This window comes from Lasioglossum baleicum, chromosome 7 (assembly GCF_051020765.1).
Source record: "Lasioglossum baleicum chromosome 7, iyLasBale1, whole genome shotgun sequence".
Lineage (NCBI taxonomy): Eukaryota > Metazoa > Arthropoda > Insecta > Hymenoptera > Halictidae > Lasioglossum > Lasioglossum baleicum.
In genome coordinates, this window is record NC_134935.1 from 7,154,809 (window position 1) to 7,298,987 (window position 144,179).

At 41.2% G+C, this 144,179-nt stretch overlaps 1 protein-coding gene across 1 annotated transcript; it reads left to right on the top strand.

Annotated features, from left to right (window-relative positions):
• The first annotated feature begins 44,783 nt into the window (after positions 1 to 44,783).
• On the top strand, positions 44,784 to 98,648 carry LOC143210999 (zwei Ig domain protein zig-8). The gene is made up of 5 exons (XM_076428380.1): positions 44,784 to 45,983; positions 75,270 to 75,478; positions 86,919 to 87,147; positions 88,375 to 88,674; positions 94,995 to 98,648. Exons 1-5 carry the CDS (start codon positions 45,923 to 45,925, stop codon positions 95,093 to 95,095), a joined length of 900 nt encoding a protein of 299 aa, XP_076284495.1. The 5' UTR covers positions 44,784 to 45,922; the 3' UTR covers positions 95,096 to 98,648.
• Positions 98,649 to 144,179: the final 45,531 nt, after the last annotated feature.

A 144,179-nucleotide genomic window follows, 5' to 3' on the forward strand; every position in this document is an offset into this window, starting at 1 on the left:
GGCGCTTCAGATGGGCAACCGGCGATAATCAGAAATATTGTCGGTAATATTGATTTTCATTGAAGTATTACGTTGCGCCGTACCTGGGAAGTTCGTGCCGTTACGGAGCACAGAAATCCCGTGCCATAGTTTCCAATTTGTATCTTATTTTACGAGGAGCTGCAGCCTCCACTTCTTTCTATTTATAATTTCCCCCACTCGGCCGCGAGTAATTTCAGCATTGCTGTTACGTGGAATTTTTATCGTCTTGGTTATGGAACTCTCCTCAGCATACTTCCGGCTAACTTCTTCGTTTTCGTGTTTCTTTATTCGACGGGATTCCTTCTCTGAACAAATAATTTTCTCGCTGCGAGTTGTATATTCAGTTGGTAACGCGGATACAATAAAACAGCCCGATGAAACAGTAACTTTTATCAATGCGATTGGAATCCGCCGACACAAGTCGGTCATACTTCATCGCTCGTTAATGCCGCGGGAAACGAAAAATGGATATTTCATTTGCGTGGAGCGTGCGCCTTGGAAATGTAACTGGAGATCGGTGTAATCTGAGGAGGAGATTTGTAAAAGCTTTCCATGGAAAACGATACTAATCGAATGAAATACTTTAAGGAAGTATTCTCATTCAGAGGAATCGATTTCGGACAATTTATCCGATAAAAATGGTGCAGGTTGTTACAAATCGAGATTTTCTACATTTTCTATACCTGTTTGGCAGTATTTACTGTTCGATTCCGGCATCAATATTTAAGAACAAAAAATCGTCTGTATCCTTTGTATAAGTCCGGTGATTTATGGACGGGAGTGTACATGTTCACGTTCGGAGAAATAAAAATGGGTGTTGCACTACTTTTGAGCGACACCGGGAATACGAATAAATTGACAGGAATTGATCCGATATTTTTAGTTTGTTGTTCAGTGTGGCAGTGACTGATCGATGCCCATTTGATTGGTAATATCGAGACATGTCTTACAGGTACACAGTTAGTCCGATTTAAATGTCAAACTCTGTACAGATGCTTGCAAATTGATCTTCAGGAGAAAAAAACACGCGGAAGTTTTTTTCTTTGGAAGACGCCATTGTCAAGGGTTGAACGGCGCCGCTTTAAAGATTGATGTATGAAGACAATATGAAGACAATAATGAAATTTCTGAAGGCGTAACTTGCATATTTATATTATAGTTTCCTCGTGCATTGTCGTGAACTGTGTGTAATTATAATTACTTACGAACAGGCTGTAAACGTGAAGTTGATTTAAACTCTGGTAACAGTGATGTAGACTCATTAGATAGCCTGCGAGATAAGGATACCTTTCTGACAAGTTACAGCCCCGATATCTCGTCAGCGAAAGTAATTATTAGACTGCGGATATGTTTATGCAATTTTTAATTTTTTTCAGGCAAATACAGATTTATATCACGAGTATAAACAACGAACATGACAATTTTATAAATACAGATCCGCAGTCTAGTAATTACAGGGGAATATTGAAAAACCAGTTTTTGCCACACCTTCCCCAGATTGAATCGCAATTTAAAAAATCTAAAATATAAATCTAAATCTAAATTTAAATTCAAATTCAACTTTCAATATTTAAATCTCAATTCAAATTTAACTTTCAATCATTTAATGCATTTAAATCTAAATTCAAATCCAACTTAACGTATCAGTTATTTCACATCACATTATTTTAAACTAAATGAATTCAATGTAATTTTCACGATATTGTGAAAAGCGAACCGTTAGATAGTGCTTGTTATTTCAACATTATATGGAATTGATTTAGTGTAATATCCATTTCCTTGAAATATCTCGGAACAAGAAATATATGAGACTTCGACCACTTTCATAATTACGGGCAGAATTGGAGTCTAATGATGAGGCACGGGCGTCGATTTGATCCGTCTCCCTTAACTAACAGGTTGAAACACGTTCCACCTCTGAGAACGGTTTCTTCGTAGGCCGGAACTCGATTTTCCGAGAATTAACGAATTAACGTCGCACCTGTTGGCTCCGACGGGCGAACTTGAATCGGACTAAGCGCCAGGGAATTGCTTTGGGTATCAAGTTCGCGAACAAATTCCGTCGACTACGTGACACGCACACGCGTAGACAAAGTTGCTGGCAAGTTCACCGGGGGGATCGCGGCTCCCATGGAAGTTGATCGCCGGGGACAGAGTTAAAGCTTCGGAATTTAGACACGCTCGGAGCACGAGCCGGAAGATAGAAATAAAATATCAGCGTCTCGCGACAGAGACGAGGAAATATTTTTCCATGGAAATACAATTTCGAGATCGCTCGCAATCAGCACCATTAAAATACGTCATTCCGCCCGGTGCTGCCCCATTTCTCCGTAAATCTTCTTTAATTTGTTTGCGTCGTTGCTGGATGGCGGAAATATTATTCAATTTGCAGCCCGTCGGATTGGTGGCAAAGAAATGGCTGCTCTGCGTGCACAAATTAAAAATGTAACCTTATTAAACGTTAAAAACTACGCCGTTATTTTATATTTATTATCGGCAATGCTTTTCCCCATTGATATTTATTCATTTACGTGCCGGCATGAGGATTTAACGAATGTGGATTGGCAATATTAACAGGTAGAACTTCGTTTGTTGAGTTAAAGCATACGGTTGCGATAAATCGAATGCCGGTGAAAATATTGGTAGCCAATGAAAAAATTATTAAAATGTATGGAGATGATTCCTTTTAAAACCGTTGCCGATATCGATTTTTATTTTTTTATTTTTGTTAAATGGGACAGAGCAACAACTCTTTATGAAGTACAAAAATAATGTCGTAGTCGACGTACCTTTATCTGAACGATTGAAGAATTCTTTTGAAGTAGAATTTGAGTAGATGAAATTCAAAATTGTTGGAGAATTTTAAAAATTGAAGATGTCAATACATGATCCTCTATTAACACTTTACCTACCGAAAGCCTATTAACACGTTGATCGCCACGTCACCCATATCTGGGTGACGGGTATGCTTCCGTGGGGGCCCCGTCACCCAAAAATATGGATAACGCTCTTCTTGTTCGAGTTAATTAAAAATAGGATTTTATATATAGGATATACAACATGAATTCTCGCTTTTCGCTGTGTTTACGTTCTATGTACCGACGGTCGGATTTGGGCCCCGCAGGAAACTTAGCCGAATTACGCTGGACGATCAAAGTGTGTTCATAGGTTTTCAATAATTGTGCTGTGCCAAAAGAAAGCATAGAAATTTTCTTCTACATTACAATCGTAAATGAAACTATTAAATGACGTTATTGAGGGTGATTTGTCATTTCACAATGAAAATTGCTGTTGCTATTGAAGCTTCCATTAAAAAGTGTTTAGCCATGAATCATAGATTTTTCGCAATTATGAAAACTATTATCAAAAGTGGTAAAAAGGCCGTAAATCTTGAAAAATTGCAATTTTTACCACTTTTGATCGTTTATAATTCGTAAACCAATTAACCAATTTCAATTAAATTTTCGGAGCGTATATAATTTACACAAGTTGACAAAACACATCTTTTGAATTTTCGTTATTGGGCCAGGTAAAAAAGTTGTAGAAATCAAATTTTAGTATTGTTTTTCACAATTCCGACCAAATGCATATTTTCAAAACTTATTTTCGTCATTTACTAAACCAATTCTTCTAGTCTTACAGAGAAGTTGAAGTCGTTTGGTCCATTCATATAAAAGTTATTCTGATTTAAAGTGTGTGGAATCAGTTATGCTCCTTACTATAGTTTTATTTATACTTCTACAATGTATTTCTTCAACTGTGTCTAACTTACAATTAGTCTACACTAGTTTCGTTAGGTTACAACTAGCATAACATAAATATTTCAATTTCATCAAGACCCGCGAGGAAGTGACGATTCGACAAGTTAGCTAAAAACGCTGCTGCTGTAACATCAGCATCGCGAAACGCGACATTCCTCCGAATGATTAATTAATCCAGCTGTCTTAAAGTATATCCAGAGACATTCGCTAGTTGATTATGTCTAAAAGGTCGAGTACTATACCGGCAACGGTCTCCATTGCGCTGAGTTCGCTGTAAAAATTCCAGCGTGTCGGGTCAGTGTCCCCGCGTTTACAACGCGTTTCAGCGTGGCAGAAGAGGACGAGATTAAAAGGGGAATGAGTGGGGCAAATTCGCGAAATGATAAATTCACGAGGGAGTTGAGTGGCTGGAAGAGCAGCAGCAGAAGCAGCGCAGCAGCAGCCGGGAAGTGGGCAGAGGAGCGGAAGAAAAATGCGGCCGCGGTTCCGGTCCGGGGGGTGAGACCGTGGATGGCTGTTCGGCCGGATATATTCGTCGTGTTCCGGCGGATCTAGATGCCAGTAGAAAATTAATCAAAGGATACGTGACTTTAGCCAAAGGAAGAAAGGAATGTTGTGCGTCTCTGGTCGGGGGATTTTTCAAATGGGACTGCCGCCCGCGCGGAGATAAGGAAACGTTTTCCATTCAACGAGAAAAATTGCGCGGGCGCAGCCGGTTCCATGGGAAAACGAATTCTGAATGGAGTGCCGCGCTGCGCTGTCGATCATTTTACGCGGGCACAAAAATTCTTCCGCCATGTTGGAACCGTGCCGCCTCTGAGAGAGCTGTTCTCCGCGGACAAAGGAACGACGAAGCGGGACGCGCGCAAACGTCCGAGTCTGTCGTTTATTGAAACATTCATGCCGGGATGGAACGTGCTCGAGGAACCAATGGCATAATAAGCAGCTTAAGTGGAAGGATAATATTGGCGGTAAAGGTGAGCAGTCGGACGCCCCATTATAATCACGGTGAATCTTTCAACGGATGTCTGAGAGAACCATCGGAGCTGCCCGAGTGGTTTGACGATGTTCCATCCGCTGTTTCATCCAGATTTCAAGAATAATTGGATTCGTAAATGAGTGATGTTTGGTAAATACGATATTACGCATTCACCGTTCCCAATGAACTATCTTCTACGCGTCAGCGACAGAAATTCTAGTTCGTTTCTACGATGTATGTTTATCTACGTTTACATTGATCACGTTTTCTGCCTCTGTCGCGAGAAACCAATTGCAGCTACTCGTTTAATCGCTAGTTCTTCTTTTCCAACTACGTTTATCAACATTCTGCGGATTTTACGCATTCATGGGAAACATCGGACCGATTCAAAGAATTCAAGAATATCAGTACATATACGATTTTCAACGTATTAAAGTTATTAACGAGGGAATTGAATGTTTATCTAGCTCCTGTATCTTGCGATCGACGCAGAAAAACTTCAGTTCGCGTATATTGCGTTTGTTACCAGTGCTAATAATATTTTGTGAAACTGTGGATCCACGAATAAAATCACACGGATGACGGATCGGCTGATGCAGATGGTCGGAACTACTATGTCTCGAAATTGTCCGGATGCGTTTCAAATCGGAATGAATTATGAAAACGGTAACAGCGCGCGTGCACAAAGAACCAGTATCAACAGCGTTTCCGTCGATAATCGATCTGCAGTGCCATCAATGCTCTCGCAATATACGCTCAAAAGATAGATTAGATTTATCTGAGAATAAATTAGCCACGGTTGAATTTACCATTACTACGGCATCGATTGTCCTATAGTTTAGCATACGCGCGAGTTTATTAGCGACGGGAATTATATTGACATTCGGAACAATATGTGCTGTCGACACGTGACAACTTTGTGATTAATGGTCCATGTGGAGCACTGTATTCCATGACGAGTGCCCGTACACTGATCCCGTACAAGTGTGTCGCAGACTTTGCACTGTCCTACTCGGCGACGGATCGATCGATCGTGTTCGCGGGATCGCGCGAGTTTCGGCACGATCAAACAAGATCTATTAGGTCGTTTTCGGAAAGTAATTTCGTTTTCTCAAGGGAAAATGAAAGCCAATGTTTTACCATTTAGAACAAGTTTCATTAAATTTTAATAACATGTAGTTAGTTCGTACAGTAATTAGTCTAGAATTAACCATCATTGACAAATGAGTTTGATGAAATAAGTAAACATCAAGAAGATCGATGGTGAGTACTGTAAACTGCATTTTATGCGAGTACACATTTTTAGGAACCACTATCGAGACAGTCGAAAGAAATAAGAAGATTATCTTTCACCTTTAAGGATTCCAAGTTCCAAAGAAAATAAAAATTCTACCATCCTCCATTAAACTTCGGGGCGCACTGAATTTCAAGACGAAGCGATTCCTCTCAACCGCTGTAAACTGATACGCTCGCACCACCCATCGAAATCAATAGTAATCAATCGTGGAACTCCTTGAACGTGTACATCATCGAGTACAATCGTCAAATCAAGTGCAATTGATGGATTGTAATTGGGTTATAAATCGTGTTCGCAGCTCTCTATAATATATTGTCAGTCTGGAGCGGTGAAGCTGTAGGAAGCAAGCACTGTGTACTGCAAAATAAAGAGACAACGAGATAGTGCAACTCCATTCATTTCGGCCGGCTAAAGTCTCAGTTCTGAAATGAATTTAAAAACATGTTGCTTCGCACAGCATAAAGAATCTTCCCTGAATAATTTTATTAATAATTTTAACTCATCACTACTTACCAATTTCTGTCATAAATGCATAATTTAAATTCTCTTAATCTTTTTACTATTGTTATAAAATCCGGACTGGAATCACGAGCATTAATTCTTAACGACAAACCGAACAGCGTGTGTCTCCGTATGCGGATGACACGGCAGTGTTGAAAGGGGTGTCACTTTCCCAGGCTGACAGTGTCTTTTGTCAACGAGCGGACCGAAACCCCTGTTTATGACACCGGTCAATTTATTATCTCATTATCTCGTTGTTGGCCAGATATCCTATTTAGTATCGCGACGCCCCTCGCTGACAAAAGTTTTCGGTCGATGGGCTTCCAGGCCAATCGCGGTGTCCCTCGGACTTTTTGGAAGCCATTAACCGGCCGTGTTCAACCGACGACAAATTTATTTATCGATCTGCCTTCCTCCCTGAGTCCTGTCAGTCTTTCGTCGTTCTCCGAGCCACTCGTGTCCCTCTGTGTTTCGTTCGGCAGCCATTTATTGCGTTCCTACACCGCGATAGACCCTCCCACCGAACTTCGAAACTGGCTCGACTACCGTCGTCAACGTTCTCTCTCGATTTTTTCCCCGATATCCAACCCTCCTCGCCTCTACCCGATAGCGCAGGGCTCTTACTTCCCTCGGCGAGAAGGCACGCTCAAATTGTTTTCCGATTCGACAACCGTCAAACATACGGCCGGAGCCGTGCGAATCCGTCTTCCGTGTTACGCTCCTCTCTGCATCTCTACTTTCGCAGTTTCCTTTGTAGCTTCTCGCCGGATCCCGTCTTCCTGCTCGAAATGTTTCCATGCTATCCGGCAGCCTTTGTTCTACACCTCTCATCTTCCGAACGCGTTCCTATCAAACCCCGCGGACTTCCCTCGTCGCCGGTCTCGGGATTTGAATTCGATTCAGCTCACGAAATTTCTTATGATATTAATCTGGCAACTGACGGTGGCAAATTTTGCTGAAATCCTGGCCGAAAGTCATATATTTATACCAACAAGGAGAGGTCACAGTGGCGGAGTTGTCGATTTCAATTAACCCTTATCCGTCCCTCGAATCAATTTGACACAGTTTTCCCGAAATAAGTTATACTGCTCTGTTATTTGTAGGTAAATTTGCCCGAAACATCGGGACTTTTATAAAAATTCGTTTTTCTCGTTATTTCGTCGATCTTTTACCACTGTGTCAGTTTGAAATGAGGGACCGATGAGGGTTCAACTTTTTCTAGCGAATCTACAGCAAAAATAAGCTGATCTATGTCCGAGCGTTTCTGGCAATACTCGTTATTAGACTGGGGATCTTCATGCAAAATAAAATTTTCAGTCCGTTAATTGGTTATTTTGATTATAATATGAACGAAATTTCTCTAGCTTGTATTTATTAGTGTAGTATAAGTTAGTATTAACTATTCTACACAGATGTCGCCCAAGCAGGTTCGAAATCATTTTTAAATCTCAGAGATGGACTTGCTTCATTTTCGGGGCAAGTGTGTCCTAGTTAACACTTTGTACAATATCCTATCAAAATGATCATTTTAAAGCAAAATTAGAATCCTACATAATACTAATTCATCAGTAATAACTGTGGCAAGAGTTTGACATCAAGGACTCCCACTCCACCTTATATCAATTATAAGGGAGCTAAGTAAAAATTTATTTTCCTCATTAATGTCTTTATGTGTTAATCTTATTTATAATCGTTATCTTTTTCCTGTCTTGAATTACACCTACTAATTTTTGTCATAAATGCATAAAATCCGCAGTCTACTCGTTAATCATCAAGATAATTGACGTTGAATTATATGATATCTAGAAAATTCATCGATATACCCTGGTAATCGTATAATACATCAGACTCCCGGGATTGAATTGACAATAACGGGCCAGTATAGTAGTTCTCGTACAATCTAACAAGGAAACACCAGTGCATCGCGTCGACTGAACAGGCGTTTCCGCGGCGGTCCTTTACATTTGCATTTGTATTCACATTTGTGCGCGTGCACGTGCCCCAGGAGAATCCTAACGATGTAATCATTTAATGAAGCTCCCGGTGTATCCTGAGATCCTCGGGAAGAATCCGGGATGAGACAGAAATATTCGAGAAACTTTCCCATCCCGCGTTATTAAGCCGTGATTCGCTTCTCGCGGACGACTGCCGAATAAACTGGGGCGGTCTAGGGTCTAGCCAGCCTTCCTTTCATTCAATCGCGACTACCGAGCCAGTTATCATCCTCCCTCTTCCTCCACCGTTGCCCTAACAGCGAATAATTATCGTTCTGATTACACTCGGACCCAGTGTTTAATCGGCGTCTGAAACAGCCGCTTTCTTAATGCAAAATAAACTTGAATTTTCCTTTCTATCTGAACTTAGACCTCTCTATGTGACTAATCCGGTACAGAGAGAGAGGGTAACTTTCTCCCCACTTCTGGCGACTCCGGTGAGAGCTCAGAGAACTAGCACCGTTCCTATCTGTATCTGAAAAATTGTTGCAGATAAAAGTTTAACTATGTTTCGGTTCATGGAATCCGCGAGGGTGTAAATTTTTTGCCCCCGTTTCACTTCGGAAAAATTACGAAAGTTGCTTTTATTTAGCCGCCGCGCCGCGGAAACGTAAAATCTTTATGCGCCGGATTCTTAACCGCCAAACGGGAACGAAACATCGGTGACTCCGAAACTTGCGAAAATATTCACTGGACTGTTCGTTTTAATAGAAAGTCGGTTTTTATTGCAAACAGCAGAAAGGTTAAAGAAATTTCAGAATATCAATAAAGTATTCCCGACTTGTTAACATTATTTAAGGGAGAAATCAATTTTTAACTGGCCCCTTTATCGTACGTTTGATGGCGGCTATTTCTATTTTGCAGAAAAATTTTCTCTTCTAATTACTATAACGTTACATTCTGGATGTATTCAGGTCCGTTCAGGTTCGTCTTCAACTCTGGCTTGATGCTAATTACGTTCCCTTTAACTTGGAAATTTAGGGCAGTCTAGCAAATTGTTTCGTATATTGTTACTACGGTAGCTTGTGTGCGCCGGAAAATAATCCTCTCCGCTGCAATTTTCACGAAGCATAATCTGTACTAGAAACTCGATGCGCGTTAATTCGGTTTAACTATGAAGTCGAGATCAAAATTTCATTGTCAAACAGCCTCGCCAGCGAGTTAATCCAATTTCGTTTTTACTTATTAACTTTATTTTATCGGACGAATGCCAGTTCGCGCGGCGTAAAACGCGCGCTCCAATTTGCCATGAAAATGAAGTCTGTCATAAACAATTCCGAATTTCCGAAAAAAGAACTGTACATATACATATTACTCGATACGAGCGAAATGAAATTTCCGTAGAGTTCGGACGAGAAGTATTTCTATTAATATGGTACCCGAATGAGAATTTATATTATCGAACCCGCCTACTAGTTTAATCATGCTCCGCGAATTCCCGGATATTTTTCCTCGTCGGAGCGCGCGATATTAACCGGCGAAATTTTTGGACCGAATTCATGAACGCCCGGAATCATTTATTCATTCCTACGCAGGTACGGTATTTATTCATCCCGGTAAATCCACTCAATTAACGAAAATTGGGCGGGACAAGTAATACCACGATGCGTAGCGGACCGGTGAAATGACTAATTGAATCGATCGATTTAGCAATTAATCGGACGGCTTCGGATAATTGATCAAAAGTAACACGCGCGAAATTAATAGCGGCGCGCGTAACACGTGCGTCGCGAGAGAGAGCTAACGTGTTCGCTAATTATTATATAACCATTTGTAAATTTCGGTACATCTGTTCTTAGTAGTGGGGCATATTCCATTTTGACAATATACTATGTCGATAATATACTGTTCGACTATAAATACTTGATGGCGAACACGTGTACGAGCATTCTAGATGGGAGAAGCCATTAAACCATTCCGAGTTGTTCATAACAAATTTCAATAGTATTTTAGAAGTACATTTTTAGGAAATTATGCTGTATGTTCTCAAGTTTTCAAAGTAACAGAGCGATAAAAATCACGCATTAAATGAGCCTTAATTAATGTCCCTTTAAAGTATACTATACAAAGTATACGTACATCTTTTAAAAATGAACAACTTTTTCAATTCTTTCGATCACAGTTTTATATTTCACCTACTTGTATTCGTCATAAATGCAGAAATCCGCAGAATTGACCAATGTTCATATTTTCATGAAAATGATTGGTTTTCATAAAAACGCGACGCTCCAGTTGCGTCGGTGTCTCGACGTATAGTCTCACTATGATCGAATCACGTGGCAAGAACTCCCCTAGAACATGGGACACTTTTTCTATGGACATTAGCTTCGGATTTCCTCGAGCATCGTAACGAACCTTAATCTATCCCATTGATCTCTGTTTCAGATTGATATCTGTCCGTAATAGTAGAAAAAATTTGCCCTTATGCTGTTTCTTTATCGTTGACGCATCGTTTGTGCCCGTAAGATTTATTCCGCATGAGACATTCGACCTGTGTGAACGTTATCATTATGTTTCAACGAGATAACAGTTATAACTACAAACGCGACTGTGTAAATGTCTCACTTTGAAATGGAAACGTAGAGGAATCGGGATGTATAGAGTTTGTAGTTCAGCTGCATTGTAAAGAGAATAATAGGGAGATCCTGTTACAATGGAATCGTGGATGAGTTACAGTGTAAATAGGACCAATAGAGCTCGTTGCCGACTTACGATGTAAATCGGCCGATAAAGCTCTGAGTTAAGCTGCTGTGTAAATGGAACTATAAAACTTCGAGTTCAGTCGCAGTTTAAGTGGGTTAGTTTATAGCAGCTAGTGGAACGACAGCATAAACAGAAAACACAGAACCCGTTGGTTCAGTTATAATGCAACGGGCGAGGCTGAGCTATTACAAAAATTTACGCTGTTACAGCGCCTAACTTTTAGTCACCTAGACCGGTGTTCAAGCAGAAATTCTTTTATGCAGAAAATCTACCGTCGCGTAAATAAAACGTGGCGCTACTCAACTCTGTTGTAATTCTAAGTTGATTCTAAATTAAATACCAAAAGGTTGAAAATCACTGATCTAGAGAATAGAATGAATTTGTACCACCATTTTTACAACATCAACAAACGTCCATGATTTATTCGACGAAAAATTATAATAATATAATTAGACTGTGGCAGAGAGCTCGGTAAAATAGTATTTTAAATAGTAAATATGATAGTAAATAATCCTATTTATTTTAAAGTATGTGTGCAACTTTGAAAATAAAATATTTTATTTGATGCAGTAATTTTTGAAAATAAAATATTTTATTTGATGCAGTAATTTTTGAAAATAAAATATTTTATTTGATGCAGTAATTTTTGAAAATAAAATATTTATTTGAGGCAGTAATTTATTTGAAAATAGTATTTTATATTTACAGAATATTGAAAATATTTATATTTTGTATTTATTTTTTATTTTAATTGCAAATATTATTGCTGAAAATCGTGGTTCGAATTCAGTACATTTATGAGTGTAAACCGTTTTTTAACGATAAGATTGACTGTATGTTTATGCGGTTTCTAAGAGTATTATAACAATGCAAAAAGTGAAATATTTTAATTCGTGTTTCAGATTGTTAAAATAGAAATATTTTATTTTGTGAATCAAATTGTTGAAATGGAAATATTTTATTTTGAGGTTCAGATTGTTAAAATAGAAATATTTCATTTTCGAAATTGTATATCTTATTTAAAATACTATTTTCTTTCAGCAAAATAAAATCTAAAATAATAAATAGTATTTGAAATATTTGTTTCGCCAAATAAAGCCCACCTCTGGACTGTGATCTCTCGGCATTTATGAAGGAATTGGGTGCGTGAAATATAAAATATATCTTTGTCAACCCAAAACAAAATAAATCAATATTATTTACGTAACAGTGTTCTATTTTTAATTATTGGCAAGTGTTATTCTCGAGTAACAACAAGACTAGAACAAACCTCTTACAATAATCTAATTTTAACCCTTTGCCTTACGATTTATTTTACGGTTTCAATGACTACAACTTTCTTCGCAGTTCGTAATTTCCTAAAAAAGGAGAAAATGTTCATCGATAACTATACATTAACAAAACCAAAATAGAATTTCATCTTGGTTTAAAGGAGATTAATAACATGCATATTTATTAGACTGTGTTCAAAATCTCCAACACGAGTCTGACACGATATTGTAGTGCAAGGGGTTAAAACATAATAAATTTGAAGATGAGGATATCTTTACTATTTCCGTGATTTTACATGTTTCTTGAAAATCGGAGCTTCTAACCGAGTCTCCTCGGCATCCAAAGTGAAAAGTCGAAATTCGCCTTTAGCTGAAACGAGTCTGAAGCATCAACTCCCGGGGGTTAAACCAACCGGGAAGGAATCAGATAAGTCGCGGAATCGCTTCGCCGTGATCGTGTTCGCGTTCGCACGGATTCGCCGGAGGCGGCGCGGCGGCGGGGTTCGAACGTTGTAAGAGTTAACTCGGAGGGATAGATGATTGACAGAAGAAACGGATGAAGTGGAGGGCTCGAAGCGTCGGGTGGATGGATGGTCGGCATCCTGGTAGACGGATACGCGGCGTCTCGTCGGAGGCGTCGCGAGAAAGACGATGTAAACAGGGGAGAGGACCGAAGGAATATCGGTGTCGGGAATCGAGCAGGGTGGAGCGTGTGCAGAGAGCCGTGTCTTGTGCCAGAAATCCATCCCCGTTCCCGGGGACCGGGGCGGGGATCGGGGAAGCCCCTGGTGGTCGATACGTGGGTCAGCAGCATGCTTCACTGACAGCGCCAATGGGGCGGTTTGCGAAATCCTCGAGCCAGTACAACCCCGGCACGAAGTAACGCAGGTGTCCGGCCGCGCCGGGATCCTACGGACGCCGCGATGAAGACCTCGACAATGACCACAATTAATAACCGTTATCAAGCCGAAGGGAAACTAATCCTTCCCGCGGGAATCCCCGAACTGCGCCACCATGAATTCTGAATTTGCGGATCGCTGCGGATTCTGCGCGATCGTACCCCTGACGCCGCGCCTCTACAAAATAGAAATTGATGCCCGTCTTTTTTCATTCCTCGCGCAACCCCAACCTTTTTTGATTTCTGCGGCCTGACGCTTCACTGATCCACCGGGATCAAATTGAATTTTCGGCGTTCCACGCGCACACCGGCCGACAAAACGGTAGCACAAATTAATTTACTTCCACGTTGCTGAAATTTCCTTCTACAGTAGGGCCGGCTTAATCGGGAGACTTTTTTTTATTTGCGGATCTTCATGCAAAATAAAAATCGTCTGCATCGATTGCAAGAAATAGAAAACAAATTGCATGTTGTTTTCTCCCTTAATGATTTTAACAGAGGAGAAACCGTAATTGACATCTTCAATTTTTAAAATGTTCCAACAATTTTGAATTTCATCTACTCAATTTTGTTATAATGCATAGCGACGGGACCTGCAATTTATTAAGGCGAGTTCCGAACTGGGCGCCACAGTTTTAAATATTACATGGAACCTTTTTCCAGTTATAAATCAAGGCCTGATTGATAATCGAGACTCAATGTGTGCATCCACGAAACTTCATTCAACAACATGGAAAATTGAATGGACTTTCCGAGTTGAAAACAAACAGGACCGAATGTGTGAAATGATATTTCAATGTGTAGTTTAATTCAATTTTAAGTTTCCATTGATTATATTGTTGAAACAAATATTGACCGGCAAACAGTGCGCGGCTCACTTTAATTTCAAATGCAAATACCATTTCCGTGAATAATTTTCGTCGGCGGGGAATCCCGTGAAACGCATTGATGAACCAATCATTAATCAGCATTCGAAATTCAGTGATTGACACTGTTCTTTGAGTTTGCGTGGTACTGGTATCGCGACATTCGCGACGGTCAAATGCAAGATGATACAGTCACGTGACACTCCGGTTTGTAACCTGATCTCGGATTAACCCGTCCGGAACGCTCGGACAACATCGATCCATCGAAGCCATCGCGGGATGAAGCGTGATGAAGCTTGTCACTATTAATATCCGACCTGCTCGCCAATTATTGGTGACATAAACGTGATTCACGTAAGTGCTGTCTGTCGCTTTTAATAGTCACGGAGTCATGACGCTATCGGACTTTCGTCCGTAATAATAGATCTCTGCTAAGAGTTCACCGTACCGGTAGAACGCTAGCTTTCAGCTTTCGATACGCAACTTTGTGTCACATTGTCTGCATCGAAATCATTTGTACACAAGCCGCGTTAACTCGAAAATAAAACATTTCTTCCGATCTAGAATAATTCCATTCTATATGATTTTTTTCAGTTTATGAATATGTAATTGATGTAATACCTCATACAATACTTTATTGTTTAGTAATTGAGTAGATACCAACATATTTAATCATTAGACTGTGGATCTTCATGAAAAATAAAAATATTCTACAACGATTCACTTCATCCCCTAATAGATCTTTCACATTGAAAACATTCTGGTATTTTTCTAGTCTTTCACTGTTCTATATTTCGTCCAGCCAATTTCTTCATAAATGCATAAAAATCCGCAGTTTATTAATAATCTAAATAATATTTTGAACAACGGTAGAGCAATTATTAGTGGTGACTCTGAGTTACCACTCGAGTGCTATGTGCCAATTCAACGAATAACGCTTCCACACAATGTGTCATACTGGCATAAACTGTATAATATGTTGAGCTTGTATATTATATTCGCCTTTGATAAATTAATTTGTAACGGGGATGAAACGTCAATGGAACCTCTTGAAGCGTAAAATCATATTACGCAATATTATTGAAATCTACCATAATTACAGTACAGCTTCGATTATCCGAGCTTGCGATGTTTGAAGCCTTTAATATCCCAACATGTTTCAGATGTAAATAGGGCGACTTAAAGCGATCTACATTGAGCAATAATTATTCTATTATTCCACTAATAAATCTAGCATTTACCCAAGTAATTGTTCGAACAATCGAGGTTCCATTGCGCTGTGAAAAACGAAAATGAAAGTGTGCGATAATTCAGTTTGCTGCTGCATAATACAACGTCGAGCATCCAAGTTTCCAGTCATTGATTTAAAAAAGAATGAGGAAGCGGTCGATAGGAGAGCAAAAATATAGCCATAATAATGAATCGCAGGAATTAATAGCGAGAAACTGGAATAACCTAGCGCCACAGTATCCGGTAGCGTCCCAATATTTCAGATATCGTGGAATACGTTTCTATTGGCACGATAAATCGCATAAACGTTCGGAACATCCTCCAGACCGTCGATAATATTGTGCTACAGCGTTCGCGCAATATAATCGAGTATCTAGGGTCTTTCACAATTGGCTATACGGAACGAGCACCACAACATGTATTCCTATTGTGCGGTATCCTAGTTGACAAAACATATGGGCTATTCCCGGTCCCATAGTCTCGTAGCCGACACAACTTGCGGGAGGTTCGATGCAAAAATTCTTGAACAATAGACAATTGCAATATTCAATAATCCGAAGACGCGTGTACCGTAGATATCCATTCCCGAGTAGGTGATACACGTCGATGATATTCGAGCATCGGGTTTCGAGTTTACAAGGAGCGGAATATCTTTCAGCAAGGAGATGTCCTAAATTCCGGAAACAATGTCAGGTTATTTCCCCTGGAAAGGGAGTCTGCGCAATGGCAGTATCTTCCGCAAAACAATTTGGATTTTGCGCAAAGCGGAGGTCCGGGGAGCGAGTGCGCTCGCGCGCGCGCGCGCGTCAAAATTGCAACCGAGGCAGGTTTCAAATCCCTTAGAAAATTGACATTCCGCCGTTCGAGCGTGGCCTCCACGGGTTTCCTCGTCGGTTTTCTTAACCTCGAAGCCACCCCGTCCATTTTCCACTTTGAGAATCGCCCCGGCATCCCATCTCGTTCCCGGTGTTCCTATTCTCCCTGCAACCAGTTACCTTACTCTCAACCTCCGCTTCTCTCTTTCTCTCTCGTTCTCGAGCCATTTCTTCCGAGCAGGATCGATCCCCTGCCCGCGATCCGATCAATGTTGGATGCATAGTCCGACGGAGAAGAGGATCCTGACCTAGACAACGCGCCAGTCGGATCGAGACACCACTCGAACCGGGAATCGATTTTCGGCGCGAACGACGACGACAAATAGCCGTCCGCGCTCGTCGTTGATTTAATTAATCAAGGGGTTCGATAGGAATCGCATTACACCGAACTCCGCTCTCCCCGCCACGGAGTTTCTCCCTTCAAAACAAATATTTTTCGCGCGCGCTCCGGCGATATTTGCGCGTCGCTGATCTCCGCGAATCCATTAGGCAGATTACTATTCTGCATTTTTCGAAAATCTCGCTCAGTTTGTTTTCATGCTTCTCTCGACCCCCCCTCTATCTCTTGTCGTCTCTTCCGCTTTCCCTCGTTTTTCAATCGCCAACGTTCCTCCGCCAGGTAGCCCGAGAAACACCGGTATTCAAATTTTATAAAAGGTATTACCTATCCGAGTGTCTCATGAAAATTTGTCGAAGCTGATCGATGGTAATGCTTACCGGGTAATCGATAGAGACACATTTAGCGATGTGGTGTCCCGCTGCTTACTTGGAATCGCTGTTTTTGCTAATTCTAAATTGATGTTTGCATCTAAGAATCGAGAGTTCGCCGCGATGATTTTCCTTGAAACAGGCTGCTCAAAATTAACCGGACAGTTGTCATTTTCGAGAATCTGTGACGAAAAATTTTCAAAGAGAAACGATTACGCCTTTTCCATTTCGACTAATAAATAGATTGTAGATCTTTATGCGAAATTCAATTCTTACATCGAAATTGCAATCACCTGGAGTGAATGGAAAATTTATTTGTCTTCCTAATATGTTTATTACGTTGGGAATAATATGATAAGCAACCGGACTCGGTTAATACAGAAGAAATTGTTCATCTCTTCAGCCAGAGAGCATAACCTGTTCTCCCACGAGCAAATTCGCGTAGAGCCAATCAAAAAATTGTTTGCCAGCCGACTGCATCGTTATTACGTCGGATCCGAGGGTTGTTGACTTTTAATTCATTATGCGACAATGAGTAACAACGCTCGAGCACAGAATCATTCGCATAAGCGATTTCCGTCATTACAAAGACTACATATCCGCCATTTGATAGGACCTTTAAATATTTAATTTAATCGCTTCCCGGTTACATCAAAGCGGCGCGTTCATTTTGTACCCCTCTGCGACTTGGCAAAGCCCGTTACCTATTTTTTTTTCGCGTTCCATTGTGTTTGCGATACACTCGACGCGTTTGGTCCCTGTTAGGAGCGCGCAGTTTGAAAGCATTGTTAATTTAAAGGATTGCCGTGGCGTAGAACTGGAAATCGCCGTCTCGCTCACGTCCATCGATACGATTAACGAATCGATAGAACGGATGCCCCTTTGCAGCGCAGCTCGAGTATCTCGGGAAATAGGTCATTGTTTCCTAGCCTCTGTTTCGCTGACTGTACAATTTATTTCATAAAATAATCATCCTTTCTCATACGAAGAGGAAATTCCTAAGCACGCTCAGGGATTATCGTCGTTAACAACCTTTCGAATAACTCGTGTGCACTGATTAACGCTTGTTTCGACTAAACGAAGTACAAGAACTGCTGCGCGCCATTGTAGATTGTGGGTTCAGTTCAAATCCGTAATCAAAGCAGTAAACTCCCATTCAAAAGTTTCTGTAAACTATTAGGTATTTAGTTTATAACAATATATGTATAATCGCTTTGCGTTCAAAACGGTTTCAATATTATGTATTAAATGCGTCTGTACTCTATAAATTGCATAAAGCTCCGTGTTTTCGATTTACTAGCAAAATTACCTGCTCATTCAAAATACGACAGACCTTTCCCTCCAACCTAATAGATCCGAAACATTTGCATTTGCGTGAGTAGCATTTGACTGACGACTCTCAGCGGAATGAAATTCCACCGATGTTTTCACCTGGCCGTGAGGTTGCAACAATAATCTCGATTGTTCGTCGAATCTATTATTTAAACGGCGACGGATATCAAAGGACCGTCTTTTGCGGAAACATCTTGTTCCTCCTCGAGAGGAAATCGTTGAACGAGTCCCCGGCGCCGACTTTGAAGTCCCAAGATTACGGCGGCGGCGACAACTGTTTCGTCGTCACGGTAATTGCTATGCAAGTTAGCCCTTAATCCATTAGAAAAATTGAAAGCCGTGTTACCGCTGCAAGGATTCCCGGAGATCCACTTTTGTTGGACCCTTTAACCGCGAAGTCACTTCGTCCATTTTCCACTTTGCGACTCGGCAAAGCCTCCAGCGTGCCTCCCATCCCTTCCTGTATTCCTTTTTCTTCGTCGTGTCGGCTCCCTCCCTCTCTCTCTCTCTCTCTCCATCTTATCTGGCTGGCTCGCCTTGAATTCACCGGCGGCTGGAGCTTTTCTACAGATCGAAGCGCGGAGCCCCCAAGTAGATGAAAAGGAATACCGGCCAACGCAATCGAGTCCCCCGATACATACATAAAATTGCAATGGATAGCCGCTACTTCATACAGTTTACCGATATCTCGATCGAACAAGTAGTCGCTACTTCGGAAACTTGATCATTATTATCCAGACGAAGGTTCAACCTTTTGTGGTTAACCGTATTATCACTAGACAGCCGATATTTATGCTAAATAAAAATTTTCGGGCAAACTTTACTCTATCGGATTCAAAAGTTGTGCCAATTGAAGTTTCGAACCTGTAGAATCAATGGTTCAGCAGTTATGCTTGCTTAAAGTTGAACAATCTGCAGTGTTTTTGACAGGGCGCCGCCATATTGGTTTGTAGTGACGACCGCGAACTGCTTACCGAGCAGAACCGCCGGTCCTTGCCCCCCCCCCCCAACCTAATTACAGCCAACTCGGTAAGCGGCACGCGACCGTCACTACTAATATGGCGGCGCCCTTACCTGTCAAAAACACTGCAGATTGCTCAACTTTAAGCAAGCATAGCTCCTGAACCATTGATCATACAGGATCGAAACTTTGATCTGCAGCCGCTCCGGGCACAAATCTACTGGATTACATACCAAATACATCATAATTTATAGGAGAAAGGCACAAATTTTGAGTCCGGTAAAGTAAAGGGCAGCCAAATTTTCTATTCGATTTGCAACCAACTGGAGTGAAATCAAAATTTATTTTCCTTCTTAGTATATTGCTAATTCATGAACGAATTATTGAATTATTCGATTTGAATGTGATCTGTTCGAAATTTATATTGATTCTGTAACTCTTTCTGGTTTTTAGATATTGATACGGTGTTTGGGTTAAAATGTTTAATATATAATACTTGAAGAGTTAAACTGAATAAAAATGTTATACCTGAATTGCAAGAAACTGTATCTTCTGATGTTTTTACTGTCTTAAATTAAACCTAGTTATTTTAGACATAAATGAATAAAATCCGCTGTCTACTAATTAAATTATCGCTTAATAAAGACAAGTAGCCTATACAAGAAAGACATACTGATGTATAAGACGGTCTGCACGGAGATGGTTGGTACTATTAGTCCCGGTTCTTCGAGACGTTTGTCGGTCCTCGATTTTCTCAGATACAACGTCGAATATTCCATTGGCCCTTACAACAAACAGGGCGAACGGTGTTGATAAACGTAGAAGAATTTCATCAAGCACAGCGGCGCGGCGTTTCAAAGCTGTTCGCTCACAAAGGTAGGAATCTGATTACTCAATGAATAAGAACATGAAAACTTTAATCGAAATGGTCGGTTCAAGTGGCGAACATCGACACTAATTGTTCCAACTTCAGAGGATTCCTTTGTGCCTGGGCCGTGTGATCCATTCGGAGTACAACACGGATACAGTTGATCCAAATGAATCCCTATCCTTTCAGCGCGCTACTTTCGACGCGAGGTTTCAATTTAATTAACGAATCTCGCGCCTCCTGTTTCAGAACAACTTCCGAAGAAACTGCAACGGTGGAGAAGGAAGGAGGCAAATAACAAAATGATGGAAATAGAAAAAAATGGGCGAGACACAGCAAATAAGAGAGAGAAAAAGGGAGAAAAAAAGGGAGGGGAGGGGAGAGGTAGAAGGAAAGGATTGTTTCTTTGGCCCGGCGATTGTTGAAATTCCCGCTTTGCCGGTGCTCTTCAATTCGGAAGCCGGCGATTTTCCGCTCGGCGGCCCACGAAACTTTCCTCCCCATCGTTTGTTTTCCCGCGTCTCCTTTCATCCCCCGTAGACTCCGCGCCCGTGGCCCCGATGAATTTACATCTCTCGCTTCTGGCCCGTTCGGAAACTTTTATCGTGGCACTTTGAGTTTCCGGATTAAGAACAGTAGCGACCGATCGTGTTTCACGGTGCCGGAGCACCGTGTGTACAAGTTCTCAATTTTCCCCAGGAAAACAGCGGGGCTCGCAGCTAGATTCTCGAATATTTACCGCCCCTGGGGTGAAACGAGCGGAGTGGGGGTTGGTATCGAGCACGACGCCGGTTCTCGTGGCGAGTCTCCCCCATCCACGGGTATAGTCCATCCCATAAGATGCCTGTCACCCAATGAGGGGGAGATAAGGATAATATGTAAACAATCGCAGGTGTTTTTAATACGTCTTGGCTGAATATTTGTCAGCTTTGTTTCCGACAGAGAGAAAAGAACAGAGCTTTCCTAAATGAGTGCAGTGTACGCGAAACCATCAATTTGGTACCAAATGGAAAGCGGAAATCGCCGTACTACCTTGACCACAGAGTGGGGCAATAATCAACTAATATTTAAAAATGACTAATAGTCTTTTTGAATGTTAGTCATAGCAAAATAGTCATTAGTCAAAACTTTTTGATTAGCTAGTCATAACAATAGTGACTGATGACTAGACTGCGGATTTTATGCATTTATGACAAAAATGGGTAAGCACAATTTAAAGCAGTGGACATATTAAAGAGATTTAAACACATCAGCGTATGGTAAATGAAGAAAAAAATTTTTATTTCGCTCCTGTGTTTTGCAATCAATGCAAACATTTTTTATTTTGCAGAAAGATCCGCAGTCTACTGATGACTAAAGATTGATGACTGGTCATGAACTACTAATTCACTAATAAGCAATAGCCAACGATTACTTAGAGCTGTGACTAACTGTTTGCCATTTCGTTATCACTATCTAATCAAAAAGTTTTGACTAATGACTATTTTGATATGACTAACATTCGAAAAGACTATTAGTCATTTTTAAATATTAGTTGATTATTGCCCTACTCTGTTTGGCCATCCCAATCCCCCGATGCAAACCCAATAGAAAATGTGTGGTCCGCAATGAAGGGCAAGCTGAGAGGGAAACATATTACCAAAATAAGGACTCTTGTACACCATATTCGGAAGATATGGAGGTCGCTACCTGTAGCGTACGCCGAGAAATTAGTTGAAAGTATGCCGAAACGGTGTCAAGCTATAATTGCAAATGGAGAAATAGATTCGACTCGTATAAAGATTTTTTACAAATACATGAATATTTACAGAAATATCGTCGACACGTCCTTTTGAGACAGAGTGTATCTCGGTCCCCGCGTCCTCTTCCTGGTCCCCTCTTTTCCCGTTTCACGCCCGCCGCGAAAGTCCCATCTTATCTGATTCGTGCCGAGTCAACAGGGCCGATCGTGGCCGCGGGCGATTGGAAATCGATTCTCGACGCGAAAGTAATTCGTAAGGAGACACCCGGGGTTCCGGTGTGACGCCGAATAAACGTCCCTTTGTCTCTCGTTACGGACGGGCCTTGGTGAAAGGCGACGTCGAATTCCCTCCGACGTTATCCCGAAATGGAAACCGTCGGGACCGGAAGCGTGTTCGAGTGCATGGAGCGATCCACCGTCTTCTGTCTCTGTCTTTCTCTATCTGCTCGTCGACAATTGACCTCCTCTCTTGCCCGCACTCCGGGAAGCTAATAATCTTGAGAAACTTTCCCGGCGAAGTTCCCTAACTCTGACGGACGAATATCAGGAGTATTTGACAAAGAATAAACTTGACGCGTTAGGGAGGGTGCTCGGGAGAGGGGAGGAACGGTTACCGTCTCTGATAAGGAGCTCGCAGGGGTGGGGGTGGGATTGGGGGGTCAATTCTTCAGGCTTCAGACGCGAAAGGAAATCTTCATCCAGTTTGGTGTATTTTCGGAAGGTCAGGCGTAATCCCGTCGCTGGGTTAATGCCAGACCACCGGAAGTCAGGACACGATTGCGCAGAATGGAAACTGAGCTTTTCGCGCTTTCACTCAGCCGGCTCGCGAATCATTTCGACGATCCAATTGCCGGTGTATGTGAGTTTCATTCAAATGCAAGCTGCTTCAATTTTGTGGAGACCTTTGGATTTCGAAAACTTAAGGGATCGACCATCGCACGATAGTGCTTTTCATTTCTCTGGCCGAAAGTCGATTTCAACAATTTTACCGAATGTGTAGAATGTTTATTGTTTGCTATAGTACAATATATGATTTCATTTATTAAAATATCGGTTTTGCCGGATTTTTTATAGGGTTCGTATTTGGCTATCTTTGGTTTAGATTTGTCAAGATGTTAAAAGCAAATAAGGAATATACTTTAAAAATAATTCTAAGCTCAAATACGTGCAAAGAGCTTGATACGTTCGCGTTCTTACAAGTAGCCCTCGAAAATCGATTGCGATCTCTGCAATAAACAATTGATTCAAGATACGAATATCCCAACAAAAACATCCTGTAAACAGGAGCCAAGTTTCTATGGCCGTAAAAAGTTGTGAGATCAAACAAAATACGGCCGAGTTCGTTAGCTTAGAAATACCTCTTGCAATACTGAAAAAAGCGTTTGTAAAAATTAGTTTAAAAGAACGCTATTTAATTTTTAAAGAGTTACATGGTGGGCTAGATTATTCAAACTTGGCCGCTACCTAACACCTTTTATGGCCATTGGTTTGAAAAGTAACGGCCAAGTCTGAATATTTTAGACCTCCATGTAACTCTTTAAAAATTAAATAGCGTTCTTTTAAACTAATTTTTACAAACGCTTTTTTCAGTATATGGGAAGAGGTATTTCTAAGCTATATAACGAACTTGGCCGTATTTTGTTTGATCTCACAACTTTTTACGGCCATAGGAACTTGGCTCCTGTTTACAGGATGTTTCTGTTGAGATTTCATCAATTTTTGTTGAAATTCCATCAATTATCAAGTAGGTATCAAAGAAAAATAATCCTTTTCTAATCTGCAAGACAAAATCCAAATTCAATGTATCGAAGATTGCCACTCTGCCGACGACGCTCGGATTCGTTTGCCCCCCGCCGCTATAGACGATGCTCGGTGCAGTTTCTTTTGTTTACGTTAGAGCGATTGTTTTTTTCATCAGTATTTTTTGCGACTTCGAAGCTAATAAAACGTATACTTATGTATGTTATGCTGCTATGTTCTATCCTACGTACCTATTTCGTAATGTTTTTTTTTCAATACGACCCCTTTAAGGTGTAAAATTTAGAACTTTGATAATTATTCCTTTGAGTGTTTGTTATGGTGGACCTATGTACCAAATTTCCAGCTTGTAGGTCAATGGGAAGTACCCAAAAGGTTTTGATGATCTGTTAGTCAGTCAGTCAGTGACAAATTTAGCGGTTTTTGAGGTCCTATATCTCGGAACCTACTAATGTTGGAAGATTAATGTTTTGTCAATATTGAGACATGATAGCATTTAACAAGTGTACGAAATTACATCTCTCCATCTGCCTCCAGTGTCGAGTTATAAGCCTCTAAAAAACGGCTAAGTTGTTTCCCGTAAAAGGAGGTAGTGCGAGAACTTGGCTGTTGCACTACCGTGCACCTAGATCTCGGGAACTAACACCGATCGACGATGTTAACCTTGACAATATTCCCCTTTCGTCAATATTTACCTGATGTCGATCATACAAAAGCAAACGGACAATCCATCGTCGTCCCTGAAGGGTTAGCCGGTCGAGCAAACTATCGATTTGAACGCAACTAAAAAGCTGTAGCTATCAGCCTGAGGAGTTCTGCGACCTCGCGAAACAATGAGCCGCGTGATTCGCTCATGGACAAGGTGGTATACTGGTGAAAAAGTTGCATCCCGGCGCGGCGCATGGAAACCGGGAGTGGTAGTTAATCAGCGACAAACCGCTAATGCTCCGGTTGATCAACGATCGAGCCTTCTTTCGCTCGTGCCGCGGCGTTCTCTCGTGCACGATGCGGTTCGGTGTGTATGTAAGCTCGAGGCTCGCGTTGGAACTGCGGTAGATTCAACATCGCTCGCTACCTAACCCACTCAGTCCGGAATAGATACAGCCCGTGCCTAGAAACCGTTGTACGTGTTTCTGGCTGCAGCTGCGAATACAATGGGGTTTCCGCGGAGCGTTCCCGGCTCCCAAGGAGGACCGTACCTAAAATAAAGATGGATGTCGATGTTGCTTTTGCTCCGCAACCACCTAACGACGATGTTTGGCTCGGTCTTTGTGTCACGTCCTCTCGGCGAGAGCGACGAACACCGCCAATCGTGAGCTGGAAAGCTGATACGCCAGGAGGGATCGGAACGACCCGTTTGATCGTGCAAACCAGAGATCCTCGTCTCCGTTGAATTTACTATGTGTAAGAATCTTTCTTCAAACCGAGCGTCGTTTACAAAATGCCGATATAACAGTCAATACTCGAAACGGTGATCGTCGACTCGTTCGATTGTCCGTTTATTCCCCCTCTGTCAACATCTCGTTACTAGACTGTGCGTCTTTATGAATTTACTAGCATAATTCGAGAGATATGCTGTCAAACCTGTTTATGACAAACAAACAGGGAAACGAAGGAGTTTACTTTTAATTACTCGCATACAGTATTTACAATCTCAGAACTTCAAATTTAGCGTTTCAAGCTTAAACAAAGATGTCGACTAGCAAATGTTTATTTTGCATTAATCCAGTTATCCTATTGTGTAAAATTTTATTTACGTTGAAGTGATATAAAGTTCCATGTAGAACGTGGAGTGCGAGTAACTGAAGGTTAATGTCCTGAAACGCAGTTACTCTTATCGCATCGAGTATTTAAATCTTGATTTCTCGTTAGATTATGCATATATCCATCGATTATCGATATAACCGTGATCATAAAGGACGAGTCGTGAATAGAACAGAGATATACAATCCGGTATCACATTTTACGATTCCCATTTCAATTTTATGATGAAACCTGGTATATCAGCTGCTCGAAGTTATAGGTTGCCTTTCGAAAGAAAAGGTATTGTTTCCAATCCCCGTTCTATTACCCTAAACATCAGTATACACTAAAAAAATCGTCATTCAAAGACACAGAAATTGGATTTTGAAATTTTCGTCTGGGCATAATAGTTTCGGAGATATTCAATAAAATGGATTTTTCACCACAATTTTAAGGGAAAATTTCCACTTCCTTAACATGAATGTCGACAGCTCTAAAAAAAAATACGTATCGAACATTTTTTTGAGTTCTATATCGTACGAAAGTTTCATTGAAAGTGACATATTACGGTTGGTTAACCTCCCTTGTAACAAAACGCAAAATCCAACAATAAAAACACGAAATAAAATTCTCTCGTTTTCATAGTTGAATCAAGTGGATTGAGCCCGGCTTTTATCGAGTACACGGCTGATCACGCATTCTTATTCTACTGTTCCGCTCTATGCGTTGAACCGGTCGCGTGTCTGACTGCACACGTGCTTATTCCACTTAGCCGAGTATAGTAGTCCCGTGATACGCTAAACGCCACGAGCGTATACACACATTTTACTTCGCGAATTCGGTTTAAGGGAAGATCAGCCCGCCAATTAAATAAGAATGATCCTCAGCCACGCTCTCGAGGGTTTCCGGTTGATTTTTAATGGCGTTACTACGATTAGAGGCGGTAATGGCCGTTGATTACCGTGCGCTTAAGCGGAGTGCAAATAGAATTCATGTGCTCTTAAGCGTAGCACGTGCGAAATTTCACGGACAATAAGCTGTTCCTAATCTCCGGTCCGTGGAAAACGTTTCAATGATAAGATTCTGTAAACACCGTTACACCTATGGGACGACTGTAATCTTCGTGCATTCATTTGCAACGTTGCAAACAACGACAAACGATTTACCTTGTTAGCAATTCGCGTACAGACCGGCTGTACACGTCTGTTAAGGGGATTAGGCAGTCGCGCCGGTGAAAAATGTGGCATCTGCTCGAATTCATTCTGAGATGAAATAAAAGAAACCACTGACGCATCCTCTTGCACCTCACTTACTGCTATCGTGAAACGAATTTGTTTTTTGTTTCTTTCCACAACAATTTTGAAGAAAGTAGTTCGTAATAAATTTGTTTCTACTACCACTGACAAGTAGTGCTAGTAGCCTTTGTAGATCTGATCTAACTTCTATCGAATTTCATGAAAATCCAAATGTAATTATTTGGTTGGCAACTAAATTTGCGAGCTTTTGTTTCGTAATTTTTCTATTGTATCATTCAGTGATCATTCCGTTTGAACTGTATATCATTGGAAAGCTCTGAATTTTGCGATTAATTTGATATAAAATACTCATGCTTAAAAAGAATATATAAATGATTGTTTGAGAAAATGTGGAGGTCGCGATCTTCGTTGCCAACCAAATAATTTTAAATATTCGTAATGGGTGAGAGAAATTGATTTCCAGAAGGTTGAATATGATTTGTAAAAGGGTGAAGCTGATTTGCGAAAGAGTGAAATTGATTTGTATAAGGATGAATTTGTAAAAGCCATACTATAACCTGAAGACACGTCCGACGCAGAGCGTGAAAAACCAAGCGATTGGAAAATTGATGTCGTCCGGGTTTCCGCGGCGTATAGGACGTGGACATTAACATCGAGTAACGGTAATTGAAGACCTAACTACGACGGCGTTTACCGACGTAGCTGTGTTCCGTGAAGTAGAGCCGAGGCATCCTTTACACGGGCTGTTTACTGAATCCTGCGTACTTCGTTCAAGACGGATATAATTGAAGGAAGGCAAAAGGCTCGAGAGACGAACAGAACAGACAGCCGAGTAAATTACAGTTTGCTACCGCGGGTTCGGGTGTATTCCTCCGTTTAACGGGCAGCGGCAGCCACTCCTTTTCAGTGGTACCTCTCGAAAACCTTTTAGCCCGTGTTTGCGATCCCCACTCTCGCCTGGTAACTTCCCAAAAAACTGCTCGAGGCCAACGCGGCTCCCGCGGATAAATACTATATGACGCAGCGGCTCATTCGTCGATCTTTTCGCCTCATCCAGCATCATCCCCGGTCTCACGAGGTTCCGAAGTTGAGAAATGTTCGCGGTTGCTGCGCTGCGCTTGTTGGGGCCGTGGGTATCCGGCCATGTTCCTCTTTTCTTTATCTTTGATCGCTTACCCAGGCTCGTCTTCAAGTTCGACTTCGCCGAAATGAGAACGTTCTACGGTAGAAGGGCCAGAGAGAAACGATGTCAAGACCCGGCTCGAGCGAGCGGCCAACGGAAACGCCATAATTCGCTGAAAACGCTCCTTTCGCGGAGCATCGCCGCCAGCGACAGTAGGCTGACGCTCGTTAATAATAGTCGCCGCTTCCGCGAGCGCATAAATTACGATCCTGACGAACGTTAACGAGCACCTCTACCCGCGGACTGGCTGACGGAACGAGTCCGGGCACGATGAAACAATTGTCCCTGCAACGGAGCGCCATGGTAATGGTCAAAATTTCCGCGGATGAATTGTTCCGTTGCCGGGAACCATTGCGGTCGCGCGACTCTCGCGAGTCGAGGCCTGGATACTGTATAAGCGTTGGGGATTCAGGCTGGTATTCCATTTTTTTTTTTAGTTCATTTCGGCCCTTGGTTAAACTGTCTGCTGCTCTTTACTTTATCGGACTCAACATTAGTATCTTTTAAAAAATATTTCTAAAAGATTTGTACCCGGGGCGGCTGCAGATCGAAGTTACGATCCTGTAGGATCAATGGTTCAGGAGTTATCCTTGCTTAAAGTTGAGCAATCTGCAGTGTTTGCGACAGGTAAGGGCGCTGCCATATTGGTCTGTAGTGACGATCGCGCGAAGGTTACCGAGTTGGTTGATATTAGGTCGGTGGGGGGGGGGGGCAAGGACCGGCGGTTCATATACAAACCAATATGGCGGCGCTCTTACCCGTCAAAAACACTGCAGATTGCTCAACTTTAAGCAAGGATAAATCCTGAACCATTGATCCTACAGGATCGTAACTTCGATCTGCAGCCGCCCCGGGTACAAATCTACTGGATTACATACCAAATACATAATAGTTTATGGGAGAAAGGCACAAATTTTGAGTCCGGTAAAGGAAAGTTTACCCAAATTCACTCAGGAGACTAAACATTTTCAACTTTTCTGAATGCAATATTATACTATTTCACGGAAAAATGATAAAACTTGAAATCCCAGTGCGAGGAATCCAAGACCTAAGGCAGACCAGCAGTTCTAATTCTCCAAAGAAAGGATATTTAATTTCTATGAACGCAGCTATCGTGCAAACTATAACCAATCACGTAAATGGAAAAAAACAACGTGGTCCATGTTTTGGAAGCTAAACTATTGAAATCTCCACTTTTTTCCTGGTGAAAAAAAAGCGAAGTTTTCAATATTTATCGACGAGCGTAGTTCGTTCTTGGATATAAAATATTTGCTCTCGAAAAATGAAAAAAGAATGCAATTTTTCAAAAACGTCACAGTCGAATGTAGTAGCTGGAGGTTGTGTTTCCGTGAACGATTCAATCGCGATTTGATTGATTAGTTTGTAACGTTTCTTTCAATTCGAAAGTTTGCAATATTGTAAAATCCGGTGGTGTCCTTTCGAGCGGTTCGCGGGCCCGTTCCTTTTAATCCCAAATCGCTCTTAATCCTGTATCGAGCGTTGATAGAACTGGATACTCGATACTGGTATTTAAGTATGTAAACGAATTTTGAAATGAATTTTTTCTCTTAATATGTTGAATAGGTTGAAAATAATATAACAGTACATTTAAATTCTTCTCATATTTGTCATAAATTCGAAAAATCGGCTGCCTAGTCATCACAGTACCGTACTTAGCAATTAACGTTCCCCCAACGAAATATTTATTTTTGAGGTTTGGCCACATTCCGGCGATTTGGGGCCACCTATGGCACTTCTCCGTGAGAGCGTCGACGTGTAGCGAATCGGCGCTGACAGCATTGTAAAAATTGAATCCGTCAACCTAAATATCGAACGTCCTTCCATTTTGTTTGTGTTTTAGTCGCGGCCGTTCGAGCAGCAGGGGAACACCGCTGCCAAAACAAAAGCTCCTGCTGACTAATGCAGTGAATATACATAGAATGGAAAGCTTGTTTGCTTTTTTTCGAGGCGAAGGGTGGTGACAAAGGGCACTACTGTTTTCCACTTTGCGTTCCCGTGTCCCAACTGCGCTAGAAAAGCACACGGGGAGCAAAGCGGCTACAAATTTGGTGACTTTCAATTAGTAGCCAGCTGATAGACCGTTGCCCCAATTAATCCTTTTCGCGTGTGACAAAATTATCCAGCCGGTTTATCAATAATTGGCGAATCATTCAGTGACTACATCGGGCCTTATAATGAACCATTTATTCCTGAAATGGATGATAAGCTTTTCGAAATCTCGAAATATTTGGAATTGCGATGACGCAACCAAGTAAATTGATCATCGACTCTGCAAGCTTTTCGTTGGTTAAATCAATTTCTGCATACCTTTATGCATTTATTATGGAAACAAACAACACACTACTTTCTATACGTTTAATCGATCTTACACGTAACTGATAAAGCCACTTTTCAATTTAAAACCAAATTCAAATGATTCAACAAATTAATTTCCACGCCTAATAAATCATTGGAAGTGCTCGAAACCTCGCACTTCTGAATACGATTAGTTTAGCTATACCGTGAGCACAATAGATGATCAGTATTCGATACATTAGTGATACTTCGAAGATAACAATGCAATTCGAACGGAACGAAGAGATAACAGCCCGTTTCAAGAGGCACTTCGTTAGTAAGATTTTCATTTCGCGATCGTCGATTTATAGGAACGGTAGCAGACATTTCGTGTAATCGTACATCAATCGGTAACTCGAGGCTAGAGGGAAGAAAAAATACCTCGGAGAAGATTAAGCAGTGATAAAAGTTTTACGGCAGCACAATCGACGCTAGACAAGACGCTCAGGATCGTCTCACGGTTCGTTGGAAATTCTGAAGCGTTCAGCGACCTAACTTTATCCTTTCACGAAAGTATCCCGTTGGTCTAATCTGTAATGATACCACACTACCCTATAAAATTTATAAATTATTCATTGCTTAAAGATCTTGCAGTTTATCGGCTACTGTTCGCTACCATGTTGCTTTTTGCTATCAAGGCGACAGCAAGATACATCCTTTCCAGTAAAAACATTTTCTGAATAGGTATGAAGCAATATTTCATGAAATTCTTGAATATTAATATCGTGCCCGTTTCATTATATTACTACATTTTTATTTATATCCATCTTATACTGTCGAAAGTCTTCGCATCGATCGTTTTGAATAAAACTATAAAAACGAATTGGCCGAACGTTTAGAATAGACAACACTTACCTATACAATACAGTAAAAGCCTCGCTGGTTGCAATCTCGTTTGTTGCATCGAATCCTCCTCATTCGTTGCACACTAGCGATTACCACCTGGAGCTGTTGAAAGTTCTAACAGCTTGTGGTGAGGATTGTGGTGGCAATATCTGGTCAATACAATCTGGGAGAAGTAGAAAAACGGTGATTGAATTTCTAGTTTGAATTCAATAAAGCACAACTAACCTGTAAACATGAAATCCCAGAAAAAGAAATATTCCGGTGAACTGAATATTGTTCGTTTCGACTGCAGAAATGTAACTGTAAGGTGGTGGTTGAAAAGTTGCTCATCTGTTGCTCAAGGCAAGCCAGAGCAGACATTATCTCGACGATCGCGAGATCAAGATCTAAACATCCAATTACGGTTCCCCAAATACCAGCAACGCCCGGACGAAGCTATCAGCGACCGTCCACTCCTTCGAAGGATCAGATTATCGCCCCCATCGGCCTCCAAATTTTATTTAGCCGCGCACGTGATGTGCGAACCTAATCTGTCATCGAGGCCTCCGTAAATTCAGAAATCCGGGCCAACGACTTCCCATGGGAAATCCGAGGCGCGCCGTTGATTGCAGCATGCCTGCGGAGAAAATGGATTAATTCTAGTGCCTACTAAACAAATTTGATCGTCGCCGATTTAAAACGGAACTACTAAGCGAAACACGCTAATCCTGGAGTCCAAACACGATCACCATTGCGCACTCTCTCCAATCGTTTCGATGTAATATAAAATATTTTTAGGCGACATCATGTAGGACACGCCGGGGCAACTTGCGGCTCGCGAGCCACAGAAGACTGCTCTCCCTACTCGTGGCTCCTCCCCACCAAGCCGTGGAGGGTAGGAGGGGATTGGGGGACTATCCTCCTAGTCGCGCGAGGCAAAGCACGGTAGGGGCAATACGAAATAGTTGATAGTGGGGGAACCGCAACAGAAGTGGTGGGGGTCGTGAAGTGACTGCGGGGAAGAAGTTGGCCGGGCCTGATTTAGAGCAATAAGAAGACATACTAGCGTGAATAGTTCCAATACAGCATATCTCATTGCAAAACAGATTTTCATGTGATATCTAAAACTGTGGTGCCCGAGGTGGTTCGGATCCCACCTTAATTAACTGTAGGTCCTGTGGCTAATGGCCATAGCAGTTGATGCGACGTAAAACAGATAAATAAATAAAATAAAATAAAGACATACTAGCAGAAACTAGTGATTGCGAGAAGCTGGCGTAATAATGCACTTGTAAATGCAAAATGGAATGAAAATTTTGCTATAATTAAATTACAAAAAGATATACATGTTCTAATAATACAGAGGTTATGTTGGTATGAAATAGGCATATTAAGCATTTCACTTTGGGTCTCGATTATCGAGGCAAAATGGATTTGTTCATAAATAAAATAATATGAATTCTTAATCTATCGGCATTGCGCCCCATCTATGTATATTCCATGTTCATTCTGAGATAGAGCGTTCGACAGAAGGTGAAACAATTTTGTGCGCGATCCATACATCTTCCCACAGGAAGAATAATAGAAAAAGTTCCGAACTACCTCGGAGAATATTTGTAAACCGGCGGCAGTGACTGCTATCCCCGAGTGGTTTAAACAGCATCGAATTGTTCCTTCGCAATGATCCTTGGAATACAGAGCCACATTTTTCCTGACCTGCTTTCTTTGTCGGCGACAGCCCATTTTCAGGACCATTCGAAAAGCGCAGGGCATTAGGAATCACCGTGACGGTAAAACATCGTATAAATTCCGCTCGGAAGCTCTGCTTTGAAAACCGCACCTCGATCGGCAATAAAATCGTTCCACGAGGAAACGGTGACTTCTCGCTGAGGGCGATTGCAATTCGTTCTTGGTCGGACGACACATGCTTGTTAGAAATTGTTCGCCGGTTTTAATGCTAACCGATGCGAACTATTGTGGGCTAATGAGATCTTCCCCTTTCTAAGATTCTGGGGTAAGTGCCATTCACAGTCCCCTTACTACATGGAGGGTACCCTCGCCTTCTCCACTTCGTGGTCAGATCCTTAACACTAACATCTCTATCCTTATGAAATTGGCACAAGCGGACAAAAAACAGACTTCTTTGAATGTATTATACAGTATACTTAGAGTTAGGGGTTACAGTACGCTTACTTACAAAAAGGGGGAAGGGTGTCCCCTTGATGAAATGAAATCTTTTCGTTTGACGTCTCGTTTTCGAGATAATCGAATTTAAAGATCGGCCGGGTGCGCGTGCTATAGTATATGCAAGAAGTAGAATTGGTTAGCCATGATCAGACGCGTAAGACGATTCCTGATCGACAAGAAAGTCTCAAATAACCAGCTAGTGTGTGTCTAATGAGCTTAGTGTGTCGGAGAAACGTTAAGATTTAATTAAAAAAGAAATTGTTTATACATTTACAGCCCCGGGAAACGCGTACTTGATGTTTCCAAGTAAGAAATTATAACGAGGGAAACCTAAAGAATTCAATCAGGTTAACAAGTATCGCTACACTCCTCAGAAACCTATGCGCGCGCGTTCTCATCAAATTAATATTGAAAGACCCTGTTCTCGAGAACGAAGCTACGCCGAAGACATTTTCTTTTTCACAGAAAATCTATGGTACCACAAAGGGACACTCGGACAATAACTGTAGGACACTCTGTAGATTAAATGTTTGATCAGAGTAGTTCGTTGAATTTCTCTATTGAAGCTGATAATTGTTTGTTTCACACAAAGTCGTTGGTTTTATGGGTTCGAACACAATCTAACAAGCCGTTCCGTTGGTTCAACACAATCTTGTAAGAACACACTTGCCAGTGACCATCAGCAGCAGGGGCGACCCTATTTCGATCAGACCCAATTGAAATACTTCGGAGCACCCCTCGAGTGGAGCTTCATGTGCAGTTCCATCTTCCCCCATGGTGGGTATTGTGTCTGCTAAGGGAGTGGGCACATAATCAGCCGTCTAATGATGGGACAGGGAACCTGAGAGACTCGGAATGGACTGGGGGAAAAACCCTTATGCGACGACACCGAGATTAGGCAACATACGTCTGAAATAATATAACAACCCACACTAGAACATTGCATTTTTGATCTCGCTCATTTTCTGCAGAAAGAAATCACAATAGAACATTTACAATTGTACAACAAACAAGTTGTACATAGATGGACAGGGGTACCAATGATTGAACTGCGGATTGCATGCATTTATGACAACGAATAGATGAGATTGAAGACCGTCAAAACTAACTTTAAGAACGTCGATATGCCATTTTCAACTTATTAAGAACATTGAAAAACGAAATGCAATTTCTATTTGATTACAACTTTTTATCTCCTCACTGAAGTAGAAAATCTTTATTTTGCGCCGGCAATTTTTGCCAATTTGTGAGATAAAAATTATTAGATTGTTATTGGTGAAGTGTTTTAAAAGTATGCAATCATTTCCATTATGATGAATTTTGCAAGTATGCCAAATTTTGGAACACTAACAACCTATCTTTGGTTTCTAGTGTCTAAAATTCACGGCTCTGAATGGGAATTGGGAATAACAAGACACGTAGCGTACGGATTTCAAATTCTCGAGGCTTGTGCGACAATCGTCCAATAAGTTGGGACTTCCGGCACCGAGGAGGGGGGGTTACGATTTCGAAACTTGCGGGGTCCCGTGAATGAATTACACCGACTCGACGAGCGACGTTGCCTCATTATTCGCGTACTCGATACCGTGGCGAAGTGCGCGCGAACGTGCACGTGAACGTGTATTCATTGCGCGAAAAGCAGAAGTTATTACGGGCAGGTGTGACATGTGCGCGAAATTTCCCGGCAAATATTTCACAAAGGAGAGGGTTATAAAGTAGATTTCATCAAACTTTCCCAGATAGTTGTTAAGCTCGAGGCACGATGGTAATACGAGAGCCGCGTTTGCGCAGAGGGGCGCTGGCGAACGTCATTTGTTTCCCCGGTGTCGTCAAAATATTATACCTTCTTTACATATTTCGCATGCAGGTCCGTCCCCGTGGAGCGCATACGGGGCCGAGGTTCGACCCCCGGCCTCGTCTAATGGTATCTGATCGCACGTGACGCGCGATGAAAATTAAAATTACGACCGGATTTTTCAACCTGTCGCCCATAATGGTCCTTCCCTCTTTTTATTCGTCGTGTTATGGAACCGCTCTCGCCGGCATACATCGGGCCACGATAATTCTTCCTGGAGTGGGTAATTTCGGCTTCGCTTAACTCTGCCCTACTCAGCCTGATAATGGCTTAAAACTGTTAACAGAGAGGAGCCACCTCGCGTTTTTATTTCGGACCGGGTAATCGCAATCAGTGCCGTTGCCTCTTTTCATCCTTACGTCACATATCCCGTTGCAACCCTCGTCGCGACGCGCTTTCTTGTTCTAGTGATGCAATATCTGAAAACAATTAGCCCGCGGGTTTCATGCTAAATGAAAGTGTTGTTCCAGAAAGAGAAAATATAAATATCACCTTTATTTGTTACTAGACTGCGGATTTTATGCGTTTATGACAAAAATCGGTACGTACAATATAAAGCAGTGAACATATTCAACAGATTTAAGGACATCAGTGTATTAGTTCCAGCTTAGCAAGATAATTAAAAGAAGTAAGAAGTTTCTATTTGGCTTCTGTGTCTTGCAATATACAGGGTGGTCCGTTTATTTTGAGACAGTCAATTATTACGGAAACCAGCAGAAATATGAAAAAATGTTTTATGTAAAATATTCTTCATATGAAGGGGGGCCCTTAAAGGGCCACTATGGAAAAATGTGCATATCGCATATTAAATGTGCCCCTTCATATGAAGAATATTTTATATAAAACATTTTTTCATATTCCTGCTAGTTTCCGTAATAATTGACTGTCTCAAGATAAATGGACCACCCTGTATGTAAACAATTTTTATTTTGCACACAGATCCGCAGTGATGACATAAGAAATGTTTTTAATTCGACGCAATTGGTATCAAAAGGTGAATGCTTTGAAAATGTAATTTTTTTCTCACGATCATTTTTTTTTTTGGAGTTTTCGAGGTCATGGATATCTTCTTCCTTGTAAATCTATATTTTCGTTGTTCAGACATATTAATAACATGACCTTGACCTAACCTCCGACTCTATGCAAGTGGAAAATAAGCATTGTGAATTTACGGTGCACCGCGTTTCAGGTGGGGCTGAATGTGGATGCATTTTTCTGCTCACATTAATTTTTCCTGATCGCACACGTACTCTGGAGGTTTCACGTCTGCTCAGTAAAGATATATTATAACTGCGTATCCCAATAGCGTTTGAAATAGGTATTGCAAGCTATAATACCAAAGGCGAGAAGAAAAATTACTTCTTATCTGATAGAGATAAGCGAACACCTTAAAATATTCAATATTAAAACGATAATGTTCTTTTTATTATTCTTTCTGTTGTTTCTATTTTCACTGCTATATTATACTGTTAGTTTAACTTGTGCACATTCGGTAAAAAGAAGGTTCTTGTTTTAATATTAAGTAATATTAATCTGATTTCAGTATTAATATGAAATGCGAGTCAGTGAAATTACTAAATCAACACCTATAACATGATCAACAATTAAATCCTAAATCCTTCATTCAAACCAAATATTGCATAGTTACTCTCAGGACCCTGCGGAATTATTGTCTGCCATGAAACCGGAATACCTCACCCTCTCACGTTGATTTCGTCGCTATGACGTTTTGTGATAATTTCAGTTGAGTGTATTAATTGTATTCCGAAACATCCGAACAGCAATTTAGGCAGGCTGCGATAGCACGTAACAGAATGAAATGATACAGCATGTGTGTTCCAAAATTACAAATCGTTATGTTTCTCAGATATTATTGTCAACATTTCATGTTCCTGCAATTTCCGGAACGTTTCAGCGAGAAACAACGTTTATTGGTGCATAGGTAAGGGTGCGAAATCAATAAACAGCTAAAACCGATAGTTACTGGTGAGTTGGTTTGTTTCGATGTGCTTCAATTTCAATGAATATAGTCATATTTTTTACAATAAATTGTAAACAATATTTTATACGTATACAAAGTAATTATTAGACTGCGGATTTTTATGCAAAATAACAATGTTCTGTATTGATCGTGGGCAGCAGGAGTAAAATAAAAATTAGTTTCATCCCTTAATAATTGTGTTGCATTAAAAACAACGTTAGAACATTCTTAAATTTTTCTAGTCTGTTATTGTTTTATGTTTCACCCAGTCAATTTCTTCATAAATGCATGAAGATCCGCAGTCTAGTAATTACACAAATTTTTACGAGACATTGCAATCAAAATTGTTGGAGTTATTAATGAATGCAGAGAAAGACGAACGACACTCAAGGAATGTAACAATAACAAACTCTCAATTTTACTGAAAAAAAATTATCTCTCGAGTTACCTCTCGATAAATAATAATTCTAAAGATATAGACGTGGTTGTAGGTTGAGTGGAAATATTGTAATGGAATATTTGCACAGATGTTCGAAAGAACTGTTTAAAAGCGATTTTTCAAAGTTTCAGTTTAGTTCCACCTTAGGCCAGAAATAAATCCATAAATAGCCGTACGTGAATAAGTCCGAAGTGTCAGTTTTTTCTTCGTCCAATCGACCCAAATTCGAGAGCTCGATAGGCTCGCTACCTCGTTATATTGTTACCATTCAGTGTGCCTTCATTTCAGCCCTGGAAAACGTTTCGCAGGAGCTTCGAGTCTTGTTCAATATGCCTTCCGCGTCGAGCACATTTTCTTGTCGCCCCTATTGACAGCACGGCTTCCCCGCGTGACTCTCCGCCGACACATTTTAATATCCATCGATCTTACGGCGATACAGCTCTCGACGAGTACGAGACGGCGAGACGCGACGTGGAGGAAAAATCACGCAGCAAGCACTGCGTACGCTCTGCGAACTCGTCAAATTACGCGTTGTGCCCATAATTACAAAAGTGGTCTAAGTTATATACAGTGATTCGGATTAATATTCGAAAGCTCTAAAAAAAGACGATTACTTTTTTAACCGACTTCGAAAAAGGAGGAGGTTACTCAATTCGATCTGTATCTGCCTTTTCTTTGTTTGTCGCTTTTTTTTCTATGTATGTTCGCCGATGGATGGACAAATCGGAACGAAAATTTTTGCATCTTGTAGAGTACATATGTATGTCCCCGGGGAGGTCCCGTGAAAAAATTTTGCATTTTTTTATTCCTTTTTAGTACGTTTTTTCGAAGTCGGTTTAATTTTTTTTTATAAAATTTTTTAATATTGCACTACACGATTCGAACTTTTTGGGGAAGCTAGAGCAATTAGTTTGCTACAGGATGTGAAAAAAATTTATTCTAAAATTGAAATTGATCGGAATTGTAGAAGAAACACTAAAAGTTGCATTTTACATAAAAAAAGTTGTACAATGCAACTTTTAGTATTTTTTCTACAATTCCGAACTATTGCAATTTTTGAAAAAATTTCTTTACACATCCTGTAGTGAACTAATTGCTCAAGCTTCCCAAAAAAAAAGTAAGAAAGTTATCGTCTTTTTTATATCGTCCGAATATTAATTCGGGTCACTGTATTTCTTGTTTCGAGATGCTTAAAGAAAAAGGATATAAACACTAAATGAATTCCATACAATGTTTAAATATTGTAAAAATTAATAATTAAAATTAAAATGAAATTAAAAATTAGATAGTGTGATGTGAATTGAAAGTTGAATTTGAATTCCGATTTAAATATAACAATTGAAAATTGAATTTGAATTCAGATTTAAATATAATGATTGAAAGTTGAATTTGAATTCAGACTTAAATATAATGATTGAAAGTTGAATTTGAATTCAGACTTAAATATAATGATTGAAAGTTGAATTTGAATTTTGATTTAAGTAGAACACATTTTGGCCCGGAAAGTCGGGAAAAAACTATTTTAGTCTATGCAGGGAAGACCGTATATTGCATGTTCGTCCTGGACAGGTGATCGAGCTGATTGCCGCTTGTTGACAATATTGCGAGTGACACTCGCTGACGTCGTGCACTCGCGTGTCCATTTTCATCTGGTTTATCTAACAACAAGCATAAATAGCGTGCTTGACGGTCATCGTAACAGATTTACGCGAGCGAAAACAAAGGCGGTTGCGGTTACCGTGAGCCATTGAGAACCGGCCCTTGGATGAGACAGCTCTTTCGAGCTTCCTTGACATGCTAATTGCGGAAGTCTTGGCAGACAGTGGCGAATAGAATAGCGGAAGATGGATAACCAACGATTTTATGATATACAACTCCCGTTGAACGAGCGAGCAAGTGGTTAGACTTTGGGAATTGAATCTGTGAACCGTGTTGATGGCGATGATACCGTTAAAAATCTATTAGCACGTAGCTTTGTACGAATAATTAAACATATAATTTGTTATATGAACATTATTATATCCGGTAAGCTAATATCGCGTTGAACATTTATGCGTAATCGCGTTTCCGTGGATTAATTTATAACGGGCTCAGCTAAATTATTATACTATAAATCATTAATTGTTTGATTACGCTTAATTGTATAGAATTGTTTATAACACGAGTGGCGAGTGGTACGGATGGTTAGATGATGTGTGTACTTTTAGTCGCGTTATGGAAGCTACTCTAAAAGAAAACACATAAATCTTTGTTCAGCGTTGCAGTCACCGCAGAAGGGGCACGCTCAGTTTCTGGGAAACGTTCCATCTTGTGAAGTGTAGTATAAGACTGGCGACCTCTTGGAGGTTTGATATTAAAGTGGATATTGTTCCCCTTTTTATTTGTTCTTTTATCTAGAGCCGCATTCTGATGGGAAATGGTACTACTGAGCGCGAGGAGAACGATAGCGGGACTTGTCTCTATCTGTTACCTTGGTACGTTTACGAAACGCATCATAAATTCTGGCGAAACACAGTTCCGAATTCTACGAGCCCCGTTTTCTCGATCGAATAAATTTTCGAATTTTCGCAACATCGTCCGTGCCACAAATACCGAACTAAACAGGAAAAAAAAACGCCGAACTAGAAATACTAACGAGCTACCCGGTTGTTGTTGATCGATGTAAAATACATGGTTAATCACTAGACATCAGGATCTTTATGCATTTATAACAAAATTGAGTAGATAAAATTCAAAATTGTTGGAAAATTTGACAGATTGAAGATGTCACTAGATGATTTCTCCTCTATTGAAATCATTAAGGGAAAAAATAACATTCAAGTTAGTTTCTATTTTTTGCAATCGATGCAGACAATTTTTATTTTGCATAAAGATCCATAGTCTATAAGTCCGCGTTCATTATTTGTGGCGGAAAGTGAATTGTATGGTGTTCTTCATGTTTCAGTTATTTTCCAGTTAAAACCATTAGTACTTGAAACAATTATGTATTTAACACATTAGAAGAATTTAAAAATACTGTTATGTTATTTTCAACCTATTAAACATATTAAGAAAGAAAATGAATTTCTATTTTACTCCAGTTTGTTGCAAATCAGGTAGAAAATTTTTATTTCTCAGACTTTTATTATTGGATATTATTTTTTTTTTCATTGAATAAGGCATTGGAGAATCGTTCGGTAGACTTTTATTGTCGAACATTATTATTATCATTTTTCATCGAATAAGTCATAGCGGAATCCCCTCCCCTCTTAAAATAATACACCATATACCTGTACATACTGTTCCTCAATCAAAACTTTTCATAATATCCGCATCCTGGAACCGAACATCTCATGTGCAGCAACCCACCGTTAAATAGCATTACGCTGGCCATTACCGCAAGTGTAACTCGTTACTAACAACGAAACGCAAATGCGAACTTGTCAAGAAAGGTATTATGGTTTATAATGGTCGGTTTAAACGATGTACAAAGTTGTTTCCCGCGCATGACCGTCGCTCAAAGGTCACGCGACGAGGAAAGCTACGAAAATCCGCCTTATATTCTTCAAGATCCCCCGTCAAGCATGTTGCTAAGTCGCGGGAGAAGAAAAAAAAATTCGCGAACAAGCGCAAAAAAGTTGCTCCTGTCCCCGCCTGGTGGACGATAACGAGCAACGCCGTAATTACGTAGATTTCGTTATTATTACGGTATTATCATACACAAAACTTATTAGCATACCGTGTACAAGGAACAGCGAACCATGTATCACGTGTATGAGAAACGAACCACGACGCTTGATTGATTTTTCTGGTGTATATTCCGTTCGTTACTTTATTCATGAGCAATCAAAATATTAGGTTATCCAAAAAGTTGCTTTCGCAATGTGTGTGCTTAATATTGTTAGATAAATCGAGCATATTCAAACAACGAGGTCATGTAAAAGGATACGTAACCACGTTTTTCTTTCTTGAAAAACTAGGTTGGAATTTACATTGTGTGAATTAATCGAAAACGAAAAGAACTTTTCGGATAACCTGATATTCATAGCATGGCTAGCCCTGGAAAATTGTCGGAAAAATGTGAGAGAATTGGAAAAGTTGGTTCGTGTATTTAATATCGAAATGGGGGCAGCCCTATTATGGTTAGTGCGCATAAGTGTAGTCTTTCGAACAGAAAATGAATTTCCATTTAATTTCCGCTTTTCTAACACTGCATCAGTTATAATGGAATTTGCATACGAGTCAGCAATCTTTTGATTGTAATCTGGCCTCTTGCTAAGCTGCGCACACACCGTTTTTGTGAATATTTCTATCGAAAGATAATCTTTTATAATTTTTCACTCGGTTTCGAAGAATCGGTTTTGAATCGCTTTGAAAAAATTAGTTCAGAAGTTTCTTGCTATATTCATGCCTTTTACTAAAATGTGGATATTTGTACTTTGAACGCAATATCTTAACTGTACGTTAGGTAAGTCCTCTGAAGAAGGCATTGCATGAATGCGAGCTTACTGTTGGGTTATCGGAAAAGTTTGAAACCTTCTCAACTTCCTCTACCAAAAACTGCAGAAATTCTAAAGGGCGAAATAATGGCACTACCTACGAAATGGTGGGAAACCATCCTTGAGTATAGATACAGCGAATATTCGCTTGCGTTGCACTTTTGTTCCCGTTACATTATCTAAAAACTATGAAACAGAGAAAAGAGATTTAAAACTATTCAAATTACAAAAATAATTCGGAAAGATGTTCTTGGTGTAGTTGAATAATATTCATTAAATACTATTTATAAAGATAATCAAATCTTGTTACCTAACAATTCCCAAGAAACATACAGTTCCATCCCAAAAATCATGAGTCAGAAATACCATTGTCCTCCACTCTCGAGTTGCCTGAAGCATAAAATCCTCAATTTCGAAACACCATGTGACATCGATACTACATATGTCATTGGTTTTCCCGAAGCTAGCTATCAACAAAGTTACATGTCCACAATAGCAACTTGTTACGTAACAATTACCAACATACATACAGTTCAATGTCCTTTATAGTTAAACATAGTGAAACAAGTTGCAGAAAGCGTTAGATGATTGCATAAGTTCGTGTCCGATTTGAAAATAAAATTCAATGGTTAAATTTCAAAGAATACAACTTTACTAATCAATTATACATACAGTCACCATTCTTTTCTAATTGTAGAAAATTTAACCATTTACTAATTTTAATTTAACCAATCTTTAACCATTGAATTTTATTTTTAAATCGGGCACGAACTTATGCAATCATCTAATATAATAGTGTAATGCAATTATACAGGGTGTCCCAGCTAACTTGACCACCTTGAATATCTTTGTTGTTTTTAAAGATACGTCAAATATTTGAAGGACAAAGTTGAATGGTAAAATTGGGCTCATACGAAACCAAACAAATTTTTGTATTCATGTAATTTTTTTTAGAGATATGAGGTCACCTTTATTTTTCAAAATGGAATGAGGTATTTTTTAATACATCAATCGATGCAGCTCGATATTCGTTATAAAAGGTACTAACCTATGTATGTCGAAAAGTTAGTAGTTCAGGAGATATTTCAATTTAAATAATTCGAAAACACCATTACTATCGTACTAAGCCATTAGCGTTTATTTACTAATGTAACGTCTTTACTTACTAATGTAGCCCCATTTTACCATTCAACTTTGTCCTTCAGACATTTGACGTATCTTTGAAAACAACAAAGATATTCAAGGTGGTCAAGTTAGCTGGGACACCCTGTATATAAAATACCGCACGTAGAACCATGTCACATACGCTATCGCTTTCATGCTGCTATCAGCAAACACTTCCTCCTATGAGGACAATAGTAGCTCATTAGCCATCGATTACTGACAGACAGAAATATCCAATTTCCATCAGAAAGTGACCAGAAAAAGTGCTATTCAATTTTTCCAATCGCTCAAAATATAAAATCCTCAGTTATAAAATACTAATTACATAGAACCATGCTGTAAAACAGACCTGGCCAACCCAAATGGTTTCACGGGCCACTTTGGTAACGTTACAGCGGGCCGCACTTTAGGTAAACATGCTTTTAAAAAATGTAATACAAATACAAAATGAATGAATGATTCAATATAATTAACTCTCGAGTCTTAATGAATGAGAGATATTTGTTTATCCTTTCTTTGACTTAATTTTGGTAAATCTATATTTATGTTCGACGTAGCACATCTTTTGTTAGCTGGTTCTCTAAATTGGCATCAGTTAATGAATCACGTGATGAACTCTGTAAATTTCATCTTCGAAGAAAATGTTTCACGAACAGATGTGGATCCAAAAGCAGTTACAACTTACAACTCGTGCAAAATATCTTAAGTTGTGGAATATCTCTCGGATGTAATATATAAGTATTGTAAAAATTAAATTTTGATGTGGACGCAAAAATTTGTTTCATTTCATTGTTGCACTGTAACTCAATTATATCAAAGATATAAAATACAGAACTGGATTCATAGTCGCACTTGCGCATTATAACAATGACACTTCGTTTATTTTATATTTTTTGTATACATACAACAAGAAACAAAAGTTTCAATAGAAATATAAAATCGCCTGGCGGGCCGCACAATTTAACATGGCGGGCCGCGCGTTGGCCAGGCCTGCTGTAGAAGCTACCAGCAAAGACCTCTACAACATCTACTCTATAAAGTCTTGTTAACTATCCGTAAAGCGATTCAGCTGGCCAAAGGCGGCTGGTTCGAAAGACACTGTGTTACACAGGTTCCTCTTGAACCAGCTATCAACGAACAGAAACCGCGACGACGTAGTACGGTGATCTCGTGGTGGTAGCGTTTGATTTCTCGCGGCGTTGTCCGATCGGTTTGGATCGGTTGAACGTGTCGGAGCGATCACGCGACTGAATCTTGATTCTCCCGTTGCAAAGGGTATATCGTAGATCCCATAGCTCGATTCGGTACTCCTTGCACGGGCTGCCACACTTTCTGCCCGTGACACACAGTGCCGTACGTCGCGGCGGGACGCGGGCTACCCCGAGGACTATACACGAAGCCTCGGTCTGTGAACGTGTTAGTGAGCTCCGTGGCGTAGGTGCGCCTTGGTGTCAGTGTGTCGGGAGGACCTTACGTGTGCGCGGACCCTGTTCGTGGACCCTCTGCGCGTTTCCACCATCAGCAGGAGGTGGATCGGAAGCGCGCATGCTCCCACGGCCGAGAATCTCCCCAGTCAGGGTAAATCTGCCACCGAATCAAGACGTGGTGCGTGTCGCGGTCGTCCTATATAACGATGTCGCGGGCACAGTCGCGAAATTCCTGTTGAGGAAAAAAAAAACATCCCCCCGGAAATATCCACGGATGACACTCGGATGACACACGGATGGGAGAGAAGAGGAGCCGAGCGCCGATCCTCGGAACGTTCTCCCCCAGGCCTGGACGGGTGAACAGTGCGAACGGTTGCTCGGTGTGCGCGTAGAACAAGTTCTAGTGTGGTACATCGCGGGGTTCGAGGTTCTAACGAAGAGGGGGTTCGGAGTCGCGCACGTGACATCATGTCTGCAGAAACGACCGCCGCGGGCTGACGTCGAGCTGACCGAGGCTGCTCGATCTGTCCCCACGAAACGTTTCAACGATCTGTTGACACACCAAGAACGCTGACTAAGTCTCCGCGGAGAGGCGGACGAGAGACCTGAAGAGATCGCTCTTCCAGCCGTGCGGATAGCGGACCTTGATCCCGTTTCCAAGTCGCTCGAATCCTCTCCAAGATTTTCAGGACTGTATCGCGCGGTTGCCTCGAAGTTGGGACAGATTACGAGTCTCGCGGGATCTATAGATCGCGACCAGCGGGTCTGTCGGTCTCCGGCGGATCGAGATTCCTCGGGGGACCGATCAAAGAGTTCGACGAATCCGGTTCAATCGACCACCGTCGCGACGATCCACTTCGGTAACGAGGTTCACGCTCGCGATGTAGGCGACAGATACGCGGCGACTTTTCGACGCTCGTTGTTCGAGAAACGGTACCTCGGTACAGTTGCCGAAGTCTGTGACAGATCCGCGAGTGTGTGCATCTTCTCTGCGTGTGGATTACGGCTGGTGGCACACGAGCGAGCTCCGATGAATGACCCGCTAGAGGTGATCAAAGGTTCGATTGATGCTCAGCCGAGCCTCGGGACTTCGGTGAACAGTGTTTTCCGGGCTGGCGCGATGGCAACGTGCTCGAGATAAGGATTCACCGAGCGTTGTGCTTGCTCTGGTACATGTCAGTGTGTGGACGGTGCGTCGTCATCCAGTGAAGAGGATGTGAATCGCTTCGGTACCAAAGTGAACGCGCCATCAAACAATTGCGGACATGGCTTTGAGGTGGCAGGCGAGGCTCTCCATTGCTGCCATACTCTTCATGTGCACTGAAGGTAATTATACGAGCGAGCGTTTTCGCGATTTTACCGCGTGCGAACGGGCTGGGTCGTTCGGTATTCGAACAACGGGTAGGCGCTGCCATGTGGAAAAGTAGACTTGGAAAGACTGATTGAAGTTCGCTGAAATCTTCGCCCAGGAAATTGGTAGAGGCTTCATGATACTTTTTTCGAGTTAGGGGAGAGATCTGTGACCTATTATAGGTACCAGTTGTCTCGGAAGTTTGCTTCTATCTTCCTCGGTAATGTGCACCATGGAAAGAATAGTTCCTCGACTAGCTAGCACGGAGAAGTGGATAAAACTGTTGGAAATGATAAAACGTTAACGAGAAGAAAATCGTATATCCTTGCGCGCTTATTATGAAAAGAACTTCTAAGATCGTTTAATAAATAGTCTATGGAATGGCTGACACCATCAACAGTTAACCTGCCACCATGAAATGGCCAATTTTAAGTTGTTACGATAGTTTCATGGAAAATAATACATCACGCATTAACCAATCAATTTTCGAACGTAGTCTGCAGAAATTGTAGAACACCTGAAATATCGTAACAGGAACAATTATAAAATCTGCGAATATCACTCTGTGCTTTCCCATCGGAAATGGTGACAACGCAAATTGATTTTCCTTGCGTGAAACACAATCCCAGTGTCGTCGCGTATGCATAATGCTGACAGCGAACGTATTAATCAATTGCTGTTTAATTTGGTGGTTTCAGGGGTTGTTGTACGAAATTTGTTCGCACAACCAAATCGTTCAACGAAGCTCGTGCTAACGACAGGACATTAATCAACGAAATAAGGCCGGAGCTGCAGTCATAGTATTATAAAAACGGAATCAGGGTGATGAAAGACGAGTGGAATTTCGCGCAGTCTGGGTCTTGATTGAAAAATGTAATTGAGCTGGGTGATTGAGCAGATTTGATGTGTTTATAACAAAAACAAGTTGGTGCAACTTCAAACAAGAGGTAGATCAAAATAATTCAGGAACGTAGCACTTTCAACTTCTTAGGACTATTAAAGAAAGAATGAAAGAATCCCAATGGCGACTGAAGACTTTGATGAATGTAAACATGTAGAGAGCTCAAAAGAATTGAACGATGTCGGTTATCAAGATTATTATAAGAGGAAATGCACGTTAGACTTGGAGAATTCTTATTTTGCATAAAGATCTGCAGTCTAGCTATGATAAGTCATAGTAGTGGAACCGGTGTAGAAGTACAGCGAACGAATTTACGAAAAGAACAATGCGTTTGAGGGAAAGTCCATGGCATTGGTCGCGCGCACAATGGTCGGGTCTGTGGCCGTTGCGCTGCGACGCTGGGTGAACGTCTTGGGTGTTGAACTCGAGGTGTACCGTCAAGCAGAGGGAATGACCGGTTAGGTTCGCAGCCGCGTAATAGTCTGGCCCCGAATCCTTGGTTGATGCGACAGATGGACCTGGTCGGAGTTATTCGATCGAAAACGTAGCAGCTATCGAGCGGCAAAATGGTACAGCTAATGGAATTACCGGCGTCCGTGCGTGCGTGCGACGCGAATTTATCGTATGCATTATTCATAAGTCAGTCGCCTGTGGCCCCTACCTCGGGAATGATACACGGGTGTGTGGGCGGAGGCGATTGATGCAGAGAAAGAGAGAGAGGAAATGGTTTTTCTTTCCGCCGTGAAAATCGACACGGTGGTCGCCCGTTACACGGAGGCATGCTAACCCCTTTGCGAAACGTCTCGCCACGCGGTGTCAATCATTATACTGTACACATTTTACACTACCGACGAGATAACTTGCGACACAATGTCCTTCGTATGCTACCGTGCACGAGAGATCTCGCGATGCAAAATCGTGTTATACCTTGAACGTGACGTCACGCTCTCTAGTTTCAACCCTTAGCACTCGAACGGTGACTTGAGGCGCCGCTAAAAATTGATGTAGCATTGTTCAAAATATTGTTTACATTATTAAATATGTCGGTAAATAGAAATCATATATTGACATCTTCAATTTTTGAAATTTTTCAACAATCTTGAATTTCATCTTCTCGATTTTACTATAAATGCATAAAGATCCGCAATCTACTAATCAATTATTGAACATTTAGGTATTGTATTTGGTATTGTACCAATTTCATATCCATAAAATTTAGAAAATCAAAGGGAATGGAAATATTATAGGTCGGATGAAATGTTTCATTGTCGAGTTCGAATAGCTTTGAGTGCAAAAGTAAGCCATTAACCACATTCAAAATTTTTTACTATATTAGTGCATACAATGAGAAACTCCGCGAGGTTTTTTTCCAGAAAGCAAATGGCGAGGATAGAAAGGAGGGAGGTTGGGAGTATACTGAAACAGTGAATAGAGTAGGTATATGGAAACATAAAGAGACGTAGGGTGTCCTATCCTTTTATCTCCGAGTGTTCAAGTTTCTCTGCGCCATTTTCTCGCGGTCGGAGACATTTCCAGACATTTCGAGACATTTCGTCCGTCGATGCGCAGCGGTTAATAGCAACGTCGTAAACTAATTACCGAGCTCACGCGTTAGAACACCGCGAAAATGAAACGCAGCCGCCCGTCGTCGCCGACGCCGATGCTTGTCGTCGTCGTCGTCGTCGTCGTTGTGGGACGATGCCACGTACACCACGACTTTACACCTCGTTTACGCCATTGTCGTTCTGGGCGAACAACTTTGGCAATTTCGTTCGACACTACACACGCCGGGGGCCGACTTTGTTCGCGGCCCCAAGTTTGCTCCGGTAAATTAAACGCTTGTCTCGGGACCGCGCGGAACTTCCGCCGGACCCGAAGATCGCAGATACTTGTTCACCGACTGGCGAAAACTCGATCGTTTCGGCACGCGTTAATCTATCGGCCGATACCGTTCGCTTCCCGCAAGCGACAACGCGATGGGTTTCAACTAGTGAATGCACGCGGTTTCACTGTGCCGGGTGTTTACGATCTTCTGGTACAGTTAGAAAAGGATGGCTCTATAGAAAGAAGTAAATCCAGGACAAACGGCACAATTTGTTCAACTAAGACTTCGTCCTCAGGAAATGTTTGTCTTGAGCTCGTGGAGGAACGCAGGTTCATTCTGAGGGGTGTTTATGGTCTTCTGGTGAAGTTAGAAAGGGGATGACTTAACTGGAAGAAGAAAATCCAGAACGTACAATGAAGTTTGTTTGAATGAGACTTCGTCTTCGAGAAATGTTTGTCTTGAGCTCGTGAATGAACGCAGGTTCATTCTGAGGGGTGTTTATGGTCTTCTGGTGAAGTTAGAAAGGGGATGATTTCACTGGGAGAAGCAAATCCAGAACGTACAATGAAGTTTGTTTGAATGAGTCTTCGTCTTCGAGAAATGTGTTCATCTTGAACTTGTAAATGAACCTAGGTTCATTCTGAGGGGTGTTTATGGCGTTCTGGTGAAGTTAGAAAGGGGATGACTTAACTGGAAGAAGCAAATCCAGAACGTACAATGAAATTTCTTTTAATGAGACACCGTTCTCAAGAAGAATAAGAAATTGTTTAGGACATTATACATAAAAACGGAATAAGAAGAAGATTCCTTTCACACTGATTAAAAAATTCCTTCTGGCAAGAATTAAATAAAAATGTTAACACTCTTGGTTATCGTACGCAGTTTTTTATACTTTCAGTAGAATCGGCAGATTATGGTCAGACCTTTCTCCATACATTATTGGCGGCTTTCTATAATTAGAAGAGATTAATGTACATATTAATTAATGTACATTGCGTTGTAATAAATCTCATAATAAAAAATAATAAATTAAGGTAGCACCAGTAACACCGTAGAACCTCAGTCGCGCAAGAATCAATTGACAGTCAGGCATCGTCCCTGAAGATTTAATGAGTAATCTTCGCGGAAACCCGAGCACGTGGGGCGCAGTATAACTACCGCCAGGTAATCAGAAATGATCAAACGATCCCAATGAATTTTAATGTAATTGAGGCAGAGAGCCATGAACATTTCGCGCGAATTCCAAGGAGCCTCGATGAAGCGGGAAAACTCCGAAGTTATTTGTAACGCGTCGGCTTTTAATGTGTCCAAAATGGTGGAAATTAAGCCGCTCACATCGTCGAGGTATGAACGACTCCTCCGAGACTACCAAGTTTTCTCGAATGTACTCGAGTTTGCATTCTCCGCTTCTCCCGTTCCACAATCTCGGACGAGTCCTAAGTTCCGGAGTACTATCGTCGCGTCGTCGCTCTGTCTTCCCAGCGTGGAACCGATTTTTCTAATCGGTCGCTAAAAGGGTGATTACCGTGGTGCGTTTATTCAAAGGATACGCGGTCGAACGTTGAAAGTAATGACCTCTATCGCGGCTGCCACCGGAACGACGACCCACTGACACAATTCGCCGGCGGTCTTGTTATTTTTATCGGCGAAAATTACTCGCGGGCTGATCGCGTCGACTTTTCCAGTTCATTTATCCTGCCGCTCTATGGAGGACGGATTGACACAACGCGCGGCGATTAGGCTGACTGTATCGATTACTGCGGTATTGTACTTATTTGAATATGATTTCTAATTTATCATGAAGTAATAACATGTGTATAAGCATTTTATGGAAGAATGTGTTCTGAATACAAAAAGATTGGTGGTCTTCAAAAATATTTAAAAATAAAATCGATGACATTTTGTACGTATTACTCCGGACGAAAAAGAGCTACGTACCAATTACTGCGGATTGCGTACGGAAAGAAAAACATACATTCTCATTGAATTGTACAAATTTATTCAGGGCAAAATAGTTATGTTTACGTATTTTAATGTCATTGGGGAAAAACTACCGCCGTAAATTGTACAGCCCGCAGTAATAGGTACATTTACTCTAAGCCGGTCCCACGTTGCCATTAAATTCGAGACCCGTCGGATACGGGTCAAACGGCCGACCCGACTTACAATTAATTACGAAATATTATTTCACCGGGGGCTCGCGTGTTAATTACGGCCGCTTGTCTCATTTACATTCGCGGCCGGCCGAGCTCGGCCCGCGAACCTGCCAGCGATACCCGACGGACGTCATCGGGGTCACTTCGTTGAATCGTAGACACCCCGCGATATTATGTTGCCACGACGACACAACGGTAAAGTTTATGCTAATGGCCGTTGTAAAATCCGTCGCGTTTTATGCATGCCGTTACATCCGCGCGCGCCACGCTAACCGATTCGAAACATTGCCGGTGGACACCCGAGGGGAAACGCGATAGTATCGGGCCCAGTTTCGGACCATTTTTAAACCGCGAAGAACTTGCGTTTTATTAACATCGTATTTTCTAGGTGTTATTAATAGCTTGAGCTGCTTGTAAAGTTTATTTCTATGAGAATATACATGAACGTTTTGGAAATATAAGGGAGAAAATATTAGCATAGTATCAATGTACATCTTTCTAAGTACGTATGAAGAATTGTTCGATCAATCTGAACATTTTTGAAATGGAGAAACAAAATATTATTATATGCAAATCTTTTGGATGTTTCAGCAATTATAGTAGAAGCGTCTGTTTAAAGTTGTGAGTGGAATGTGTGCAGAATAAAATAAAAAATTGTGTCTAGCGTTCTTAAAAAGAATTTAAGTTCTCGTAACAATATTTTTTCGTTCCTCGTCTATTTCATGATGAAGATCGCAACCATTGGAAGAGCATCGCAGTGGACCAATAATAATTTCCGCGAACGCTGGTCGATCAAGACCTATTCAATGTCGAGCCACACTACACACATTAACATGTTCCTCGCATAAATGAGGCTCCTCCGCGCGCGCTCGTACATGTTAATATTCCCCCAGTAAATATCTTGGCGATGAACGTCATAATTTATGACAGAAGTTCTTTACCTACAGATATCAGATAAATCCGTGAATTGGTCGTCGGCGTTCAATTTCCCCAGTGTCCGGAGAATAGGCCGGTGTCTTCTTTCAATTCGGATGGAAATTTTATTCGGCGCGATTCTCAAATTTCCCGGGCGCTTGGTAGCAATACAGAAGTGCAAATTGGAAGGTTCGGCCAGCAGGTTTCGTTGATAGTTTCGTGTTACCGAAACGATTGAAATTCTGCCAACGACCGGCTGTGGGCGTTTGCGGGATCGTTAATGCCGCGATTATTCATCCTTAATGACCGAGGGAAAATTTAAATATTCGCTCGATACGAGGATTCGCCACTTTTTCCGGTTCCGGCCACTCACGCGCCACCATTTTCTGGACGATAAGGTTAACCCTTCGCTCACTAAAAAAGTTCCGTTCGAAAATTTCAACAGCCCGGACATTCCATCTGTCCCGCAAGATCGTACAACAGAAGAAAATTCAAACGTTACGTTTCTTGCGCCACGTACACATACAGTGACTCCCATTAATATTCGGACGCACTAAAAAAATCGATAACTTTGTTGATATTGGACTATGCGATTTGAACTTTTATGGGAAGCTAGAGCAATTAGTTTACTACAGGATGTAAAAAGAAATTTTTTCCAAAATTGCATTTGATAGGAATTGTAGAGAAAATACTAAAAGTTTTACATTTTACAACTTTTTTATGCGAGCCTATATTGAAATTTTAAGAAATACGTTTTGTAGATCTGTGTGAATTATATGCACTGTGAAAGTTTCATAGAAATCGGTTGATGCGGGAAAAAACGACAGGCATTGAAAGATGTAAGAATCCTTAGATTTATTGCAGTTAGACGCCGAGAATCGTGAAAATCTGCAATTTTTACCATCTTTAAACGTTTGTCGCTCATTGCAACGTCGACCGATTTTTACGAAATTTCCAGAATACGTTTCATTCGTACAGATCTACAAAACGTGTTTTCTAAATTTTGCATACAAGCCCACATAAAAAAGTTGAAAAATACAACTTTTACTATTTTCTCTGCAACTCCGACAATTCAGTTTTTTTTCAAAAAATTTTGTCACGTTGTGTAGCAAACCAACTGTTCTGACTTCTCCAAAAATTTCAAGGCGTATATTCCAATATTAAAAAGGTTATGGTGTTTTTAAGAGTGTCCGAATATTAGTGGGAGTCACTGTACATTCGGTTGATTCGTACAATGACTGTACGACTGTGAATTTTATGCATTTATAACAAAAATGGGCACACATAATTTAAAGCAGTTGACATGTTAAAAATGTTTAAGGACGCCAATGGATTTGTTTCAGCTTAGTGGCTCCTTTTTATTTGACTCATGTGTTCTGAAATCAATGCGAACATTTTTTCGGAAACCGAAATTACTTCCGAACAACCTAATACACAGGGTGCTTCAACTGAAGGAGGCCACCTATATATAAATATAACAAAGAATAACTTTTCCCGATCAAAAAATAACGATGACCTTGAGAAAACTGCAAAAGAAATTGTTCTTCTATAATATTCTTCCTTCGATAACATTTAAATTATGCCATAAATATGTTTTGTGCCATTAGAAATAAAAGAGTGGTGGCCTCCTTGAGCTCAGACCCACTGTGTAAATCTTCCGGTGCTGAAAAGGTTAATGAAAATCAATATAATATTAATTTCGAAGAATCATTTGTTAGTGTCTCAGAACGGGTTTAACGATGTGAAAATTCTTTCTTTCGTTGTGGCGATTTTTAGAGTCGCTTCGGAGTCGTTATTCAAGTGCCAAGGGTTGAAGCCGACTAATGTTGTTTGCGTGAGAACCGAGTTTCGTAGAGGGTGACCTCCTCGGTGTTTCTTTCTCCCCGTGAGCCACTACCATCCCCGAGCGAACGCGGAACTTTTGGGAATCTTATCTTATTGCCTCGCTTCGTCGCCGCTGAGTTTCGTAGGTTTCGGCGCACGCTATCGAACTCGGCCGACGGAGGCGGAACCAGCGTGATTCCTTTATCTGGATGATAAATTGGACTATCCCTTTTCCGTCGCTCGGATTCCCAGGATAGGAGAGGACGATCGCGGCTTTCCTCTCCCATCAGATCGAACTGTTATAATTCCCTCCGTTATGTAGTTACACAGTTTGCTCAACGTAGTACAGGATTGTAAAGCAAATGCGATTAAATGCCTAGTCTTTGCAGGCACGTGTTAACTAGAAGAGGATTAATCGGTAGACGATGCGTTGCTGGTTCCGATGCACAGCGCACCCGTGTTTGCTTGCCCCGCATCTATGTTAATAAATGGCTGCACGGGTAACGTAACTTCAAGTAGAGTTTGCAACTTCGGTTGCTACGAAAATGCTCGAACCGTCCAAACTCGTAAAAAAGCTCGACTTGGAATAGAAGACCTCTTGCAAAAACAGTGCAAGCCTATCTTTTTTGCTAAAATTGTACTTGTTCGAGTTCTGTGCGATTGTGTACAGGGCGTGACCGATGCGGTGGAACTAACATAAAAGACGAAGTCCACCAAAAGTATCGAGTTTGGAAATTCAAATTGAAGCCGTATAAAACCGTGTAATGTATCGCAGCCGTAAATCTGCCACCCCATGAAATATCGAAATAGTAGGGTCGGTCCGGGCCGTTCCTTGTTTGACCTCGCCGTTCCGAAAGACCCACTTCTTTCTGTAATCGCGGCGATGCGGTCGCGAGTCCTGACAACTACAGAGGCAATGGTAAAAGTGCGCATTCTTCGCCAGCGTAATTCCCGTTCAAAATAACGGTCCGCTCGTTTCGCCGGGGGCTCCGTGCGCGCATTGTCCACGGAGAAGGTAAATCTACGGTGAGGAATGATTTTCATTCGTCCGCTTGAGCGTGGAGCTAAGAGGGAAAAAAAGGTCATTACGGGGATTAGCGAAATGGAAACGGGCCGGAGCTTCGTTTCACTTTCCCGACTGGTCGGGACAAAAACTTCGAAACCCGTTACTACCGGTATCATCCCCCGTGCCGAATTGTATTATTTCGTCTTCCCCTTTCCCCTCGGGGCTGCTGGTTTGCAGTTTCTTTCGTCGTAGACGACGCTCGCTATCGGACAACAAAATCGACTGTGAGAAAAAGATACGAAGCGGGTAGGAGACACCGCGAAATGGTAATCACCTGAACGGAATAAAACGATCCCGTTCCGGTCGTAACGAGCGCGGTAACTCGCGCGCCGCGCAGCGACTTAATTATGTCGTAAGTCCATTGCGAGAGGAAAGTTCGGGGACGAAAAACGTTCGCCGCGACTCGGCGACTCGGCACCGGGGCGGCGCCGGAAACTTTCTCGTCGCGAGTCCGGCCCCATTATCGTCGTTAATTTCCTACTTGTCGTCGGCTCGTCGGGAAATTTCACGTGTTCGACAGCCGGATCCCTTGCGACTATATTATTTTAAAATAAACTTCTAGATGGCGGCGAGCGCGCCCGCTCCAGCTGCTCCCCGTCGATCCCGGAAAGTTCGCCGGGGCAGAAACTGGGTTTCCCGCAGAATCGCTTTATCCCAGCCCCTGCGCTCGCTCTCTCTCTCTCTCTTTCTTTCTTTCTCTCTCACCGTCTCACCTTCCACTCCTCTCCCGAAACGAAACCCGGAAAGTATGACGAACCTTGAAATAACTTTTCGCAATAATAAAACGCCGCTTCCCTCGACGGGGAGTTTGTCCCGAGTTGCACTCCGTAGCCCCGGGCGCGGCTCGTTATCGGGCCGGATCTCTCCTTTCGGCCCTCCCCCGTCTTACAGCCCGAAGCTAGCGGGACAGGCGAATGAGAATAAAGTGCCCGGTAATTATTTTCACGCCCCGCGAGTTTCCCGAGCTGCCGTTTATCGTTTCGGACCTCCGGGCAACGGCCGGGCTTTCGATACCGACAAGACTGCCCTTCCCGACGCACAGTGCGGACAAACCTGGCATATCTCATTACTCGTTCATATCACGATGTGCTCAAATCAAATAACAATCATTCTTATGCATAAATATTGTTACATCACTCCTTAATTTATTAATTTTATTGTTAAATCTCATTTTTCGTGAATAATTACCATTGCATACACATTAGTAACCAAATTTAGATCATTCTAAAAATTGCCGTCGTAAAAGTAATCGTTAAACATGAGCGTAACTCGATTGCATTTTCGTTCTGTGGAGTTGTACGAGTCTCGAGAAGGTTCTTTAACTGATACTTAACAGACTGATCGAAACATTTTTTGTAATAAAGAGAAAATGAAAGATAATCCGAAAATCGTATCAAGACACTTTTGAAATAATTACGAAGAGAAACGCTATCCTGTGCCGCAAAGAATTTGTTTCCAGATGCCAAACTTTGGGAATTGAAGTGAGTACTGCAGTATTTATGTCTCGTTTCGTACATGGTACGATGTTGGTACACAACACATCGAACATTTAAAAGCTCGCAGCGTGCACAGGCGGCTGGAGATGCAAGCCTATTCGAGGAGGCCTCGGCGCGGCGTCGGAGGCAGCGGAGGCGGCGACGGTGGCGGCAAATCACTTGGAACTCCAGCATCATGACCCGTGCTCGCGTGGTACACCCACGCGGGATCCACGAGGCCTGTTACTTGAAAACCCTCGTCGAGTAGGAAACATTAAGTTCCGGCGTGTTTTAATTACGAGCCTAAGCGCGAGTACCCTCGACCTGTTTAAACGCGGGAGAGAGAGAGAGAGAGGGAGAGTGAGAGAGAGAGAGAGAAAGCGAGCTTGCGCCAGCCTCGTGCCTGCATTTCCGTGTCACGTGACGAGTAACGATAAACTCTCGAAATCATGGCCGTGCCATTATTTCGTGACGTGGCCCACTTGTCCTATAATGGATACGGAAGTGTCGTCGGCGCATTTTCACGGCAGGCACGGGAGGATCGACCTTTGCCGACTGGATTTACGCGAGATGAAGAGCGACAGATGAAAAGAAAAAGAGAGGCTGGAAGGAGAGAGAAGAATAGAGGAGCGGACAGGGTCGGCGACGTGGAAGGGAGTAAATAGGGTTGGACGCGAGGGAAAGAAAGATGGAGGGAGGTTTCGAGCCTTAATTAATTGCTATTATCTCCTGCTACTACCCTCGGCAGCCACTCCTTTTGCTTCCTTTTGACCCCAGCTGCCGTGTCTTCGGCTCTTTGCCTTTCTTTTTCCCGTTGAGCCGAGCAAAGAGGGCCGCGGTGCGGTGCGACGCCGAGCCGGCCAACTCGCTTCGAAGGAACGGAGCAATGAAATCTGATCCATGATCGTTAACGGGTCTAATAGGGCCGATACGGTGCAGCTTATGCGCCGATAAATTGCAAGGACGTGCTGCATCCGCACGGTTTCCTCTATCTCACTCTCTTTCTCTCTCCGACGTATTCGATCCTGCCAGCAGAACCCCAACGATACGGCGATTTATCGTTCGCCAGGATTTTTCACACGACGCATATTAGCCTCCTCGCTGGCTGTGATTACGATCCGAGCCATTCATTACCTCGGCACCCCCATTAGCCCCGTTATTGTCCGCGTATTTTCAATAATGACTCACTCCGATGGAATTCGACGCGGCGCGCCGCCGTGTTCGACGAAATCCCGACCTCGGTGACCGGGTCGATTTTTTTTCCGGGAACTCGGCCGACAGTTATCGAACTGCTATGCCCCGACGAGTATTGCGCGTCGCTTGTTAACAAATCAATCGACGGCGTTCAATTTCCGCCGGCGAGAACGAATAGTCTCCCTTTCTCTCCGCTCCGTCGCGCCGCGCCGCGCCGCTCCCGTAATTCTGTCATTAGTCTGAGCGGAAGAATTGTAACGACGATTCGTTCGAAATGATCGATAGCGCCGTGCCTTTTTAAATTAGCCCCGTGGCCCATCCCGGTTCAGCGCGGCTCGGCCCGGCCCGAACATCACCGACTGACTTGTTTATTCGTTGTCGCTATAATTGCCCCGGCGAGCGGAACTTTCGGCCGGGCAACGAGACAAATATCGCGGCTAGAACGCCGCGCGCCGACACAATTGTTCAGCCAAATAAATTACAAAAGCCGGGTGGCTCGTTGTTATTCAAATGTTCCAGTTGATTTTTCGCTTTTCACCCCTGCGAAACCGGCGGATTTAATTTACCTTTCCTGCGAACTATTCGGGCTTTTATTATTGTGTAAATGTAATCCGAAAACGGTCTCGCGCCTGCGATCGTGCGAATTCGGCGCTTTATGTCGCTGCTTTTTGCCCGTCGCGTCTCACACTTTGTTTGGCAGAGTTTTGTAAATACTACTAAGTTACTTTTTAAAAACGTATAACTTTTTCAAAATTCGAACCAAAAGCTTGAGCTTCTTGGAGACGTTAGAAGGATTAGTTTGCTAGCTAATGTGTGAGTAATTCTTTTTGTAAATTGTTATCGGTCGCAATTGCGAAGGAAAAAGTAAAGATCGCGATTTAAAAATCTTTTTCGTTATTCGATAAAATACGGCACAGAATGATGATGATGAGGAGATCGCGAAGAACTTGAAGCGTTCATGCTAACTGAAATGTGTATTTCAATCTCATTGATGTCGGCAGCTTAGCGGGCTATTTTTCAAGTGACACAAATTGCATAGATATCAATTTGCGGACGTTGTCTTTCTGATAAAACGTCACTAAATTCTTCGACCCGGACCGCTGTGCCGCAATTCTCCGACGGTTCGCAAAATTGAAATGAGGTTAGCGTTTATCTGAAATTTCTAGGGTGCGCGCCGGCAAGCTTTCGTTCTGCGGGACAGTCGTTTAGTGGGACCGTAGCTCGTTGACTTTCATTGAATGCATAACCGTTCTAGAGATGCGAGCGGCCCAGTTATGATAACTGCGACTAACGCTATCCCGGGAACACGCATCCGCCATCGTCTTCGCTTTTTCTCCGCGGAGATGCTTTTCTCTGTGCGTGTATGCCCCGGACGTAATTAGCATAAATCGCTAGCGAGGAAGGAAACCTTTCCTGATCTCCTACGGCGTAGAACCGTAGCTCCCGCGGCACGTATCTCAACCCCACGGGTTTAGAAAAATTGCCGGAACATCGCCCCGAAGACGTGCGAACTGGCAATTTAATGGGGTGGAATTGTTTCACTTGGATTTAATAGGTGCTTTCAGAACGCTATTTTGCAAATAATTTCATTCCGAGGGGATCGTGGCGGCACTTTATTATGTTGCAGCGTAGTCGAGCTTTCTTGCGTTTTCTAAACCCCGTGTACTCCACGAGTAAAAATTATTATTTAATGTCTACCTTCTTTGCACATTTTTTCTTCTCTTTCTCGAACGCAGTACCGGTGGATTGTTGAGATTTTTCTGATTAAAACGAGTCCAAACACGGCGTAAATCGGACAAGTTGCAGTCTAAATGTAAATAACGAAATTATACAGGGTGTCCCAAAAATGTTGTACTTCCTTGAAACGGATGGTTCCTGAGGTCATTCGAAGCAATTTTTCCTATACGAAAATGTTGCTTCGAAAGAGCTCGGGAATTGCTTCTTTTAAGGAAGTACAACATTTTTGGAACACCCTGTAGAGAAATGATGAAGTCCGACTTGCGTCGTGTTTGGACTCATTTTACTCGGAAGAACTCCAACAATGCATTCGTAGTACATTCGGAAATGTGAGACAGAAATTACTGAATCTAACGGACTGCGTCAATCAAGCTTTCGCTCGAATTTGGCTTCCGGATGGCAAACTTTAAAAATTTAGGTGATGATCACCGTATAGCGTTTCTTCGACCTACGAAATCCAGGCAGAATTTGTGCGAACCCATTATCGCGGGACTAACGAGCGCGGTCGGACGGGCTCGATCGTATCGTGGCCTCGTTTAAAAATTGAAACAAGCGAGCGGAAGTTATCGCGGCGGCGCGTATATCAATATTCCCGACGTTTTGCTCGCGTCTTGTTCCCATCCACAAATCATCCGTGGGTCGGCGGCGCGGCGGAGCTTGAAAGTTATGCGGGCAGGCCACGTACGCGTACGCGCCGGCTATTTATTTCCCGCAATCTGCGGGTCGACGCGAAAAAATACCGCATAGCTTCGTCCAGCTCGGAGACAAATCTCTGACGCGGTCACGCGACCGCCCCCGCGTGATTAAATTACATTGCCTATTTGAAAGATAAGGAGCCGCTTTATCGAACTTATTTATCGAGCCTCGGCATGGGGGGCTTTAGCTGTTCGAGACTCGAGTCTCGATTCTGCTTTCCCGCACTCCGCTGCGCCCGTTTAATTCTCTGATTTACGTTAAATACGCACGTGAGCCCCGGATAGTTAACTGCACCTCTGAAAAGAACAGCTTGTATTCATTTCTCTTTATCTTTCTCTTTCTCACCCCGCGGGCCGCGCGATTAGCTCCGCGAATTCCTTTATTACTCGGATTAATTCGCTACTTCCTCGGAAAATTTCTCGCCGCCAAGTCGAACAGACCTTATCCGAGCTCGCGCAATTGTGGAGAGGGAACAGAGGGTGGGGAGAGAGAGAGATTAATCGACCTCCGACTTTTTCTTCGCGACCCTTTAACAATGTACTTTCGGCCGGTTTCATTCAGCTCCGCGTCATGTACTTCGCGTGTAACGCCATGGATCAGATTTTACGTCGACTGCAAATGAGCTCTGCATGCTGAGCTCATTGCTATCGCTCGATCTTCCGCGAAATGGTAATACACTGCTACAGATAGCGGCAGTCGTCGGATCTAGCGGCGCCCGTGGGCACGAACGTTGTCAATGAATTGTTACGTTCTATTCGACGCGCTTCCGGCCATTGTTCGTTTCTATGAAAATGTTTTATCAGAGGCAACGCGTGCCCCTGAACAATGTGGCTGTAAGATAAAGTATTTGCCAAGTGTTCAAGTGAAAATTAACATTCTTTTTACGAAGTAATCAGAATAATTCAATCGTGAAAATATTCTGATATCTTAATCTTCTCGCACGTTTGGTTAAACACGTCTGCTCGTTTAATAACGTTCCACGTAATCAGATGAAGTCGTGTCGGGCGGATATGTTGATTCAAACCTACTTGGTTGAAACCTAACCGTACTTACTTCAAACCTGAATTATTGCTATTCACTTTTTGCATGTACTTCGCTGGCGCAACTGTGGAGACATTCGCAATATGCTGTTTAATAGTGATAAAAGAAATGCTGTTTTCGCTTACGTTAGAATAAGGCTAACAGGTAAAGTTGCTGATAGTATCAGAAAATTCTGGCAATGTGCTAATGGTTAAAATGGATTCAGATCGAAGGAGCAGCTTTGTGTATTCAAATTTCTATTCAATGATAAATGTTAAAAAAATGGAAGAGTGCCGAAGTCCCAGACCAATTGTTCTAGAAATGGTAGAGTAACATTAACCCTTTACGAATTGACACGATGGGCGGAGGAGGGTTAACGACGCGGCCGGATACGTGTTAAACAAGTACATGAGATTACTGGTTAGAGAGGATCCGAGCACTTAACAGTGTCCAGAAACAGGGAACGTGTGGGTATTCACCCGAGGATCGCACGAGGGTTAACTCAATTTAGCATTACCCGGAAGACCCAAGGTGCGAGTGCTCGAAATAAGATCATAACTCTCAGGTAAATGATCTTTCAACGCTCGACCAGAGGTCGTTCTCCCGGAGGTCCGGAGTGATCTAAATATTCAGATCACCAACCGAAGCCGGAAACTTCTCTCCACTCCGATCTCTCTCTCTCTCTCTCTCTCTCTCACTCACTCCCTCACTCGCTCTCTAGTCCTCCGCAGGGTCTTTCTGTTTAGAAATTGCGGCGAGATACATAGGGGTAGGAACGGTGGCACAGCCGGAGTCCCTTAAATACCTTAATCTGAAACGCCAATGCGATTCGCGTGCAAATCCCCTGGGCCAAGGTGCGGCAATAACGTCGTCGGATCGGGGATTCCACTTGAAAGTAATTTCGACCTCTGACACGCGCTACTGGGGAGCTAGACACCGCGAAGATTATTCCAGGAGCGCCGTCGAAGGCTGGGAAAGAATGTGTCTGCGGCTGGCTGAATTAATTATCGCAGCTGCTGATCGTTCTTTTAACTGCTCGCGAAAATAACGAGCTTGTTCCGGGACTGTACGAAGACTCAACGCTTTGCTGATCGGCAATTTCGCCTGTGCAGTGGGTAACTGTTCTTCATTTGAATGCAAGATCAAATCCTTCTATTTTGACAATTTTATCCTAAACTAGCGTAACTAAGAATACCTATAAGACTCTTAAAAATACCTACGTGAACCATACGAACAATCGAATAACACTTTAATGTCCTCTTCGTACATCCAGAGTCAATATTATTAGGTGTGCAAATAAGTTCTTTCCTCATTTTATCAAATTCAAGATTACAAAGATTACAAGATTAAATGTAATAAATACATTTTATGTAATAAAATATTGTCTGGTGTAACTCGCAATCTTTCTGCCAATTCTTCTTGCGTCTGGGTCGGATTTTCGTTGACCAATTCCTCTAACTCACCGTCATCGAACTTTCTCGATGCACCTGAGTGTGATCGTCGTATTTCAAATTATTTCCGGCTTTAAATCTTGGGTACTACTTTTTGCATCTTCTGTAAGATACAGCGTTCTCTCCCGATGCTGCACAGGCGATTTCAGTAGCTTCAACAGCTGATTTCCTAAGCTGGAATGCAAAGATTCAGCAGTGCCGCAAATGATGCTTCTCGCACGCCATATTTCTTGAAATTCTTGCATAGGACTGGAAACTCTTAGGGCGCACATCACGATTCTTCTTAAAATTAAAAGAACGCTCTTTCAGATGGTACCAAAATCGGGAAGTAATTCGAAGTTATGATCGTAGAAAGAAAGGGGAAGGAACTTATTTGCACATCTAATACTTACTTATTGATATAAGAGCAAAAATTAATACTGCATCACATCGGTTCAGTTATGTGTTAAAGTAGATACCGAGGGTCAAATGTTTATTTCCTACTCCAGTCCTCTTAGACCCAAGGACATCGGTAATAAAACACCCAAAAGCCATGTGCTATTGAAAAGCAGATAAAGCTAAGGGCCTTCAGCCCAATAGACCTGGGCTTTCTTTCTTTTCGGTTGCAGTCGGCAGAGACACCCTCTCTGCAGTCGTTTAGTTAGTCGCTTTTAAGAAGGCAGAGAGAACAGTTCTGCAAGAGTAAATTTCACAGACGTGTTTTTCATTCAAAACCAGATCCTGCTTCCCACAAAAACCAATATTACTCTTGATCAAAATTATTTATTTATTTGTAGTTTATTTAAACATGGTCGCATTCACTGCGAGGTTATTAGCGACCGCACGACTTAGAACTCGCTGTCGCGGTGGCAGCAGAAGTTTAAACAGCAGACGCAAGACACAAGAACGGAACACGGTGGGCGGTTAACCACCACACGGGACTCGTTTACTCGTCGGTGTACTCTCAGGCAAGATACGCCCGAATCTGAGACGGAATCGCACGAAGTTAATTCAGCAAACTTAAGATTCGCGTAAATAGATCCCCGTTTCCGTCGATTGGAAGCATGTTCTCGAATCAGTAGTATAACTCTACGACAAGTCAGACGTTCGGAATAGTTGCTGGTTCAATAAACAGATATGCAGATATGCTGTTTCATTGCCTATATTCATTGTCTATAGTTCATTGTCTATATTTATTCGTGGTTTAGAGGGTGTCCCAAAATTCCTTCAACAGCCGGAAATGGGAGGTTCGTAAGATCATTTGAAGCAACATTTTCCTTTGCAAAAATGTTATCCGCGGCTTCGTTTAGGAGTTATTAACGAAAAACACGGACCAATCAGAGCGCGACCTAGACGCAAAAATGTTGCTTCAAATGATCTCAGGAACCTCCCATTTCCGGCTGTTGAAGGAATTTTGGGATACCCTGTATTTATGCATAAAATGTTTGTATTGTACGTAACTTATTTTTTAAACATTTATAACAAGAATGTTGACTAGCTCAGAGAGACTGTCTTTCGCGAAACACGAAATCCCATATGGTGATTGGTTTACTTCTAGTCTATCTCTATCGTGTCGCACTTCATGATACTGCCATAACCGCAGCTGTTGCAATATCTATCCGCGCTCCGCGTCGACAGTTCCCCGGGGCGCGGCTTTCTTTTCGCCTAACGACCGGATCCGGCTTCCTGCAAATTTGCAGACTTCCCGCGAAATTGAATGGAATATTCTACGTTCGTTTAAGTAGTCGTCGTTAATGTAATTCCGCATTCGCGGATTTTATTTAGAGATTGGCTACAGATGGAAAAAGGAAAGTCGAGGTGAATGGGTAGACCATTCGCCTGCTAGTTTACTCTTTCGCGAATGCTTATGGTGCACCCGAACAGTACAAACGCAGTTCTTTCAAGGAAAGTTGGTTCTTCGGAATATTCTCTGCTTAAACGAATACATATAATAGAAAAAAATTTGCCGAGTCTCACGAGCTGTTAACTTTCTCAACATCCCACCCTCATTCTACACATAATAATAGAAACAAATACACAGTTTACAAACGAAACAACTTAGTAAGAAAATAATTATTGTATATTCTACGATGTGGTGCGAAATTAATATTGCTGGCGGAAGTATTCTTTGCCGGAGAATTAATAAACACGTCTCGATGAACAGCGAGAATTAAACTGCATCCCCTTGTTTCGTAAAGTAAATACAAAAAAAGTGGTTTCATTGTACAGTACAAAGTGACGGAGACATTATTTACCAAAAAAATTAATAAAAACGTCCGAATGAATGATAAGAGGAAGAACTCTGATTAAAGAGCGTAAGAAACGTCTAATTAAGCTCTCGGTTTCGCGAAGTAATCATAAAAAAAAGTGTTTGCATTGTCAAGCGGATATTGCAAAAAGGTGACAGGTCTGAGCGAGCATTTTCACATAGTTTTTCTCGCCGTTTAGCCCGTCAGTTGCGAAACACAAAACGTGTCGCTGGGATGTTGGAAATTTACAAGTAAGATGTGACACAGATTGGCCGGTTGACTCTATCAAGTCCGTTGTCCGACCAAGCGCTGATAACATCCTTTCCCCCGTGTGATGAATAGAGGAATTTCTTCTTCGTTGGTGTCCTCTCCAGCATCCCAGCTCGACTTTTTCCTCTAATTAAACTGCTCGAATGCCCAGCCAGCCCTGCGAAAGAGGGCACGCGTCTTTTGTCCAATGTTTGCGACACAATAAAATACAATTGCGTCGGTACACTGGAATGATGGAACGCTTGGAAACCTTGCACACCCCAATTAACACTTGGCGACAATTACCGTCTGTTTACATTAGCATATTAACCGGCGATGACGAGTTAATTCGTCATACGATTTATTAATAATTTTACATATCTTCGAACAGCATCACGCATGTGCGTGATTTTCTTCACGCAAATGAAATCAAATTAATTTCGTCGTTCTGTGAGGGGATCATTCTTCATATTTTACCAGAGAATTATATTGAATTTGTATAATTAAACTGTGTTAATTCAGTAAATAATTCTTTCACTTTATCGTGTCGCAATAATTTTCTTGATTTTATGCATTTATGACAAAAATGAATAAGTGTAATTTAAAACAGTAAAAACATCAGAAGAACTTAACGTTCTGTGATTTTGATCCTATTGGACATATTCAGATACAGAATAAATTTCTCTTTCAGATAAAACATTTTTATAAAGATTGCTACACGATTATTCAAAATATTATTTAGATGAAAAAATTAAGATACAGGTTGTCTCAGCTGAAGGAGGCCACTTAAATATCTCCTTTATTTTTAATAGCACAAAAAATCAAGGCGGAATATCATAGAAGAAAAATTCTTATTGTCCGTTTATTTTTTAATAGTTTTTTGAAGGTCATCGTTATTTTTTATCGGGAAAACTTTTTCTTTTATTCCATCTTGTTAATGACTTAAGCATATTCAAATGTATTTTTTCAGCCGCTATAAGATGGAATAAAAAAATTAGTTTTCCCGATAAAAAAAATAACGATGATCTTGAAAAAACTATGAAAAAATAACCGGACAAAAGAAATTGTTCTTCTATGATATTCCTCCATCGGTACCATTTAAATTATGCCATAAATATTTTTTGTGCCATTAAAATCAAAGAAGATATTTAGGTTAGGTTAGCCTCCTTCAGCTGAGACACCCTGTAGAATGGAATTATTTTAGTTCGGAAGAAATGTTTATTTTTCGAGATGAAGCTGCTCCGAGTGCAAAGAGTTAAAATATAAAAGGAAATTTATTGTAAATTATACCCGCGTCGAAATTATGCAGCACGGAATACGACACAGAATATCATACAGCCTATTCCCATCTGGTGACATGGAAACGGAGATTGTTTCCCGTTCCTGTTTCGTTGATAGCGTTAAGACAATTCCAATTGATAGTGGAACAGCAATGGGATTACAAAGAGATCCCCAAAGCATTGGCACACTGACAAAGCGTCTCCGTTACATTAGTTTCTATTCAGCCTCCGCGGTTTTCATTCTAAAATTACCGTGCACGCGTTGAAATAATGTTCGACACTGATCAGTGGAATCGTGAAACTTAATCATAAAAGGAAGGAGCTAATACCCCCGAGGAATACGTGCTCTATCTTACTGAGAACGGATGGGGTGTAATTTTTCGCACGGTTGCTCGCGCATAAGTCATTGAAAATTGTCATCGGAATTTATCACGGTAGGCTGCGAGAGTAATTTTATTTCCGCAGGGATTCGTCGTTACTTTCCATTATCCACGATTTACTGGCGATAAGGAATGCTAACCGCGTTCAATCATCCCGCAATTACGATCGTTCTGCGACGCTGGCGTCCCGACGCCGTATAGAGGTCCAGATTGCAAAATCGAGTGGCGTTTTGTCGAAAAATGAAAAATGTACAAAGTTTGTAGTGCTTCCTAGATATCAATCTACCTCGAAAATAACAAAATTAATACATTATAATAAAAATTGTAATCGTAACGAACCCATAAAGTTCAACGCTGTGAAAATAGTATGTTTCGCTGAAGAAAGACGCTCATCTTCATTTGGATGCCCTGGCTAATCTGTTTAATATTTTTCTCTGCTCTTCCCTTAAAATAAAGAGCGTTCCTTTAAGATAAAAATTTACACTGACGATTAAGAATAAACCAATCGATCCCTTTTATTATCCTACGTATAAAAGTATGTAATGTTTTTCGATAGACTTTTTGGAACAAGATAATATCATTTTTATATTACGTTCATGCTGATCCCAAGATCGCTTTACTCATTGTAAATATTATTTCATGGATCTTCCCCACCGATACACGTATCCGGTGTTGTATTCGCCCGACCGCGTTCCCTGCTTAGATATTCGAGGCGGATCACAAACACCAGCCATTTGAATAAACGAATATCTATTCAGACTGTGCCGCCCGCGGTGAGATTCTTCGATACCCCGTCGAAGGATTCCCGAAAACGTTCGAAAACAATTTCACGAGATCAGCAAGCCCCTTCTGCCAGTCGCCGATAATCCGACCAGTTATTCTCCCTTTTCTTTTTTTTTATTGTAGAAAATCTCATAAGATTGAAAATGAATTATGTTGATGTAAATATGTAAATGTATTATGTTGAAAAACATAATACAGAATTCAATATGAGAATGACAACCAAGAAACATATTTACAGAATAAGAATATACAAATGCATAAATATGGACAAAGTGTAGATGTTCCAACCACTCTCATACTTATGTGAGAAATAATCTTAATAATAAATTATTTCAAAGTTTGTCAGGAAAGTATTTCTTTCATCATATTAATTTAGTGAGTGAAACGATATGCGAAGTCTCGAATTTGTATCTATCAAGTAATTTAATGTAAAATTAATCAATCCAGCGGAAAGCATTGAAGCGTTCTCCTTCTACGTATTCCTTTATGAATTATTGAAAATGTGCATAGACTTGATTGGAAAGAAATCGTCAGAATCGTTCAGTCAGAAATCGTATAATTGACTGAATGTACATAATTCAATGCAACTGCACGTATTTAATTTACGATTCAAATAATTTATTGATGTAGTTTTGCTTGAAATTCAGTCAAATTTACACAACATTTCGGTCTAGTAAATTCGTCCTAAAATGCAGAAATTTCTGATGAATTCATGCAATTCCAATTTGTTCCTCCTTAATAAAATACTTTGTCTGGTAGACATGGTTATGTCCATTATATTCATTTTCGTCCTAAATGCATAAAATCCGTTGTCTAGCCATAAAATTATACAGTTATCACATGTCTATAAATATTGATGAACTTCTAAAGTATAAAATGAGCTTACTACAAATCTTCAGAGATAAATGGAAATGCTGTGGTAAATTGTGCGTGCCTTGAGGAGAGTCTACGTTCTTTGCCGCGACCCCGATTTTATCGAATGGGATCCTACGGATACGTCGTTTCTTGAATCAGTCATTTAATATGTCGGCTTATGTTGATGAAATCTATAGCTTTATGGCAGTGTTGGGCACATTTGCCACAATCGAGGCAGAACTGTCCCCACCGTAGCGCCTACTGCCTTCTAGAAAGCGCCGTTAAGAAAGAGTTCGATTGTCCCTTTAAATTTGTTGTATAGGCAAGTGGGAAGTTTAAATCCACTGGATTTAATATTATTTTAATTTCGAATGTACTATCTACTATTTAGCAATACAACTAATACATTTTAATAAATGGTCTAATGGCCGGAAAGAAAGTTCTTACGGTTTTGCATTTGAATTTAATAGTTAAAAACCGCAAGAACTTTCTTTCCAACCTAATAAAAAGAAAATACCTAGATTTTTGAGTTGGCTTTTGCAAAATTATTTACAAAAATTTTTTGGTTACTAATGTGTATGCAATGGTAATTATTCACCAAAAATGAAATTTAACAATAAAATGATTGTCATATGATTAATAATAGCAATTTCCCCGTAATACGCAGTTTTGACGAAAGAAATTTATGGTACATCGTGTTATAAACGAGTATTGAGATATACCAGATTTATTCGCACTGTGCGACAGATCGTATGGCAGGGTTTAATGGTCGAAACGCGAGTTGCGCCGACTATCAGACAAGGCTGTAGCATCGTTAGACGATGAAATATGTTGCTGAAGTGGTTGCTGGGAAGTCGATACAAGCGAACGAAGAGTAGACAGACGGTGGAGTTCTGGGTGAACCAAAGAGCAGTCGCCGGAATGCAGGGAAAAGCTCGTTATAAGCTCTTGGGGCTTAGTCGCAGCTACAGAATTAATTAAACCGTGCCCGTAGTAAAGCCCATAAAATATCTAGAGGTGTCACCCTACTAGGCGCGCGACGGATTTATTATATTGCTATTCTCCTGATCGCTAGCCCTGTTTAAATAACGCAGTCGCCGCGGCAGTAATGGAGCTGAGGCAGAGAAAAGCAATTAACGGCGCGAAGTTCTTGCTGCTTATAATCCACCGCTCCCTTGTACGGAGTTTCTACCTTCGAGCAGACGGAAATTAAGAGTCGTCTTTGCGGGATGCATATGGGATCTGCAGAGCAGGAACCTGCTCGCTGGTGCGTGCTGATTTCTGCGTTCTTTCCTCCTCTAGCTGGACAAAACTCAATTTTTATAATGATCCAGATGTATGAAATCTGAAGTCGATAGTAGAATGTCTATTTTTTAGCCAGGAAATACAAAAAAATCTTGGGAAAATATAGGTAATATCTAATAATAATAAGTATAAAATAATAAGTAGTATCTCTAAATGTGTAGTTCGCTTGACTAGATTGGCATTTTCGCCCACTGTGCGATGGCGTGAATGATTGTGGGTTTCTAGAAATTTCGGAGAAGCTTTCTAAGAGACTGAAAATTGGGACAACAGAGCGAGACATTTACATTTTTGATTAACTTGTTATTCGATTTTGAATTGACGTTAATGTTTCCGCGAGAAGGCCGAGAATTACTTTGTACAAGCAATAATTCCCGGTGCGATTTCGCGACAGCCATTCCCCTTATCCGGGTGGTAGGATAACGTTTTCTCGGCGCTTGCTACGCGATTGAAAAAGTAGCTGGCGCGGCAGTGCACGCCGGGAAATTACCATAGTTGTAACATCGAGCGGAGGGTGGGGTCATGTATATTTATAACGGTCTCGCGACTGCATACGCATATCCAGGGGACACGAGTGTATCGGAGTTTCTTTCAGGCCGGTGATGGATTACGAGAAAAACAACGGAGGACGATACACACGGGTTGGGCCCCCACGGCGCGTCGCGGCGTGTAGCGACGTTGTGCGACACTGTGCGTCGTCGTCGTCGAGGGCTTTCCCATGACGTTCGGCGCAGCTCTCAGCCTAGCCATTCTCTACCTAATTCACTCTTAAGCCGAAGTGTAATGAGCTCTGATCTAATCTAATTCCATCCAATCTCCTTCTGGCTATAGCTACGCCCCCGCGGCTATTATGGTTCTCCTGCGGAGAGAGCAGTGAGCTATAGGCACTTTGTATGCGCTTTCCTATTGAGAACGGTCGGCCTCTATTCTTGCCGTCCGCGTCCTCCAACAACTTATTTAACTAGATACGCTTAAGGGTCCTCTTTACCTTCACCCGTTCTTTCAAGAATTCTTCCTCCCTCTTGCACGGTAACTCGGGGAACGGACGGAGATCAACGACGCGACACTATCTGCCTAGGGAGACATCAAAGGAGGACGCTTTTATGCGAGCCCGTCGCGTGTAATTGGCTGTTCACGGTGTAACACGGTAAATTCGTTCGCCTCTTGATAAAAGGGGCCCGCAGTCACTTTTCCGCGGACCCGCGACGATTAATGCCGCGTAGCCTCTCAATTTTTGCGCCGACCTCCAGTCGCAAAATTTTGCTTCTTGAAAGTCTTGAAGGACTTGAGCAGTCTTGAGGCTTTCGAGTGTAGGCCATGTCCTATAGAGCAGGGAGTTCGAACTTATTCCCCTCCGAGAGCCGCGAGATCCCTACTACGTACAGACGTAGAGTTAGTGGGCGGTTCTATGGCAACGATGAAGTCTAAGAGTGGGGGTAGAACCTGAGCGGGGAATGTGCCGCGTTTGACTCACGAGCTACAAGTTGGAACTTCCTGTCCAATGGTCTTTTTTTAAAATTATTTTAAATTAGTCATTAGCGACCACAAGAATTATAACATGTAAATTTCAAATTTAGATCCTTAGCCTTAGAACTAATTACAAGTACATTGTGGAAAGATCGATTAGCAGCTATTATATGTAATGATTACAGGGTGTGGTACATATATTGATGGATTTTAGAAATGTCATGACTTGGCTGATATTCTCATTAACATTGAGGCATTCACTTAATTTGCTAGCGATAGCCAAGCGACGTCTTTGGAAGGAGAAAAGGGGACAGTATTATTATTACATCGGGTACACATGGGGGGGGGGGGATCTTTCAAAATTCTGTATAAGTGAGTTAGGTTAGTATGACCTATACGACGTCATGTGAGAACTACCTGATCTCTTCTGTTAGTAACCTGAGGGCATTCATTATTTAGGAGGTCTTGCCTCACCAAGGATAGCTTAGAGGGAGGAGAACTAGTCTATCTTGCATTCCATTCAACTCTAATTTCTCTTTTAATTTGTTTTATCATATCTCTGTTCAAAACAGGGCATTCTGTAGGCATTTCTTTAGAGGCCTCTTTGGCCACGGCATCAACTGTTTCGTTGCCCGATATCTCTACGTGAGAGGGGATCCAAGAAAAGATGATTTCTTTGCTGTTGATTTGAGCTTCGATTAAGGCATTGAAGATGTGAATGATAATGGGGTCTTGCTTTTTTGGGTAGGATAGACTCTCCAGTACACTAGCGGAATCGGTGAATATTATAAAGTTGGAGTCTTGAGAAGAGATAATGGATTGAACAGCTCGTTATTACGAGGCTTTACAGAAAAAAACAGAGCAGAAGTCAAGCAGTTTAAATAATTTACGACAATTAGGGAATATAACAGAGCATCCACATCCCTCGTTAGATTTGGAGCCATTTGTAAAAATATGGGTATGATCAGGGTATTTTTGGGTAACCTCGTGGAAGATATTTCGGAAGATAATGGGGTTAGTGAAATCCTTCTGCAATGGTCTTGCTGTTTTAAATTACACCTACTCATTTTTGCCATAAATGTATGAAATCCGCTGTCTATTTATAAGTGTTCGACGGTGGAGCTGAGAACAAACGACTGTTGCGAGGATCATTAAAACTTCGACGACTACGTTATTAGATACGTTTATTGATATATTAGGTTTGTCCGGGCAGAGACGTCAAAGGAGGACGCTTTTATGCGAGCCCGTCGCATGTAATTGACTATTCAGAGTGCGACACGGTAAATTCGTTCGCCGTTTAATAAAGGAGCCCACGGTTACTTTTCCGCAATGATTAATGCCGCGAGTATCGCCTCTGAATTTTTAGTCGACCTCTATTGGCCGAGCCAACACCCGCGACCGCGGTGCTCGATGTAGAGAACGCCGGCAATAACGATTACCATGCAAATAGCGAAATAAAGGAACATTAATATTCGCCGGCTGTGATAATGTAAGGGTTACAATTCACCCGATCGGACCTCTGCGGCCGTTTCGCATGGCGCTCCTGTTTTCATGAACAGACCAGCCGCAACGCAGGAAGAACCGCGAAATTTAGTGACTAATTCGAACTCGAAATTCTGCACGCGTCCTGCTCGTCTCACTGGTAAATATTATCGGCGAATATGCATTCACGATATTACTCGTTGCGGTTAATCGGTACTCGGACCCTTCGCACGCCTCTTCCAGTCGCTGAGATTTACTCTTGTTTTTAAAGTACAGGAGAACGCCCGTTATATATCCGGACTAACTGTATTGATTATTTATTAATAGACAGCGCACTTTTATGCATTTGTAGCAAAGTTGAGTAGATGAAACTCGAAGTTGTTGGAAATTTTTAAAAATTGAGGACGTTAATATGTGACTTCTCCTCTATTAAAATCATCAAGGGAAGAAATAACATTGAATTTGATTTCTATTTCTTGCAATCGATGCAGACAATTTTTATTTTGCATAAAGATCCGCGGTCTATTTATTAAATTGAATTGTGATCACGTTAAACAACTCTTAAGTTATTTGTTTTACGAAAAAATGTTTCGAACAAAAGTAGCTTGGTTTCCTGAGAGACATACAGTGCTCTAATCTGTTTTTTTTATTGCTTTACTCTTTTATCGAGATATGAGGGTCACCTTCAGTTTTTGAAATGGAATGTTAAATGGAATTTTCTGTATGAAAGAAGTATTATACAAAGCGTTTTCCCGACTTCCCGGGCCAAATAGCCCACTGTGTAGCGTCACAATTTCGTCATTAATTCGTACGTCACCGAGATCGATAATTAATCGGGATAGCCGCACCGAGTAGAGCATACAGTGCATTAAAAGTGTTTCATTAGGGGCGCAAATACTTGCCAGCAACTCTCTCTCTCTCTCTCTCTCTCTCTCTCTCTCTCTGTCTCTCGTCGACTGCAAATATTTAAAAGCATCGTTCGACGAGCCGTGCCGCGTTCGCGTTCGGAGAATGGAGGTTTCCACGCACGAGGAATTATACTCTGTTGCATTCCATTTTTGCAACGATCACTATTAAAGACGGTCGTTCCGAAACAGAGAGAGGGGGAGACATAAAGAAAATGGAGAGCACAGCCGTGGTAGAGCGATTTTATGCGCGAAGAAAAAAGAAGTCAACACGCGGGCACAGAAAAAAAGAGAATGGAGAAGAACGAGAGTGTAAAAGATAACGGACGGAGAACAAATGGAGCAAGACAGATACAGGGTGCGATAAGCCGAGAGAAATGGGGGAGGGAGGCCGAGAGAAAGAGAGAGATTGGTGGGCAGATAGGTACATAGAGATCAATAGATAGTCTTGCGACACAGAATCACGATCCGGCACACTCTGCTAAAACAATATTGTGAATTCGGTTCAAATAGAACCGTCGCGATTTAAAACATTTCAATGGAATCGAACACTATGTTGCATTTAGCTTCGGGCATTCAGCCACGCAATGTCAACACTCGCGCACAGTCGAAATTGTTAGGCTCGTCTGGGCAAATCCGTGTTGACAGATATCCAATTAGTTCTATAGAACTTAATGAACTTTACCGTTACTATATTACTGCCACGTTTGACCTGCTGTCACTGGAAAATTCTATTGAACATCTTTATTTTGTCGTTTAGTACTAGTCCACCTACACTATTGTTTTTTCTTTTTTATACAGTTGAAAGTAATACACTGAGATGTCCTCAAATCGTTTTAATATGTTCACTGCTAAATAAATCCGCAGCCTATTTATTACTCTTCAATCCATTTCTATAGAATACTAAACACATGTATGCACGATACTATTATCGGTTCAATTTTTCAAATTGCGACCAGAGATTTGTCTTTGGACTATCTGCAACCTGTCAAAATGGTGGCTCAACTCCTTGCGAGTATCATAACGGCGTTTCCGGGGAACAATCGAGATCCTTCCCTTTCGTCTACAGATAGGACAAACTTTTTGACATGTGGGGCCGGAGATTAAAAAACTTTCTTGAATGCAACGGAAAGAGGTCAAAACGCTTCGACTTCGGGCTCGAAAACCAGCTCCTTAGCCAGATGGCTAGACAAACAGAAACGGGAATGAGGATCCAATGCGCCCAGGGTCGTTACCAAAGAACCACTGTCCCGAATTCCCCGGTGGCCTCGGCATTTATACACCAGACGGAACAGAGTCAAAGTGATTCGCTTGCTTAGGTATACGGACGGACGTCGTATATACTCTTAGCTTCTCGCGTAGCATCTTCAGGAATCGATACTCTCGGGCACCGATTCGATGAGACCAAACGGGAAGAAAAGAAGAGACTGTTCGATGCTCTTTTATCCTTTATCTTCACTATCATTTCATGATGGTAAAGGAAGATTCTCGAACGAGACAAATTTGGCGGAGAAGACGCCCGTTGTTAGGGAAGCTTCAAAGGCCTCGCTCAGACAAAGTCAGAAAGATCGATGTACCTAAAGTCGATTTCTACAAAGCTGATTTCGTGATCCTTTTTAAGCCTATACACCCCAGTCACGAAGTGCCATCACCTACTTTTTATGTGAGCCCTCGAGCATTTTTTTACTGCTACGGGAACAAATTCTGATAACGGGAAGCCAAGAGATGTGACCTAGGGAGCAGAAAGGAGGAGTGTATTTAGGGTAGGGAACGGAAGGGAAGGGGGATCCAGGGGAGAGATAAGCGGAGAGAATCTTGGAAAGGGGTGGGAGGATCTAGGTGTGACAAGGGGATCTTGAGAAGGAAAGGAGGAGAGAAGATCTAGGGACGATCTAGGAGAGAGAAAGCGTGGAGGGGATCTCGGGAAGGGAAGGAAAGGGGAGGGATGAATGGAGTGAATGAAGGGAAAGGAGTGGAGGAAAATTATCAAGGAATTCTTGAGGGAATTCTTTCAAAAACGAAGGAGAACTATTTCGATCTCTGATTGGGAACTCATTTGAAATGTTCCAGACACGCTCAGCTTAGGGGATCGGGCGATGGACAACATGGATCGACACCAGAGCCAGAGTCGGCCGCGGAATCAGCTGCTGGTCGACGCGTCAGGGCCGAAATCGAAGGCCGAGCCGACGTTCGACTACACGCAGAACACGAACGTGACGGCGCTGATCGGGAAGGCAGCCTATCTGACGTGTAGAGTTCGGAATCTGGGCGACAAGACTGTAAGATTATTTCGCCGTCGTTCCTCGTTGATCGAATCGCGTAGAAAAGAATTCTCCGCGTCATCTCGATCGAAGGTTCTACCGTCGTCGAACCTCTCCCGTCATGTCAGAATTCATTCGCGAGCTATTCGGCCTGTGAGATTGCACGTGACAGTTGAATGCGTCGACGAAATGCTACCGGGATGCTGCCCGCCTTCTCCGAAACTTTCTGTTACTCCATGGGATTCCGACGAATTTGCGGCGGTAAGGTAATTACGCGAAGGAACGGTATACTCTTGGCCCCGGCTCGAGAGGAAATCCGGGCTTCGTAAAGACCTTAGGAAAAGCGATTTGCAGGAAATAATCGAGTTGCCTGGTCTCGATTGGACGTTAATCGACCTTCAAGGCAACTGGAAACTCAATTTTATGGTAGCTCGCGGTCCCGACGTTACAGCTATTGGTCGATCGAAAGTAATCGGGTATGGCGGTGTACACGCGGTACTCGAATTATGACTTCGTGACCACCGTTTCGGATTATTGCATCGCTGCCCGCGTATCCCGGCTGCATTCGAGCTCGATTTTTGGAGCGAAAAACACCACTTCCCTTCCGTGTAGACTCTTCTGCCCTAGAAATGCCCTCAACTACTGCTGCCACCATATTCTTGATGAAATGCGGGGACTCCAATTTCTATAACAAATTAAAATTATAAATAGACTAGCTTTTGCCCGCGGCTTCGCTCGCACAGAAAACCGTTCAATGCCCTCGGAAATTGATATTGTTTCTCCATAAAATCTTTTAACCCCCCATTCACCCTTATAGAGTTTTAATTTTATGTCATACCGCCATCTTAGATTTCAAAACCCCTTTTCACCCCCTTAGGGCATCAATTTTTTAAAATGCCAAAACAGGTGTTTGATTAATTATATCAAAGAGCATTAAGACCACGTATGAAGTAAATCCAACCACGAACAAAATATTCCTCATACAAACGTTGCAACCCCTTTTCACCTCCTTGGGGGTTGAATTTTATGCAATACCAAAACAGGTGTTTGATTAATTATATCAAAGAGCATTAAGACCACGTATGAAGTAAATCCAACCACGAACAAAATATTCCTCATACAAACGTTGCAACCCCTTTTCACCCCCTTGGGGGTTGAATTTCGAAATATCCTTTCTTATCCCTTGTATAGATCATAAAGGACACCTCTGTGCAAAATTTCAGCTTTCTAGGTCCAAGGGTTTAGCCTGGGCGTTGATCAGTGAGTGAGTGAATGAGTCAGCACTGCATTTTTATATGTATATAGAGAAGAATAAAGCAAGCTTTCAATCTTTAGTAGTCAAGAAATGACGCTGGACTTCGCGTGCAATTAATTCATAGAAAATCGTACTATACAGAATAAATATAGTCTGTTAACACTGAACTTACTTAATTTTTTATCTTATAACTATTAAAATTGTACACTTATCCAGCAAATCCATCCTATCAAGCGATCCAAGTAAATACAGTTTCGTCATTTTTGTAAGGTGAAACGTTCTAATCTATTTTAGTACTTGGTAGGTTTAGTGTTAAACTTAGATGATCGTAGTAAAAATGCCTCAATGAATTACATTCTTAGTTAAATTAGGTAACGGAGTTCATGGTTAAATATTCCTACCAAGGAAATCATCCCCATAATTACAATTCGTAATTTTTTAATTTTAAAATGTTTTAGAAAGAAAAAGGACCGGTGTATGGTGGTATTCCCGTTGGGAAGCTGTGATCTAGATTCATTCGAAAAAGTAGTCCACAGCTTCCCGGAGCGAAACCATGTCAGATAATTAGCTCGTTTCTCCGCGCGTCCATTCGATTTTGGTAGAATAAAGTTTCCGGAAATCTTGAGCTTACAGCATCCAAACACGCGAACCCGAGTCGATTCGCAGACAAATTTCCGTTCGAGAAGCTTCACCGTTTCCTTCTAAGAGACTTCTCGGACTGGAAGAACTTCTTCCTGAAGTTGGTAATTACAGACTAGAATGGGGAAGACATTGTCGTTCGACGGTAATCGACCAAAGGTCGGAATTTCTCGCGATAACGGTTCGAATTGCAGGAAATCCCAAAATTACGTTGACCTCGATTACATACAATACTTTCCCGATCGAGTCGCATTGTCATCGACGTGCGAGCTCTTTCGAAAATGTTCCATATTTGAAATGGCATGAAAGTTACCACATTCGTTGCCGGATAAAATGTAATAACTCGACTGCGGATTTTTATGCACTTATGGAGAAATTAACAGGCTGAAATATAAAACAGTGAAAAATATAAAAATTCCAAGAATATTGTTATGTTATTTTCAACGTAAAAAGACTATTAAGAGGCAAAATTAATTTTTATTTAACTACTATATTTTTATTTTGCATAAAGATCCGCAGTCTAGTAATTACATAGACTGGAATAACAATTCTTTCATTTAATAGTTTTCATAAGGTTCGTAAGTAAATTATAATAACAGTAATAAAGTGAAAATGGTTCGTTCTTTTTCTTTATCTCTCTTCTTGGTGATCAAAGCGTAACAAAATAATCGAACCAATAAATACAGCAGCTTCGAACGTTGCACATTCGCGAATCGTGCGAAAATCTCGTAAATTCTTCGTTTGAACAGAGAATTCTTAATCCGCGCGAGTATGCAGTATGCACGTCACCTAAACTAGGGCAAGTAAGAAATAATGAAAAGCAGGAACAAGAAATCGACGTTCGTATGAAAGCTGGAGTTTCGATGTCTGTAAAATATTCAGCAAGCACTGCCCCAGTCGTCATTCGTACGAAAATAAGGCAGTTCCAGAAGCAATCTCTCGAGCTCGAAATAAATCGGATGATTGGCTTCCGATGTTTAAAGTTTCGAGCGCTATGAAATATATAAGAGGTTATAAAATATCCGGGAGAATCGGCGTTCTGAACTTCGTGATGAAGCTCGCGTTTGAAAACTGCTCTATAAAATGGTGGAATATATCCTTCGAAGACGTTAAATTATCAAGCCAGTGACGTGTCCATATGTATCAGAGCAGAACTTGCGACCCACCCAGTAGATTCGTGGAGCTTTTCCGCAGGAAGCTCGTAGGCAAACAGGATTACGGGGAAAAAGGAAGCTGGAGATCACGGCGGAGTACAGGGGATTGGGCTTAGAGCACAGCCGGGGCAACGGGGCTGTTCAATTTCGGCATTTCTGGGTGTGTAAACCGTATTAAGTGAATTCATTATACAGTCGGAGGCAGACCCGCCTTTAATTTCATTCGTTGTCCCCCGCGTCAGCCGTGGAATTCCATTTGACCCACGTCTAAATTCGTCGGGTCGCACGGATTTCCTCGATACGTGATTCGTTAACACTGGAGTGGTCCTTATTTTTCAATTTGAAATCTTTTGCTTTCTTCCACAACCGTAATTTCGGCAAACGTCGAAGAACGTAGTGTCTCTACGCTTTCTGACAGCGTTGGGCAGTAATTAATTACATGAGTATTTAATTACATCTTCAATTACATGTGCAAAAGTGGCTATAATTTCAATAAGAAAACGGTTAAATGTTCCAAAAGATAAAAATTAGTGGTTTACAAGAACAATTACACTGAAGTAATTGTTAGACACAATTACAATGACTGTAATCGTGTTGAGTAATTGCAATTACTCCTTTCACAATTACTGTATTGTAATTGTGGTCCGCAATTACAATTATTGGTTGAGCCAAAGTAATTGCAATTACTAATTACAATTACATGTAATTGTAATTTTATTTCTGCAATTTCAAGTAATTTTAATGCAATTACAAGTAATTGTAAGTTGGAATTACTTAACGCCAAAATGGCACTAAAAAAATTTAATTACATACCTACTGAATGGAAATGGTTATATTGTATATTATCCGACTCCAACTTTGAAATGAGAGTCATTTTGGAAAGTAATGGTAATCGTTTTGTGAAATATCAAATAATTAGCTACAAATAAATATTTAATGAATAATAAACATTTCCTAACAGGCGTAAAAAATTATAGGTGTATTTGCAAAAAAATTGGACGTGACTTGAAAAATCATGAAAAAAAGAGTTGACAAAAAATTTGCTATACCTGTTAAAAACATTTTCAATCGGACCGCCCTGTATGGTGTGCGGTATGGTGGGGACAGTTTCGCCTAAATGGAGGAAAATGTGTCCAGCACTGAGATACACCATGATGACATTATTACACCACCGAGCTAGGTCCTCATTTTTGTTCCATAAAACAATGAAAAAAGTGATTGATACCCGATATTCGCATGCTTCGCGCGACCAAGATTCGCGAACAAGGATCTAGGACAGTTGACCGTCACGAGACAGTCGCCGAACTCCAATCTACCGAGATAAGACTTGTGAACTACGCGCACCGGGGATATCGTAGATTCGAGGATTTCCCTACGACATTATACCGCGTTGCCTCGAAGAAACACCATGAAGCTCTCACGTTCGCGGCACGGCGCATTGTGTCCCGTGGATCTATATACCCTTCATCCGACAGGCTGTACCAAAGCCAATATTTACGCTTGTATCAATGAAATCGAGCTTTCTCTCGGACCCATACCTGGTTTTGAGTTTCTGCCAGTAATCCTGATATCTTGACTCAGCCAAATCGACATTTCCTGCGCCGCACTCTGCCGAATATGCCGAAACGACGTCCGCCGAATCTGCTGACGAGGCTGCGGATTCGATGCGTTTGTAACTAAAATTGCTAGTTTACACATAAACATGAAAAATAGTAGAAGAATTTCGGAATGTCATATATATATATATATATATATATATATATATATATAGAGAGAGAGAGAGAGAGAGAGAGAGAGAGAGAGCGCGCATATGTATTTTAGTTTACTTGTCACAAGGATTGGGAATCGAGAAGGAATTTTCATTCAACTCTTGTTGTTTGTAAAGATCTGCATTCACGATGAGCCTTCTCTAGCAAATTGTTTTCGTGCATGTCAGTATATAATTGCAATCACTTTTCTTATAATGAGAGAAAGGCTTCTAAATCGGACTAGAATAACTAGAATATTTAAATTAAAATCAAAAAGTGTACGATCCCTTCAAACAGAGTTCGGCATTAATCGATCAAAATTTTAATCAAGATTGATTGATTAATGTGTACGATTAAAAAAGGTAATCATTGAAAAATCGACCATTGATTCAATCGATTTATGAAGTTAATCGTTGATTAAAAAAGGTAATTATTGAAAAATGGACGATTGATTCAATCGATTGATGAAGTTTGATCGTCAATCGTTGATTAAAAAAGGTAATCATTGAAAAATGGACGATTGATTCAATCGATTGATGATGTTAATGGTCAATCGTTAATTAAAAAAAGAAATCATCGAAAAAAACATAAAAGCACGTAAACAGAGTTTGTATTATAGACCAAATGACTAAACTCAGCTTATACTTTTTTTCAGTATTCATAGTTTCGATTCCGTATTCCATTTCGAAATTTCAGCAGTTAATCATTAATCAATTATCCGATTGATGATTACAATTGAATGGAATGTAATCGTTAATCACAATTAACGACTAAAGTAGAAATTTAACCGTTAATTGCGATTAACGATTGAAGTAGAAATTTAACCGTTAATTGCGATTAACGATTGAAGTAGAAATTTAACCGTTAATTGCGATTAACGATTGAAGTAGAAATTTATTCGTCAATCGTTGATTAAATTGTTGCCCAAATCTGACTTTAAATCTCCTAAACGCCTCCACTTATAAAGAATTATAATTATATAGAATTGCCTTTAAATCTCCTAAACGCCTCCACTTATAAAGAATTATAATTATAAAGAATAATTAAGAAGTTATTCGAGATGATCAAGTCAGGTGCCTCACTCTTGTGTACGCTTTACGTTGAAAATATAAAAGTCACAAAGATTTCAGATTAATCGTTCTACAAATAGCAGAAGAACATCCAAACCGTGTCCATTTCTGTTACAATTTTCAAGACGAATTGATGGAACTGCAATTGAGCAAGACGATCGATGAACCGTGTAGTAATTTGTGGCACAATGCAGTGGAGGAGGGGCGGCTGCCGATCTGTCAAAAATGTAATGTATGTACAAAGTTGCTGGCGAGTTCGCGCGGCAGACAATATGCGAATCCATTCGCAGTTTCGCTAGCAGCAGTTCTGCTTAACGTTTGGCATTCATCATCTTGGACGTCTTCCCGTAGTTTCCGCCTACCGGTGCCTGAGCGTCTCGATGCGATGGCTCAGTTCGGGAGCGTTAAACTGCATCCGTTCCGTTGCATCAGCAGCAGCAGCAGCAGCAGCGTGGCACGTTGCAACGGCTCGCCAGACGTAAACTTTCTCGGGTAAATACGCTAAGTGGTGCCAGGCATAGCACGCTCCTCTTCGTAGTCGCCGGAGACAGCTGCCTTTTCCAATTTATGTACGTTTCGAGGGATTAATTGCCAAGGATCGCCGGGATGGATCCATAAATTTCGACGTTCTGCTACTGACGGATCGCATTCCGGCTCTAACTTCGATTGTTAACCCTTTGGCATGTAAATTACGCTCAGTGTTTCCTAGCAGAACTTCGATCAATATCTTGTCCACTTCGGGCTAAGTGTTTCACGTAATTGGCCAGTCCTCTGGAAAATCTCTGCTATTAACGAATGATTGATTTGTGATATTATGCGTACAAGTGTCCGTAAATCTGTTTATATTGAATAATCGTTAAATAATTTATAGTGACTAGTCAATTTTCTCCCTTTTCTGTGTACGATTTCCGAACTATACATATAAACATAGATTGAAGTTGATACACAGAGTTGACAATTGGATTTACGTAATTGAAACACGTCAACACGTTATCGTCGCTAATGCAATTAACAGCGTACACCGCTTCGTTAATATGGATGATTGTTCAGTTGATAGTTTGAATCGCAATTATTAATAAATTGTAATAATTAACATTAAATACAAGAATTAATTTGCTTTAATCCTCGAACGACCAGAAGAATCCATCGAACCAACTTCGATGATGAAGCTCAGAATAGAAGTGAAATATGGAACGTGTGCAAAATATAATAACAAATTAATTTTGATAAAAATGTATTGCTTTATCAAATTACTAACATCATTGCTGTAGTCGTTTGAGGGCTAATTCGTGAATGATCTGAAATTTTGTACTTCCAAGGATGCTGTGTTTGTTAAAAAGACCCTATCCCTAACTATGGCAAACAGGCCTCAACCGGCGAGTAAATAAAATTTCATTGCTTGCTTGCTGCCATTGTTTGCTGGTCACTCTGCACGTGAGCCCAGTTCCCTTCATACTACAGCGTCTGAAGAACAGACAAAGTCGTAATTAGGGAAGTTCCTAGGACAAGGTTAAACAAGCTAAGCTAATCACGAGTTTTCTCTCACTCTTATTCCTTCTACAACTCCCACTGTCGAGGCTGTGCCACAATCTCACGTGACTATAATGTCAGAGAGAGGAGGTAACCGTATTCCCCTCAGTCTGACTACACTGGGTCAAACGCGTTCAAAGTTAATAAAAAACTTCATCCCCCTCAGCCGGGTAACTTCTGAACTTTGCGGGTCGAGCGAATAAAAAGAGACACCCTTTGCCGTGATTTCTAAGCGGTCGGAGCCTAATTAAAAAAGCTCCTCTGCCTGGATCCAAGTATTAGAGTGGTCCGCGGATAGAGGAGCTGGTGGGACCTTTATCAATGTCTGATCGAATACGAACACCGGACCGGTTCTTTCGACTTGCGCATCTCGAGCGATTCTAGATTACGCGAGCGGATGAACCGATCATCCAATTAACCACTTCCTTCGTCCCTGCGAAAAGTTCATTTCTCGCGCCGATAGGCAGCCGAATCATTCCTTCGCGGAGCAGATCACGCGGTTAGGCTCCTTCGCTCGAGATCTGTACAGTAGTGCGCATTTTTGGGAACGGTAAAAGTATGATTTAACATCACTGAGACAAGGAGCGCAAATGCTGAATTTAAACGTTTCCGCTCGTTGTTTCTGAGATACGAACTGGCCATACACGTAAAATATGTGCTTAATTATGTTTAATCATACCTTTTGGTTGCCCTGACGCCATCTACAGTGAAACGAATTAATATTTGGACGCACTAAAAAAGACGATAACTTTTTAAATATTGTACTATACAATTTGAACTTTTTTGGGAAGCTGGAGCAAGTTTACTACAGGATGCGATAAGAAATTTTTTTCAAAGATTGCAATTGATCGGAATTCTAGATAAAATACTGAAAGTTGCATTTTACAACTTTTTTATGTGGGCCCACGTCGAAAATTTAAAAAATTCGTTTTGTAGATCTGTTTGAATTAAACATATTCTGAAAATTTCTTCAAATGTTTAAAGATGGTAAAAAATTGCAGATTTTCACGATTTTCGGCCTGTAACAACAATAAATCCAAGGATTCTTACATCTTTCAATGCCTGTCGTTTTTTCCCGCATCAACCGATTTCGATGAAACTTTCACAGTGCATATAATTGACACAGCTCCACAAAACGTATTTTTTAAATTTTCAATATAGGCCCACATAAAAAAAGTTGTAAAATGCAACTTTCAGTATTCTATCTACAATTCCGATCAATTGCAATTTTTGAAAAAATTTCTTTCCCCATCCTGCAGCAAAATAATTGCTCTAGCTTCCCAAAAAGGTTCAAATCGTATAGTACAATATTCAGAAAGTTATCGTTTTTTTTTAGAGCGTCCGAATATTAATTTTGAATCTTTGTGCTCAATGCGCAACCTGAGCAACTTTGACATTTTGATCCTGTCATCAGGGTGACGAACCACAACTTTTCTCGTGGGCGTCGTCGATTTCGAAGAAAGTGTTTTTTCGATCCGGTCTAGTATGTATAACATACATTGCGTGTATCGCACGCGACGGATCGTACCTCTCGATCATCCTCGCAATCAGTCACTCAATCGCTCGCAACTGCTCGCCGAAACGTTATTATCCTCGGGGAAACGAGGACGGGTCACGGGTGAAAGGATATTGGTCGATATAGGTTTCGTTTCGGAGGAACTCGTCCGTGCTTGCCCTCTCCACCGTGTCCCAGAAAATTGATGTGTCTCCTAGCCAGAATCTCGTCGTCACGTAAACAGAGGACTCGGTCACGAGTCTGCGGGATTTTCGGTTTAATATGGATTAGCATGGGAATATAGGAATACCTCGTTACGTGCTCACTGCTCGGGATTCTCTGTGACACTGTAACGAGAGGAACCAGCGGACACGCAAAAAGGAGACGAGATTCTCCAGAATTTTATTAAAAAATTCTATTAAAACGTATTTGTTTCTGGTTTTCCACTAATCCTGTTTGAAGGATCAAACCACAATCTAAAAACTACTTCATAATATACGTGTAGAAGGTATATGTTGTTAAACAGAAACATTATTTTCATTTAAATTTTTTTTGGAAGCTGTTTTTCGGATTGACATACAATTTTGAAGTTTTTCGCTCAAAGATTTGTATACAATATACCATTTCATCAATGCTTCAATTATCGGACTGGTTACAAAAATTTCGTGTTGATTCCTCTTGATTAAAAGCACATTATATTTCGTTTGAAACTGCTGCTACGGTAAATGAAAAGTTTTAATATCCGTGTGGTACACCATACATTTCTGATGGTGAATTGACTGAAATTTTTCAGTCCAGATATTCCCAGTCCTTTGTAATAATGACAGCCGACAATCGATATTCCAGGGAGCTTGAAATAAACGAGTAACTAACGTGTAGAACCTGGCGGAGTTGAAATTTCTGATAAAAACGTTGATTTCGAGTATAGATTAATATTTCCGCGGAAAGGCGAGGAATTAATTTGTACGTCGGATACTTTAGCTGCGGGTGGCGAGAGCATACACTCGCACACGGCCGATGAAATTACCGTGGTACCCAGGAGACGTCAAAGTTCGCCGTGGCCGAAGTTTAAATGTCTCCTTCGTCGAAACAAATTATATATTACACGGACGAACGCGGCAGGCGTGTGCGGGTGACGGAAGTGGGCTCGTGCCGGAACTTCTGACCCCGTGTCTCGACCTAGTGAAATATTTAGCGGTACAGAATGACGAGACAGTGCTGAAATATTAACTCTCATAGAGACGCCTCTCCGCCTTGAACCCTTCCAAGAAATGTTCAGAGATTCCCCGTTGCTCGCCTAGTGGGGATACCTGTATTCTTGAGAGCAAATTTTTCGGCGCACCTTGAATAGTTTCGAATCTCTTCGCAACCATCCGGAGACCAATGCTGCCTCGAATATCTTGAATACTTCATCCCTTGCTTGTCTTTGGGTAACAGCTACCCCTCTTAAGGGAATATTCTGGTTCAGAACTTTTCAAAAATTAATCTTTCTTGGTATTTTCTTCGAGTGCAGCCGTTCTCAACACTAGAACCAGGAACAAATGCCTCAGCCTGTGATGAGACTTCGTAGAATTTGTTTTTAACTTGTTTCTTCATAAAGATCAGCGATCAAGTTTGGTTCACATTATATTCACAATGTTTTCATGAGATTTACATAAATTATATGGACTGTGAGAACAGTGTTAACGTTAGTTTAACAGAACCGAACAAGACTACACCTATGTACCCAGAGTGAATGTAGGTATTATACCAATAATCTTAATATTGAAAACAATACAGCCAATAAAAATGACTATATCATTATTCGAAATATTTCTTACATTTTTCATTTTGTTTATAGTTAATAAATGACTAAACATTTCAGTATTCTACGAGTAGATTGCACCAGTTTCGTATGTACATAATCATGAGAAAAAAGACATATAAAAAGGAAAGATTCTAGGTCGGTAGAAATGTTTCGTTCTCGTTAAACGAGCGGGAAGGTTAACACACTTTCAAATAAGCTAGAGAGTATGTACATCGTTTCTCCGGGATCACGAGGCTGATGTATTCGTCAATGAAGCTCAGTATTAAAACGTAATGCCACGTGATTACCGATGCAGTGGCGCTCGAAAAAAATTAGCACAACGTCAAAGACGTCTACTCGTAAATCGTTTCGAGACATCTCGAGTGCCGTTACTTAACTTGAAGACGCTCTCCCAGACTGTTTCAATCTCATCGGCAAGCGCGAGGCTTGTTTTTACGGGAATATTTACGAGGTTAGGTCATCCGCCGTCGGAATTCGTTATTCTTACGCGTCGAAGAGCTCGTTAAGCTGGCTGGCGAAGTAACGGGGGCATTGTTAGAATACTAATCGCGTCTGTCGACTGTCGAACAACGAGAAATAAAAGGAGGCAAAAAGAATCTACCCGTTTGAAGTTGAAACGCGAACGTATACTCTATCTCGTTATCGGGGAATTCGCTTAGCAATCGCGGGGTACGCGGTTATATTCAAAGAAGCCGCGTCCGCATCGATGTCCACCAACAAAACCATCATTGACTCTTCTTTGAAATTCCGTTTGTGAAAGGTATCCTGGGTCAGGGCGAGGGACATTCACATTTTAACGGCGGGAGCGTACACCTACACGAGCGATCAGCGATTCCAAGCGCTCCACGGGCAAAACAAGGGCCAAAATAACGAGTGGTCGGAATGGACGCTTTACATAAAGTGGGCGCAGGAGAGAGACCAGGGACTATACGAATGCCAGATATCGACCATCCCCGTCAAGTCGCATCAATTTCGCTTGAACGTCGTCGGTAAGTTAACAAGCCCGTTGCAAATTCTTCGACATCCGCTGTGAATCCCTTCAGTTAAATAAAAGTACGAGCTTCTATTAGGTTGTTGCATATGAAATGTCCGCTTTTAGAATGCAACTCTTAGATAACGTTTTATTAGGTTCTAAAGAAAGAAATGTTTTAATTGCAATTTTATACCAATAAATATTTACCTTAATTTAATGAGTTATATATAATTTTAAAGCTTGTTTTACGCTCTATTTAATTATGCTTTTGATATTTAATTTTATTGAAATTTTTATTAGATTATTTGGCCGTCGTTGCCAGCGCGAAACTTCTGATACCAGCGCTGCACTGTGCATTCGTTGACACTTCCTTCGCCCCATACTTCGTTGATATTCCGAGCCGCTTGAGCTTCGGCCTAGTTTGAACTCGTAGAAAAAAATAATGCGAAAATCGCGTTTTGACATCCTTAAATAAAAGCCAAATATTTTAATAAAAATTTGAATACAATTAAATATCAAAAGCATAATTAAATAGAGCGCAAAACAAGCTTTAAATATAACTCATCAAATTAAGGTAAATATTTATTGGTATAAAATTGCAATTAAAACAAACGAACAAAAATCCTGCATTTCTTTCTTTACAACCTAATATTATATAAAACTTTAAGGTACAAAGCTAATCCTCAACACTAAACGTACCACGGTCAAATGACCGGTTCTAGATTTTTTATTTCACAATTAATGAAATTATAAAGATGCTTTCATAAGAAATTATTTAATAAGTATCTTTATTAGAGCACGTATTATAATAAGAATCGCGCAAAGTCTAAATTAATTCTTGTCATTTTCGTAAGGCAACCACGTGTCTGTTGCTTTTATAGTTTTATACTTATTGTAGAATTTTACTTTTAAATAATGTTTATTTCAACGTTAACCAACATTATGCATTATGTGATTTTTGGTCAAAACATGGTGATTAATTAACGTACTAGTAGTTGATGGTAACAATCTTGTAAATGAAAAACGTGAATGACCATAATATCTTATTTTTACCGTAATACAATCAAGAAACTTAAAATTTTTAGATGGAATACATTGGGCACGCAAAATTGCGTTTGTTTAATGTCACTCTTAAAAATCGGACATTTCGTATGCAATAACCTAGTACTTATAATTTTGAAACACCCTGTACAAGTAAACCAAAGGAGGACTCGATTACGAACGAAGGGATTTTTGGTTGCAGTGCCGACAGCGACGATACTGGGCGGTCCAGACCTGTACGTGGGCGCAGGTAGCACGATAAACCTGACGTGCGCTATACACTTCAGCTCGGAACCACCAGCCTTCATCTTTTGGTATTACAACGAGAACGTCTTGAGCTATGACAGTCCCAGGGGCGGCGTCTCGGTGATAACCGAAAAGGGTGGCGACATCACCACCTCCTGGCTCCTTATCCAGACAGCGCAACCCTCGGACTCTGGGGAGTACAGATGCAAACCCAGCAATGCCAATACGGCGTCCATCAAAGTTCATGTACTGAATGGTGAGTGTTTGCACGCCCGATTACCAACTCCGTCGACACGGTGCAGTGGGGCGATTCTATAATAATGGGGCTGGGCATTGCCACCAAATTTCGAAGTTCAAATTTGGTAATTCGAGTGCATTCTCATGTACACGAATGATGGACACGTGATTTGTTGTTATTAAAGGACCTACAGTGACTTCCACTAATATATTCGGACACTCTTAAAAACACCGTAACTTTTCAAATATTGGACCATGCGATTTGAACTTTTTTGGAAAGCTAGAGCAATTAGTTTACTACAGGATGTAAAAAGAAATTTTTTCAAAAATTGCATTTGACCGGAATTTTAAAGAAAATACTAAATGTTGCATTTTACAAGTTTTTTATGCGGGCCTATATTGAAATTTTGAAAAATATGTTTTGTAGATCTGCGTGGGTTATATGCATTGTGAAGGTTTCATAGAAATCGGTTGATCCGGGGAAAAATGACAGTCATTGAAAGATGTAAGAATTCTTAGATTTACTGCTGTTATAGGCCGAAAATCGTGAAAATCTGCAATTTTTACCATCTTTAAACGCTTGTAGCTCATTGCAACTTCGACCGATTTTGACGAAATTTTCAGGATATGTTTAATTGAAACAGATCTACAAAACGTATTTTTTAAATTTTCAATATAGGCCCACATAAAAAAGTTGTAACATGGATCTTTTAGTATTTTCTCTACAATTCCGACCAATTGCAATTTTCGAAAAAATTTCTTTTTGCATCCTGTAGTGAACTAAGTGTTCTAGCTTCCGAAAAAGTTTGAATCATATAGTCCAATATTAAAAAGATTATCGCGTTTTTTAGAGCGTCCGAATATTAAGGGGAGTCACTGTATGTGGTTCAGCCATTAATAATAATTGATAAAATCGATCATGTATAACGTACATTTTTTTTTACCGGATGTATAATCTTCGATTCGGTTTTATCATCCTGTTGGCTAGATCATATTGCTCTACATATCCTCCTAGATTAGCGATCACCTATCGTTCATCGATTCTTTTGTCCATTTCTTTTACGTAGTGTCTATCTTAGTTTCCTCTGGACTATCTTTACATTCTTCAGTGATGAATAGGTTCCAACGGATGTGTCTTTTAATTACTTGCTCGCATATTATATTTCGAATTATTTCATTTGTTTAATAAAACAGATTTCGCTGTGAAGGTTTAAATTCAAGATGAGTTTTAAGTTTGAAATAAATCACATGGTATTTGACATTTTATTTCCCGTACAACATTGTTAGAGCAAGTATAAAAAGAAATTCTACGTGAAATTCTACGTGATTTATTTTATCAATTATTATTAATGGCTGAAAAATGGTACTTTCTATTTTTTTCCCTATTGTTACTCTTTTTCAAGATACATTTTTAACGCTGTACTTACACTGATAGACTGCGGATTTTTATGCATTTCTGGAGAAATTAATTGGGTAAAATATAAAACTTATGCTGTTTTCACCGTAATAAGACTACATATTACGGGATATAATATTTTTATTTTGCATATAGATCCGTAGTCTACTGATAGAGCTTAGAATTATTCAACAAAAGCAAAATACACTCGCGCGACTCATGGCAATGTTGATAAAAGAATACCGTGACGCTCGCCGGTTCGTGCATCATTAACTCAACATTATCGATTATTTAAATGCTTGAACAATTAAATGCTTCGGGCTCGTTAATTTTATGACTCGGTGCCAATTGTGACGTTCTCAATTGTGTCGCCACGCTCAATCAGACAGCCGAGTGTTTTCAACGAGATTTCTATAGCCATTCAGTTAATAGTCTCCCATCCTCTTATCAACAAAACTGCGATATTTATTAACCGGAATGACCGGGGAACAATGGAATAATAGATAAAGATAATGTCGACCTCGGCGCGGGTATCTTCGAGTTTCTACGCGTTTGGAGCGCACAACGCAGCGATCAGCTTATTAAAACGCGGCAATTACGGAGTCTGGAAGTTTTCTCCGCTTATTGAATAACGCGGGGGAGAGCAGGGCCGTACAGGAAACAAGTTTCGAAGCGGCAAGAATGTTTACCGTTCCGTTCGTCGTTCTCCCCGATACGAAACGCCTCGCCGCCGGAATAGTTTCGTTAACGCGGCATTTCAAACGTAATTCCCTGTGATTTTCATTATTACGTTCGCGGGTGTAACAGTTCCCGTTCCGGGCATTTTTCATCAGCATTTTTCTACTGAAACTTTCGCAATGTCCGCCGTAATCACAGAATTCCCCGAGCATACTTTCGCGAGGTCCGCCGTCGGCGACTGCGCGGAGAGTTGCTCCCTCGGTTGCGCTGCTAGCCTCTTAGCTGCATAGATTTTTAAAGTGTGTACTTGATCGTCCATCAGAAGATGGCAGCGAGTAACATGTACGGGCTTGTACGGGAATCGCTCGACGAACATAGCAAGCGCGTGTGACCGGAACACACAATGCACATCTATCAGCTCATTTTAAAAATGAATTGTCTCATATCGGTATTTAATATTACTTTGTAAATATTCAGCAATGCCGAAAATGTCGATATTGATGAAATTTAATAAAGATCATAATTAGAACAAACATTTAAAAATTAACATTCCGTGAACATGATTTTTGATCCAGAAAGTTACCAAATTTCTTTGGCGAATTCTGCCGAATTTATATTTAACATTCGTAAAAAATTTTTGTTTTTAAATGAAGAGCACTCTGATATCTTGAATATGCATACCTTAAATTTATAATTACAGCTTGTCATTTCTTAACACTAAACCTACCGAGCGCTAAAAGCAATTAAAATGTTTTTGCTTAGAAAAATGACAAGACTCTACTTATTTAGATTCCGTAGAATTTCTATAACAATATGTGCTTGGCTAAAGAAATTTATCGAATCAATTTCGATGTAAGCAACTTAATAATTTCAACAAATTGTGAAATGAAAAATACAAAACCGGTCATTTGACCGGCAGTGGTAGGTTTAGTGTTAATAAGTAATTCTTAATGGACTAATGAAAGCTGTCGAAATTATTTCCCTTTTGAAGAAATCGAAATCACTGCATCTCCTGATGCATGATCAGTACAGTAGAACCTCTCTCGTTGCAACCTCAATTAATGCGCGGAAAACAGTTGGACCCTTTCACGGAATTTCTTTCGAGTCACGCGCAGTGTATCTTCTTTATGAGACTAGCCGAAAAAATTCCGAATTTATCTCGACAACCCGCTGTACACTCGCCATGACCCGGGTAAGAGGTTCAGAACCGGGATTCTTCGTTTAGCGTGCATTTCCGAAGCGGACAATAAGAGGGGCCGTCGATCTCCGCCGCAAATTCGCCCATGTAAATCACGGGGTTCTCGGATCACGGAATTCTTACAAACTTCCAGGCAGCCTCGCCTTGCCTCGCCGGTCCGAAATCGAGCGGAAATAGCGTTTCGATCGGTCGCATAAAATACTTGGCCGCCGCGCCACGCCGCGGGCGACGTTTAACGAAGAAAGAACAGGCGAACGGAACACCGATACGGTCCTTTCAATCCTCGCGGCTCTGGGCCACGGGAAAATATCACGGGAACCTTCGAATTGTATTTTTACGGCTCCCTGTCCCGCACAAAGGTGGCCTGTTCGCTGAACTTCGATTACTTAAAATGAAGATCCAAAGCTATTGGATGTTTTAAGGAGCCATTTCGATTTTTCGTATTCGATAAATCAATTTTTTGCGTTCTCCTTATGTATGTGTCATGGAATATGCGTGGGCAAGGTCGATGCACGTAATTGTCGGGCATTGTACATAATCCATAACCAGCAACAATCGCAATATTTTCCTCGTTACGAAATTATTATTGTAATGATAACATTATTATCGCGTTGCATTATTACGTCAGAAGTTTACAGGAACATTACATAATTATAATGTGTATACAGTAAACATTTCGCAAGTAATCCCAGTGTTCACGAAGCCTTCCACATTTTAGCTTGTTTGCGATATCGTAATTCAACGTATTTTCTTTAATTAGGTACGATAATTTTATGGTTTCAGCGTCAAATTTCATTAAAATTATTTTGAAATTCGTTTTACTCGCAAATCTGTCATTATTATTGGATCGTTGGAATATTTTATATAAGAGTATATATATTGGGTTGGCAAATAAGTTCGTTCGGCTTTTTACAGTGGAATAAATCACAAAAACCGAACGTACTTGTTTGCCAACCCAATACAATATCCATGCAAAATAATAATTATAGTATGCCTCTTTAAATCTTATCGATATTTAAAATATATCTGAACAAGTTCGCGAATCGCTTTTCAAGCATACAGTCTCGCGCTTACTGCTGGAAACTCGAGAGGAGACGAGTTTCACGGGAAGAGGGACCAAGATTATTAAATAGAGATTTTCTGAGCGTAAAAGTGTAGTAAACGTAAAAACGTATGAAAGATAGAAGCATTTCTTGAGCTGGTTTAATACAGGCAACCGTTGTCGGTGCGTTTTCTTTAGAAAGAAACTCATAGGGTCATGGTTAAAAGGTAAAGCAAGGACATATATTATTTAATGGAAATCTGGCCTGTGATTTGAGCAATTCAGCCCCGGCAGCAGCGTAAACAAACTCGCAACCTTCTCCCAGCTTACATCTTCCATGAAAAACTCTGTTTTCCCCCAGTTGGCAGCTGGTCGATTCGTTAAAGTCGGACGACCGAGTTGCTCGGCCGTGTTTAAAACTTCCGAGAGGCGGCCGATGCGCGGAAAAACACGAGGCTTTTATTAATTTTCGTATCTCGTGCAATTAATAGCGAGTCCCAGTAAATTCGTCCTCGAAAATATGCTCGGAGACATTTTCCACCTACTAAAAGACTTTAATGACGTTTTCGACAGTGCCATTCTTCGACGAATAAACGCCTGTTCGTCTCGAGTATTGATTTTTCGTATGCAAAGCTTTTACCAGTTTGTTTTGACGCGAACGCTGTTCACCTTTCCTCTTCCATGATGCGTTCAGCTATTTGTTTTCGAAATTTTGTGAAAATCAATTTTTTGCTGTAAATACATAGTAAAAGAAAGATTATTTGTTCTTTGAAAATTAGTTCTGCACATGAAAGGACATCTAACGCTTGTCATATAAGAATCAATGGTGTCCACCGAACAGCAACGTCGCGATTGCAACGATCCGCTGGAATCAATGTAGAACTCCAATTATACTGAAACTGACAGAGATTACGCAAGTTCTAATAACTGTCGCGCTCTCGTAATAATAGAAGTTCGTATAGTTTCCAGGTTTCCGATTGTTCGCGGCTAAACACCGCGCGATGCAAATGCAAAAGTTGGCTATGCTCAATTGAAAAAGTAGAAGTACGGAAAGTTGTATTGAATCCTCATTTATCGTGGATTATTCAGAAATCAATAGAAGGATAGACATTTAATGATTTCTTAATGCCACGATTTTTCAGGCAACTCTGATAACTGACACTGTATAACTTTTGCCACGTGGTATTGTAGGCGACATTGAGATGAATCCAAGATGATGTTCAATATCGGTACGTTCGTTCAACAACTTGTTGAGAAAAACATTTTTAACGCGATAAAAGTACTTACGCGTTTTTTTTTTATTAAGAACCTTTAAGAGACTTACGCGTTCATATTTTAAGATCCTTAAGTCTCCTTAAGTATTCTTAAGTCTCTGGAAGACTCTTAATAAAAAGGACGCGTCAGATCTCTTATGACTAAACTGCGGATGTTTATGCAATTTTCAGCTTCCCTAAACGAATTTTAAGAATGTGGAATGAAATATTAGGTTGGAAAGAAAGTTCTTGCGGTTTTTAACAATAAAATTCAAATGCAAAACCGTAAGAACTTTCTTTCCGATCTAATAGAATCTTATTTCCAGTGGTAGTAAGCTCTGCAGATAAACAAAAATTGTACTAAATTCTGTCGAATGTTATATTCTACCTTTTTTTGGAAATTTTCAGAAGCCATTAATGCATAAAGATCCGCAGTCTACTTATTACATTGAAAATGTTTTTCTCACCAAGTTGTGGAACGAATGTACCGATATTGCGCAGGATGTGTAGTAAAAGTTATACAGTGTCAGTTAAAAAATCAACGTTCGAACATTTTTTTCTCACATTACTCGCTGTGCCTGATAACTCGTTACGCTGATTATCTTGTATAAGATGAATAAATTGAAATTAAGGAGAAAGTACTGATCGTCCATGAAGAAATCACTACCACCTCGTGATGGACGATCAGTACAACGTGTCTCACCGACATGGAACATAATTCGTCGAGTCAGACGAAACCCAATGAATAAAAAGGACGATGTGTTTGTTGCAGGCGAACGACCGGAGGCGATGCAGACCGGAACGGCGGGACCCATTTTATCCTCGAGCTGTCTTATGGTGTCTCTGATCATTTTGTACATATCGTCGGTGTAAAAGGAACGTCGGAACGGCATGGAACAAGCGTCGCCGCACCGCTACGGCCGAGTTCGATTCTGTCGGAGTACGTTCTCGTTGAATTCAGCCCACTGTCCACCTGGATCCGCCTGTGTCAGGATCGGTAACGGGTAAAACCTATAAACACACGCTGAAACTCAGCTCCTCGCGCTTCGACTCGGCCCCACAGCCCACGGGGATGTTGGTCGGGCGAGGCATACCAGAAATAAAAAAATAAAAAGAGAAACAAGAAAACCGGCGAACGATAGCCGAGACGATCACCAAGCCGATCGTCCCCGGAAGCGTGGGTGGCGCGCGTTTCCGGTAGACACGTCGCGAGCTACGAGTCTTTCGAATCCCCAAGGCGACGAGGGGACTGAAAACGAAGTTTCGGGATCAAGGGGAGATTGCATGTCCCGGGGCTGCTGCGGCGGGAATCGTATATCGGACGATTGGCGTTTAGTTAAGATGACACGTCGACGCTAATGCCTGGAGCGATGGCGGTGGATCGCGACTCGTTCCGCTCCGAGAGAAACCGATTTACGGGAGGCGTAAAAGCGCGGAACAAGCGTCGTGCGATTCGCTTTTACGATGGGTCGAATCTCGAACGACGCAGGGCCGGTTCGCGCGGGACACCAACTCCTCGGGGAATGAAACGTGACCCGACTGCGCGATTCCAGGAGCCAAGGCTGTTCGCTTCGTCGTGATGAAAGTTCCCGCGGAAGAATCCGGGCGAGCCGTTGATTAATCGCTCGTGTTTTGCCCCTTCGCGCCGCCTTGGCGCAGCCGGAAGCGAGGACGACGACTCACCACTGCTCGAATTCTCGTTCCACAATTCCCCAGACGGCAAACGAACACACGGGAAAAATTGAGCTAAATGCGCGCACGCCGATGTTAGTATTCCGAGGCGGGATTAGCGTCCGCGCGTCGTTATCGGCCACCACGGAAAAACCAGCGCGATCACTTCCAGCCGATTAATGCTTGGGATCTCGGGCATTCCACGATTCAAAACAATTAAGGGGAAATTATTATTGCCGGCCTCCGGCCGAAATAATCGGCACGTTTTCAGCACGCGGCAAATGTGTCCTAATTTCGCGAATCGGCCTGCTGCTCGCTGGCCCGGCTTATCGATTCGCGTCGTCGAGAGGAGCCGGGTCAATTTGGCTAATTATTTGTGACGTTACATTTATTTCAATTGTCCGAGGCTCGGTCCGGACCAGGCTCCGTCGACCTGAATCCCTTTCGGAACCATAATCACCGGCCGATTCGTACACCTGCTAAAAGGGTATTCTGGTCGCACGAAGTTTTATCAATTTTCTCATTGGTATTTGAACTACATGTGTGATTTCTTTTATAGTGAACACAATGAAATTTACAGGAGTAACACATAAAATTATAGAGTGGTATATTATATTATAGAATATATTTTACGAATTCAAAGAAAAATCTGTTTGCACACCTATTCTACGACATTTATACTTAATGAGTAATGCCAAAAAAGTAAAATTGATTGTTTGAAAATGAGATACCAGAGTACCCGTTGAGTAGGGCAACGAGGCCACTTGTTTTCCTAGACTCCGTGGCAATGCTACCGTAAGTAGTACAAGCCTATAATAGTGTAAGCCACTATACTAAATCCTACAAATCTGTGTTACGAAAAAGTATTTGTCCCACTCGTACGTGCAAACAATTTTACTATTTATTCTTGTTAACGAGTTTGTTATCATTTACAATATTGCATGTTTGGTAGCAACTCTTTCTATGTACATACAAACATCGCGATCATCTGTTCGAAACTATTCCGGATATCCATTGCGTGGATTGCTGGAAGACGAAACGAATTTTTGGGACAGCCTAATAGATTTGTATGGTATTGTATAGTGTCTTACAGCATCGTCGCCGAGTGTACAGTTTCCCCGACGCGGTTCGTTTCCGTACTTCGCCCGCGTTTTATTAGTTCCGCCGGTGTATGGGCGCATCGGTGCATCGGAGTTAGATTTATGACGGGTCGAGGTGTCCGCGATCTTCTTTATACTGTTTTAATGCATCGACTGCCACGCGATTCATATAGCAGCGACTATCGTTCACACTGAACCGGGCCATCTATCTTTAGCGGCGGATATTAAATAAAATAAATTGGACAAAGGTTTTATGCTACTTCATAAAACTCCACTGATAAAGCGGTGATCGTTCGGCGCATGGAAATTTTTATCGGCGTGCTAACTATGTCTTCGCGCGCGCGGTCGTTTCGAACGGAACGAATGAAACAGTTAACAGGTTGATAAGAGATTAGAAGACAGCAGAGCTCTATTCTTGCGAACCTGTTGGGGGATTAATTCATTCGGACAGCACCTCATTGACTCCAATGGAACACGTAATACATTCTTTTCGGGCGCATGATATGTCGTCCTTGTGCAATTGAAATAATTCAGTTCAAATAAATGGCAACAGAGACAAAGCTATTAAAAGGAGAAACATATTTTTCAACGGTTCCAGTACCTCGTGATTGACTTGGAAAATTTGTAGACTGCTTATGCGATCCGAGATCTTGAAGAGTATTATCCATGCGTTAGTGCACGTATGATCTCCATTCGAACGATCCAACAAAGACAGCACATTCTGCAAATTCTTCTGCTAAAGTGTGAATCCCATTACAGTAGAACCTCGTTCGGTACAACCTCGTTGATTGCGCGGAATCCTCGTTCGTTGCGTAACAGCGATTCCCACGACGAGTTGTTCGAAGTTCTGGAACTCGTAGTGGGGATTGTGGTGACTACATAATATCCTGAGCAGCTTAGAGATCAAAGAAGCACGGAGTGGGGAACTGTTTCGAGCGAAAAGCGAGGTTCTACCGTATGAAACACAAATTTCATGAAAATCGACGTGTTGTGTTCAGATGACAGAAAATAATGAAAGTTGTTTACGGCGCGGCGTCGCGATTACCAAAGACGACACGTCATGTACACCAACGAATTCCGAAGGGCTCTTAAACTTTCGACGACTTGGCGCAGCTGGGACAGAAAGTTCCAGGGGGGAAAATAGTTTCCGGTAGACGGGAAATAATTTCTCAATCGACGGAAGAGTCTTCTAGCTAATTCCAGCGGAACCAAGAATTCCGAAGCGCTCGGATCGATCGATCGGTTCGAGTGTTCGTCTCGCGAGCGGTGCATGGTTTCGTCCAGGGTGTGTGAACGAACTTTAAAGAGCGCCGGCAAGAGGAGCGGGAGGATGAAGACGAGGAGGGTAATGTTGGGAACGCGACCACGCGTGGGTACGAGCCGCGATAGTCGAACGAGAATGTTAATGTTGAACGAGCGGCGAGCGTTGCCACAGTGGAAACGGCCATTTTCTTGGACATCGGGCAAAGTATTTCAATGTCGAAGCTTTGTACTACAGCTTCAGCCACTCTGTCTTTTGGTTCACACACTTTGAACAACTACAGTAGCGCCTCGTTCGTAGCACCACGCATATTTGCAATCCCCACCAAGAATCGTTCGAGATTCTGGGACTCGTGCAACAAGCGAGGCTGTACTAGGTATCGTTCGCACTTGATTCTGAAAAAGTACTAGGAGATAGTGAAGTATATCTTTGAAGATATTAAATGATCAGGAATTCGATATTTTATACTTCGCGAGGATATACGATCTTACATAGGAACTTCGCAGAACTGCATAGAGTTTCGTTACAAAGAATGCGGATGTCTGTGAAGTCTTGTGAAAAATAATATTCAAAGGAAATTCTTCAACATCATCGGATGCTCCTCTCGACATAGCGCGACTTTGCCCGACATTTTATAAAATCGAGAACAGAGAAGATAGTAGGCATGTCCAGTTACGTGTTTTCCTCGGTGGTTCCACTATGGCGTCGCCGTCTGGCAAATCGGCTCGTTTGCCGATCGACGAACACGGGCATTAGCGTCGACGAGCGGACACAGAAACCTGTACATAGCGTCTGTATTATAAACTGTGACCGGGTGATGGTAGTTACGTCGCGACAGCCCTGTCTCACCTGGAACCGGTGCGCTAGCCCTCTCTCACCTGGTCTAGTAATCGCGTTTGCCGCGTGGAAATCGAGTTTCGCGGCCGAAGTGGTTCCGAGCGAGTCGACTACCAACTCCGCACATCGAGGCACGCTACGGAGGATTCGACGGCGAGGATCGCAGCTTGCGGAGACAATCCGCTTGCGAAAAGACTCGCTGAAAAATTCACCATTGCTCTCAGGCTCGCGGAGATCTAGGGTCTCGCTCGGCTTCAATGGAAACTGGGTTCGATTCGCGGGACGGCCAGTTTTTGCGAAATCTTATCTTCTGTTCCGAGTAATCGTCTTCTGATCGAGAAACAGAGTAGTTCGAGGCGGACGAGTTTTCCTAATGCTGGATACACGACGGTTCCTCGAGGTTTCCTTTGTGCAGTACCATATTCGTTAATTCATACATTGTTTCACGATTTCTTTGTCGCTAGGAAGATTGCCAAGGAATGTATATATGTATGTACTTAGTTTTTACTACGCCACTTGTCAATCTGACGAGTATTTATGAACGTGCTTTATTTATTACCATCCTTTCAACATCGAAATAATTTGTAACAGCGACGACAGTCGGTTTGATGTTTTGACATTCATCGTTTCCTTGTTTAAATAAACTCTAGTCTTTACCGACAACTTCTTTCTTTTCTTTTCACGTCTGTCTCTCCTCCATCCATTACTACTGCCAAAAAATATGAACAGAAACTATTTTTTATGAATATACATATAGATTTCGCTTTTTATAAATACATTGTGATATTCATCGGTCAGTTTTCTAGATTTAGTTACCCTGTTGACCTGTGTTCATGAGATTTCACTTATCTTTACAATATAAAAGTATAAGCTAGTAAATATGTTGGTTTTGTGTTACAAAAGTAATCACATAATAATCAATCAGGCTTCTTCATCACTACACTGCGGATTTTTATGCGTTTATAATAAAACTGGGTAGATGAAATTCAAAATTGTTGAGAAACTTTAAAAATTGAAGATGTCAATATATGATTTCGCCTCTACTAAAATCATTAAGGCGAGAAATAGCGTTCAAATTAGTTTCCATTTCTTGCAATCGATGCAGACAATTTTTATTTTGCATGAAGATCCGCAGTCTGTTCATCACGTTTCGTGCGAGCCACATTTCGCCCGTTCTCCCACTTCTTCATTCCGGTAATGAGGGCGGTGACGTTCCCCCATTATTTGACACAGTCGACGGTCGTACCGCCAGAAGTGTATGGCATTTGTAGTGGCTCAAGGTTTCAGCTGAAGGCTGAAGTAGTGGGGGACCGTGTGGCTCGCGAAGAAGAAGTTGAGCAGGTCCGTTCTACTGTACCCGTCGTGCATCGAAATGTTGTTAACGCAAAGCGACATTCGCCAAGTTCGAGAATGAAAATTCGATTTCGGTTCAAAGTCGTCCCAGTTTCCACGAACTTTTTCCATTCGACTCTAATTTCATCAAGATTACATTAACCCAGTTATGTTAACGACGCGATAAGAAGGCCGGCGCATCCGACGCAAAGTCCTGCGCGACGAATCCCAGAAAACGATCCCGGAATGTTATGTTTTCCCGCGGGCCCGGTGGTCACCGCCGAGTCGAATTTCCCGACGATTTCCCGGGATTGCGGCGCCCTGAACGGACCTTTTTACTACTTTGTACAGTACTCCTTCCTTTCAAAGGCTTCCCAAGTCGACTGCCTGCGCACGTGACGCTTGTAAAAGGGCCGCGTCGAGAAAGGGACACGCGTGATCGCGAGCCGAGATTCGCTCGGCGAGAAACCACCCGGTCCCCGGAACCGGCTCGCCACGCGAACCTAAACACGACTGTTTTCACTTTCTATTTGTGTGTGTTTCGATGTGATATTCTCGCAGATAACCCGACACAAGAGTATCGTTCACGCGCCGAACACGAATCGAGTTCCCCTCACTTTTGTGTTCCTAACCACGGTCTGGCGGTCGTTTCTCCGATCTGGATCACGCGCGAGTCGATGGAGAGTATCGGAGCTGCAGATAGAGAGAGACAGAGAGAGAGGGGAGAGAGAGAGAGGGAAGGAAAAGGGGATGCCAGCCAGCAGAACGGCGTGACCCAGAGTTTCGCAAGTTTCCCCAGGGCGAAAGGCGAGGCGATACACGTGACTGCGAATTGCTATGGGATTTTCACCTTTTCTGACAAAAAATTGGTAATAACCTCAACTTTGCTATGATCACGTGAAAGCTCTTTCGAAATCATGCCACATCTGATAAAAACATTTTCGATCGGACTGCTGATAACAGAGATATGTACATACATATATTTTGAGTAATCTATATCAAATTTCTAATTACAGCAATAGTGCTGTTGTATTTGATAAGTAATTTCAAAACTGTTCGATTTTCCGAACAATTCTGTACTTGATTTTATTCGGCTATCGAATGTGTGAACGCGTACGATTAGCAGGGGACAGGATTTTCCGAGGTTGAGCGTCGCTTTTGGACGCAAACATGAGAGCCTGTCGCTGTCAGATGTCTAAGATTCACGCATCCATTTGCGAGTGCTCGTGCTAGGTTCATTTTCGGATCCGCGAAACTTCAGTCGAGCTTCTAACAAGGGAAGTCAGGCGAGTGACACATGTGCTTTTAGCGTGATGTAGTTGGTTGAAAAGCATATTTTTCTCTGTCCGCCGAGCATCCACTTAAAAACGGCAAGAAACTTGTTGGACTTATTGATGGGAGAACGGAATTTTAAGTTGTAGTTCAACTTTGGTGATTCATGAAAATGTCTCGCGAAAGTCGATGCAATTTTTGTGGAAATTAGCATGACGAATTTTATATTGAAAATTCTGAATTTGTAAAAACATTTCGCGCAGCGAATGAACTCCGAGATACTTGATTAAGCTTGTTTTTGATCAGCGAATCGGTGGTTCGTATTTATTCGATCAAAACGGTCGATTGCGGGCACGACGAAACCTCGAATACCTTGCCGAGTATGAAACGCGATCCGAAATCGACGCCGCGTCATTTGACTGGCTTCCTCATTGCAGATCATTTGTACATTAATTACGAAAGGCACGGAAGAATTGATTATTTCCGATTGCTCTTTCCTTTCGACAAAGCCCGCGGACGATAGCGCACGCCGAAACGTAATCGAGAATCCGATCTAGTCGTGCAGAATATCGTTCGCCGATTGGATTTGAAATTTATCCAGCAACCGATTGATAGTGGCGTTCGGTTTTAATCAACTTTCCGTGAAATTCTGTTATATTATCATCGAAGTGATCGATCGGCCGTGATGACGGATAAATGTTCGAGGATGCGGAGCAGTGGTGTACGGTATTTGTTTGGAGGGGCGCGTTAACAGTGGGATTTAACGGCGCGCAGCATGTTTCAGGGGTTAATAGGGCTTAACACACCCGGTACCGTTTCTCTAGGCCGAGGGATTTTTATCGCAGCATCGTTGTGCTAACGAAAATTTAGTCATCTCCGAGTGTCACACCTCGTTGCCACACGAAGTATTACATGGGGTGAACGACGAAGAGTGATCAGTTCAGATTATTCTGCTGTTAGTGGTGCGATCCGGAAATTCGGAAAGTATCATAACTAGACTGAGGATTTTATGCATTTAGAATAAGTAGGTGTAATTTGAGACAGTAAAAACATTCGATGAATTGATACTTCGTAATTTCTGTTCATTTATTAATGAGACCGTTGATTCATTCGTGACAACGAACAATAAGTTCATTGTGCTGGCAAGTTTCACTTTAGTTTGTTGTAAGTCAGGTAGCAAATACTTTTTTCTGAATCCGAAACGATGCAAAAAGTCATTTCTGAACCGTTTAGGCGAGTGTACTGCTGCTAATGGACACCATTTTGAGCACCGATTCAATTCAGATAGATGATATTATTTTAAAAAAGAAGTAGTCTTTGTGACGCTTGCAGAATTCGTCTCAGTATGTCCTAAAAGATGGGTGTAAATAAATAGTAGGTTTATCTATAAAGAACTGAAAACGACAAGTTTGGTACAATCCGCTTAAAGCTCTCCTCGAACCATGTTATTTGAGCTAAAAACACTTCCGATCGAACCACTAACAACAGAATAATCCAAGCTGTTCACGCTTCATGGTCCGCCCTGTATTGCTCGCGATCGAAAGGGCTCCCGCCACGATGGGGATCGATTAGCCTCGCTCAGGAGACTCTCGAAAGAATGATTTTGTTCGCGGCACCGGTGGCATTCGAATCGAATGGAGCATAGAAACTTAGGGGCGCTTGAAACGTTCTTACAGACTTTCGGGATTGAGAGTTTTAAAATGTTTGCCGAGTCTGGCCGGTCTTGAGAGCGTAGACTTGGAACGAGTTGGTAGCCCCGGATGAAAAGCTTGACAGCCTTGATCTTGAATCACTTAAACATCTTGAATATTTCACAGTTCCTTTCGAACCTCCTAAAACCTGCCCAGGCACTTATGAACCCCGACGAACGTCGAGAATCTCGCGAATTTCGAAGCGACTTTCTGAAATTGCGCGCAGAATCCGATAATCTTCTTTAATCGTCTTCGAAATGTTTAGTGTTTTAATGATTTCATGGTGGCAGACTTTTGCCAGCATCGAACATTGATGATGCTACAGCACATTGGAATATTAATTTTGTTTCAAATTCTGAGCCTTAATTCCTCAAGCGGATGTTAAATTGTTGAATTAATATCCCGTGTTTCGCTAATACACCTTCAAAGTTTCAAGTTAATCGGTAATACTATTTATACTGAATCCTTCCAAATTAATTACCTCCTGAGTCAATAGTTAATTCGTGCGATATTGCCGGTTTCAGAGGCTCATTAAATAGATTGTATTGCGTTTGGATCGCATGCGTCAACGTATCGTCACACCAACCCCTTGAGCTCGAAGCAATTTTCATTCGAAAATGAAGACATCCCTTCAACCCAAATCATTTTTATTCTATGTCATCTTTTTTTGCATTGTGCACACCGAATTGAACCTGTTTTCCCATAGAACAGTTGAGCTTCTTGTTATACAATTTATAAAACTCAGACGAGCTTAATAATATTAATTTTAATTAAAAAATCAATCTATGTCATATTTTTGGCATTGTGCACATCAAATTGAACTTGTTTTCTCATACAACAGTAGAGCTTTTCACAATTTATAGAATACAGACAAGTTTAATAATCTTAAAACTGTTTCGAATAATGGTATGGCAATTTTTACTGACGCCTCGGAGTCACAATTGGAGTGCAAAGGGTTAAATTACTTTGGGTTAAATCCCAATAACAGAGACACACATATGTTCCCAACAGAACGGCTAATTTGTACAATTTCGTGCTCTTTTATTTGTGAAGAATCGCGCGATTCTCGCCGGGAAATTGCCGGCGAATAGGAGTGTGCGAACGAGGAGAAATTTGGTTTGGTTTCCGAGTCCGAGCGAGCGATTCCCCATTCGTGCGAGGGTGAAAAGTAATTGGTAATCGTGCGCGTAGAATGCGGAGGGTGGCTCCGAAGTGGGGATCTTTTGAAAGGACGTACCGGACGCGAACGGGAAGAAAAGAACCGGGCGGTTTCAACGTGGCTCGGTTTCCGCGGGTTTTTTCGAGGCTGGAATACCGCGTTTTACCGGGTTTATGAAACGCGAAACGAGGTAAATGTCGGCGGGATAGCCGAGGGGAGTGGAGGGAGGGCGGTTCAACGGTGGGTGGAGCTGTAGGAGGAAAGAAGGGCGCATTGAAACAAACTCTCTGGATTTCGTTCGTTCCGGCTGGCCGGGCTCGTCGCGAATTGAATTCCGGCCGCGAATCGAATTCGATTCGAGGGGTCGTCGTGCCGGGGGCTTCGATTTTGTTCCCCTGACCGTGCAGGAATCGCTTTGCCCTCTCGCTGCCCACTTTGTTCCGGTGTTCGCGGTATTTTCGCCTCTCCCCTGCGAAAGGAAAAGTGATACCAGCGGGGCGCGGGACGTGGTCTCTGCAAAAAGAACAAGCGGAAAAGGCTGGTCGGTCGACGCCGGCCGGAAAAAGCGAACGTCAGAGCCCTTTTCCCTCGTATTGTCTCTCTCCATCCCCGCTCTTCACATCTGTTTATTCTCTTTCTCTCTGTCTCTCTTTGTCAACGCGACCGACAGCGGACGCGCGAGCAGTATTATTCGTCCGCTAAACTGACAATGAGCGGGACTGGTTATCGCAGCGTAACGAGACGGCCGTTTAACTGTGACTGAAGAAAGGAAGAAAAGGTACGCGAAGGAGAACGAGAGCGAAGACAACGGCGTCGACGCACGCTCGACACAACCCGTAGTTCTTAATCGACGACGCTCAGGCGACGGACGAATCAAAGCAACAGAAAGAAAGAAAAACAATGAAAGAGTGTGAGAGAGAGAGAGAGAGAGAGAGAGAACGAGAAACGGATACATGAACAGAATCTGTAATCGCAGTGATATCGTTAGACTAGATAGGTATATTATTGTACATACTATAACATTACGATGTTTACTAAATAAAAACGTTGAAAGGAGGGTGCCGGAGATGCCTGGCGTCTTTTTCAGGGGACTACTCTGTATCCCAACCACGATTTTCACCAACTCTCGCGCAGAAATGACCGAGACATTTATACACCACGTGCCTCCCCTAATCTTATTTTATGCAGCCTTATAACTCTTCCCGGAGGTGACGTCTATGCATTATTTGAAAATTCATTGCACAAGATCAGACTATTAGCAAAAACTTCTGAGTAGACAGCAGATCTTTATGCGGAATAGAAATGTTTTACCTGGATTACGACAAACTGGAGTGAAACAGGAATTTATTAACCGTCTTAATGTATTTAATATGCTGAATAAAATCCGCTGTCTGCTAGTAAGTCACAAAAACTTCCAATTCTCTCAACGTCAGCGTACAATTGTTAGTTCTCCAGAGTGTTGGTTTCAGAATTGGTTGAGGAAAATGTTTCGAGTGCCGAAGGGTTATACAGTAAAATTATGAATTTCCGAGAGCTTTGACGGAGTCTACTGCTTCAAAGAGATTCTGCAACATCGTCTTTTCAAGTTCTACCCGTCTCTGCGCGCGCGTTACCTTTGTCACGTCTATCTTTGAGGTGTCTATCTTCTGGGTAAGAGGAGCAGATCCCGGAAGACAGACGCAGCTTTTTTTTCAGAGGATCCTTCAGAAGTCGGTGTTGCTACGTTGACGATCTTTCTGCCGGGGACGGAGCAGCAGCTTTCGCCGCAGCGATAAGTATCTAACGAGAACGAGCGTCAAAGGACCTCGAGGACAGCTTTCAGCGGCGCGTTACTGCCGTGTCAATGCATTCCAGCCGTTGCCATCAGCGGCAGCCTAATCAGAATGGAACACCGTGCATCCCCGACGGGGTAAACTTCGCGGGCTTTTCCGGCCGCAGCGCCGCGAGATCACCTAATTTATCCGGCGCGAGGCTAAGAGCTTGCGAGCTTTCGACTCGGGCCGACCGGAAACCGGAGAGCCCGCTGGTGAACTTCATCGATCGGCTCGTTAATGGAAACTTTTACAACCGGCCAGAAAAACTTGCTACTTTCATTAGCTCGTACAACGGTGGTTACGTGACCGAATGACGCCCGCGACCCGCCAATTAAGGGCGCCGACCGAGAACAGTACGTCGCGTTTATAATTATCCTGATTACAAGCCCGATTGGCGCACGCCATTTTTCGACCGGATCCCCACGTAACGTAACGCACACACGATGAATATCCTTTGAATTCATTAACCCTTTGCCGTGTTACGCTGCTTTTCCGCTTTTCCTCCACACAGCGACCATTTGTTTCACTTCATTTTTTCACAACGTCGGCCAGTCCCTTTGCGTTCGAATCATTCGCAAGCTCGTTCTATTCGAAATATGAACCGTAGAACTTTCTCGAAAAATGTTCTCGTAGATCCAGTCCGCACAGATAAACATTTCCCCGGAAAACCAACCAACAGAGATTTGTAGAAAATTCGAGCACTATCAAAGCACGAAACATAGATGTCGCCCGTACTCGTGGAGCATTTGTTTTCATTACTGTGCAAAAAAATGTGCAAACGGAGTACGTGGATTCTATTGGGAGATTTTACTGCATATTCGGTAGACTACAGTATCGTTTTGTCGAAACAAAATTTTGACAGTATCGAATTCGTGAAAGGGTACATTGAACAACATTGGAGTAGAAAGTCTTCGTGATTACTAGACTACGGATTTTATATGTTTAGAAAATTTGTATTCGAATAGGTATTCATTTTTGCATCATACCACAATTCAGAACAATTTTTATATTACTAGTACATCCCTATACCTATGCCGGGTCTATAAGTAATAAATATTCATTGTATAATTGTCTAAGGCGAGGCCTTATACGGGTAGACTCCTTTTTCCAGGATCGCAAGGGTGCGGGATTCGCCTTCTCATTTCTAGCTAATACAAACACGGGGTTTTTCAGTAGTCAAAAACGCTAGATAAAAGATCTAGGGCGCTACCACCCTCAAAAATCCTATTTTTTTTTCGTTTACGAGGCGTAATTTGTATTATTCGGAAGCATACAACTACGTATGCACCTATTTTCATAGCTACATGCTGCCGAATAATGCAAATTGTGCCTCGTAAACGAAAAAAGAAATTAAATCGACTTCGAAAAAACGCACTAAAAAAATGCCCTAAAAAGTATGAAATAATTTCCATTTAATTTATGTGAATACACACGAACTTAAATACAATACAATCTTTTCGGAGGCAGCGCAAAATTGAAAATTTTCGACACTGGAAATTACGAAAATCCTTAAATTCTTCAACATGCTTTCACAACTATTGATTTCCAAGTTCACCATATTCCAATGAAGTCATAATCAGCAACATCTGTCATTTGGAAAATTTGCAATTTTGCGCAGCCTCCGAAAAGATTGTATTGTATTTAAGTTCGTGTGTATTCACATAAATTAAATGGAAATTATTTCATACTTTTTACTGCATTTTTTCGAAGTCGGTTTAATTTTTTTTATAAAATTTTTTTATTTCACTCTTTTTAGTGGAACGAGCAGAATTTGTAGAACACTGTAGGATGGTTTTTCGGTCTTATTGGTTATTTGCAATACAAACCGCAAGGAATGAAAAAACGTAAAATTTGTTTTCAAGGGACCAATGGGGAGGCATACCCTTCAAAATGCAGAAGGTTTCGTCCTGATTTGTCCATCCATCTCGGCGTAATCGGTGAACATACATAAAAAAAAGCGAAAAAAAGGCATATACAGATCGAATTGAGTAACCTGCTCCTTTTTCGAGTCGGTTAACAAAAAAAGGACTTTTGAGGGACATAGCGCCCTAGATCGACCTTTCATCTAGCGTTTTTGACTAGTGAAAAAACACATTTTTGCATTATCGAGAAATGAGAAGGCGAATCTTGCACCCTTGCAATCCTGGAAACGAGTGCCGCCTTATGCATGAGGCCTGCGCGCTATTGTGTGTGTGTGGGGACAGTTCTCTTTCAATTCAGACAAAAATGCCCACCCCTGCTGTAAGACTATGGAAATTGAAACTCCAAGCAGCACGATTCGCTGCACTGGATCTTAATAACCGCGAACTGGCCGCGCTCCAAATTAAGGTTAACTGGCCATGGACGCAGACATCTTTTTCCAAGTTTTTGCTCGAATTTACTGCTAGCCGTTTGCCCCAGAACGAGAAGAACCATGGAGAACAGTGGAAAACCGTGCTCTCGAGCCAGACAGACCGGAAACCGTTCGACGCACGGAGGATCGGTAAGTATCGGATGGGTGCTGGAAGACATTCCACTTTAACTCCTTCGACGCCATTTCGATTCTTGAATTTTCGCATTGAGCTTGGTCACAGTACTTCACTTTTAATTACTCGCATATCGTATTTACAATCTCAAGACTTTAAATTTAGTGTTTTAGCAGAAACAAACGTATCAACCACACTAGCAAATATTGATTTTGCATTAAAGTATTAGATGATTGCATAAGTTAGTGCCCAATTTGAAAATAAAATTCAATGGTTAAATTTGAAAGAATACAAGTTTATTAATCAATTGTAGATATAGTCACCATTCTTTTCTAATTGATGAAAATTGAACCATTTTCTAATTTTAATTTAACCAATTTTTAACCAAATCTTTAAAATTTAACCATTTTTTAAATTTTAATTTAATCAGTCTTCAACCAAATCTTTAATATTAAACCATTGAATTTTATTTTCGAATCGGACACGAACTTATGCAGTCATCTAATAGTTATTTCATTGAATAAAAATTTATTTACGTTCGAGTGACGCAAAGTTCCATGTAACCAATTATGTAGAAAGTGTAGTGCGAGTAATTGAAGGTTAATGTGATCGTTTCGCGTCTTTCTGTGAGCATTTTCTTGCTTTCAATGATTTCGAGGGTGGAATCGACCGGATCGGTAAATATCACGCGAATCGTTGAATGAAATTATCACAAGTTCGAACGCCAGGCTCAAGAATATTTCACCGTCTGCAGTTCCTCTCTCTCTCGGCTTGCGCGAAATCGTTTCACCCAATTTCACGATGGTTTCCCCGGGGAGAACGTAAAAACACTGTACCCGTGTAACTTCAAATTGTTCGTAAACCCGGGGTTATTAAAACCGATCGTAAAACCGGAGTTGGACGATCGAAGCTTAATCCGAAATACGCTGCCGCCAGTAGCTCTGCGGCAATCTAATTTCCTTACGGACTGCGTTACACTTTGAATCGATGAAGACGTTTTTAGTCATGCAAATCGGCCTTATATGCAATCAACAAGTTATTGTTTAATAACCGTGTCTTATGTCGTTCATCGAAATTTGCGTTTCGCTTAGATTCGTGGAAAAGTAAAAGTAAGTAAAATCACACTGTCTAGTTATGAGTATGTAGAACAATAATAACAGGAACGATGTAGTATTTTACTTGCTACATTAAATCATCATTTCTCTGAAAGTACTGCATAACATTAATGTCAACTTAACATTGACTACGACTTTGAATTGTATGACAATCGGAGAATGTATTGTGCCAATATCTTTTGGAGGCACTGTATACTACATCAATTAATTCTTATATCAATTCTTCGTATTACCCGAGTATAACAATCTTCCAATCAAGTTAATTTCCGCCGATACCACAGTATTTTATCGATAATTGTCCCCAACACGGGTCTGCTCAGGGACAATTATCCGCCAGGGATACTATTCTTTGATTTTTGCCGAACGTAGAAAAGGACAATGGAGATCAAAAGGCCTCGCTCATCGAGAAGTGTATACATAACTGATCCGATGACAAAACTTCTTTATTTTTCATTATTTATTGATCAGACTTTGACCAACATATTCGTGGCACTTTTCTCATGAAAATGATACCAAACGTGATATAATTCCAATTATATTTACTTGTGTAATGAACGATGAAAGTTTTCGACGCAAAAAAGGGCATCGTATGGGAAAGAAAGTCACGCGGAGAGTCGCAGCGCACCAGCACAGTTCAAAGAACTTCCCGTACGCTGTTCTTCCTTATAAATATTCTTATATTCATTGTAAATATTATCGGAATTATATCATGTTTGGTATCATTTTCATTAAAAAAATGCCACGAATATGTTGGCCAAAATCCCATAAAAGAATAATGAAGAATAAAGAAGTTTTGTCTTTGGATTAGTGTGGTCTCACCGATATACCGAGCCGTATGATGCCATACTTCTCGGCGACCGAGACCGCTCGAGCTTCGTGGCCCCTCAAGAGGGTATATCCCGTAGGAGTAGGGATAGTTCTGTGACAATTGTCGGCCAGACATTTGGGACATTTATCGATATAATACTGTAGTCAGAAACCAACCCCTTGAACAGCGCAGCACGATCGCTCGCAAACATCGGCAACCGTTCGTGCGTGGCGCAGAGAAAAAAGGAAAAGGTAACATTGAGCCGGCCTCCATTGTCCTGCCGTTCACGTAATTCCACCTCCGCGGAATTTCTAATTATCCGCGAAATTAATTGCCGCTCGGCGAACGTTCCCGGCCGCTTTCAACCCGGCATTCCCGCAATCTCGAGTTCTACATTCGTAATGCGCATCTTTTTTCCTCCAAGTGGCGACGAACGAAACGAAACGAAACGAAACAGCGGAGGCCAGCGAAACGAACTCGGCGTACAGCGTGGTGCATGCATTGACCGTGTCTAGGAGCCGGCATGCAAAACAGGGCACACGTAACGAATTCCCAAGGTAGGTTTAACGCGAGCCACCGCACCACCGCGAATGTAGCTCGCACTCGTCGGCTCCGGCAAAAAGAGGGTGGCGACTCGTCGACTCCGGCCGGCGAGAAATATTACGTGTACAAATTCATTCTCAGCCTTTTTACAGAAATATTAATCCTTATCCGTCCGTCATTTCGCGAACTAAATCTGTTCTTCGACGTCAAATTGGAACATAAGTAAAAAATCGAAGAAACAACAAGGTAAACATTCGATGTTTCACGTTAGAAGAAAGTCACGAAATTTCGGGAAAATATACCTACAAATATGAGAACAGTATTACATATTTTGGGAAAACTGTGTCAAATTGTTCAGCGATTTTCAACCTCTACGATACTACGCCTCACCAAAAAAAATTGAAAACTACGAATTCAATTTTTTATTACAAAATTTTGGCGCTTCGAGAACAGTATACTCCGACGGTGCTTAGACATTTTTTCCATCACTCGCGTGGCTGGCCAATTCAGTTACCATAAAATAATGAGTAGACTGTGGATCTTTATGCAAAATAAAAACGATCTGCATCTATTGCAAGAAATAGAAACTAAATTGAATGTTATTTCTTTCTTTAATGATTTTAACAGAGGGAAAATCATATATTGACATGTTCAATTTTACTGTAGCCTGAGTTTTCTCAACAGCAGCTACTCTTTCCACTCCTTACTATTACCTTGCGCCCCACGTTTATCGTTTTAAATCTTACAAGTATTTTCATAGCTATTAAAAATTCACAATCACAAATTTTCAGGACTATCTGTATGGGGCTAGGAAAAATGATTTCATACCTTTTAGTCCCTCTTAAAAACGTGGTATATTAAACATCTTTTTAATTTAAATAATTTTTAAAGTTTTCCTACAATTTTGAATTTAATCTACTCAATCTTGCTATAAACTATAAATGCATAAAGATCTGCAGTATAATGATGACGGTTCTCAGTCAATGAAGCCTCCGACGCATTTTTTCACCGACACTTTCTATTTTTAACCGACTTCGAAAAAGAAGGAGGTTACTCAATTCGATCTGTATGTGCCTCTTTTTTCGCTTTTTTTCTATGTATGTTCATCGATTACGCCGAAATGGATGGACCAAACGGAACGAAACCTTTTGCATCTTGTAGAGTATGTCCCCGGGGTGGTCCCGTGAAAACGAATTTTGCATTTTTTCATTCCTTGCGGTTTTTATTGCAAATAACCAATAAGACCAAAAAACAATCCTACGGTGTTCTACAAATTCTGCTCGTTCCACTAAAAAGTGTGGAATAAAAAAATTTCAGAAAAAAATTAAACAGACTTCGAAAAAATGCACTAAAAAAATGCAGTAAAAAGTATGAAATAATTTCCATTTAATTTATGTGAATACACACGAACTTAAATACAATACAATCTTTTCGGAGGCTGCGCAAAATTGCAAATTTTCCAAATGACAGATGTTGCTGATTATGACTTCATTGGAATATGGTGAACTTGGAAATCAATAGTTGTGAAAGCATGTTGAAGAATTTAAGGATTTTCGTAATTTCCGGTGTCGAAAATTTTCAATTTTGCGCCGCCTCCGAAAAGATTGTATTGTATTTCAGTTCGTGTGTATTCACGTAAATTAAATGGAAATTATTTCATACTTTTCACTGCATTTGTTTAAGTACGTTTTTTCGAAGTCGGTTTAATTTTTTTTTTTATAAAATTTTTTATTTCGGAGGGTTGAACTATTAATTCAGTATTAGGACAGAGAATTAGATTGTGCAGCCAAAGTATCAGGTGGTATTAGGTTGTAACTCCGTTCGCCTACACCCCGGCACTTCAACCCCTCTTACAGACCGACCAGAAACCAGGAGGTAAGTGGTAACACGATACTCGACCGGCTCTGCACACTTTCCGCGGATGATCTGTTGTTCAAGGTTTCTTACAGTTCGTTCGTCGAACGAAACACAACGCTGCCATCCAATCCGTGGCGGACAGTAAGATCTGCCTCTTGATTACGCCCCCATATCGATCGTCTCAGTTCTAGGTATGCTCAGCCCGATGCACTGCTTTTGGAGAATCTCATACAGCAATATAGCTACCCTCGCAGACCCAAGACCGTCCGAATTGTCCGAAGATGGATTCCTGTTCATTCGAACCTCTTCACAGCACACAGTGGTCCGGGCGGCCGATCTAGCAGTTCATTTAGTGAAAAATCAGCAACGCCGGAAATGTCGATATTAATGAAATTTAATAAAGATCAAGCATTTAAAAAATGGACATTAGGTGAATATGATTTTCGATCGAAATAATAACTAATTATCTGTGGAGAACCCTGCCGAACCTATAGGATACGTCACGCAAAAAGGAAATATGTAACTAACACTAAACCTACCGAGCACTAAAAGCGATGAAAATGTTTTAACTTATAAAAATGACATGACTCTATTTATTTAGATTTTTTGCCATTTTTATTACAATGCTTGGACAAAGAAATCTATCGAAACAATTTCCATGTGAGCAACTTAATAATTTCAATAAACTGTGAAATGAAAAATACAAAACCGGTAATTTGACCGGCCCTGGCAGGTTTATCTCATTTATACGTTTATCGCGCTCTGTATCCCAATTAAGTGTCTCCAGATTTCAATAAAAAAACCTCTAAAAATAAATGTTTACCTTGTTATTTCATCGATCTTTCACGACTGTGTTAATTTGACGCCGAGGCACAGATTCATTTCGTGAAACGAGGGACGGGCGAGGGTTAAAATTCGTGGAAAAAATTGCAAATTGCATGAACGTCCGCAGTCTAATGATAAAACTACCCTCGACACGTGATTCGACGATGTCTCCGTTCTTGTTGGCTCGTGCACGGGTCGTGAACGGTACAAATGGACCCGTAACTGGAGGTTTCAGTGCGATATCGTTGCCAAACTGAACGCTACGACCGAAACGTCTTTGCGTCTTGGACTTTACGGCTGTGGATCCGAGGCGACGAAGAGTGAAGGAAACCGCCAAAGAGGACCGAAGGGGTGGCCGGGGCAATGGAGTATGGAGGGACAACCCAGAAAAAGAACCGGACGGGCTAACGTCGCTGTAAAACGGCGCGTTTACGCTGGATGCAGGCTAAAGGGGAAAGATGCTGGCTGACTGATAGAGGGTGGAACGAGAGGAACGAGGAGGAACAGACAGGGTAGAGGATACAGAAGGGGTGAAAGGAGCCAGGCGTTTTATAGCCTCGGCTAGATGGTCCGGAACGTGGTAGGGAAATAAAAAGAACGGCACACCGTGCTAGGCGAGTAAGGAGGGAGCCGGCGGACATGTTACAGATACGCTTTTTCCATTAACTCTTCTCTCTCTCTCTCTCTCTCTCTCCCTCTCTCTCTCTCCCCCTCTCTCTCTCTCTCTCTCCCTTGACAACGATGAATTTACTGTTCGCCAGAAGTAACGTGGTCACGGACAGTTTAATGATACCTTTCGATAGGTGAATTATCGTGTACTTGAAAGCGGTCCGAGCAGGAGAATCGCAGCGGTAATTATCGAAGAGTGGCAAGCGCTCTTCGTGAAAGGAATCTGCTTTTATGCGCGAGTGCTGTAGACGCGTTTCTTGTTACAAGTAGATCACGGATCTTCGTGCAAAAAATGAGCGATTCTTCAGATCATTTGGAGTAACTTTTTCCTTTGCGAAAATGCTCTCCGCGGCCTTCAATTAGTTAAAGAATTATTAATGAAAATCCAGATTCCTGCTCTGCCGTATTTTTCGTTAATAACAAGCCGCGGAGAACATTTTCGCCCGTTTCGAGTAAGAACAACATTTCTAGAACGCCCTGTACACGGTCTAAGGAAATATCGAATGGGTATTTGAGCGGTGCAAGCCGGAAGGAAGGTTAATTCATTAGATTGTCCGGACGTATCCATCGGAAGGTTAGACCGTCTTAGAACGCATCTCGTGTAACCGTAGCCTAAATCATCCGGCATACACTGTCGGAGGTGAGCTAATCGAGGGAACCGGATAACGTACACACCAATAAATATCAACGTGGGACGGGTTAACGCCGGGGTTCTAGCTCTTAATCGATGATAAACCGCGTCTGAGAAGATCCCGCTAATGACGAATCGGTTATTGCCGGTTACGCCGGCTTGCTTCGCGGCCCCAATAAATCATCCTTTCGGGACCGATCGGCTCGCTTTCGAAACTCCAATTATCCTGCGAGGCTCCGAGAGCTTCCGGTGACATACGGTAGAAGCGACGCGCCGCCGTCTACCCGGGTTCATGCGGAAACTTTGTTTGGACGGGTTGCTTAAACCCCTCTAAGCTTGCCGGTAACGAGCAACGAGACCGGGAAAGCGAGAGGCCATCAGGATCTAATAACCTTTCGACTGAGTCGAGCCTTGAAAGCTCCGCGTCTTCGGGTTGGCTCCGAGGCTGCGACCTGCGAGAACCACGCAGCAGATGCAACCCGCTGTAAATAGATATCTGCCTGTTCTCGAGGCTGACACAGGCGAAATGTTCAACCGTGAGCAAGTCGACAAGTTTACAGGTATCGACCCGACCCGGCACAGATACTTTCTTAAGTTACGAGAAACTACGCGGACTTCCTGCGATTCCGCAAGCTCACAGTGGGCCTAACTCATGAATTCTCTGTCAAAAATTTTTATTTCGACGACAACACAAGAATAGCATTTTTCGACATGACGGCTGAAATTTTTCCTGCATCCATTAATATGTCATAACAAGTGCAGTTATATTTTTTATATTAAACCTAATCCAGACCTAGAGCAAACTTAAAAAATATTTTCACGAATATCTAAAAAACTAAAAGAGTCCTATAAATGACACTTAGAATGAGCCCAAGAATAACTTTACCGATCTTCAACCATTTCCTCAATTTTCAAATTGATTGAACAATCACATGTCACATAGAGGATGATCCAATTTTGTTCAAGCTGATACGAATTAAAACATTGCTCAACATTCCGAAGATTCCGAGAAACGTAAGATTTAACTATTTACAAAATGCAAAAGAAATATTTTCGTTCCGGTTCAGTGAGATCTCCTGAAATAAGTACATAATTTTCCGACCTATGAAAATGGAACGGTTCATTTCCACAGAAACGGTAATTACGCTTACTCAGAGAACTTGAATTATTCTCTTCTGGGTATTCTCAAACACTTTATTCTCCCTCTACAAATACCTCAGACAAAATTCGTTACAACCGTCGCCTAAATACAACGGGCTATAAAGGAAATATTTATTTTTCCCCCCGATAAAAATTTACTTTTCTCCGCCGGGGGTGGGGAGAGCAAACCTTTGCTGCAACTGCACCGGCGCAGCGCGGCGGTGCACTGGCTATTTATTTTATCGGTGCACTCACAAAATTTCCATATTACCGCGGTAAATTTTAAAAGTAACGCTGTTGACGTTATACCAGTTGCGGGTTGCACCGCTCACTCAAGAAAATTGGCTATTTTTCCGGCAAGAGAGAAAGAAAGAGAGAGAGAGAGGGAGGGAGCTGCGGAGTGCACGCGAGAGCAAGAAGAAAAAACGAGATTCATTCATTCAGCTAATAATAATTCCACTTCCATTTACCCCGCGAGATAGCAGTCGGCGGTGAAAAGAGGGTGAACGAGATGACGCAGGGACGAAGGGAATTATAACTCGGCGCTGTTTCGATGCCCTTCGTGTGCTAGGGTCTCAGACTAATCGGCGAAGCAATTTCCCGGAGAAGGTGACAATTACGTGGACAGTAATTAACTGCGGATGATAGCGGGAGGAAAGGTAGCCACGGATGGCTTCGCGATTGCGTTGCTGGTGTACAGTACCGACCACAAGTATCATCACTGGACTGGGGATCTTCGCGCAAAATAAAATGTCTATGTGGTATCAACCATGAGAAAGATAATCGAAATAAAAATGTGTTGTGTCGTTTCATAATTTTAATTAGGACGTACCAACTAAGTGGAATATCTCAACAGATTACTAGACTGCGGATCTTTACGCAAAATAATAAATGTTTGCATTGATTACAAGATACAGGAGCCAAATAAAAATTTCATTCTCCTTTTAATTATCTTATTAAGGTGAATTCATACACTGTGTGTGGTGGCCTTAAATCTTTTTAATTTATTCACCGTTTTAAATTGTACGTACCCATTTTTGACATAAATGCATAAAATCCGCAGTCCAGTGATTACACAAGATTAGATTATTAGATGTGATGTGTTTTAAGACACGCAGTTCAGGTTTCGGAATGTGGAGATCGCAATGAAAAATAATATGAAACAGTCTCCAATAAATTATGATAATGCGTGCGATCATACTGGATGCGATTTTATGTATTTATGATGAAAATGAGTAGGTACAATTTCGAGCACACAAGATAAATTAAAAGAATTTAAGAGCTACATCAAAATGATTAAAAGAAGAACGAAGTAAAAAGCGCAATCCAGCAATTACAATGCTCCTGTCCGGTTAGACAACAGATCCTTTCCATCCGTCCGTAACACAATAGCATTAGTATATAATAATATAAAACAACCATCAAAATTCATTTCGAGTGGGATTGGTCATTACTCGGACATCCGTACCGGGCGTATTCAATAGCACGCACGGTTCAGTTTTTTTTTCAATTGAATTCCCTCGAAAAAAGCTTTGTATGAGAAACTTTCATTTTACATTCTGGATCCATTTTTGCACGTAGAATCGCCGGATTTCGCGTGGCTTCACGGAATACGGCCGACATCGAACAAATAGAACAAATCTGCCGCGAATTGGTTTCAATGTATTTGATATTTTTGCAGAATTCCTGCAAAACCAACGAATCTCATTTGTTTGCTCTGGCGTTCCAAATAATTCGGCGTAACGGTGTGCGTTTTCTGTTCCATGAATTCTTTTAAAACAGGTTTAATGGTCACTTCAGAAATATGTCGATCCTTTAAATAAACAACGGAGCTGTATAGAACGTTTCGATAGGTTCTATTTAACTGTTAATTAGTCGCATATGATACTTACAGTCTCAGAACTTTAAATTTAGTGTCTCCAGCATAAGCAAAGGCTTCATTAGCAAATATATTTATTTTATTAAATAAAAATTTATTTATGTTGGAGAATTTCTTGTGAAGAGAAATTCATTCTTGTAATTCTGATAAGAAAATGTAGAAAACTGGCATTTTGTGGTCGGTACGATTAGTGTTAAGAAAGAGATTAATCCGAGTGCTGGTTCCAATCGTCCTAGCACTTATGGCAGACATTGTACCCTGCGCTCGCGCGAACAGTCCGCCAGACGACGCGTCATGACGGTAAGCGCTTCCAATTAACGATTCAAATCAGCCGGTGAAAAATGAAAACCGAGCTCGGGATTTCTACGGCGAACGCGGTCGGCCACGGAACGAACGAAAGAAAAAAGGTAGGAGCTCTGCAAAGACCGAGCTCGGGGTTGTTTGTTCGAAAGATTTGTCTCGAGTTTCGATCGTTAGGGGATGGTAACACGATCGAGTTGACTGGAATCGATAAATCTGGCCTCCCGTGACCTGGCAACTTAATTTACGGATTAGATTCGAACACAAGTGTAATGCAGCCGGCATAAACATGTATTCGGTTCGAATTTTGTATGCACCCTTGCATTTTTTCCCAAATGAGATTAAGATACGTACAAATCAATATTTTGCCCTGAATAAATGTGTACAATGGTAATGAAAATCGTCATGTCAATCAAGTCTATGCATCTGTTTTGCACATACGTGACTTCTCAAAAACAAATTATTTGTCAGTCCACGGTGTTCGTCCAGCTAGCATTTTCCGATGAATTTATTGCATACTCTATGTCTAGCCGGTTTTTCAGATGAATTTATTGCACATTCGAAATCTTTTTTGTTTCGGTCGGTATCTCTATTTTTGATATACCGAAATCAATTGTAAGAGTGATTTCGTAACACGACAGACGTGTCTACGGATGAGAAGAATGATTCATTTTTTTACACGTACCGTAGTGGAGAAGCACGTCCATTTATTATAGTTCGAAATAGTTTTACTAAAATTGTTACGCTTCACCTTATCTTACAGTTTCAATATTTATCGACGCGATTGTGTATGTGACAACAGTTTCATATTTTATATAAAAGGAATGAAATTGCTTTTATGCACGTTATTATTTAAAGCCACAATGCATCGCCCGATATTCAGAGAGTCATTGATTTTTCATTTTTGCTCAAGCATTCCCTTCATATTCCATAAAAAGTGGACGAGACTGCTTAATGAAACATTGTAATTATGAAAATTGTTGCCAATATAAATGGCGATAGAAGTGTGAATCGATACCATGAATATTTAATAAATTGTTAATGATCTTCGGGAAAAATGTAATGGACCCTTTTGAATCTCAATCGGTTTATATTCACTCGTGTGTGAAAATGTTCATTTAAATAGTCGATTACAAATTAAACCAGCGAATTACATCCGAAGTAATAATAATTATCAAGAAGCGCTTTGTCTTTTCGCAATTCTCTTGAAAAATATTTGCATTTTAAACAATCGGGCACTTTATTGGCTTCATCTCCAGCCTACATATTTAATTTTAGATTGTTTCCGAGACAAGTACTCTTGAACATTCCGATAATAGAAATAATTTATTTAAATCGGATGTTCTTCGTTTACACGGTGTAATTACTTTTAAATAAGTATTTGATGTACATCCTCCGCGATAAATAAAATTTGAATTTTCTTAACAACTAATTTACATTCGATTTTTCTTTGTAATAAGTAGACAGCGGATCTTTATGCAAAATAAAAAATTTCTTCCTGAATTACAACAAACTGGAGTGAGACAGAAATTTATTTTCTTTCTTATTACGTTTAATAGATTGAAAATAATACACCAGTCTAATGTTTTTCTGTTTTAAATTACACCTATTCATTTTTGTCATAAATGCATACAATCTGCTGTTCAGAATAACTTACATAAAAATACTTGATTTGTAAAAGGTTGAAATAGTTAATTGCATTTTATGAACGGATGAAATGTTTCGGAGACACCCAGTAGATTGTCCTCCATTAGCAGATCACGCGACAGCTGTGTTTCGAAGCGCTCTTTCAGATGTCTGACACCTGAAATCATCATTAATTAGAAGGCTCGGAACAATACGTTACGCTCGACGCAGAAACGAGCCAATTGTCCGGATAATAAAATCTCTGAGACGCAAGTGTGCATCATTGAATTCAATTATCGTATTCTCTCGGCGATCGTGCGTGTCCGAATAGTAATGATATAATTTGTCGGCAGGGGGATGAAAATGAATCCATTAATCGGCTAATGAAATCCCCTATCACTCCCCCCGATCATTGTTCCCGATTTAATGGGATCATATTGTTCCCGAGGTCGACCCCTTGTGCATGATATTTTTGTTTCGCGGGATCGTTCGCAACGAAACGGCTCCCCGAAGCAAGTCGGTTCTTAATCACTATTACATAAACCGATTATTAAAAGTTCCGAGGCAGATTGCGGCCGTCGCTATCAACGTCACCATCGTCGCACTGCGGAAATTCCAGTTTATCGGCGTTATTATTCACACCCGCATTAACGGCCGCCGCGTTTCCGATGTTTCTAATTAAAACCCGGCTGGAGCGCTGCGAATAATGAACCAAGTAAAAAGCACCTATTAACGTTTTCGAAAGAAATTGAACCGAGCGCCATGCTGCCGCGCCGACGTTGCAATCAGCTTTCATTAGCCCGCACACGCCAGCCTCAAACTAAATATCCAAAAAATATGTTTCTCCAGCTCCGGCAGGATTGTCGATACATCATCTTTCTCATATCTCTGCTTGTCTATAGCTTCTTTTATTACGGCGCAGCGAGCGTGTCGTTCGACAGTTTTCGGATCTGAAATTCCGAGGACCGTGTATGCGCGCACACGCACACACACTGATCGGTAAACAAATATTTGATAGCCGTGTCCCTGGAGTCCGACAAATATTCAATCAATATTTGATAGCCGGAAATCGCATCGCGTTTCACGCTACATCTTCGCCTTATTCAGTTTAGCACAATAGTCGGAAAGTACTTGACGGCATTGTCGACTCGCTTCCGCTCCGCCGGAAGATGCGACTTGACAAGAACCAGTTTCAACTATAGTGTTCGATATTGAACGAACACCGAGCCGTGTGAATTTGAAAGACCTCTCGGCGTGATACATGTATCTCGGATGCGATATATTATTAATAACGGTATGATAAAATCTTTCACACACGATATCGCAGATTTAAAGTGCCAAACAAGGTCTAAACAAGAAAGAAATGTTATATACACATAGGCTGTTTAACGCTTAGTTGAAAATTTATAAACGTAACGGGTGAGCCACCTGAATAACTTCTACGTTTCTTGAGATTGGAAGAAATGTTTCAACCTAGTTTTTTTCAATGGAATTCATTCAGATCATTTAAGGTCATAAACGAGAAAAGGATGAAAAATATAAATTCACTGTGAATGCATTTCTGAAGAAATTAACTCAATAAAATATAAAACATTGAGAAATGTAAAAAATTTAAGAATATTGATTATTAAGACTATAAAGGGATGAAATTAATTTTTATTTAACTACAGCTTCCCACAATCCATGCCGAATACTTTTAGTCTGCATAAAGAGATTCGCAGTCGAGTAATAAACCTTCATTTCGAGTAGAAATGTTGGCCACTAGTCAGACGCTTGCTATCTTCCGAAAGTTTCAAATCGTTGTGTAAATTCATGGTGATGTAGAATAATCTTGCCAAGTAAACAATAATCCCAACAAAAACATCCTGTAAACAGGAGCCAAGTTCCTATGGTACCTAACACCTTTTATGGTCATTGGTTTAAAAAGTAACGGCCAAGTTTGAATAATTTAGCCGTCCATGTAACTCTGTAAAAAATAAATAGCGTTCTTTTAAACTAATTTTTACAAACGCTTTTTTCAGTATTGCAAGAGGTATTTCTAAGCTAACGAACTTGGCAGTATTTTGTTTGATCTCACAACTTTTTACGGCCATAGGAAGTTGGTTCCTGTTTACAGGACGTTTCTGTTGGGATTTCATCAATTTTTGTTGAAATTTCATCAATTATCAAGTAGGTATCAAAGAAAAAAAATCCTTTTCTAATCTGCAAGACAAAATCCAAATTCAATGCATCGAAGATTAACACTCTGACAGCGACGCGACGCTCGGATCCGTTTGCCCCCCGCCGCTATAGACGATGCTCTGTGCAGTTTCTTTTGTTTACGTTAGAGCGATTGTTTTTTTCATCAGTATTTGTTGCGACTTCGAAGCTAATGAAACGTATACTTATGTATCTTATGCTGCTATGTTCTATCCTACGTACCTATTTCGTAATATTTTTTTTTCAATAAAACCCCTCTAAGGTGTAAAATTTCAAACTTTGATAATTATTCCTTTGAGTGTTTGTTATGGTGGACCTACGTACCAAATTTCAAGCTTGTAGGTCAATGGGAAGTACCCAAAAGGTTTTGATGATCTGTCAGTCAGTCAGTGACAAATTTAGCGATTTTTGAGGTCCTATATCTCGGAACCTACTAATGTTGGAAGATTAATATTTTGTCAATATTGAGACATGATAGCATTTAATAAGTGTACGAAATTACATCTCTCCATCTGCCTCCAGTGCCAAGTTATAAGCCTCTAAAAAACGGCTAAGTTGTTCCCTGTAAAAGGAGGTAGTGCGAGAACTTGGCTGGTGCACTACCGTGCACCTAGATTATAAATGACCCGTGTTATTTAACGATATATTAGACATACCCGCGAAAGAAGTTCTGGGTGCAGCTTAATAAAATCCTTCCAGGAGCGCTTGATTGATTCGACGTCGTCCAACACCGTCATCCCATTAATAGTTCCTAAAAGTCTCCGCTCGATCAGAGATCAAGTTCCTCCGACGCCAGAGATAATCACTTGCCCGTCGCGGCAAGTCACCGCGCGGGGAGTCGATCGTGTTGAATTCTAATGACAGTCAACATTGACTCAGCTAATACGGATCAGCCGGGCTCGCGTGAATTCTATGATCGAATCGGCCGAGATTACCGAGATAAAGGCTACGAGGTTTCCAACGAAACGAAACGCGCGGGACAGGGTATTTTGTACGTGTGTGGAAACACGTCTACGTGTTGGCGTGGCCTCTTAAATGGGCCGCGCATAACGCCGTGAGAAATGGCATTGTTTTGACAGCCGACCGGCGGCCTGGCCGTTACCGCGTTCAGACGACTGCGCTGCGAAACTCGCCGACTGGCAGCGCTTAGGTTCGCCCGTAATTCTGCGACATCGCGTGCAAACACCCGCCCACGTTCTCCCGTCGTCGTCAGCCAGACGACAAGGTATTGTTGCATCGCCGTCGACCGACGACAGAAAGCCTCTTACGCGAACGCATCGAAGAATTAGGGAACTTCCGGATGCCGGCAGCCGTGTATTTATGGAGCTTTGGGAAGGATAAGCTCGCACGGGACTGTGGGGATGCCGGTTGGCAAAATAAACTTGGACCTGCAGAGAATGGAACACTCCACGGAGAACACTCGACAAAAATTTTGCGAACACGATCTCTAGACTGCGGATCTCTATGCAAATTCTAAACTCTCATGGCTGATGTTATGAGAACCAGGATGAGCTTTTTCCTGTAGAGATGGCATTGCTTGTTAGTAGACTGCGGATGTTTATGCATTTTCCAATTTTTCTAAACGAACTTTAAGAAAGTGGAGTGAGTAAAATCTTATTTTTTTTAGTGGGAACAGCCTTTGTAGATCGAAAACAGATAAAAAAAATTCTGCACAATTCTATCGAATTTTTTGTTGTAGCCTTTTCTGAAATTCGTCTAGTTATTACTTAACCTTAGTTCAAAATACTTGACCAAGTATTTTTGCGGATACGTTAATACACGTGTATTTAAATGCACGCGAAATCTTGTTTGATCCCGCGAATCGGACAGAATTCGAGTTTCAAATTCCGGCTGGAAAATTGAGACACCGACTTTAGACGTGTCGTGTAAAAAGGGCGGGCAGTGACAGAGGAAGAGGGCAAACGTTCCCGAATCCACATAGGGTTTGAAATTCTCTGAAATCAAATACAGCGTCTGCCAATAGAGAACTGAATTAAACATCGGCGGATCCAAGAATGGCCTGCGGACGGAAGTTCTGATCGTTAAGCGACGGTCCGGAGTATCAAGGGCCAAGAAATTCGACCGTGGAGAGTGTGACATCGGTGGACGACGCGACGACGACGGGTCGAGTTTTAAAACGAGCGCATGCTTTAACGCGTAAACAGGACGGTGAAGCAAGGGAATGTGGGTCTAGCTATCGACGTTGAAACGAAGTTCGACGGTAAATGGAGCAGGAACGGTGTGCATATGCCAACGACTTTAGCAGAAAAGTTTGCACACCGGCTGGGAACACCAGGCGACATTCCATCGCGTTCGCTGTTTACAGGCCGTGTACGTGGGTCCCGTGTAAATGCACAGTTTACGAGGCACTCGGCGCAATTACAGTCGCTGCCGTGTCAGCGGGTTTTATCGTACGGGTTTCAGATTTATGGGACTCCGGTGCACCCGCTTCGCCCTAGCTATTTCTGGATCCGTTCCGACGATCAGGGACAACTTAACGCGCTCCTATTTCGAATTCCTTCCTGGTCGGCTAGTTCGTCGGACAACAGACGCCGCACAGCGTTTTGAGTTTCGAGACAGAAGGAAATCAAGAGCGTATCCGGTGGCAAGTACAGTCAACCAGATCCTCCCACACAGCCGCCAGTCCTTTCCACTAACCTACTCTAGCGGATAACGTCGTAAAATCCTCTCAAAATTGCTAAAATTATTGCTTGACACTGTATTGAATGTTAAACGAAAATAGAAACTTTTGTAACAAGAATCGGCACTAGACCCTGCTGAGCTTTAAAAGTAACTGATATAGGTTTTGCATAATTGTTTTTGATTTACAAGCAGAATTACTTTCATCCAACCTAATATATAATATATTGGGTTGGGAAGAAAGTTCGTAGCGTTTTCAAATTAAGAATCGATCATATGTTTATTCAATAACACGAAAAGTTACCTCGAATATGGAAAAAGGTAATAGAACAGAATGGAAAATATGTCATTGACTAAATATCTGAATTTTAGCTTTCAATTTTAATTTACAAACACTACGAACTTTCGCGTTCCAACCCAATATAATAAAGTTATCATTGAAGTTCTTTGAACCGTACAAAGCGTTACTACAAGATGTAAACAACAACGTCAGAAATAAATAAAGAAGAACATTCTTACCAGAATAGAAGATTGATTGATTTCCGTATGTGTCTCGTACAGTTTTGTCGCGGGTCATATGACAGTTTCCCCGTTAGGCGAGCGTTCCTCCATTTGCGAATCCGTGCTCGCAGTTTGATCGGCGCGCGTGCCGTCAGCCGTGGAATTTACGAGGGCGTCAAATTTAAATCGTTACCGCGGGGCCGCGCGATTTAAATCGAGACCGAAATTTGAGTAAACACCGATAAATCGATCGGCCGGATTTATCGCGCACACAAAGCGCCTGTAATCAGCGTGGAACGGCATAGGGGGGGGGGGGTGCGGCGTGCACGCTTAGTGGTTCACGCAGCTCGACGGCCGGCATGCAAATCATTTTTCCAGCGATGGTTATCGATAACGATCTCGGCAGGGGGGTCGGATCCGCGACGCGAATCCCATGCGAACGAAATTTCACGCGGGCGGCCGCGTCGCGTGTCCCCGTGCGCCGAATTCCGTTTACCGGTGACCGACCCCACGAGAGTCATTCCGTTTTCAGCCTGTTAATCGCGTAATTGGACGCGCATGACTTTCGACCGATGATCGAATTGCTTCCCAGGAATAATTTATGAAGCCTATTCCGCAACACGTGCATGTCTTTCCGCGGTCCGGCGCGGTAGGCCTAAATGCAACCAGGGGAATCAACGCTCTCCTAATACTTAATGCGATGCATTAGCTTGATTGAAAAGTCCTAATGCTTCTGCGGATCACGAATCACTTTTTACGATTCCATTGTGTGTACTTACAATCAGCGTCGGGTTGGCCGACTTCGTGACCATTGAACATTTTTGTTTAGTCGTGCACTTGATATTCTTGTGCGACACTGACGCTAACGAAGTCTTAACATTAAACATTTCGCTTAAACATTTTCGCAGGCTTCGAAATTCGGCGAATTCGTTCCCTATGAACTGCACAAGTGAACTTTGTTTCATGCACGCAACGTAGAATAGTCTCTTTCGCATGGAATCGTTGTCTGTGACGAAAAGTTCACGGTGCGATAACCGTGAACGTTTATCTTGTTGATTAAATCGAAATGGAATTGAAATTACCCTTCCAGTATCTTGGAAACTAGGTAACGCAGAGGAAGGGAAAAAGTTTGCTTCTCATTTCTGTACTTCGAAATTAAGATTCTGGTCACGTAAGAAGCTCAAATGGATATCATTCATTCACATAATGAGCTGAAAATTTGAATACGCTTGTAATTCCTACATACGAGACGATTTTCGTTTAAAATTATGTGCGATCTACAAGTTAAAATAAAGAATAGGTATATCACGTTTCTGGAATTCTTGTTTTGACTATGCGATGGCAAAGCATACTGTATCGCAAGCCATATTTGCTTATCAAAGTTTGATTTCCCTAGCCACTAGATTTCACCATAAAATTTTGAACCACGTACAATTTGACGACAGAAGTTTTTGATGAAACGAATAAAGGAAATATTCCATTCACTATGGAAACTATTGGGGTTTCGCAAATGTAACTGTTTGACGAAAGTTTGCGCTCTGCGACGATAACAGGTCGAGTGTTTGCAGATTGGGATCGGTGACGAGCGTTTAACGAATCGTTGGCTGGCTTCCATTTCCGAAACGAGTTACTACGTTCTCCGTGCGAGCTTTTACGATTCGCCTATCCAAACCTTCTAAAAAGCTATTTCTTGGCAGACATATGTGCCCATAATTATGAAAGTGATCTAAGTAATATATTTCTTGTTTCGAGATATTTAAAGGAAAAGGATACTAACACTAAATGAATAATGTTGAAATAACAAGCACTATCTAACGGTTCAATTTTTTGTCAATCATTTTTATACTTCAAATGAATTCCTCGCAAAATTTATTCCTCGCACGAACTATTTCTTCAAAGGAACTTCATACATTCCCGATGACCAGACTGTACCAGTGATCCCGATGACCGGATATACCGCGATCCCTTTTTCTCTACAGCTTTCCGCATTGTCCATAAACTTTGAACGAAGGGCAGCGGATTTCGAATCATCTGATAGAATTTTCAGAGGAAAAAATACGGCTAGAATGCGTTCGAAAATTTACGCTAGCATGCCCTGGGGAATAACAATTGACGTAACTTTCACGTGGATATGAAGTTCGTGATAATACGCTGTTATCCCGCGATAACGCACGAAGAGAACATCGAGCTCCGCGAAATCTCCGTCGATATAAAGCAAAGTCTCGAGTCCAGAGTTCGGCTATTAGTTGATTATTTCGTAATCACTTTTGTAATCGATTATGGGTTAAATAGTAGATATTGAACAATGTTATATACGAAAAAATTCAATAGTAATAAATCAGTTAATCATAACAAAGAAGAAAAGTGATCATTTCATGGTGAACGATGATTATCCGGATTACTTTTTACGCAACACTCTGGTCTCGCGACCTACATTCCCGGGATTTTATTGCTGGAAAATTAGGATCGCGTTTTAAAAGCCGTAGCGCAGTCCGAATTAAAACTGGAGACACTTAATTGAGATACAGACCGCGGGTCATTTTAATCTGCGCATACTAATGTCTTCGGATGTACGCTGAAGTGGATCAGATACATTTAGTGGAACGGGGTTAAAGACGAGGTTCGTACTTACAAAAATTTTACCACCGGCGGACGATAAGGCGGTTTAAAAGGCAGTTACATAATTCCCTTTCGCGTGGTGTATTTCTTACAATTAATTGAGATCTGGTAGAAATAACAGAATGGTATAACGTATTTCGGGAAAACTGTGTCAAATTGACACGAGAAACGGATGAGAGTTGAGACTTGTCTACCCACTTTATAACTTCCTCTTCTACAACGCTATTCCCCACCCTTCCGCCCGGTCACGTGACGCGTTTCGTCTCCGTGCATGCGTCACAATGTCACGTGATTACTCTTTCTCCTTTTTTTCTGTTAAGGATGATGGAAAAAATGCATTTGCGCTCAGGGGATCGGATGGTCGGATCCCCCACTACCCACTAAAAAAACCATCACCCAGGACTTATGCTCTTTGCTCCCACTTCTGTAGGCTCGTATGTGGAGCGGCCGCACAGTGGGCTGGATCGAGAAATTTAGTGACATCTTGTTATAACTCTTAAACCATAAGAGATATCGGGATGAAATTTGCACTAAAATTCATTTTAAAAATAGTGAATTTTAACTGTAAACAAATAAAATTTTTTCTATTTTGTTAAACAATAATTGTTAATTAATTTTCATTGTGAATTTTTGTATTAAAATAAAATTGTTTAAGTATAATCTTCCAAACTATTTTTTACTTACTAAATATGTATTTTATATTTACATTTCATACATGTAATGTTTTATATGATAGAATACGTGAAATATAAATTCGAGAAATCTTTTTATAATCAACGCATACAAAATGTACCGAGGAGGTAAAAACGCCTCACAAGCGTGTCAAAAGATATTTTTTATAATAATTTACGATAATTATAAATAATTTTTCAATTTAATTGTTTTAAAATCATGTCCATTCTATATATTACGACCTTCGGTATTTATAAAAGATAAAAATATCAACAAAAATATAACAAATATAAAAGATAAGACAAATAAACTTACCAAAAAGTTTTTAAATTGATGTTAACAGGTAAACTTTTGGTCAATTTGTTTAGTTTAATTAATTATTAAATCTGCAGCTTCTGGATATCTGCAGGCATAAAAACTGAGATTAAAATTATTACATTTAACAAATATTGACAGATATTGTTAAAAAAGATTTTAAAAAAGATTTTGTTTCAACTAAATGCAGACAGAACGGTGGACCTTAGTCGAAACCTTATCTGCAGCATAGCATAAACATCTCGCGTCTCGATAATCTAAACAGTTCGCTAGAAGAGTCTCTCAATTGTTAACTATGATTCAATGACAGATATACTTACCCAAAAACAGTGATACTCGCTAAGAAAAACTAAGAAACTCTTAGTCCAGTTATATTATTACCGTTCATTATATTTTTAACAATAAATTTTTTTTTATTTAATTAATTGTTAAAAATTACATACTTGTTTTAGGTAGGTATGAACTGTTAATGCAATTGCAAAAATATTCATATTTTGATGGTATTTAAGTACTATATGTGAGTTGCTATGCGTCAGGTGACACGTCCCGAAAACTTTAAACAATTATAATTTGTAAGGTCGGATCGGGTCGGACGAGATTTTTGTGGGAATATGTAAAGGAAGGTCTAATGAAAATGATCTGATTTATCCGATGAGGTCCAGTGAGGTCCTCTAAAAGATACACTTTGCAAATTGTAAGAAAGTTATATAGATTTTATTCATTTCATTAAATATTAATTTTTAATAGATTGCGAGCGACCATCCTCAACTAACAGCGTTTATTGTTACCGCAAAGGACTGTTTTTCATTTACACAAAAGACCCAGAAGAAATATTAAATAGGGTAATCAGGACACCTCGATGAAAAGAAGCAATTTTTCGCTGAAAAATACTGCATCGCAAATGTCTATCTTTGTGAATTTATATTAACTATAGTTTTTGTGGACGAACATTAATATTTCAGCTTCGATGTTAATGGACATTTAGGAAGCAATACAAATTTATTAGAAATCAATATGAGAAGGTATGTTTTCTCGTGAAGTGTCACTAAATTTCTCGATCCAGCCCACTGTGGGCCGGGGCACCGCTCTTCGCATTTCTCCCGACCGTTTGATATACGAGCTAAGCCAAAAGTAACTCTTTCTCCTGAATTCGGTGACTCTGGTGAGTAGTAGAGGAAGGAATCACCCAGCATGATAGCCGTAGAGGCAAAATGGCGTCGGGCAATGCCCGCACGCGGCCACATCCTTTGTGCTCAACATTCTCCATTATAAGCGTGTGGCTGTAGTGAATATTTTCATGGTAATCAAACTAATAGCCCAGCACGCATAAAGGCTGCTTTATACCCAACTTTAATTAAACCACAAGTTGTATTCCACACGTTGTTCCGCGTGAGCCCCGATTAAACAGACGGCTTACCATTTAATCAAGCACCCAGGATAATGCGAGATGAGTTAACCGCGTTTAGAACGTTCGAGCATGAAAAATATGCTCCTCGCGATCCATATGATATCCCATGATATTAATCCGATGATGAAACCCAGGGATCAACGTTGCGTACGATCAAGAACCATTCGTAGCCAAAACTTCTCAAACAATTGCACGAGTTTGACAGATTAAACATTTCAATGTTGTAGGCCTTGATGCTTCGCGAGAATTAACTTGAATCCAAATTTAGTGTTTAATGCGTGCATAAACGAATGTATACTGAAATGAGAACGACATTACCAAGTGGCTTTTGTTTCTGGTAGTCGCAAAAACCCCTGATTTTAAATATCCGCGGTCTAACCGCAGCTGAACTTTATCGAACGCATCAAACGGTTGTTCCCAATTGCATTTATTCAACGACAATACCGCCACGCTAAACAAACCGTGTATACTGCCCGAGTTGCCAGTCCCGGTTGCAGTTTTTCTTCGCGGATGCAAATGCGCCTCCTAAATATTTTGAGTAGCACACCTCTAGACATTCAGAAGTCTTGCATTCGGGCGGCGTGTATTGCTCATGTTTATGCAAATAAATGTAAATGCGGCGAGGCCGCGAATACGTAAGCGTCGGGACCTGATTCCACAGAGGATCGATTTAATTATCAGAAAATGTTATTTCGTTCTTGCCCAGTGTCTGAAATCCCACCAGCCGTGCAGCAGCCTCCGACAACTCGATTTCCCGTCCCCCACTCTCTGTCTCTTTTTGTTTTTTTTTTTTTTAGTTTCTGTATTGCGAAGAACGCGCTCGGGGCTAGCAGCGTGCATCGTTACCACCGACGAAATCATGAAGATACACACTCGTTTGATCGCCCGATCAGCCGTGACCTCGGCATTATTGGCTCGCTCTGCCAGTGGCTCTTCACGGCTCCTGGCGAAATTCAATTTCTTCGAGCGCAATCAGCCACCCCTATCCGACACCTCGTATTATTTCGACGGAAAACTACGACGGCCAGTGGGCTGCCTCCATCCGCCCCCGCGACCCCTTTTTGTGCAGCCGGTGTCGGCCCAATGAACGGTGTATCCTGTTCCGATTGTTGCGAGCACCGGCTCTCTCTCTATAGAGATACACGGAGGAAGAAGCGGCGTGTTCCGATCTCGTCCCGGAAATTCTATCACGTTCCTAAGCGGGTTCCATTTGAACGGTCGCGAGGTGATCCGGTACCGACCCCGTTCGGAAAGTCTTTCGCGAGCTAATTTTCTCGTCCCGCTATTGCTCTGCGACACACTGCTTGATAGGCTCTCCAGCAGCTAAACATTCATATCGGCCCCTCGATTCTCAAAGATAGCTGCAACTGTACTGTTACTTTCCTGCGGAGGTCGAAGATTTTGAAGCTTCGAAGCTTCCAATTTCGAGATTCCTGCACACAGTAATTTATACGATACGCAAAGATCATTACTGTTGTACAATCTTTTTAAGTTAAGATTACAGCGGTGCCTCTGGACGTTTCTATGTTTCTGGCTGAGCCCAATGTCAAAGCCTGTCTCCATATACTTTCTATACTTTTTAAAAAGAGAAAAAAGTGGTATACCCTCACTTTTAGTTTGTTTGTTCCTCTAGAGGTTACTTTCTCTGTATACTTTGGTTTTGTTCGCACCTAATGTTGTAATAAATCTCTCATGAGATTTTCTTAATAAAAAATAATTATACTGGCAGAAACGTGACTTGTCTTAAATAATAAACATTTGATTGCTCGACGATAACGATCGCATCTTACCGATCACGACGATCCGCCTCGAGCAACGGAATTTTTGTCAGCAGAGATTTCTTGCGCGGTTCGGTTTTGCGAAAGGATGATCGACGTCGAAATAGTGTTCGCGCTCCAGTAAACACTGACAACCAAGTTAATGAGTCACGGTAGCAGAGCCGAGCGTGAAACTCGTTTACAAAAAAAAAATCCTAAGGTTGAAATGTTGCCGGACGATCCGATAAATCGATTTCGCAAACGAACAACGGTGTTAGATATTTTATTGCGAGTACCACTATCGGTGAAATGTTTTGCGTAACGTAATTGCTATCTATGACGAAAAAAAAAAAAATACAGAACGGATCATGCTAAATTACTGATAGCTCTTTCAGCCTTTTCATTGAACGTTGAATAACGTGGTGAAGAGTTTGCGTTTCATGAATATTGTATACTTGTCGGTCGTTGTAATTGCGTGGATTAAAGTTACATGTAAATTCCGGAAGCATTATTTTAAGTTTTGGCAGCGCGCGCGTTAAATCAGTCGTCGGATAAATAAAATCGAATTAAAACCGCGGTATTGAATGAAATATGCAGAGGATTATGTACATATTATATTTCACCATGAGCACGATGGTAATTGGGTTATGCGGCGCGGTGGTGACCAAAGGGTGGCTAAGGGTAATGGCCGAATGTAACCAATTATGATTGGGGGTTGAATACGATTTCGCTAATCGCTGTTTGACCAAAATGCGAAAGAGAAATTGAAAAATTTACATTTACAATATCCAGAAAATCGTGCTCTCTCTCTCTCTCTCCGCCGGAAAATTAATTTAATCAGAAGATTCGATCGAACGTGAAATTCTCATCAAAACAATTTCAAGACAATACATCGTTCGTAACAGCGTTTCACTGTCTGCTTGGATATATTGATTAATAAAATCCCACGGAATAATGTCTGACGTCGATATTCGCTTCACCGCCGAAACAATTCTGTCGGGCCATAAACCATTGTTCGGTTATATATACACTTCAAAACTATCTAACTTTATAGAAGATCTACATATCAGTGTACTCAAAGCGAACGACATACCGCGAATTCCTGAAAACAAACGCGGTTAGTAGAGATACTGATTCCAAGTCGTTCGAGTGGCAATATCCGCATTACGTATTCCGCAATCGAATAATAATAATCTGGCTTATAAACTGCTTCCCTTTCGTATTAAATATTAATTTCACGTGACGTGAACAGGACGAGGTTCTATCCCGTCGCATGCGGCGAGCCGTTTCATATAAAAACATCGAGTCGAATATCTTCTCTCTCATATCGTGAAACTGGGGCGCCTCAGTCATTTTTCACGAACCATGTGAGATCACGTGGAAACTGTCGCTATTAACCACGCGAGATTCCGAGGAAATTACATTTCTCCGAAGTTTGATTGCAAGGAAAATAAAGGAACGAAAAGAAAAAAGAACGGGAGAAGTAGAAGAAGCGATATCCCGACGTACCTCCGCGATCCCGATGTCTCCCGAACTCTCTCTCTCTCTCTCTCTCTTTATTTCTCCCTTCTTATTACTGGCTGCTAAGTTTCAATGGCTGTTGCCCGGAGTTAAAGCGATCACGCGTTGTCTGCGCTAGAAAGCGGCGCCACGAGACCAAAGACCTCTCGGACAGAGCTCGCACGGATATTGTAAGGGAAGAAAGGGAAACATCAACTAAAGATCTCGAGATTATACGTCAGAAACACGCGGTTAGGCAGGCACCAGACAGAACAGACGGATAAACTTCTGCAGTAAGTAGACGCTGCCGCTCCATTCTCCGATGACGAGCCGATTGTCCGGTGCCCGCCATCTTCCGAACGCGACAAATCGGTTTTACTTCTTTTTTTACGAAAGCATTACAGTTTACGACGATTTTTGGAAAATCATTGTGTTCATATCTGTACTAAAGGAGCATTCGTTCGTTTGTTAGATAAAATAAGATTCTAAACACTGAAGTTGCAAGAAATATTAGTAAATCGATATCACAATCTTACGAGTAAACAGTGATCTAATGAAATCATTTTATGATGACCATTACTTTTTAGACACCCTGTAAAGGTCCATGTTCTCCAATGCGCTTACTGGAAGGGGCAGCGGGTGGTGGGGACGGTTTTGTCCAAGCTGGACAACCGAATGACATTGTTTCGTTAAGGTTCATGGAAATTGAACTTACGCCATTTCGTCTATCGTTTTTAATTAATGTCAGGAATGGAGAGGCAAGCCGGTTTAGCGTTCATTGAATTTGGTAGCCGGGACGCCTCTCGTTCGGCATTCAGCGAGCAGCAATTAAAACGTTCCTTGGCGGAGACGGGATGGAACTATGAGACAAAAATGGTCGCTTTAAATCCTGTCGGTTTTGAAACGCTCCTCGTTCAGTGGTATAGACATTTAATGGTCAGCCTTCCGCTTTTGAAATCGAGGCCCGCGCGCTTTCAACCGCAATGCTCGAAGAAAAGAAGCTGCGTTGCAGGTATCGTAAACTAAGAATAGCTTATCTCCGTTTCGAGAACGAGAATGTTGAAAAAGTCGCGTGTAACGTAGAGAAATTCGGCCCATCGAAATATGCCGAACGTATATTACATTTTGAGGTTATCGAGTTTTAAAACTCGCCGCGCGCGACTCCGAGCGTACATTTTGGAATCCGATATTATGGTGGTTCCACTGCTAGCAGAAGAATAAAATGTTCCGAAAATTGCACCGTGAAAATTGCTACTTTCTTTGGCGCAGAAAGTTTGTGTGTGTGTGTGGGTGTATGTTCAGGCAAAATTGAAAATTCCTGTCCTTTGCGGTGTCCCGATCGCTCGTCTTCAATCTTCCTTCGCCCATGCTCCTCTAACAGACCTGAATTTTCTGTTTTTCAGCGACCATGCTCTTCACTCTTCTGATCTTTTGTCATTTCATAAATATCTCCAGGCAAGAACCCTTCGACGCTGTCCGATATCCGAGGTTAAACTCGATTCAAGAAAATTCCAAGAAATAGACAAAGGTCCGATGGTTTCTTTCAAGTCGATGGATAGTCAAATGCGGTTTTTCCCTGAATTCAGTTCCTCGAAAATGGAATAAACCGCGTTCACACGACTGTCCTTTTCACCGGTATAAGCGAAATACATTGAAATTTCCGAACATTCTTGCTGTTCTTTCAGACGAAAATTTTAATAAAAAAAAATCATTAAAATTCGAACAAGAAAGATGAACGGACGACAAAAATATAGGAAAAGTAGAAATTTCAAATTTGCACTTTTCTCGCAGTTAGATGCGACATTTGTTCTTTTTATCGGGAGATCTATAATTTTGCAAATTTCAATACAGACCAAGTGGCGTTCCATGGGAGAAGGCATTACGGGAAAATGTAAAATATCGTATTTTGTGCTATCTGTTTCTCTTAAGATACGAATCGTCGATCTTCGCGATAGCATATGGTAGTAACCTGCGTCTGCATTCCCATCTGCATCGATTGTCCTGAAGCTTGTCAGGCTGTTCTTACCCGCCTCGAAAACGTTAAATTCCACTTCGTTTCGTCCATTTGCAGCACTCCATCTGCTTAGTGGCAAGTTTTACTACCGGGCAGCGTTCGACGAGTAACCTCGCAGCAATTCGATAAGCGATGCTCCACTTTTTCCTCCTCTCAATATCCGCACGATAGTCAGTTCGACGATAAATTTCATGCATTATTTTCATCAAAACGCCATTCCGTAGGAAATACGACAACGACTGAACACGGTTTGAAAGATATTCGATTTACTTGTTACTATAAAAAGTTTATTATCATGGAACGCATTAGCCTTCAATTTCTCCGAGCACTCACCTAAATGGAAGATCATTCCCTCTTTTTCAACACACAAATTTCGCTGCACTTTCATTTATAATATTTCCTACCCGCAGCTTTGTCGACAGAATAATAACTGGCAATTTCCCGACACTTGAAACGAAAATTGGTAGATACAATGCAAACCAGGAAAAGCATTTAAAGAATTCAAAAATACAGGAACAATAACTAGATGTGCTTAAAACATACTATGCAATTCTGATTTCCAAGACTCGAGTACTACTTCCGAAAGATTCGCTTCCTTTCAACAACGAAGTACTTATAAGTATCTTTCCGAAACTTGTAAGTACTCATTCCGAGGTTCGACATCAGTTTGTACAAAATGAATACTTTCCAAATATAATCATTGAAACGTCATTGCTTTTAAGTAGTAATCGAAACCCATGAAATGAAACTTGATTATTGAAATTGACTCGGATTCGTGAGTACATATTAAACTTAATCCATCCCTACTGGAAACTATACAAACTGTATGAACTATACAAACAACCTTTACGACAGTCCCGTATTACGACAAAGACCAATGAAGCAAATGCTAAACGCGCGTTCGTTTGTTCACAACACGTATCGCTTTGGTTGAGAGAAACCTTCAGTTCGGCCAGTGTGCACAAATTCCAATGATAAAGCGGGGGACATGTTCAATATTCGATCGGTTATTTCGATGTTCACGATAAAGTGACCGTAACGGCAGCCTGAGAATGAATTTCCCTGGTTTTCGGATATCAACGGTTTTTGCTGACCCGTCTCCGCTCTCTGCTCCGTTGAAATTGGAAATTTTTCATGCAGATTGGCCTGACAGGAGGCACACGTTCCTCGTTCGCGTTCTTACATCTCCCACCTCTGGTATATCTCATCCAGCTCTCGAATATTACTTCTGCGATTGACACGCTTCACCTTTGTTAAGAGCGTCGCACAGTCGTGAATGGCGAATTTCCTTTTCCGCTGTCGAATTTCGCCATTCCAGCCAGCGGAAATCAACCATAAACGAATCTTATTATTTATTTATTTATTTGCAGCATCACGGTATAAATACAGAATTCCTTGATGTAGAATACCTTGATCTCCATTTAAATATTTATCCAAAGTATTCGAACACTTCATAATCCTTACCGTTAATATTTATGTCGAATCAGATCAAATTAGAAGATGGAAGAAATATTCTTATTAATATTTGATACCTTCTAATGGCGACGCTGCGAGTCCCAGCCGTTTCCGTGATTCTGAAGAGTGCACCTACAAAGGGGGATTACTTTACGCCGAAGAAAGTTGCAAATTAAAGGGAAGAGCATTCGCTTTGCCAATGTATTTAGCAACATATTGCACCGTGTTGCCTGGAATAATCTCCGGCTGACGGAAAAATGCGGTGTCGCATAAACTTGTAAAAACGTATCAAGTCCTATTGTGTTGGGTTTAGCTGGCGCCGCCCAACTTTCCTTACGATAAGCATATTTTATTGCGTCCGTGAGACCTGTAGTTATATTTCTCAGCGTGAAGTTACTCACACACACAGGTAGAGAGAGAGAGAGAGAAGTCCTCTTTCCACATTTTCTGGGAATACGCTAGGCACGAGTACGCGGTCGTAATATTAGATAAAAGCTCGCAAAATTGCATTTTCGGCCGCCCTTGTTCCGGGCTACCTGCCGCAGTAAATCGGATTTTCGGATTTGCTAGATGCATGCACTCAAAGAGTTCAGTTAAATCATACTCAGACTCGAAAAAGCCGGCCGACCGCCTGTTACTGAATATTTAATGTGGATATTCCGCGTGTACGTGTCCGCCTCTGCCGCTGCTAAATATACGACTTAATAAATGGCCGGAGAAATTTGTACGACGAAAATTCAGCTCGCAACGACAACGTCGCCTCGCGTCGTCGGGCCGTACAGTATTGCGCGTGAGAATTGCATTTTCGAAAAATGACGGGCGCGACAAATCAACCGAATAATGCCGGTCGACTTTAAACGTGCCAACGAAGAGGCTGCGAATTTTTAGTTGATTTTAATACATTTACTACTGACTCTGTCGAGCCAACCGCCACATTTTGTGTTCTACTTAGTAGGACATTAGTAGGGCAGACATTATAATTTTAATAGGGTAAATTGTACTATTGCTGGCACTGCAGTAGTTATTGACACTTTTGATTTAAACGGCAAATATTAAGAATTCTCTGGTATAGAAAATCATTTTATATTGCTTCTTATTTATGTTTCAAAGCAGAGTTGGGCAAAAATCAACTAATAATTAAAAATGGCTAATAGTCTGATTGATTGTTAGTCAAAACTTAACAAAAGTTAGTTAAAACTTTTTGATTAGTTAGTCATAACTACATGGCACTAGTTAGTCACAGCTCTAACAAGAAGTAATCGTTAGTTATTGCTTCTTAGTTATGATTAATCATTAGTTAGTTCAAACTAACTACTGATCATTTAAATAATCAGTCATAATCTTTAGTCATCAGTCACTATTGTGCGATTAACATATAGTCATTAGTTATGCCATTATATAGTCAGTATTCATTAGTCATTATGCTCAAATACTTATGTAGTCATTACTCATAGTCACGCTCAAGTATTTACTTAGTCATTACTTATTAGTCACTTTTGTAGAGCTTATAAAGCTATTAGTTAATAATCATAATTGTGACTAGCGTTTGCCCAACTCTGTTTCAAAGCAACGTTGTAAGTTTTCATAACAGAGTTCCATATATGACTGTTAGCAACGCTGCTACATCCAGTAAGACCGACGGATGACCACAGTGCAGTGTAAATAGTGTTTTATTAAAATATTTTCGTTACGAGTATGTATACTTTATCGCTTTGTAACTTAATATCAGACTGTTCTACAGATGTAGTAAGTGAGTATATGTTTAATTAAAAAACAAATAACCTGTTTAACGTTTACTTCTCACTGTGCCGATGACTGTACTATTTGTCTTACGATTGTTATTCACTGAATATATTTTATAATAAGAGATTTATGGCTCGTAAAACTGTTTGATTTTGCTGAAAAATCTCTATCAGCTTATAATAATAGCAAGTTAAGCTCGCCTTAAGCATTTCAGAAAAAGATAAAAAGATATTTACTACGATTTTGGTTTAGGGTACCAATCATTGTACAGTTTACCCTAAAACATAAACTAGCAAGGTGGCTATGGGTTGACTTGTAAACATTTGTAAAAAATGCTATAATATACATTCTTATAACATCAGAAAAAATATTTTGAATGAACAAAATGTTTTTCTTTTTTTTCCCGAGAGTCACCGTTACATTTGTATCCATTAGCATTTCCTGTATAACATATAGAGATTTACAACAACATATATCAACTATCGTTTGTTTGCAAGAGCTTACAACTGTACGATATACGTGTATCTCTGCGTGGGAAGATTTATTTTTACAGAGTTTTGCAAGTTCCACGGAGTTCGACTGTTTAAAGTAATACTGCAACATACAAAAGAGAAAGCTTGAGATTTACGTCGAAAAGTCCGAACCAGATGCACTACTTTCATAAAAGCATTTTTACCCGGTCGTGTTTTAACATTTTTCTCTGTTCATCAAGAAGGTAAAAATTTCCAGTAGCAGAAAATAATTCAACTAGCCTCGAAGCAGTATGCTGCTGCCTTCGCGGTCTCGTAATTTTTCATCGCAACGAATTCCGCGGAGAAACTTTCCCTCGGACGGATGAAATTTTGATCCGTTCGTACGGCTGCTGTGCGTCTCGTTGTTAATATTTCGGGAGCGTATAATTGACGATCTGCCGGCTTGGCGTACCTAAAAATTCTGCGGTACGAGAAGGGGTTTTAGATTTGATCATTGAGTCGAATCCTCTTCGGAGTGGCGCGGCCGCGGCGCGACTCGCGACGCCACGTGATACCGCTGTTGACATTGCACGAGGGAACCGAGTTAAAATTTGTTCCCTCTCGCCGAACCGAAAATTTGATGGAATGTATCGGGCTCGGGTGCACGGGCGGGTTCTTTCAGAAAACGAACAACCTGTCACGCGGAAGCATACCTCGGCTCGCAATCAGTTTTCCCATCGACGGAAAGAAGCTGCAGGATTGCTGTCTGCATTGACCCGGTATCTGGTAATTCGCAATTTTCTTTTATTTCCTTTCCTCCGTTACTCGGCTCCTTGCCGAACGAAACAAAAAATCTACCTATTCGATCGAGAGATCCTGGCGCGCTGCATCTGAGAAACGTGAATAACTTTCTTTCGAAATACCTGCGCCGCCACAGTGGAACGAAACCAGAGGTGGGCATTATTTGGCGAAAAAAATATTTGATATACTATTTAATATTTGAGATTTTATTTTGCTTAAAGAAAATAGTATTTTATTTGAACAATCTGAACCTCTCGAAATAAAATATTTCTATTTGAACAATCTGAACCTCGAAATAAAATACTTCTATTTGAACAATCTGAACCTCAAAATAAAATATTTCTATTTTAACAATTTCATCCACAAAATAAAATATTTCTATTTTAACAATTTCATCCACAAAATAAAATATTTCTATTTTAAAAATATGAAACACAAAGTAAAATATTTCTATTTTAATAATCTGAAACACAAAATAATTTAATTTTTAATTTTAATTTACTTACATCGTAATTCGTAATTAATGTAATTTAATTACATAGTATTTTATAATGGTACGTAATTGCAATTACGAATTTCATTGTAATTTAATTGAATGAAAATCTGAATTATAAATTACAATATAACTGAATTACAACGTAATTCAATTAGTTTGTAATTCTAATTCCTGGAGTAATTCAATTGTAACTCTGCACAACTCTGCTCGAAGGCAATCACTGCTTTCCTCTTTCTACATATTACTTCGTTCAAGCAATTGTGATATTGTAGACCGCCAGGAAAGACTTTATAAAATTGACGTAAATTTCGCGTTCGGCGTTATTCGATTAAAATTTTATTAGACCGAGATTAAGAAATAAATAACCGTTAAACTATTGCAATCGAGGGAAACAGCGTCTCTTTGCATGTAACTCACGTAAAACCGATTAATATCTTTGCTAAGAACAAGAGCAACTTCGGGGAAGCTCGTCGAACACATAGTTCGAAAAAGACGGGAGTTGGGCTCGAAATTGCGTGGAGCGGAAATTTGTCCGGAGTGTTTCAGAAGCAATTAACTCTTCACAGGTGTTTATGAAAAGAGTCTTAGGGGGAAGGGGGGTGGGGTTTGGGTGTCTGGGCGGAGCAAGTAAGGAAATAATTTGCCGAGAATAATTCGTAAGGAACGAAGAAGGACGTTGCGCGGAGCTCGAGCCTCGCGGATAGTATACGGGTTCGTTTATTCCCGGCGCTTTCAATCGCGAAAAGCGAGGCGCAAAAGTGTGCAGCGCTGTGCAACCGCTGGGTGATCAGCGAAACGAGATGAAGGCGGTCGATTCATAATGCAGCCCCGGCTTCTATGAAAATGGTATGCACGTATTTCCGAGCTTTACAGGCTACGAAAGTGCTTCTGTGTCCATTCCATTGCGAGACTGAAAAGCAGATAGGAAGCTGCACTCTCGAGTTCATTTCCGTTCCACTCGTGGCCCCGTACTGTCGCATCAAAAAACATCATAAAGTCGGGGCACACTCGTCCCGCAGCTGGCAGCTCCCTGCATCGGCTCGAGGCCGACCTTTCCCAACGCCACCGGCCACCCGCCAACCTCCAACCTCCACAACCTACCTACCTACCAAGCCGCCTATCCAACGAATCTCCATTCCTCTCTTTACCTACTCCGTAACCGCGACCGCGATCCTTTAACGTCTGCGTCTACCACGCCGCCGCTGCTGCTGCTGATGAGAAAGCTTAACGACACTGAGCACACCCACCACACCGCCGGGCCACTTTATTTTACACATTCACGTTTAATAAATTGCGAACAGGCTCCTCGCGCGGAAGTTTTATTCGCTCGCGACAGTTTTTACATCCCACTTCACGCGACAACCCCTGAAACTTGATCTCCTCCTACGGTCACGTCGTTTGCTTCGCAGAACCACGTGCAAAGTTTCACTCATTCGGGTGTAACGCGAATGAACGACAAGCAAATCGTTCCTCGGCTGTGTGTCGGATTTTATTCCATTTAACATTAAACCTACCGTGCACTGAAAGCGATTAAAATGTGTGTGTTTAAGCTTATAAAAATGACAAGGTTCTATTTATCTAGATTTTGTGCAATTTTTATCCCAACATGGGGTTGGATAAACAAAACATGCGAACAACTTCATAATTTCAAAGATTGTAGAAGGAAAAATATAAACCCCGTTATTTGACCGGCAGTGATAGGCTTAGTTTTAAGACAGTGACATTAAACAAACGCAAGCTTTTGATAAGCGAACTTACTGTTCAAAGTAAGCAGCATTGTGATCAACGGATTCTGTCAATAAATTTTGAGTTTCTTGATTGTTCTACGGTAAAAATTGAATTTTTATCACATCGCTAGACTGCGGATCAAAATAATAAATGTTTGCATTGATTGCAGGACACAGGAGCCAAATAGAAATTGTATTTTTCTTTTAATTATCGTATTCAGCTGAAACTAACACATCAATGTCCTTAAATATTTTTTACATGTCCACTGCTTTCAAAGTCATCACTGATAAAGGAGATGTGAAAATGTTTTTGAAAATGTATTGTTTGTAATTTGGAATATATCCAGCGAGGAGAATGACGCAACCAATAAATTGACTCTGGAAATTATTCGACCAAATGTACATATTTTAATTTGTAATTATAAAAACGATGTAAAAACGACTAACCCAAAGAGAATATAATTGTTGTGTAATCAAATTATGGATCTTCCAGAATCTTTCAATGTATTTTCTTCTCGCCTCCTTAGTTTTGTCATAAGTGAATCAAATTCCCAGTCGAGTTATAAGTTAATGTTCCAAATTGGCAACAAACTTTCAAATTGAACGACTTCCCGTTTGAAACTTTAAATTCCCTCGCGCAAGAGTTATTACGAAAAAATCAGAAAGTTCTGACATTTTATTGCTGCAATCGGATTGGTTTTCCCCAGTTCTCTGTGGATCTAAATTTCATTTGTCAGTTGTACAGTAGTCTTTTCATGGTGGTATAGTATATCGATTAGAATTGTTCCATGAATATTTTCATCGACTTTGAAATCGGTATAGAATGTGGAATGCAATGCTCTTTTGAACAGCGGTATGCCGGCTGTATAGAATTACGAGAGTAAATTAAATATTTGAATATACGACTATACGCGGCATGCTGTATGTAGATCGATATAGCGCCGGATGCTGGAATATGTGCTCGGCGTGGATATATTGAAATATGGAAAAATTATTTAGTGCAGTTCTCACGTGCTCGATTTACGTGAGCCGGCGGTGTCGAATACGCAGAAGCGGTCGCAAAAAAAATATCGGGTGCACGGATCTTCCATTTTTGGTCGTGCACGCTCCTGAATTTCTAGACTCGCTTTAAACATTTTTATTCTTCCGTACAATCGGAAAGCATTCTCGAATACTTAATGCGAGAAAGAAACTGTTCAAACATAATTTAATTTACATGAAAAATGCTCTTCAACTTATCTTCGTAAAGTAAATGAGTAAATGAGTCTAATCTGCAGTACCCAAATGAAACGAATAAAGAATTTTCCACTCCGGGTTAAAAAGCAACAGTGGCTATTTGATTAGAACGACAAAATTAGAAAGGATTTTCAAGTTCGTAATGTATAATGCTGCTCTAGATATTCAGGATTTAAATCCACCATTCGAATCGAGGAAGAAGGGGACAGCAAAGAGGGAAAGAGCGAGAAGGAGAGATCATTAAAACGGTAGGAACGTGATGTTTCATCTAATGTTTCTCGCTTATCGTCGCCGTAATGGAGCGAAGCTTTGGAAGAAAAAATAATATCGTTCGAAAGCGATTGCACGCTTTCTATCCGGCCGTTTCTTCTTCCGCAGCGTTTCGAATTGCCTCGCGATTCAAGGAACACGATACCGTTGCGAGAAA

Excerpts from the sequence above, each read along its gene's own strand:
- LOC143210999 (XM_076428380.1), top strand. The coding sequence starts at position 45,923 with ATGGCTTTGAGGTGGCAGGCGAGGCTCTCCATTGCTGCCATACTCTTC. Across the intron at positions 45,984-75,269 it reads ACTCTTCATGTGCACTGAAG|ACACGCTCAGCTTAGGGGAT; the intron begins GTAATTATACGA and ends GAAATGTTCCAG. Across the intron at positions 87,148-88,374 it reads ATTTCGCTTGAACGTCGTCG|TGCCGACAGCGACGATACTG; the intron begins GTAAGTTAACAA and ends TTTTGGTTGCAG.